This window comes from Chrysoperla carnea, chromosome 5 (assembly GCF_905475395.1).
Source record: "Chrysoperla carnea chromosome 5, inChrCarn1.1, whole genome shotgun sequence".
In the NCBI taxonomy this organism is placed as follows: Eukaryota; Metazoa; Arthropoda; class Insecta; order Neuroptera; family Chrysopidae; genus Chrysoperla; species Chrysoperla carnea.
The window spans coordinates 24,245,351-24,389,529 of record NC_058341.1 but is presented as its reverse complement, the minus strand read 5'-3'; the positions used below and the strand labels follow the sequence as shown (position 1 = coordinate 24,389,529).

The 144,179-nt window shown below is 28.9% G+C and overlaps 6 protein-coding genes and 2 non-coding genes across 8 annotated transcripts; 4 read left to right on the top strand and 4 right to left on the bottom strand.

Moving 5' to 3' along the window:
• The first annotated feature begins 59,834 nt into the window (after window positions 1-59,834).
• LOC123301068 (cytochrome P450 4c21-like) lies at window positions 59,835-64,208 on the top strand. Its single transcript, XM_044883796.1, has 10 exons — window positions 59,835-60,027; window positions 60,378-60,578; window positions 60,634-60,704; window positions 60,783-60,822; window positions 61,469-61,535; window positions 62,155-62,281; window positions 62,821-63,006; window positions 63,457-63,691; window positions 63,759-63,938; window positions 64,001-64,208. The coding sequence occupies exons 1-10, from the start codon at window positions 59,835-59,837 to the stop codon at window positions 64,159-64,161; spliced, it is 1,461 nt and encodes a 486-aa protein (XP_044739731.1). The 3' UTR covers window positions 64,162-64,208.
• Window positions 64,209-79,252: 15,044 nt separating this feature from the next.
• Window positions 79,253-83,827, bottom strand: LOC123300194 (SET domain-containing protein SmydA-8-like). Its single transcript, XM_044882715.1, has 7 exons — window positions 83,524-83,827; window positions 81,477-81,746; window positions 81,166-81,417; window positions 80,774-81,084; window positions 79,954-80,324; window positions 79,777-79,895; window positions 79,253-79,470 (listed from the first exon to the last, which is right to left on the bottom strand). Exons 1-7 carry the CDS (start codon window positions 83,665-83,667, stop codon window positions 79,315-79,317), a joined length of 1,623 nt encoding a protein of 540 aa, XP_044738650.1. The 5' UTR covers window positions 83,668-83,827; the 3' UTR covers window positions 79,253-79,314.
• Window positions 83,828-85,871: 2,044 nt separating this feature from the next.
• Trnae-uuc lies at window positions 85,872-85,943 on the bottom strand. The gene has a single exon. It is a non-coding gene; the product is annotated as a tRNA-Glu (tRNA).
• Window positions 85,944-87,586: 1,643 nt separating this feature from the next.
• LOC123301067 (SET domain-containing protein SmydA-8-like) lies at window positions 87,587-112,019 on the top strand. The gene is made up of 10 exons (XM_044883795.1): window positions 87,587-87,713; window positions 99,790-99,935; window positions 100,148-100,294; window positions 105,302-105,491; window positions 105,559-105,738; window positions 108,210-108,404; window positions 108,632-108,942; window positions 109,554-109,813; window positions 110,576-110,804; window positions 111,968-112,019. Exons 1-10 carry the CDS (start codon window positions 87,690-87,692, stop codon window positions 112,017-112,019), a joined length of 1,734 nt encoding a protein of 577 aa, XP_044739730.1. The 5' UTR covers window positions 87,587-87,689.
• Window positions 98,309-98,380, bottom strand: Trnae-uuc. Its single transcript has one exon. It is a non-coding gene; the product is annotated as a tRNA-Glu (tRNA).
• A 1,305-nt stretch (window positions 112,020-113,324) lies between the features above and the next one.
• Window positions 113,325-118,185, top strand: LOC123300428. The gene is made up of 3 exons (XM_044883001.1): window positions 113,325-113,829; window positions 116,119-116,492; window positions 117,457-118,185. Exons 1-3 carry the CDS (start codon window positions 113,348-113,350, stop codon window positions 118,134-118,136), a joined length of 1,536 nt encoding a protein of 511 aa, XP_044738936.1. The 5' UTR covers window positions 113,325-113,347; the 3' UTR covers window positions 118,137-118,185.
• Window positions 118,186-119,005: 820 nt separating this feature from the next.
• Window positions 119,006-120,685, bottom strand: LOC123300214 (protein aveugle). Its single transcript, XM_044882741.1, has 4 exons — window positions 120,618-120,685; window positions 120,255-120,378; window positions 120,073-120,186; window positions 119,006-119,214 (listed from the first exon to the last, which is right to left on the bottom strand). Exons 2-4 carry the CDS (start codon window positions 120,291-120,293, stop codon window positions 119,038-119,040), a joined length of 330 nt encoding a protein of 109 aa, XP_044738676.1. The 5' UTR covers window positions 120,294-120,378; window positions 120,618-120,685; the 3' UTR covers window positions 119,006-119,037.
• On the top strand, window positions 120,350-122,373 carry LOC123300213 (regulator of microtubule dynamics protein 1-like). The gene is made up of 5 exons (XM_044882740.1): window positions 120,350-120,568; window positions 120,648-120,860; window positions 121,519-121,773; window positions 121,911-121,993; window positions 122,054-122,373. Exons 1-5 carry the CDS (start codon window positions 120,500-120,502, stop codon window positions 122,364-122,366), a joined length of 933 nt encoding a protein of 310 aa, XP_044738675.1. The 5' UTR covers window positions 120,350-120,499; the 3' UTR covers window positions 122,367-122,373.
• Window positions 122,374-144,179: the final 21,806 nt, after the last annotated feature.

Below are 144,179 nucleotides of genomic sequence, written 5' to 3'. Positions count from 1 at the left end.
TCCTTGTTTTCCCGTGGAAACCTAAATTAGGGTAAAACTTTCAGTATCCATTTTCTCAAAAACTATAAAAGATAGAGAGTTGGAGAATTGTAGGTAGCTTCGGACACTGATTCTATATAGATTTTCATTTCATACAAAAACCATCTCATAATATTGAGGAAGACAAAGGGCTTTTTTCGAGGGAAAATTTTTTTTTTTTTAATATTTGTAGGCATGTAGATTCCAAATAACATTTTCACTTGTTTTTCTATAAAATTGGATGTGCCTAAAATACAATCTTTAAGTTTGATTCATGAAACGTTTTTTTTCCAACAAATAATTTTTATTACTTAAATTTTAACAACCTATCAAATATATTTTTTAGTATCACGTGCCTTCGTATTAATGAGATTTAAAATTCAGAAGTAGGTAACAAACATTTACGTACTACAAATTTGAATACCACATTATATAATTTACCATAGTTTTATGTTCTTAATTAAGGAAATGTCCTTGATATGTTTGTGTATGCACATATATTTTAATTTACTAATTTTTCAAAAAGTTTTATTTAAAAGAAAAGTTTTGATGTTCTAAAATGTTTAATTTAAAACTTTAAAAGCGTTTATCAAACACTCAACACGCCCTTGAGTGTTTTCAAAAAAATTTGCTCAAATTTGAAAACCAAAGAGATTGATTTTTTTACGAAAAGATTGATTTGCTTTAAGAAACAGTAGAATATCAGTCATTCATTATCTCCAATACTTGAAGTCTCTCCTATCTGGCGAAAACTACGTCTTCACATTCATGAATCCATTTTTCATTCTGTTCATTTTCATAAGTGTTACAACAGGGTCAATTGGTCCTCTTAACAACGTCAATCGCAAACTCAATCGTGCCTTGTGTCCATCTCTGTGGTTTATTCAATAATTTCAAAATGAGAATTTCATCTTTGGTTCAGCTTCAAGCCCTGTTTGAATATAGAGTAGGAAATGAAATGAATGTTCCACTTCATTTATCTTTTTGTCTTCCTACACAACTTATCGGAAGCTAGACAGAGACTGAATGCACAAAATTATAAGAACGCTTCTATATCGAATTTTTGTCTTTATTTCAAAAAAAATGCTGTTAATATTCTGCTCTTCGCATATTGATTTCTTTATGTAGAAATGTTAAATCAATACAATCAGGCAAATTATTTTTTTTATAACGGAGATTTAAAGTAGATATTACCACAACAAAGTAAGGCATTTTAGTTGTTAGACGATAAATTTATTATTCTCTACGTTATTTAATCCATTTAATATCACACCGTATGCATTAGAAAATCTAATAATTCTGAGTGTGAAATGGCGTTCTCTTTCTAGAAATACCATATTTTTTCCTAAACATATTTTTATCTACTTAATAACATAGGTATTGTAACATGGGTAGTGTTGTTATACTTGTAAGCTTGTTATATTTACCTTGTTATACTTCGTCTAACGTGTATTAGCGCATAAATTTCGAAAAATCATTGGTCAAAATTTCTTTACTTTATAAAAATGTGGATCATGGGAGAATGGATTCATAAAAAACAAAATAGTGTTATATTTCCAATTCCAAATTCTGTTCATTTGAATTTTTAAATACGATATTTTTCTTTGCAAAAATAACAAAAATCATGTGCAAAAATATTATTTATTATAACTCTAGTCAGTTTTTCTTTTGGTACGCTCGGTCTTCCTCATTAATTTATCCAATTCCATGATTTACTCTATATTTTTAAGGCTAATCGTACAATGAAGAAAAATATACCCACGGCCTTAAAATTGACAGCACTGATTTAGATATTAAGACATAGTTTTGTTCAGTATGTAATTTGTATATCATTTCTGAAAGAAAATTGCATATACACAATAAAAAGAAAATTAATATAGAATTCCGCACAGTTTGATTAGTCTTTTATAACAGATGTCGTACCTATCACTTCATTATTCCGAAAATTGAAAAGGAAAACTGCAGGAAATGTTTTATCCGCATTTATCGGCACTTATTCGCTAATTCAAACTAGATTAATATTATTGTATACCTTTTTCGCAATACTTCATATGAAAATATTTTATGTGAATGAATTTTATTCCTTTTTTCTTTCATGTTGCATAACTTTAATATTTAGAGGATGGTAAATATTTTTAATATATTAAAAATATTTTAATATTCAAAAATTATACTTCAGACGCCGATCTACTTTCAAATATTGAAATAATTTTCTTTACCAGTTAGTCGTTTTGAGGTAGATATAAATTATTTTAGTTGAATATCAGACAGTTTTATTTAATAATATAATTGGAATTCCCGAATCATACTCCGTTTACGTTAAATTTTTATTCATATAATTTTTCCCAGAAGTGTCAAGCGTAGTACTGGATATGCAAAAAAAAAATGATTCCATCTCCAAACGCCACTATTTTCCTAGCAAAAATAAGGTGTGAATAAAATTTTTGGCTCCAAAAATTTGTGTTCATCCCCCAAACTAAAAGAAGAAGTGTTATAAGTTTGACCGCAATGTGTGTGTGAGTGTCTGCTGTATGTCTATGTCTAAACGGATGAACCAATTTTGATTTCGTTTGAAAGAAAATTTAAAAGAGAGTGTTCTTAGCTATGTTTCCAGTGCGAGTTTAGGGTTCCGTACCTGAAAAATTTGCCAGGAATTTTTTTAATTTTGTAAATTTCACTTGTTAAATTTTGTCAATTTCACTTGTTTATAATGAAAACACATGATTTTAGGTCATGGAAACCAAACAGAAGATTGGTTGAAACTGTGACATCATGATTAGCTAATATCACTCAACTCCACCGTTTTACGCCACTTAACCGTTCCATGAATCTGATCCAATACTATGGAAAAAATATTTATTTTCTTGAAAGAAGGGATGTAAACGATTTAAGTGTCCAAAACGAAATTGTATATAATCACCATTTATATGCCAACAGTTATTCAGGTACACATATAAAGAGTACAATAATTTAGTATGAAAACTACCTACTAGAAATATTTAAAATGATGAAAATGGTTTGGGGGTTCTTGTCACCTATATATAGTAATACATGTAAGGGTCGTTTCATTTATTGTTGTGTTCATATGAGATGTAGAGTGTTGTAGGTGATAAAAACGTCACAAGATCGTTGTTGGCTGAACGTACCTAACGCCATGTCGTATATGTCGTGTCGTGTCGTATTCAGTCATATAATAAATTTTATGTGTACCGTTGTTGTAAGAAAATAGCAAAACATACAACAAACAAACAACCACAAAGGTATTTTACAATATTCTTCATTCTTGTTGTGTTAGAATGTTGGTTGTACATAAAACTACGCGCCAGCATAGATTTAGGTACTTGTGTGAGTCCGATATCGAATATTTGTATGATTTTTGATAAGCCAGCTTTAAGATTTTTTAATAAGTTCTTTATGCCGTTTAATTCTATAAATATATAGGAGACTTTCTATAGATATAGATAGATAGATAGATAGTCACTCATCACGATATCTCTGGAACTATAAGACCTAGAGACTTGAAATTTGGGAGGAATATTCCTTTTGCCAAGTAGAGGTCAGCTAAGAATGGATTTTACGAAATTCCACCCACAAGGGGGGTTGCGGGGGTGTTCATGAATAAAAAATTCACATTTTTCAATTATGGCTTTTAATAGTTCAAAACTTGGTCAGAATGTTTTAAATTACATTTAGAAATTTTTTTAACCTTCGGAGGGTAGAAAGGTGTAGCGAGAAAGTGGGAAGAAAATATCGAATATTTACAAATATACCTAAGTGGGGTATCAAATAAAAGAGCATGACGTGTACATTACAAAACTGTTATCCAACGCAAGGAAATGTGGAGGGAGGGGTCCAAGTGGGGATGTTGCCCAGCAAAGCGGGCGGGTAACAGCTAGTATATTATATAGTGTTAATGAAATTTATACCCCGTGAAAAATAAAAATAAGTATACAGCTTAACCAACTGCGCTATCTACACTTGTTACATGTATACCAAAAAATATAGTAAATCTTATAAAAATGATCAATATGTTTATTTCAAACTCTCTGTCAACTGGTAAAAACAATTTTCATGAAGTTTGCTCAATCACATATGCGCTAGACATTATAGATATGCAATCACAATATCCAAATACTCTATTTAAAGCAAACGCAAACTATAAGTACAATATTATTTTCCATCAATAAGATGTATGACTTAAAACTAAAATCAATCTCTTTCATAGAAGTAATGATTTTGTATATTTAACTTCAGTGTTTTTGTATCAATGAATTCATATTTTAAATTCAATTCCATTCTATTGTAAATACAAAAATTTAGCTGTACTTGTTCCAATCCTTAGGCAATTTTTTGAAAGTTTTTTTACATTATTTCCATATGAAGCGGCCAACTTCGGGATGAGGTTATCATTATTTTAATTTTTTTCAGTGTACACGTTCACTATACAAACACTAATACTACTCTATTGTACATATTTTGCCCTCCAACAGAAAATTTAAGGTCAGGAGAGCCTGGAATCTTTACAAAAAACCATAGAACATACAATCTATATTCTATCATTCTCCACTCTAGTTCCTAAGTCATTTAGTAGACATTTCATTTTTTTGCCATTCAATTAAATGTTCTAAGATTAGTAAGTATTTTGGAATAGAAATCCCTTTTAAACAATTTTCTTATGAAATTACACATCTTATTAAAAGTAGGTATCTTAGATCTTGGATAAGGTAAATAATAATTAGAACAGGTAGTATATTCTGATACTGTTTGCTGAAAGAGAGTAATTACTTTATTGTTATCAAATAGATATTATTTATCGAGGCTATAATTTTGAAAGCATTTAAAACATAAGTTTGCAATAAACTCTGGAAGATACAGTTCAAGAAACTTTAAACTTATATGGATGTATTTTGTTGCATGTTATAAACATTCTACATGTTTCTAAGGTAGATAGATATGTGCTATGTACCTACTTTGGTACGAGAACTGGCAACATTTTCGATAGTTTATGTTAAGACGCCTAAATGTCGGATATATCTTTCCTAATCAAACTTATGTAGGGAAGGATTATTACTCGAACCTGAAAGCAGTTGCGCTAACTAAAACTGAATGTATGTAAGTAAAGCAAACAAATTAAAATTACATTCTTTAATCATCACTATATATTATAAATTTGAAAGTAAAATGTTTGTTTGTTTGTTTGTAGCGCTTTCACGCAAAAACTAATGAATTGATTTGAGTGAAACTTAACAATAATATAGCTCATACATCAGAATAACACATGGGCTATGAGATATATTTTAAAAAAAATTAATTAAATTTAACATTACCATAAATTACAGATTTCAGTAAAAAAAAGTCAATATAAAATATTTCATGGCCATCTTTTCATGGCCGTCTTGATATATATTTTTTAATGACGATGTTAGCTCTTATACCAACATACCTAGGTGGGTAATACTGTGAGGCAAATAACATACAAGCAGTTAGTTTTGCAGACATAATATACGAAAATAAAACGATATAAATGTTTACCCACCTTGTTTACAAACATTTGTGGTATAATATTGTTGCTACAAACATGATACAAAATTTATAGTGTAAAATTATTGTTCTATTAAGTATTTTAACACGTAATAAAATGTTACAAAATTACATTTTACATATAGTAATAGTGTGAATTATTTACTCATTTGTTTGTTCAAATATTAAAATTCAAATAATATTTTACCAGAATAATTTTCTACCAATATAATCAAAATTTTAATATTTCATCTTAATCACATACATACATATAGAGGATGCCTTCCTCAGTTTATGAATCTAATCATTTTGAGGCTTCGAAAAGCATAAGTACGTAATAGTTATTTATGATACCAGTGGATAAGAGAATTATAAACGGATGCATGGGAAAAGTGCACAACGAGTGCATAGTACGAGTTGGAGAATCGTAGAAGTACGTTATTAAAATGTGCTATGAGTTAACGCGAAAATTAGAACATTAAAAAAGTTTCTATAGCAACTTGCTATTAGTTTAAATTTTGACAGTAATTTGGCTAATTTAATTGGTTCATAAACTTTGTATCCACTGTAGTAACACTGAATTATAAATTATTCACTCCATAAAACTTAATTATTTTCAAAAAGACAATCAAGACTTTTAACTATTATTTTAGTCGAATGTAGCGATAAAATGGGGGGATTTTTCAAGGATGGAAAACAAAAATAATTTATTACTAATTAAAATTTATTAATAATTTATATGGAAAAAATTATATGTTCAAACAATACTAAACTAAGCAAAATCAATTCAATAATTAATCTGTTTAAGTTCCTATTTTAGTCAATTCCACTTTGTTCAAAAGTATCAATTTCTACATATTGTGTCCATCATTTGCCCGTTGTTTACTAAGCCATTACTCACATTGTTAAATTTTGCGCCCATTTCATTTTCAATCGTTGTATTTTGATGTTTTTGGTTTTGTATCTGTTCATGATTGTTTTCGTTACTAACATGTCTGTCAGTTGGTTCTTCAAGATTTGTTGTGATCATACGATTTTGTTCAACATTTGTTTGATTTTGAATAATTTGTTTAGAATTACTCATGGTTTCCATTGAATGAAATGTGTTTGGTTCTCTATTACGTAATGCTACTGTTTCGCTATGGACTAAATCGATTAGATCTGTTATCCTAATTAGACTCTTATCCATATCTGCATACAATTTACCATAATCCATTGCTACCCGTTGTTGTTGAACTTGTTTCGGTAAATGTTCCATTTTTGGTGCAGTTGTCATAAATCTAGGTCCATGCTCATTATCATAATAATTTGATTGAATACCATATCGAGGTAGTTCTTCTAAAATAGTTTTTATCAAATGTTTTTTAGAATTTTCTTGTATTACAGCTTGTTCATCGAAACTTTGTTGGCCACTCAAAAAGTTCAAAAGAATTTTCTGAATATCATGTTTCAATCTAGTATCCTCGCGAATCATGGGTGCTACAAAGTCTTCATCAATATTACGATTTTCATGTCTGTAATATTCCATACTTTTTGAATCGTTCAATGAGGATAAAATACGTGAAGTTTGTTGTTGTTTGCGTTCATTATTTGAATCACTCGAAGGAATCATCAGAAGTCTTTGGTTTATGTAATCAGTTACTGCTGGTTCTAGATGTTGTCCGCTGAATTCCATGTCTGTTTGACGAGTGTCTGGTGGCAAAGGCTCTTTATTTTTAATCAAATCTTCCCAAGTATATTGTGGTACACCATTGATAACAGCAATAATTGCTACGAATCCAACAATTATATTATTCATGATGGAAAATTATTTAATTAATTAACTATAATAATTAAAGTATAAATAATTAATCACCGATATAATTGAAACTTTTGCACTTTTATAATTAAAACATTGTTTTCTAAAACATTTGAATCATTAGATTTTTTGCTTAACTCTGATTAAATTTATTTTTGTTCGCATATTAAATTAATTTAAATATGCATTTAAATCATTTTATATTATTTAATAAGATTTCCGTCAAATATATAAAATATTTATAATAAAACAAAAATAAACTTTGAATTATGTGAGCATAACTTTATAAGTTATAATAATTTATATGAAATGTTTACAGTTTAAATATATACAAACGTACGATGTATATACGTAGAATGTTGAACGTACGCCCGCCTCCAACAAGAGTTAGACGAGGTATATCTAATTTATCGATATTTTATAATATTATTTCATAAACATCCCGATATGTAGGTATGTACCTACTCCTTCAGTTGTGTACATTTTGTATTACCTTTTTGAAAGGGGACTTTATCTAATATTGAAGTCAAAAAATCTAGTAGACTTTACTTTTGGCTTTACTATATTTTCAATAATAATTATGCAGTGTCAATAACGCAGGCAAGAATTCTTATATCCCACTCTTTCATGCAGACTGGAAAGAAAATTAAAGATCTTACAGCTTTTGAAATGTTTGTTCATTTATCTTACCAAACTAAACAGTATAAACTAAAATTGTATGCTTATCTTCTTCCTGAAAGCAAAGTGAGCACGAACTGAGAGCTTATTAGCGAACTCAGAAACAAAATTGATTGAGAAGATCATATGGTAAGAAAGGCGAAAGTAGTACTGACACGGATTTTAAAACTACACATAAAAAGAAAGTTAACGTTGGACGTTGAAAATTATTTTCATAATTGAAATGGCCTTTTAAGTCTACCTCCAATTCTCCAAATCTCTAATCCTTTATTCTCAACTGCCTTATAGCAGATAATGTTATCTTATGGATGAAATTTGATTCCAAAAAATCAATCTACCCACAGACTGTTCAAAATAATCTATTTAATAAATAAAAAACTTTTCTCAAAAAAAAACGTCTTTAAAAGAAAAACTATTCCAAAACCAATTAATATGCACTAAAACAAAAAAAATGTAACGATAATATAATAAAGTTACAATAAATCTTATTTTTGAAGTCGGTGTCAGCCAAGGAAACAACTGTGACAGAACAGTTTGCTACATTAACTTCTAACAAATTGAAATGGAACCATACAAGAAGCACCAGCTTTCAAATAGAAATAGAATCATCAAAATCAATTCTCCCAGTCGAAAGTTCTGAGGTAACAAATATAAAAAAAAAAACAGTCGAATTGAGAACTTCTTCCTTTTTTGTTTGAAGTCGGTTAAAAAGGTGTAACTATGCGTGGTTTGCAGTTGAGAGCATTTCTTATCTCGTATTAAAGAAGTGGAATTATCACATTTTATTATATAAGATCTTGAATAGAGTAAACACTATAAAAATATCAACTTTAAATGAATCTAAAGATTTACCTTTCTGTCATCCATCTCTGTGAAGGCACGTATTTATCAAACTAACAATATTTTGCGTAGAAGTTTATTATCAATCAGAATAAAGTACTTTGATCAAATTTATTCGAAATTATCGGAAATTTTTGGCTTGCCTTAGTCTCGGAAGCATCTTTCAACAATTCCTTATACATCAATAGTTTCTAGCTTCCAGTATTAAATATAATATAGGATATTTTAATAAACACCTCTATACCTAGTACGAAATTTGAATATCAAGTTTATATATGGGTAGCATAACGTATTGTATGTATATAAATTGATAACGAATGAATTGCATTATATAAGACGAAATTATATTTCATCTGTAAGGAATGAATTGTATTATATCAGACGGAATAATATTTTATGTGTTAGGAATATTTTTACTTCAGGCTATCATTTTTTTTTTAAGATATAATCAAATTTGTATATTCTACTGAAAAATATTAAATCTACCAACATAAGGCGCGCAAATATTATTGGAAAATAAATACGGGTGGTTATTACTAGAAAGTGTGGCATGAATTGCAAACACCTGAGTCTGTATTATACATTATTTAATCAGATATACATGAAGAGGCATAGTTTGGTACAATTTTGAATTGGTGTTCATACTGTCAATCGGAGCTACTAGTTCTTCTTTCTAGTGATACGAATAAAGACTATACTCTACCACGGTTCATTTTGAAGTAAAAGAAGTAAAGGTAACATCAAAGCAACTGGACGATTGAAAATAAATTTTTTTTCCCCGTTAGTTTTGACAGCCCGGTTATCTCAATGAAACTTGGGGCGACAAAATAAATTAACGGCAAATTCAATCTCGTTTCTTTACCTTTACAACAAACTTCAATAGAAATATTATATTTTTAACGACAAAAAAATTCAATATTAAATACAAACTTCGAAATATTGAAAGACTCTCTTAGTTTATAATTTACAGAAAGGAGTCGTTTCTGAGATTTTAAACAAATTGGAAAATACTTTTATAAAAAAGGAAAAATGTGACCCCGAAATGGCAATCAGTGAACAAAACATAATTATATCTAGTCTGTTTAATAGAATGCATTTATCTAAACAATTTTCCTTCATTTGTCGGTAACAAAGATCAAACTACACCAACAAGAAATGTCTTCAGTTGATTCGTTTACATTTTTATCACTTTATTGGAAAATTCACAAATAAGTACACTGATTTAAACAAGTTCGTCGTTTTTAATGTAAAAGTGAAATAACTTGAACAGTTAAGTTTTAAATGTCTACATTGAATTAATTTTAAAACTTTTCCTTTTAAAGTTTGATAATTTTACTTATTTTTCACTAAGTTACAGTCGAAATGAATTTAAGGCCAATGGTACCATACTTCAATGCACAAAAGTTATATGAAATATAAATAAGTCGAAAATTTAGATGTAGGTTAAAAGTAGAATTAACATCGGTCAAATAGAATGAATATTATAATGAAAATGGAAAAAAATACTTGATTTTAATTCAGTCAAAAACACACACTTGTTCATTCAAATTCCAAGCTTTATTTATTTTTATATGGTTTTTTTAAAAATACAATATAAATTCTTTCTTATTTTTTTCTTATAAATTCTGACGTTTTGAATATCTAAATTTCGAGTTTATTGTTATTGTTTGTACATATATCAATAATAGCAATTGATAACGAAAAAACGAAAAAAAATTTTCTTTTTTTTTTGTAATAACAAAAAACAATTGATATAAATTTTTATTGTTTATCTTTCTTTTTTTTTCTCTCGAGAAAATATTTTCCTATACATATTTTCGCTTACAATCTTTTATTTCGATGGTTATTTATTATACAAATCTTTTGTTTTTTGTTTCTTAGAGGAAAAAATTATGTAGTGCATACCGAAGAGCATAAAGTACCTGGATAGATTTACAGCCAAGTTTCTGAGATCCTCTTATATGATTTTCATTCATATCAGAAAATTTGCAATTACTTTCGCATTTCTGGAACTCACGAAAACCTTTTTTCAGTTAATCTTAATGTGATTGTTTCCCTCAGTATTGTAAAAAAGTTTTGGTTTATTGCACGGTTCATACATATAAACCAAATATATGCTTTGTAGTCAAATAATGTATTATTTAGCTTTACAATACCACGAAACTACAAAAATATACTTTATATTGTTTGCAAGTGCTGCTTATGAATTTGATAATATAGATATCCCTATTCAATCATCAATAGTTTAACTATAGTCGCCTCTGTTCATCAAATCATGGATCTTCGATGAAGTCAAAATGAAATTAAAATTTTGTTTTTATGTGATCGGCAACCTAATATTTTTATGGTATTATGATAAACTACAAGATTGTCTAAATATTTTAGATAGTTTTTTATCACACTCTCTAGATTTTTTATATAGAAATATCCAATTGAAAAAGATAACCTATATGATTCATCATTTTTTCAGCAAACTTTGAACGATAAAATAATAATAAAAAGCCCGGTGACCTAGGAATTTTTTTTGATTTTTGGAAACTATGTTAATCAAAAAGTGTTTTTATAAAGATTTATTGAAATCCCTAATATTATCCAATCCTTGCATATCTCCTTAAATGTTCTACATTCGTTTTATAACATTTATGGTTTTGGATATTTTCTTTTATGATTGGATATTCCTCTTTTTCACTATTATTTATGCACAATATAGTTTTCCTATTTTTGGATATTATTTATTGTTACAAGTTAAATGTAGCTAATATAACCGTTCTTGTTTTTTTGTTTTGAAGTGTGTATAAAAGATATTTTTGTAAATGTTTCATTGTATGTATATGTATTATCCATTGCTATGAAAATAAGTCCTGGTTCATTCCTTTATGTAAAGATAATAATCTGTAATTTTGTGTAATTTTTGGTCACCACCTCCACTGTAAGAGTTAAAATAAAAAAATTGCGAATCCATCAAATGATAAGATGTAAGCATCAAAAAGTTTTTGGTTCAAAACGTGGTGCTTATTATTATTTTCTGATATTGTTACCACATCGAAATCTAAAGAAACAAAAAAAAAAAAAATAGAAATTGATAAACAAGTGAAAACAAACAATTGACTGAGTTAATTGTTGAAATGCCCCGAGTGTTGAATTTCAGTGCTTGCATCACTTTTATTTTTATAAATTGGAAGAGTTTAAAATCCAGCACTCTTATGGCGTTTTCATTAATATTTTAAGTATTACAAACTTGGGACTGAATTTAGTATACCTTTGATATATATTACATATATACAGAGTACAAGTACGTATTACATGTATACAGGGTGTAAACAATTTATAGATAATGTCTTAACAGGGAACAATGAATTTATTAGTTTCAGTTGCCGGGAATTCCCCGAATTAAACATCAGTATATTAGAAAAAAAAATTACTTCTCGGTAAACTCATTTATTTAAAAAAAAAATGGAGAGTGTTTTTAGGTGTATTGGGAATATTTAGGAGTTTTATGGGTCCGTACCCGAAAAATTTATGGGGGGTTCTGAAATTTTGTAAATTTGCCTTGTAATAGGACGTGAACTAAAACTAGTGCCATGTAAATTTAAAACACTCTGTATATATTTATGCCAGAAAAAAGCAAAGCCAAAAAAATATTATGTGACATTTCTTCAAACACACATAATATATAAATTGTTTGTTGTCTTTTATCATTTGAATAATTTTCATAATTTAATAATATTTGTATAATATTTATTCACTTTGTAAAAATATTCATACCATTTAAATAAGTTTGTGAAAATGAATTGTAATATTCAAACACATTTTGTATGAAGAATGAATATGAAAGAAATATCCTTTGTACTTTTTGTTGATTTTCAAAAACGTTATTTGTTTGAAGTCAGTCAAATGAAAAATTGGATTTATGTGTATGAACATTGTTTTCTTCTGTTCTTTTTAACAGTCAAAAGTAATATTCACACCATATGTAGACATATTTTAAAAAAAAATTATTTCTGCATATATTTCTTCACTGATAATTTTCCTTATTTTACTCTATAAAATTCTGGTAAATGAGACATGCTCTTTCACGATCACTGTTTATTTTTGTACTGTGCGAGCAAGAAGACTTTCAGGGAGATTACAGTCTTCACCGACAGCCAAGCAGCTCTTAAACCCTTCAGCTCAGTCTATCTAACGTCAAAGATAGCACAGGACTGCCGTACGTCCTTAAATGAGCTGACGGAATAAATGAATGTAAATCTGGTATGGGTACCGGGAAATTTCAGGAAAATACGAAGCAGACGAGCTTGCGACACAAGCATCAATAAATATCCGGGAGCTCCATTTGCGAACTGCAAGTTGCTCCTCAAAGAGTATATCCTAAAAAGGGTCAATCTTAGATGGAGGGTGGAACGTACTTGTGGTACTACAAGACAGATATGGTCTGAGTACAATTGCAGGCGTTTCGAAGATCTTATATCACATTCAAGGGCAAAGTTGTTGCGGCTATTACAGGACACTGGTTGGACGCCAGGCATGCTGAACACATGGGCCTGGCAGTGTATCACGACTACTGCAGGGGCTGTCACAGTGATGAGGAGGAGGAGACAATGTCTCATCTTCTCTGTCACTGCTCAGCTCTTGTCATGAGGAGATGGTCTTGCTTGAGCCAGCCTCTCTTTGAAGACCTCTCCGACCTGGAGTCCGTCGACGTCAAAGCTTTCCTGCTGTTCTCTAACAGCTCCATATGGTTCATGGAGTAGTGGCCGGGTATAGGTCAACTCACTTTCGTTATCACAACAGACCCTATGGTCTAAGTGTGCCCCTTTACAACCACTCTTACCTAACCTAACCTATGGTCAGATCAAGGCATTAACCCCAATTTGAATAAGAAGTATATGTGTGTTTGCGTAAGTACGTACGTTCGTGGTCATTTTTTAGTAATTGATATTGGTCGAACAAAAAATGAAATCGACTGCGTCGAGTTGTCGATCGAAGCGTATTAAAGGCATCATGATGCGAAAAGTTGAGCCAAATAAGCAACTAGATGATGACTGCATAGTAATCGCAATACGTACTTAGAGAATGCAAAATTTATCTAGGAAATTGGAGAAAAATCGATATTTAATTCCTTTTCTATTGCAAAAGCTTTAATTTTTGAGGTTACATCATGTCTACTTTTTTTGTTAAATATAAATATTTTGATCAGAGTACTTTGACGCAAAATAAAATTCGTCGCAATATTATAATGAAAATTTTTTTCATAAATTTGAGAAAAAGTCGTTTGTCCACTATTTAACCACTTTTTTTTTAAATAAATGATGCAAAACCAATATTTTTCAAAAGTTAATTAAAATTTGCATTATGAACGGAAAATGTTTTTTGTTTTTAAATATAATGAAAGTCGAGACGGTTTTTTATGTTAATCAATAAATATTACTATGTTGCACAACAATATTGATAAAAATGTGAAACAAAATATTTGTTTTTATTCCCCAAACATGTAAAAATTGTTCATAAATATTTTAAAAACATTATGTTTTTGTAATATTCTGTGTATTTATATTCCCATTAATCCGTTGGCAGACTGGACATTCTAGCCATAATGAATAAAAGCCATAAACGTTATGAATTCACATAAAAATTGGTTGAAAAACAATAAATGGTGGCCGTCGGATTATAGGAAAATTCATAGCGCAGGAGCTGCGTTAGCTAAACAAATTCTCTCAGAGATTGAAAAAATAGCACGTTTAAAAAAAATCGAATATTGCTAAATTTTCACAGCTCAGGTTTTAATAAGAATGTATAATCAAAACATTAACGTATTTGATTTAAAGACAAAAAATGTTTAAAAAAAATATTTTTATTAAGTTTACTTTAAAACATGTTTTTAAAATAACGGTAATATGATAATCATATTTGCAGTTTAGTTCAATGCCCTTCGTAATTCATTTGCGTATTAAAATGGTTATTGATCTTCAAACACAGTTTAGTATTTTTAATTCAATGAAAATTTTCTAAATTAAACTGAAAATGTATTGAATTTTCATCCTTTAGATAATTATTGTTTTTTCTAATTTATACCTTTTATTTATCTACGAATTCTACAGTTAATCTTGATGAAAATTTCACGGGCAACCCAACAAGTTTCAACGATGGTGGAGAGTTCAATTTGCGCGACCTAACATCTCATATATAATGACTAATTCATATTCAAGGTGTACTAAAACTCTAAAGAAAGCATTCATTTTAATTGTAAAAACTGTAACATCAAAAGAAAAGTTCCCAAAATAATGCTCATAAAATTCAAAATTGGAAAATTAGATTTCAGTGCCTCTTTATGTTGATAGTCCCTCTCGGAAGTAACTTTTCTCAATGACAGTTTTTATTAATGTTTAGATATCATTAATGTTTATACCCGATTGTTTTGTTCCTTGTTTAAGTTTAAAAAAAGAAACTAATAATTTATTGTTTAAATATTTATAATATTTTTAAATAGTATATTAATAATTATGTCACTTTCAATGTCTATAATTGATTATAAAATATCATTAATTATTGAAATATACTTATTTATAACAATATACTGGCTAATTAATATTTTGAATAATAATACGCAATTAATTAATTTATATAAAATTTAACAGTGTTACTAATTGCCAAGGTCAAGGAATTTATAGACCATATAATACGAATGATAAATTTTCCAAGGCAGCTGAAAATTAGTTCAATTTTTACTTGTGACAACGGTCCTCGCTGCTTATAAAAATTGGAACAACATTTTTTTAATTGAAAATATATAATGAATAGCGAAAAAAAACAGAGTAATTCTCGTTTTGATTTATTTCTATCGGAACTCGAACCTAAAACTAAATAAAACCATATTCAATTGATCCCTCTCAAATTAATTCGTCGTCAGGCAAGTTTCAAGACTGGAAGATTTTTATTTAAAATTGAAACACATTTTCTCGGACATTTGGATTGAAGGATATATCAAAATTGAATTCACTTCAAACATTTTCTTTTTGAAAAATTAGCAACAATGGTAACGCTTGAAATCGTTTCCGTGTCAGAGATAATTTACTTACTTTATTATCTGATTAATGTGTTTTGATGTTCTATATAATTGTTTTAAATATTGCAAATAGTCCTTGGGCAGGCTGATCCACCAGGTTACTAAAAACAAATAATAATCTGTTAAGAGATTCTAAGAACATCACAAAGTTCATTAAAAATTTGATTATAACAATAATGTACTGACAAAATTGGATTTGACAAGTAATAAGAGATAACTTGAAAATACATTTAGTGAAAATGTTATAACATTTATATGAAATGTTCATTTTACTACAAGATCTACCTATTCAGTGGATATAGTGAAATTTGTTAAAATAGAAAACTCAATATACTGACCGCACAGGTTACATTTGAATCGAATTTCCATACGCCCTCTATAATGTCTTTTTGTCCCCCGAACTAAAAAAGGGGTGTTATAAGTTTGACCAATATGTGTGTGTGTCTGTCTGTGTGAGTGTCTGTCTGTCTGTGCCGATTTTACTTTTTTTGGTCTTGTTTGAAAAGTAATTTAACGGAGAGTGTTCTTAATTATGTTTCAAGTGCGAGTTTAGTTTTGCTTTAAGGAAAAAGGTAATTTAATGAAGAGTGCCCTTTAGGGTTCCATACCCGAAAAGTTGGTCGGAGGTTTTTTAAATTTTGTAATTTTCACTGGCAATGTATTTATAAAATATTTTTTTATAGTAACATACACTATGTTTGTTAAACCCTGTTCAAATATTATAATTAATAAACTAGAAATTTGATTTTTAATGATGTTTTCAACCTCGAAAACATGTATTTCTTTGTTTTTCCAAACAATAACTGTGTCTAACTATAAATAACTAAAATGGAAGTGATTTTTTGCACAAAAGGAGCAAAAATCTTATACAGGCTGGTAATACTCTCTTCTCAATACTCTTATAGCTTTGAAAAACGATAATTTTGGAATTATTACTAAATCTGGTACCTCCTGATATCCGTTGGTTTTCGTATTTTATGATTATAACTTCATATCATGAAGGATCATAGATCATATTTCATACTATGTGCCAAATTTTCAATTTTTCAATACTCACATAAATCCAAAAATTTTCCAACTTTCCAAAACTTCATCACTGTGGTATCTAGAATTTTCTGAATCTACCATTTGCTGAAATCCTGCTGCTATAACTTGGCAAAATTTATAATTTTGAGCATGGTCAGATTAAAAATTAGGTTTTAATAAGGTTATAGACAAAATATACAATAATACATAGATTCTCTATTCTCTGGTACGTTTGTCGTTGCTAGTTAATATCTTATTAAAACTATTTGACTGTAGTTGAAACCAAATGAAATAATATTTAAAAGCATAGCTATATACACATTTGTACTTGAAATTACCAAGCATGGAATTTAAAGGTACGCTATGCTATGCACTAACTCATAGAACATAGAGCTAGCTAGCTCTAGATATGGTATATTCCTACCAAATATTATATTATCCACAGTACCTAGGTAGTAATATGAATGAATAAAGCAACGAGCATATTTTAATTAACAAATGTTAATTAAATTTACTTAAGACATTCATAATCTAACAAACATTTGTACGTTTTCTTAATTACATATCCCTCGATATGTATATGTGAATGCATGTATATACTTTATATGTCGTTTATATCTAACTTTGATATGCTCACATGTTGGTTGATAAGGCAATACTAAAAGATCTTATATACGGTAACTATCATACTAGTACAAGAAAATTATAAAAATATCATGGTAAAAAATGAAAAATTATTGCATCTTTGAAATTTTACTTAGTTGTTGTTTATTAGGTTGTAAAAACGTAAAAAAAAAGTCGACCTCTAAGTAGAGGGTAGGTATATGGGGGTTTTAGTCAGTTTTTTTTACAAATTTAAAAAAAACTATGCACTAAATAATTAAAAAAGTTCAAATAAAAGTTTCAGCTCAAGTATTTGTGCATATTTTCGACGTTCTAGCTTCAAAATTGATTGTGATAAGAAAATTTAAAAATAGAATTTTTTTGCTCATTCAATCAAATAAAATAGTATCCATCTTGTAAACCGTTAGAGATAGAACAAAAGTTTAAATGTAAATTTTTTTTCTTAAAAAAAGATAAACAGTTTTTGTATCAGAAAAAAATATTTTTTTACTCGTGAGGGTATGTTCAAATTACTTTCAAAAGTTTTGCAATTTTCGAAATTATTTTCTGGAATTTTTTTTTGTTTTTCTAGAATGATTAACATAACTACTAGTTGAAGTTAAACTGAAAATTTTCAACACACTTTTTTTATCGTTTTGGAGAAAATGGACACCAAAGTTTTGCGCCCTCACGGGTAAACAGTAAGATTTACGAAAAAATGATTAAAATAAAAGTTGTTATTTTTTTCTTTGGAAGAACTTTTACATTTAAACTTTAGTTTTATCTCTAGTGGTTTACAAGATGGGTACTTTTTTATTTGATTGAGTGATCATAAAAACTAAATTTTTCATATCTCGGTCAATTTTGAATGTAGAAAATCGACAAAAAACGAAAATGTGCTCAAATACTTCATACTTTTTCTTAGAACTTTTTTTATCTAATGCATAGTTTTTTCCAAATTTGTAAAAAAAACCCAAACTACCCCCCAAAAAGGGAGGTGTAAAAAATTTCAAAGATGCATTAATTTTTTCCTTTTAGATATTTAGTTTAATTGTACTATACATACTATAAATATAATAATATATTTAATATATTAAAATATTATAATTTAAATTAATATAAATAAAATTGCTGTTATAGGTAAGTTGTTTAAACTAGAGTTAAGTGTACCTTAAATCATTTTATAGTTTTTTTGCAGATATTGATATTTACTTGGTAGCAATTGAATTGAGTTGATGGTATGCAGGTAAGCTGATTCTTAATGTGTAACGACTTGTAAGGGTGATTTAAGATAGATGAGAGTATGCTCTATTGTACATTATGATGTTGTACCATGGTTCACACGTTGTTATGGATAATTGTTGGTAATTTCAAAGAAACAATTTGTCCAAATCAAATTATACGGTATGATCCAAGTGCAATTCTTTTTTCGCACGTCTTGATACTAGAAATTATTTGCCTACAGTTTTCTTGCTGTAACTCAGAAGTCTACTTATCCCATCCCATACCAAATTCCGCATATTATATCCGCATTTTCCTACGGCAAGTAATATAAGAAATATATACCAAATATTAGTAAAAAACGATTCACCACAGGTGAAACTACTTTTCATGCAAACGAAAAAATAAAAATGAAAAACTGTACAAATTTTTTAAATCAATATTTTCAGCACAAATGAACGACCTCCAAATAAATTTGCGTAATTTATTTCAAAATTTCTCATTAAGTACAAATTATGCAGTTGGTTTCCTCTCCCCAGAATATTTAAACACACAAGATACCTTCCAAAAGAACTCCCCGATTTTAACAAATAAAAAATTTTAAATAATTCAAATAAATTTAAAATCATTAACAAAAATCGTGAAATTTCAAATGATTGATCATTATAATTTTATGCAGATATATCCAATAATGAATAAGGAAGTACCATGTGATTCAATATAAAAAAAAAAAAGCATAATGAGTACTTAAATATATATCATTAGATTTTAAAATCAAAATCAAGGTTACAAAAATATGAATTAATTATAATTATAATAATATTCAATAACCATATAACTATATGAGGTCTGTGTATTATTATAATTGATATGCGTTCGATGATAAAATATAAATAAACTTTATAACATTTCCTTACAATTTAATGCGTAATAAAACCAAAATATTATTACAATCTATAAATATATAAAATTATTTTAATGCAAAACGTTTATAATGATGTTTATATCTTCCTTGTTAGGTTTAAAGTACTTCCTCAAGAAAACTATTAGAATAAATTGAGGTTACTTTATGCACTTCAATGCTAGAATTACAAAAATAATTAGAAATTTCTAAAAAATTATGTTTATTTCTTTAATTTCATAATCATTATTCAACAAGAGGCGCAAAAGATCATAAATAGTGTTCTTTTACTTCAGTAGGGAAATGCCAACCTTGACTATGGAATTGAGGATTACAAAAGCAGACGATTCTGGTAAAAATTAAACAAGACATTATAAAAGACGCAAAGCCTTTGGCCAATATCTAACACTCAAGCTTGAAACCATGATATTATTCGATACAAGACTGGGCCAATCTTCATTTCCAGTCTTTCTACATTCTACTTTCTACTTTAGACAGAAATGTTCTGTCTACATTATAATCTGTGGAGTTTATAATATTACGTTCAAGCAAAAACTTTCGAAAAGAAGCTTTTTGAAAGGAAGTGAAAAATTCATAACCTTTTCTATAAGATTAAGTCATTTACAATTATCACCATATATGTATTATTTCTCATTTTGAAATTATATTTAACTTAAATTTTCATCAACTGCCTGAAGTTTTGAATTGAAACGAACAGTTTTCATATTTCAATTACAATATACCGATATATTTATTACTTTGCATACAAAGTGTTTCGAAAGACAAACACAATTATACGAATAACAATTTGAAAAGGTTTATGTCAAAACATACAAGAAATTATAAGTAGTAAATAATGGCATTGCAAATTATCGTACAATCTCATCAAGAACTTATTTCTCAACCCTTATTTGCTCGAAAGCTTCCGGCCATTTGTTAGTATAGATTTAGTGTCAATGGCTTTCTTTTAACTTAAACTAACTAAAAAGCACCTCTAAATACGATTTACACAAAAATCGAAAACTTCGATTTCCATACATTACACATTTGAATCACGGCGCTAAAATTAATTTTTTTTTACTAAAAAACTTATTTTTATCTAATCTAATCTTCTCAATAAAAGATATAAAGAACTATATAACTTTCAGTTCGTTATGAGCTGCCGGTCTGTGATACCGAAGGTGTAAAAACGTTATATAATAAAAACCACACTCAATAAATTCATTCGAAAATAAATAAAACTGCATAGAGTTGATTAAAAATTTGAAAAAGATGGAATCATCTTAGTATGGGTTGCTTACTTTTACGTTACCTTGTTATTGTTAATGAGATGCATTTAATGTGTGGGTTATGAATAATGCACTTCTATTATAATTTATATTCAATATTTATAAGCGATTACAGTAAAACCTAAATAAGTAAAATTTGAAGAGAAATGTAAAAAGTTTAAAAAAATTGTAGTCGAGTAATTTTACAGGCTCATATTTTTAAGTGATGTTTCATAACAGAACGAACTGCTTTTTCCACTATCCCTGCTTTGGAAACTGCGTATTGTGCGGCAATAATCAATTCGCTTCTCATTAGTGGATTAAGTACTTTCAGAATTATTAAGGAAAGAAACCGTATTAAATTATAGTAGTTTTTAACGTAGTAAATTATAGAAGTTTTGAAATTTTAGAAACTTTTTGCTTTTTTTGACTTGAAAATTTTACGATATTATATTTATAAATATATTTGTAACTATCCGTTACCCGTGGGAAATTTCAACCTTAAAATCAAATACTACCACGCTATGGTCTTCACCAGTTTAACGTCTATCCATTGGACAATAAGATGACTTCGCTCTCTTTGTAGTTTATACATTAGCTTAGAACGTATAAGTATAATGGCTTTATAATATCGACTTATTGTAAAAAAATGTGGTTTTATTGTTTTCGTAGCAAGATAACCATAATGTATAAAATTATTCAATTTCCACGAATTTGGTGCATTAGATGATTACTGCGTAACATACAAACATACAAACTTTCACGTTAATAAAATTAATAAAATGCATATTTAATTTAATCTATTCAAAATAACAATATAACGATTAATATAACGTATAAAATAATTTTAATCTTATTATTTTTCAGATGAATGACAAATAAAATTAAGTGAGAGGCTGACCTTAACTTACTGTACTGTTGTCGTACGTAAGTTTCTTTTATTGAAAAATATAAAAATGACATTTTCAAATGCAGGTCATTGTATATTTAATGCATATATTATTTATTATTATTATAATTAATAATTTGTACGACTTAAATAAATTGTCTTGTATATGTAAGCCCCAGCTGCGACAAAGTAGAAGATTTTTTAATGAAACTATAGACATAATAGTGACATGATAAAGCACAAAAAGTTTGTAGAACACCATGACTGCTGTGCTTTTTTATGTAGGTAATTGCAATACACTAAAAAATAATCAAAATAAAGCAGGCATCTTGAATTTTCAGTGGTTGACGATTTCTTTCCTCGTACAGTATAATGATACAGTACCCGATCTTTTTCCGAACCTTTTTTCGTGAACAAAAATTTAATTTATCATTCATTGCAGTAATTGCAGTAATTTATTGCACAGTGGACAATAAACACAAAAAAGTAATCCCCATTTGTAAAAATTATAGTGTATGTAACGGTAGGAATTTTCAGCTTCACTCTAGGACGCACACTTGTTTCACAATATATTATCATTCTTTTGTTTAAGCCATTTTCATTGAGGGCTGCAAAAACAAGCTGTTACAAGTGAAATTTACAAAATTTAAAAACCTCCATTATATTATTTTTCTCCTTAAAGCCTTTTCCAATCTGAGCCGATTTTGAAGATAATCGCCAATTTTTTAGTTTTCTCGATTACGGAACATTCCATTCGCACTTGAAACGTAGCTTAGAACACTCTTGATTTAATTACCTTTCAAACAAAAACAAAAAATTCAAAATCGGTTCATCCGTTTAGGCGATAAGATGCCACAGACAGACAGACAGGCAAATACACATAGCGTTCAAACTTATAACACCCCCTTTTTTTTTGTTCGGGGGTTAAAAATGAAGGAAAGTTATTCTTTTCAGGTTAACTTTCTATCACATTTTTAAACTTTTTTATCGCCTTCGAAAAAGTTTTTTGTGTAGATAACTAATAATTTTCTGCCTATAAGTTACAGCTATTTGCAAACTAAATATATCAGAATTAATTTATGATTCTTCAATAGAAAATTTTTCGAACAATAGTTTCTTAGGCATCATTCGAAATTGAAAGAAATATATTTTAGCTAGTACACATTATTTGGTTTATCCATGTAATGAATATTTTAATAATAACTCTTCACATAAATACGATAATTACTTTATTTGTTTTTGAAAAATCGTTTTCAATTTATTGAAGATTATTCGTCGTAAATATTAACTAACATTTACCTATATTTATTAATGTACATTACATATTTATACATGTGTAATATGTATACACGATATGTTGGAATGAAAACCTTGACCAAAATCATTCACGAAGACGACTCATCATTATCACATAGTGTATTTTTGTTGAATGGGAACAGAAAATAAATATTATTGATGCTATATTAAAATTTTATGTTCATGTTTCATAGTTTTCACCACAAAATCCAGACCAATGTTTAGGAAAATAGAAAACATCCAAGCAAAAAGTTAAGGTAATTTACATCATGATACATAATAAAAATTGCCGGAGGGGGTTCATAGTGGAACGTATGTCCAGGAAATGTTCAAAATTAAAGTTTTGGATTCTGATGACGTCATAAAGTTGAAAAATTCGATTTTTTTGATAACACAGACAAATTTGATCCGATCTTATTCGAATTTTTTTTGAAACCCACTAATTTTGGGTCATTCTTTTTAGTTGTGATGTCAGTTTTTCTCTAGCTATAACTTATGTGCTTAATTCCGGGACCAGGCCTCCACATTCTTAAACCTACTACAGCTAGGTTAATTTTGATCAAAAATTTGAAAAGTATGACCTAAATTTAGTAGAATTACATATTTTGTTTATGAAAATTGGATAAAATTTGGATGTGATAGTGCAAAATTAAATTTTTGTGATTTTGATGACGTCATAAAGTTGAAAAATTTGGTTTTTTTGATAACACAGACAAATTTGATCCGATCTTATTGGAATTTTTTTTGAAACCCACTAATTTTGGGTCATTCTTTTCAGCTGTTATGTCAGTTTTTCCCTAGCTATAACTTATGTGCTTAATTCCGGGACCTAACCTCCAAATTCTTGAAACCTACTACAGCTAGGTTAATTTTGATCACAAATTTGAAAAGTATGACCTAAATTTAGTAGAATTACATATTTGGTTTATGAAAATTGGATAAAATTTGGATGTGATAGTGCAAAATTAAATTTTTTGGATTCTGATGACGTCATAAAGTTGAAAAATTTGATAACACAGGCAAATTTGGGTCATTCTTCTCAACTAGGATGTCAGTTTCTCGCTAGCTATGACTTATGTGCTTAATTGGGGGACCGAGCCTCACTACCGATGTTGATGACCTCCCAATCTTAAAATTTTGCCTATTTTTAAAACCCAGGATAACATATCCCAAACAATATTACAGTTCGTATTGCAAATAATGTTGTTTATTATTAGGAATAGATACCTAAGTATATCACTATTATTAAATAATAAAACCCATTGTGTTGTAATTCATATTATATAGAGAATTAATTCAATGTCGATAATACCTTTAGGGCATACATATATCATTTATATACAGAGAAGATAGATAATACTTACAAACACCTTATAGCCTCAAAGTACTTACCTACACTACACTACTTCTCAAAAGTTTTAGATGATTACAAATAAAATATATTTAGTTGTGTCACAAAAGTAATCAACTCCCTTACTTACACCCGTTTTATTATTACAAAACTAAAAGCTTCCTCCGCCAAAGAAAAACAGAAAGTTGAAGTGTTACTAATCTTAAAATATTGATAGTTGAAGTAAGTAAAATACAAATAAAGGTACTCCAGTGCTTCCGTTTACTTCCCTTCTTACTATGCGTTCGTAAGTTCATATACAACACGTCCAAACAGGAACATATCAATTTGTCTTAACACATATTAAAACATATCAATTGTATTTTTATACCATGCATATATGTAATAAGCAAGGTATACTAAGTTTAGTCCCAAGTTTGTAACGCTTTTGGTATAGGTGTTCATAAAATCACCTAACTAGTTAATTTCCGGTTGTCTGTCTGTCGTCTTTCGTCTGCCTCGTCTGAGCAACATAGGTCAATTGGGTCTTGGATCCGTAGGACCCATCTTCTAAACCGTTAGAGATAGAACAAAAGTTTAAATATAAAAAATATTCCTTATAAAAAAATAACTTTTTTTTGAATCATTTTTTCGTAAATATCACTGTTTACCCGTGAGGGCGCAAATTACTCGTAAATTGTATGGTATGTAATTATGGGAATATCAGTTATGTATGTATGTGTAATGTGAATCATCAACACTGCCTATGCATGGTATTTCAACAATTAACTCAGTCAATTGTTTGGTTTCGCTTGTTTACAATACCTTTGATTGAATTTACTATACCTCGAAAAAACTAGTTTCATGGAGAAAATACTTCAAACAAATAGATTGAGTGCATACAGTTTTTTCAAGATTCAATTAATTTTAACTCTGTTTCAGAAGTGTCGTTTCAAGATTGTCTTTAAAATTTTGTTAATTTCACTAATTCGTGAATGACTTCAATTTGCAAGTGGTTTCAAACTTTCTACTGGTATTGTACTTATCGTATATTTACTTGAGTGAGATTAAGTGAAGAATAAGAATAGGTTTAGGTATCGTATTATACAAGATTAATATTAATTTATTAGTATTAATAAATCAAGTATTAAGTATTTTAATCATGAATATGGGTTATAAAAAGAATTATTATTATTAATATATGGAAACAAAATTGCATACGCTCGCACAAGTTAGCTTATAAGTGAAATTTACAAAATTTAAAAGACCCCCGATAAGTTTTTAGGATACATAACCCTAAAGTCGTACTTGAAACATATCTGAGAACACTCTGCATAAATTACCGCTTTCATTAGAGTCTTCTCTAAACAGAACTGATTTTGAAAGTCATCACCTATTTTTTAGTTGTTCCGAGTACGGAACCATATACTCGTACTTGGAACATAGCTAAAAACACTCTCGATCAAATTACCTTTCAAACAATCAAAGTCGGTTCATCCGTTTAGGAGCTACCATGCCACAGACAGACATATAGATAGATACACCCTCACGTTAAACTTATACAAACCCTCTTTTTAGTTGGGGATTAATGAGAAACATTGTATGATAATTGCAACACAAAATTATGGTAGGTATCCAAAAACTTAAATTTTTGGAGTATAATAATTACAATAAGTTAACTTAGAACAATAAAAGAGCATATTTTTCCGTACATCAGTTTTCGAATATCCTTCTTTGTAATAATTACGATAATTTCCCACCTTTGAATAATTTATAAATGATACATATTTTTCTCGACGGAATAGGCATATATTTTCATTTAATTTCAAGAATATTATTAACATTTGTATACTAAATTACATGATATCCATTTCATGATATCCATATTATTTTTATTTCATACTTTGAAACGGAAGGAAATCATTAAATAATGCATAAAGATAATTAGTATTTTTGTATAGATATTTTTAATATTATAGTAGCAAAAATTGATTGCGAACAAATAATTATTTTACAAGGTGTATCATAATTTCGATTTAATTATTTTAAAAATCATAGAAATATCTTGGAAAATTCTACTAATTTATTATTCGAAAAATTTCAACAATTATTGAATATTATTTTTATAAATTTAGAAATATTTTAACTATTCATATAATCTTTTTTTTTAAATTTTTGAGTATTGTTGTCAAAAATGTGAAAACACTAAATATTTTGTAACAAGTCAAGCGAAAGAAATATTGTGTAATCGCAAAAACAATTTACGTGAATTTGATAACGAGCGTTTTGAAAAGACTTTAGTTTTTAGCAAATTTTATACTTATTATTTTCATTTAATTAGTCTAAGTATCATTTACAATAAAGGTTGTTACCATTTTTGATCTAAAGTGTACGGTTATGGAGATATAGCCTAAAACGGTTTTCCTTAAAATGGAGGTATTTCCCCCGCCTATTTTTGTAAGAATTTTGTGCATTTACATTCAGTACGTGATACTCAGCCTATGACCTAACAAACTGCATAATAAATATATTTTGTCACTCTGTACTAAAATTGATTAAAACAGCAAATGACGTCATGATAATTTATAGCCAATAAGCTGGTTTTCAAGGTCAATTGAAAACAGTATATATATTTCTTGTATGCAGTTTTATTTCTTAAGGGATTTTAAAACATAATATGAATAATTATATTTTTAATATGCATATTACATAACTTATGTATATAAACAATAAATTATAATTATTATTATGCAAATATTAAAAATGATTATTATTACTAACCTTAGTATGGATGTCAGTAGTTTACTTTTTTAAGAACACAATCCTCTATCCGCCTGCTTCGCAATTCTAATATATTATGCATCTCCTTTTTCCTCGTTTATCCTCCTCTAAAGAGCTTTAAAAACAAAAACATGGTATCCTTCACATCGTTTGTTCTCAATTGGCCAGTACCCTCATAACATTTCAATTTCACTTCCAAACCCCGGATAATAAACAATTTTCTTTAGCACGGTTTCGAAGTTTGAGAAAATGTTGTTATAATTATATCTCCGGCTATCGTTATCATAGCAACATAAAATAGATCAGTAGTTTTTGTGTGATGAGCGAACAAACACACAAACAGACAGACAGGCAATAGTATTATAAAAGTAAAGAAATATTCAAATTAGTTTCGGTTATATTTTTATTTCACCTTCATTATTTATTTACTAAAAAAAGGCCTGTTAATGCATTTTCTTGGCTACAAACCACCCTAAAAGTTTGTGCAGTATTACACGTGTGTTTTAAAATTAAGTACTGCATATTAGTAAATTCCAAGCCTTGAAATTTTGTCAAGTCTAAACTATTTTTTAAATTTAATTTTTTTTCTAAAAGTACGGGATATTTGTTAATGAATTTTTCATCTTGCCCATCACAAATGGTACAAGATATTCCATTTTTAATGGTTAACAAAATATTAATTCCATGTTTTAGGTTCATAACTCATAGGCTCATTTTTAATTGTGATTATAAGTTCTTGAATTTCTGGGTGGAGAGTAGAATATGCTCGACAAATTGCCGTCAAACTGGGTTCTTGATGCGAGTCTTATTTGTATTCAGCTCCGTCCTCCTGCCTCCTTTCTCTTTTATTCGACTCTTCGTCAGCAGACCTTCTATAATCATGTGTTGATCACAAATTCCTGCGAAATTCGATGCAAATCTTAACGAGCTTTGTTGTTTTCGATTCACCTCTGGCTGTGTTGCCTTTGGAAACAATACACATCTCAAGAAAAAACAGCTTTGACATTTGGTCAAAAAATTGACAGTTTATACCTCTAAGAAAAATGTTAAAAAGGATAAATTACTACTTTAATAGTCAATTGTATAGTAACTTCGGTCAGAGATTGATCAGTAGGAAATGAAAGTTTCGTAGAACATGAACATTTCAAAAACTCCTCGTAATTGTTTTCGAAAAATACGTTAAATCCTCGAAAAACGACTACAAAAACTAATCAGCCGATAAAATTTAGAAAAAAAGATTCAAATAAAGAAATATTCAAGTCTCTTGCTGATAAAGATTCAAGTCTCTTGCTGATTTGATGAGATTTTATAGACTTGATTGATCGCTTTTCTAATCGTTCTTTTCTAATATTTTAGGAAATTTTCTAACTATTTTTAAAAAAATCAGTCCATTTTTGCATAAATTATGTAAATTTTTTTTCATCTTTACGAAATTCATTCGACAATGCTGTGAAGTAAGGACAGGACAGGAAATGAAAAATCTTACTAGTTATTACTTAAGCGGTACAATTCCATAAAAATATTTCTCCATAAGGAGGTATTGAATAATTTTGTACAGTTAAAAATTGACCAACCATTTCTTTGAAGTCTCATTCTCACCGTAAAATTATTCCATAAAATATGCGTTTGTGTTTTTTATAATCTTAAATTAATTAACATATTTAATTAAAATCATTTTATATAACAATGAAAAATTCAAATTAATTATCTAAACACCTGAGAGTTATGTTACTAAAATATATTTGGTTTTATCAAGGTAAAAAAGAAACAAGGACAACCGTATATGAGCTGTTGGGAATTATCTATTTACTTATTATGTTCAATACGGAAAGGATAACATATACACAATGATTTTTTAAAAAGTTTCCACTATTTCGAAAAACAGATTGGAATATCCAAAAGCGGTAAAGTACGGATGTTCTTATTTTTGGAGAATATGTTCTAATCGTAATGTTTTTAACCTGAAACAACCATAAAATAAGGTATCGCTGATTTTTTTAAACAAAAAATGAAAATATAATACAACAAATAGGTTTTACCATATAAAATTGACCATCGTTTGTCCAGGTAGATGTCACATTGTTTTATTCCTTCTGAAAAAAACTTTTCCAATCCGTTATTGAAAAAATTAGTTAAACTTTTTAAAAAATCATCCTGTAGAGATAGGAAGGTACACTTGTTGTTAGATAATCCACATACAATAAAGTTTGTAAATAAATATTAATTTTTTATAGATGAAGAGTTTGTAAAAAATTGGTTAGTCAAGGTCCACAAAAGATTTAAATATATTAAGATAAGCAAAGAAATCTTGTTACCATGATTTAAACATACCATGTTTTGACATTGATTTTGCACATTTGTGGTAACGACACTTGTTCAGACTTAAGGACTTAGACTCTTCTTATGGTTACTTTTATGACTCTTCTTATGTTTACTTTTTGGAAAACATTACTTTTTAGAAAAATACAGCTACATCAATTTCCCAGTCCTCAGATTCAATCTGAGGGCTAAAATTTAAACCAAAGATTCTTAAAACCAATATAAGATTTTATCGTTCAAATTGCACCCCAAACATAGCAAGTGTCTATCAGAGTCATAATGCTCATTAAGCTGGCACCTCCATTAATGGAACACTTGTTTTTTTTTTTAAATATGAAAATGAAGTGCAAATGAGGTATTAATTGAGTGCTGTAGTTAGAAATTTAGTGTTTAAATTATTTGGCAAGAAATAAAATTTTGGGTGGGATGCTGGCCTAATGTTTAGCTAGCACCGCCCATACAAAGGACAAAATTTGCAAAATTCAACTGAAAAAACTGAATGAACCGAAAATTAGCCATTAAGGTATATGAGCATGACAACAATGACTCAAAGGCTCAAAATTTTAGTAAAGGCAGGCATTAGCATTCCTTCAGCTCTTGTGAAGGAATCTCAAAAACCAACATATTTTGAAAAATTATGATAATTTTCTCTTGGAATGAAAACAAATTTAACGAAAAAAATTTTTAATAGAAAGTAAACTCATAAAAAATGGCATAGAAAAGAAAAAAACCAAGTGTTTCAGTCCATATAAGGAATTTACGAGCAGGGTAGATTTAGGGTTGAAATTATTTTTATCTTATTTTCAACTTTGATGATGAATTTGGTTATAACTTCATAAATGTAGACGAAAAATAAGAATAAAATTTTTCGATATGTGCTTTGGTTTTCGAAATATCGAAAGCTGAATAATTAAAACAAAATTTTCGATATCTTGAAAATTTCGCCTGGTATCGAAAAATTTTACTCTTACTGTTCGCCTTATATCGTCAAGTTATAATATAATTTATCATCAAATTGAAAATATATATCTTTTAAATTTGTTCCCCAACTACCGTGCTTTTACATCTTTAAGTAAGTGCTTCTAATAATTATTCTTCCATTAAAATTAGCCAACAGCTTCATGAAAAATTAGTAAGCAATTGTATTTATTCATCTTATGTTTAAGCTCAAAATTTTTTGCTTATTTCTGTTGAGTGACACTGACGTTAAGCACTTTCCTTTAAAGTTTTATTTTTTTAAGGAAAATTACAGAAACATTTATTGGCTAAAGTTTAAGATTGAAAATTTCCTTTCAATACATTTTCAAGCCCCATTCCATTATTATATCATACATACATCTACTAATATAATAATAATACGACCTTCAATATTTCATACACGCCTTTATATTTAAATTAATTATTGTATAATATGTAATATTCATGAAATTATTATTTTGTTATAATTCAAACTTGACTTTCGTTCATATGTTTCTGTTTTTCTTGTTTAGTTTACTTTACATAGATAGGTGTAACATTTATACATATTTATTTTTACAAAAAAATGTTGTAAATCGAGTTTTATTTGAACTGATTTAATTTTTGTTGAACTAATTAATATATATATTATATTATGTTTTATTAAACAATACATACATTAATTTTAAATATTTTTATAATTGTTCTAATTGCTTGAATTTATTGGATAAAGGTAACAAACGCGTATAATACGACTATGACGATTTACTTATTGACCATTTGACCGATATGTCTTATAATATTTGTTTTAACAAGAAAGTGATAATAACTTAACTTTAAAATCCATAAATTTTATAAAACATTTTTTTTTATGAAGTAACAACGTGTTTATCTACAATTCACGAAGTAAGAATTACCTACAATAAAAGTTTTTACCATTTTTGGTCTAAAGTGCACGGTTATGGAGATTTAGCTTAAAACGGTTTTCCTTAAAATGAAGGTACTTCCCCCGATTATTTTCGTAAGGATTTTGTGCATTTACATTCATTACGTGGTACTGAACCTATTTAAATAGAATATATCTTCCGTAATTTAATGCAGAAAAAAAATTCTCTGTAGTCTGAAGTAGTATAGACAAGAAAGTCCCGTAATAAATGAATCTTAAAAATTAAATACAACTACCTACTATGGTTTAAAAAGTTCCTAGATTAGATAAATAGCATGCAACAAATGCATTTTATATCTGCAATAATAAAAAAGATAAACGTACGGATTATTCAAATAAATTAAATCAAGTTTACTGTTTGTTTTATTTTAATAAAAAAAATCACTGGCCCCATTACTAAGGTTATATTTTCCCCTTTTCGTATTTTTGAAAACATGAAATAGGTATCAATATATTTCCATTCTTTTTCATAGGGGCTGTGCTAGCTCACAAAATCTTCAAACCCTCAAAAAGCATCATATTACGACATACAAATGGAAGTATGGGGTGTAATGGGATAGGCTAAATTTTCTTAAGGATCAAGTACTCTTAAAAATCACTTTTCCGATTGAATTTTAAAACCGTTAAGCCTTCAGAAAAATATGATATTTCGGCATAAAAAGAGAAAAAGGGCCGAGATTTGTAATCTTCAAAAATCGCTTCCATGACCTCATTTCCATCTACACACAAATTCAACTCAAGAATTCGACAATTCAACAATTTGGAAAGTCTGTGTAGGTGGACTAAACCTTGAAAACTTCGAAAAAAGTTTCTGGCAGTCCTATTTAATTTGTTTGATTTAAACGTCGCTTTTAGAATACCTTTCAGCCTAGTAAACAGCCCAAATGTAATGAAAAGTAAATCCTGAAAGAAGTTATACTCTTGGGGTTATAAAACACAATGCTTAAGTCTATATTTTTCCTGGAATATATGACTAAAAAATTTAAATAAAATAGTTTTACACGTAAATTGCACTCACTAACTTGTGAGTTTGTTGCATTCTTTCATCATTTTTGTTTTATGAATGCTAATTTCTCCTTGGTAAACAATTAGAACAACATGTTCATTTTTAATTGTATTTAAAACAAGCTATGGTGTATATAGCCTATGGAGGACAAACCGATAACTTTCTGATTTAGAACATTATTACAGGTATTAATCAATGAATTATAGAAAAAATTTCTACATTTACTTATCTAGCCAAGTTGAAACTCTATCATATTAATCGAGAAGGTCTTAATTATAATAATAATGGGGGTTTAACCTCCGTTTTTGTGACGCATGCCTATTCACAGAGGCCACCCACATCATTATTTGTTAATCTTTATTTATTCCATTACAATACATTTTTACAATTACATTTTTGATGTGGGTGGAGTCGGTTACTTCGTTCTTATCCAAGCGACGACAATGTGATCAATTCTGCACTCCCATTAATTATAAATTGCTCACACTGCCGCTGCCTGGATTCGAACCCGCAACCTAAGTCTAAATGGTCTAACGTTCTATAACTAGCGCCTAAGACCGCTCGGCCATTTAGGCTCTAAGGTCTTAATTATGTAATAAAAATATGATCAGACTAATAGCATTGTACCTACACACTTCGAAAAAGGCAGTTCAAAAACTGGTGTTGATTTTTGGGGTGAAGAAAATAACTTTCTATCAAAAATTGTTTAATTTTATTCAGTTACTTCCATATAAATTACCATTACCGTCTACCATTTAAAATTTTTTACTTGGGTCTTTGTTTTAATGTAAATGTGAGTTTTATTTGAGTAAGCCGCTAGCATTTTGAAAATAATCATTTTCTTTTGATTCAGAATTTAGATTGCAGGAATAAGTTGTTCAAGTACAAAGACTAATTTATGCAATTTATATTTTATGACTAAATTTTATATTAAGTTTGTTCATTCATGAATTTTCCACAGAAATATGCGACAAAAGCAAAATAAACTCTCTCTTTTAAAATAATTTATAAAAATCAAGTTTCGTTTTCTATGAAATACTATATGATACCCGCCCAATGAATTGGAAAATTAGACTGGAAACTCTATTAGCTCAGTTGGTTAAGGCATAACCAATTCCGTCCGCGGTATGCTTAGGGTAGCGGGTTCGCCGCCGTCGCAACAATATTAATTTAATTAATAGTTGCGATGGGCTGGTGTAGTGCATGGTATATGCATGAAGGAGGTGCACTCAGCCTCTGAAAATGAGGAGCTGATAAATGGAATTATCAGCGGAAAGGTGGTAAACCACATATATGATATCACAATGGGCTCTATAGCCTAAGTGTATCCTTCGTGGACAGCCAGTATAACCTAACCTAACCTAAGCATAATAGTTAATTTGTGTCAATCGAACTGTACCCGTCAAAATTTTTATTACTATTAATTAATGACTTGGGGTATATTAATTAATTAATTAATTCCAGGTAATCCAATCAAGCATGAAATGTACAAAAAAAATTTCCAATTATCTTGTTTGTTTTTTCGAGTTTAAGAGATTTTTCATAGTATACGTGAATCGAAAATCACTATCAACACAGCCAATCTAAAAAAGAGTAAATTATTATTCGACTTGTTGATGTTTTCATAAATAAAATTAGCTATTAGACAGAAACCAACTAAAAGATAAGAATTACTAAATTTATTAGTTGTTAAAATGCGAAAAATAAAAGTGAATATTAACTCTCAATTTTTTTTTTTGTACAGCTAAACATGTATATATTTAAAGCTAATAAATTTTTGTTGATTTCCGCCCAAATAAGCACAATAAATAATCCGGTTTTTTTTTAATGATTATTATAATTATATTTTTAATTCTGTAACATCATCACATGTGTTATAGGGGCAATGTCCTCCTCATCGATTCTGGTGTAAAATTACAAAAAATTATTTTAAATATTTTTATATATATAGTATATATAATATAGTTTGGAAATCATAAAACTAAATTTACTTTAGCGTTTATAATATCTTTGGTATTTTATTATTTTTCTAAGTTTAATGTGAATTGTTTCAATACTCTTTATAAATAGTCTGTAGACGTTTTACGAAAAAGTAAGTGTAAAGTACCACCGGAAACGTTTACTTTTGATTTTTGAAGAGAGAGGAATTTTGGATAACTGGTAATGAGTTAAAGTTTTCAACAATATTTGACAAAATCGGTTCCGATTTTCGTCCAAATTTGACTTCAAATTCGAATGTCTGCTCCCAATTTTCAATCTTCATTAGTATCCTGGTCATTCTAATTTTTCGTATCGCACTGCAACTCCTGGCAACCCATGGCGAAGATTCTCCTATAAGTTGCAGATACGTCTGTACACTACATTTCTACTGACGTTAAACGGCATGACGTTAAGTGACTATTTTCATTCATGATTTTTTTTACAAAATATCGATGAAATGTTATTTGAAACATTTTCTTGATTATGCAGTCATGTTTTATCAATATTGAAACCATAAAATAGTGTACCATCCATCGTCTTCGATAAAACGACTGACTTTTATTTACCAAATATTTTGCATCTACCCAAGTGAACGATCGATACAAACAAATTCCATTGAAGTGTTAATTAGTAAACAAAAGTGAATATATTAAAAGACCAATTAACAATAAAATTATTTTGAAAAAAAAATTAATTAATGTAAAATATAAATAATATTTATATCTATAATTTATTTTTAATGTTATTGAACTCCAATACAGATTCAAATAACTATACCTATTATATTCTTGAAAATAATGCCAAATACTAAGAAAAAAAAATTATTGATTTATTAATGATTATTATTGTAAATTACCTTAAGTTATGTTAATTATATTCATTATTGGAATTTTTGGAATAAACAAAAAAAATAAGGTGAATAAACCAATATTGCTAATGTAGATTTAATGACCTTGAAAAGAAAATTATCAGAAGCTTTTATTTTCAACCGTGTTCGTTTATCTAACCTAACCTAACCTACAATGAGTTTATTGAGCATACGTTGGTTAATTGCTCGCATATATACCCAAAATCTCTATAATCCAAATTTTTTTCGTGAAAATGTTTAATGCAAGCCTTACCGTGCCATAATGTTCATGATTTAATTTCTTAATTTTATCTAAAACTATTTAATTACTTCCGTTTGTTTGTTTTATTTGGGTTAATGAACAGACCGTTATATTACAAGAAAAATCAATTATTATTTTCCTTGGCATAATTTCTTTTTATTTTCTTTGTTTTTTATTTAACCTATTAGCGTCCACCGTCAAATTTTATAGGGTAAGCAAAATACGTGGGTTACAAATATCCAATGCCATAAATATTTCTTGCTTAGCTTTTCTTAAACAATTTTTTCTTTAATAACAATAATGTCAATACTCCTATATTTTCATTATAAAAGTAAAAAAGAGTTTAAAGAGTTTTTAAATAAAACATTCATGGAATAAATTCCCAAAAAATTTTAATTCAGATAAATTCAAGCGTTAATGAGTTAATCATGATTGCCCATTAAAAGAATTCAAGTTCTTACTTTCCACTTTTTATCTCGTAATTTATTTTGTAAGCTTTGGATGTTTTCAGCAAACCTAACTGTAAGAAATAACTTCAATCCCTAAGAGTATAAAATGTTATGTAAATAATACTTTAAACAGTTATTAAAAAGCGTATTTTAGGAATTTGAAGGGTGTATACGCATTACATCAATAAAAAAAAGTAAATATGAATAATAAAGTTTTCTATAAAAATAAGAAATACGTTTATCAATACACAATCAATGTCAAATAGATTGATCAAAGTAGTAAACGTATTATGGAACAATGAAAGTGAAATTTGTTATTCAAATAAAACGCATTAAAACAAATATTTAACTAAATATGATTTGTTTATTATATTACTTGACTGATATCTATTTTATACAGTAGTCTTTAAATTTTAAATTTTCAGTTTCCCTTTAGGAGGAATGAAAATTTAGTTTAGTTTCTTTAACGATGACGTCTTTATGGTCGGAGTTTGTTTTTTAAATGGATCTTTATATTTTTTCTTAAAGTCTAGTTCATTTTCCCTACACCACAATTTGTTTGAGGGTAAAAACTGTAAGAAAAGTGTAAGATAAACATTGAATAAAAAATAAAAAACTGAGTTTGGCGTGCTTTGTGGTATGGTGGTAGCTTGTAATTTTATATTTGAAAATGAGTAGTTCATTGCAATTGAAGAGTGGTTATCTACATCAAGTCATTTATAATAAAAAGTCATGAACTAATATCTAAGATTTAAAAAAAAGCATATTGATATCTTACACTGTTTTTGACACCAAGTTATTTTGACACAAGGAAGGTCTATAGAAAGATTAGAATAAACGTAGCGTAATTACACAAAACTAAATACAAAATATACTTTAATCATTTAAAAAGTAAAAAACCGCCTTTTGTCTTTATCTATTCAATTCAAAAGACGCTATACACTCACTCTCTTTGTATACTAACTTACAAAACGCTTACTTCAGAGTAGGTACTTACATTTTTAGTAATATTTTCTCCGAAAATATAAACTTACTAGCGGCCCCGACGGACGTTGTCCCGTAAAAACGTAACTCCAATTCATGAATACCTATACTACGTTTAGCCTGTCCGCTAAACCCCAATTTAACTCCTATTTATTGGAGTGGCCTGACCTTCGACCTTTGGCCTGACCTTTGATAGTAGAGCTCGCTGCGCTCGCATATGGCTCTAATAAATGCCTATTGACAATACCTGAATACTATTAAAAATACATAGTACACATAGTATACATAATGTGATATGATTTATATGCGCTCCCACCATTTAATGAAATTTCATTTTTTTGGTACGGAGCCCTCAAAAACAGTTGTACTGGACCAAATTGTAAATCTAAACCATTCTCGAATCTCCACGAACACACACAAAAAATTTCATCAAAATCGGTCCAGCCGTCTAGGAGGAGTTCAATTACATACACACGCACACAAGAAATATATATATTAAGATTCACTAGGCAACGGGGAGAGGTGAACGTGTGTTATAAACCCGTGTTTCATGACCTCATTTATAAAAAAATAGCTTAATAGTTGTGAAATATCTGTTGTTCCTGCTTACTGATGTATTCTGTATTAGGTGAACATTTATAAAAATTAACATGTTTGCCTAATAAACTTTAAATTTATGATATTTTATCGTTCAAATTATTTGTCTAGCGTTTTTTCTAAGTGGTACATTTTTAGACCGTGAGTATATTTTTCGTCAAACCTAGTCATAATAAGCTTGCAAATGAGAGGTGAATCATGGAATTTGATAAAGGGATAGGGAACATAAGAGTAGGGCAGAAAGAAATTTGCTATAGAGTAATAATATACAAGATAGAATGAGGGGAAAATACGACTTTAGTAATGGAGCTCTGTGGCTCACGAGGTTTTTTATTAAGTTTTATTACAAATATTATTAGTATGTAAGTCTACATTATTTACACTTGTTAAGTAATTTGTGTTTCTAGTACTTCAATATGAATACTAGTACTATTTAATAGTAATAGTTAATACCAAATGTATTTCAAGGTACATTGAGCATTATATTTTATTCAGTGTTTCAGTTGATTTTTTTGTTAGCTAATGAAATTATACCTCCCAATTTTATCGATTACCATAGGAGGATATTATTTCTTATAAATTTTATAGAATCATCCACGGGAATTTCAGTAAAAAAGTATATAAACTTACGAAGTACTATTTTGCTTAACAATTTTAGGATTCCGATTTATTAGAACAATTCCTGAGCGTCCTGAAAGGTCTTAGCAATGAGTAATTGTGCAGGTTTTATAGAGAGGAAAGTGGTTTAACAGCACCTGGGTAACTCCACTTTTCATAGACACAACAATTTTAAGTTTCTGGTGTATTAAAAAACTTCCTGGGCCAATTAAAAGAGAGCACCATCTATAAGGTAGTACGTCCTCTCAAGCTAAGTAGTCAAATCTAAAGAAAAATGTTCATATACAGAGTATTCTATAATTGACTGCAGAACTTTCGAACCTAGGCTAGAAAGTAGGCCAGACTACGAACCTATAGGCCGGAAAGTGGGATTCCTGGCGTGTGTGATAAAACGGTCGAGGAGAAGCTGAGGCTTTTCTATTTGTTAAATTACCCGAGTGTCTATCTGACATTACCCACATATATAGTTCTATTACATCCTACTCAAAAAAGTTCCAACTTAAATAGCAAATTGTTTTTTACCAGGCGGGAAAAGAAAATTTTTAAATAAGCAATTCTCAAGCTATCAGTTATTTTAATTACTATTGTCATTTGAAACATTCCGCAACACCTTGTATTGTCTGATGACGTTTTATGATTATTTCTACTACTTTATTACCACATTGAATACAAATAAATATCCAAAATTTTAGTAATCGACTATCAGTTACCCACTCACTTCGCTGAGAAATTTCAACATTTAAAAAAATTTATTGCGTTTGAGCCTTCACTCTCTTTAGCCTTCCCTTAACACTTTTTTTGCCAACAATATCATGAGTTTTAATTTTTTTGCATGAAACTGTATTTATTCATACATCAAGTAGCTGCCCGTGAAACTTCCGTCAAAATCGGAACCAACAGACATACAAAAATCTTAAAAATTATATTAAAATTCATTTGCATTAATTAAACAGCTATTATTTTGACATTACAAACAGACTGCACTTCAATTTTATTTATTTGTAAAGATTTATTTTTTGAATTAAATTTTCTAATCATTGAATTTTTTTTATTTATTTATATAAAGCCAATGTGTGATATTACTTTTAATTATTTAAAATTTTACATTTACAATAATGAAGTAAAACTATTTTTTTGCAATAATCATTAAGCAAATATTATTATTTTATATTAGAACATCATCTATTTGTTTTATAAATTACCAAATTTAAAATATTAGATTTTACTTTTATTTTTAATATATTATTTATAACATGATTTAAAATATGTTTAGAATATTAATTTATTTTATTTAATTGTTTTGATTTCACTTTTTACAGTTTATTTTTTTATATTTGTTATTTAGTTAACAGTTAACAAAGCGGTGTTCTATTCGCACCGTGCACGAGTTTTTAACTCAACAATAGTAAATTACAGAATAAACTCATAATTTTTAACCCCCGAACTAAAAAAAGGGGTTTTATAAGTTTGACCGCTATGTGTGTTTGCCTGTCTGTGGCATCGTAGCGCCTAAACGGGTGAACGGGTAGTTTAATGATGGAGTGTTCTAAGCTATATTACAAGTGCAAGTTTAGGGATCCGTATCTGAAAAAACTAAAAATTGTCAGTGATCTTCCATATCGGTTCAGATAGGAAAAGTCTTTAAAGTCAAAAGCAATTTAATGGAGAGTGTTCTTAGATATGTTTCAAATGCGAGTTTAGAACTCCGTAGTCGAAATTTTGTCGGGGTTTTCACTTGTAGAATAAAGCACTGAATTCATCCTTGATAAAAAAACAAATATAGGTATGTATATAGAAAGAAATAAGGATAGGCAAAAGGTTTTTAAGATTCGGAAACCGCATGCAGCAGTACTGCACTAGTTTCCGAATATAACACTTCTTAATAGAGGGAATAGGTTTTGGCGTGGACAAAAATCTAATTATTATAATTATTATAATATCTAATTACTGTACAATATTCTTTTTTTGATCGGGTTTGTGAAAATGCGTGAAATTGGCTTCGATAAACACTTACCTTGTTTATCAGGTTGACCTTTATACGTGTTGTATTACCTATAAAGTATTTATTTCGAAATAATCAGAATAAAACCACATTTATATAAGTTGATATTTTTATGATGTTATTAAAGTCAAAAAGTCAAATCCTTGAGAAAGATGTTGATTCCAAATAACAATATAAAAATATATGGCTTATTTGTAGATACAGGATGATTACAAAATAATTTCTTTTTTGAATCACTACGAAAATGCAACTGAGGGTCACGTAACCCAAGATTTGAGTGTTTATACAAAGTAATGTTTCCATTAAAAACTCTTTTAACTAACTATCAAATAAAGTTTAGGGGAAATTACATAATTATATTTCAAGTATGTAAGAATTAAATCAAATTCGGAAAAGATATTTAAATAGCCCTAAATTTTTAGTGAAACAATTACTTTCGTAAAATTGTCGTACACACAACACATAATCTGCTAGGGTTTAACAGATAGCCTAGAAGTAAATGATCCATAGAAACTGAAACTAAAACTAAGCTCACAGTCCATTGATCCATCTGTGTGTCTCCCTAGTGTGTAAAATTATAATTTGTTAACATGTTTCGTGATATGTGATATATAATACTCACACGTCTGTACACGATTTGAGGCCTTCAATAATGGGTAACCTCAAATATACTAATTATTTCAATTTTTTTTTTTTAGATTTTAAAATATAATTGTAAATATAATAAAAACATCATTAAAACAATTAAGTAATACCTGGTAAAAAAAATTACTAACCTTGATATGTGAGTATATTTTGTTGTATATTATGTTTCATGTTATTTAACAGAAATCTTCACAAAAAAACGTTAAGCATGCAGAAGATAACGCTGTAGGAGAGGTTGTACGAGATTAATTAATCGCCGCAAAAGGTATATAACAATTGAAATTTACAAAATTGCAAAAACCGCCAACAAATTTTTCTGGTACGGAACCCTTAACTCGCACTTCATTAAATTACCCTTTTCCTTAAAGCTTTTTCTAAACTGAACCAATTTTGAAGATCATCGCCAATTTTTTAGTTTTTTCGGGTACAGAACCCTAAACTCACATGTGAAAGCTAAGAACACTTTCCAAAATAGGTTTATCCGCTTGGATGCTAGGATGCCACAGACAGGCAGACACACACAAACATATTGGGAAAACTTATAACACCCCCTTTTTTTAAGTTCGGGGGTTAAAAATAAATTTCCATTGGACAAAAATATTTAGCATTCAAAAGAGAAAATTTGAAAGAGTCGATAATTAGCATTTTAAAAATTTCTATATTTGTTAGTTTTTTCACATGCAATAATTCTAAAATTGGAACCTTGGAAAAAATGATTCTTTTAACAAGAGATCGTTTATAATATACCTTCACATACTAGGGAAGAATATAGTTTGCTTAGGGTGGCAGAATCCTACAAAGTGACGTTTTCAGTTCATCAAACATTCTATTTTAACTTGTTTCTTGATATTTTTAATTTTCTATCTCGATAGCAAGTCATTCGTATTAACACATACATTGTCGTTATATAATATGAACTTTATTGGGAGAGGTCTAGTTTCCGAGATCAAATATTTATAAATAAAAATGATGAAATTTGGTCCTCAAGTAAACGAATCTGCTAAAAAAATATGGGTTATCATTCAAAGAAATGAAGTTTCATCAGAAACTTCATTCAGAATATACCTTACTCCAAATTATGAAATTTTTGTACGAAACCCTTTTATCCAAAATATTTTAAAACACAGAAAAATCTTAAATAATTGCCAGGGAATAATAGGTTTATGGTTTTTACAGATGATTTTTTATCTACGGAATTATAAAAAAAAAAATATCTGATACTTTTTTTCTACACGAGTTGATTTATTTGATTTAATGGCTTTATTATAAAATAATTTATCATAAGTTGTGTTTTTTTTTCATAAATTATAAAAAATTTAAATTATTTTTTGAAAATCATGTCATGAATGTTTATAATAATTCATTTTTATAAAATATCTATGACAAATAGTATACAAAATTTAACTGTAATTATGGAATACTTTCTATACACAATAGCATATTTTTTCTATAATTTTATTCGATAAATAATTGTGAAAAATTACCTCTTATACTTTGACCTGATTACTCAACTTTAAGGCAGTTTTTTTGGAATAATGGCTAGTTAATTTGGGAAATGCATATTTATTTCCAACTTTTAATTATTTTTACTTTAATAAAACAGCTTTCAAATGGTTCTACTTTTAAATATTCCTAAATAAATCATTATAGATTATTATACTCCTAAAAAAAGTAATTCCGCTTTCGATTCCGATTTCAAAAGGATTGATACTCGTGGAACTCAATTCAATGATGTATCACAAAAAAATGTGTTAAAACATGTTTGGCAAAAACAGATAGAGTTGAAATTTTAATATGATACATAGAAAGTCCGTTTTTATGTCTTCGGAATTCGAAATTCTTAGATTAGTATATTTTTGAAGAAATTATTTAAAAGGGCACAATTATTTTTATGTCTTTAGGCCTACGTTAGCCGTATATTATTAAAGTCCTCAATCTATTACTTATTAAACTCGTAAACTACACATTGAAATGAACTTGATTTTCGTTATGTGAGTGAAAATTGAAAATTTCTTTTTTAGTTTTTATCGTATTTTGTTGATAGAATTCTTTTCAAAATCGAAAAAACTCGAAAAATAATATTTTCCTTAAAGTTCATGACATTTTTCATAATATATTTTACATATTTCGTAATACGTTCTTAGTATAAACCACGCCACCTATAAGAGGCGTGTGCACATAGGGGGTGTGCACCTAAGATCTGCAACCAAAAATTTATCACTCATTTAATTGAATCTGATTTTCGTGATTCTTTTTTCAAAATATGTCATTTTTCATAGGACAAAAAAATCCCATTTTCCATTGGGCTACTGACTGTTGCAATTCATGGATCTCAAGAATTCAGCATCCCCGGAGTCAAAAATTCAGCAAATTCTGTATTCCATCTTCTTTAGAAAAAAACCATTCGATTTCAATTAACGAAATTGTAATGTAAATATAGCTAGATAGATTAATGGCTACTCTTGATGGTAACAATCTGTACATTTCATATAAATTTATATTTAATATACATTTAATTAAATAAATTTTACAAAAGTTTTTCTTCTATAATATAATAAATGATTTACCAAATGGACATTTTAGTTTTGTAAAATGAATTAAAGTTTGACCAATCAAAAGACGACTTCTTCGATCCCACATACTTAGGTACTATCGTCTGTGTCTAGTAATATTTTAACATTCAAAATTTACATACATACATACATTGGATGTCCCAAAACTACGGCATTAGAAGAACAAAGCGATATAAAGGATAAAATTCTAAGAAATAAACGATTTTGGACTTCGCAGGAACATTTTTTACATTTAAACTTTTGGTCTATCTCTAACGGTTTACACGATGGGTCGTACGGATCCAAGATCCAATTGATCTATGTTGCTCATTTCGAACTAATCCTCGATTTTTACGTCCTGAGTTCACTATAAAATTTCAACTTGATATCTCATTTCGTTTTTGAGTTATCGTCCACAGGCAGACGGACAGGCGGATGGACGAACGCGCACTAATTTGGTGATTTTATGAACATCATTACCAAAAATTTGTCCACAGAATCAATATTTCGAAGCGTTACAAACTGGGGACTAAACTTAGTATACCTTTTATATATATTACATATATACATGGTATAAAAAAATGATTTTCCACATTGTCTGCACGAGATATTTCAACAATTAACCCAGTTAATTGTTTATTCTCCCTTGTCTTTGTCTATATATAAGATCATTTTTATCTGAAAGGTTAAAATTTATACGCTATATTGTTCTTGTTGAATTAGTGCTTTTATTTTTGTTAATTTTGCTTTCAAATAAAAAATTGTGACTGCGTAAACATTCAAAGATTTAATTTGACAAACGTTAATCTCTAACTTCTTCCTCAACATTGCATCCATTTTATGGCTACACATTTCTAAAGCGATAGTTTTGGACGTCCTGTACATGTCTAATGCATACCTGCTTATATTACACATATGTTCCCATTTTACTAGTCAAAGCTAACTCTGATACACAACCTACTAAAACTTTTAATCAAGTCAAATGATAAATCACTATACAGACCACTTACAATTATACGACATTGACATATAGTGTTGGAATATAACCTATACAGAATACATATACCTACAGGGTCTGTTCCCTAATGTTAACCTATGGTCTTTAATGTACGAATGACATAGAATATGTTGTCTATGGAGTTTTGGAATTATATGGAGAGTCATGAGAAAGGAATGTATGGATATCACGACTGTTCTAGTATTTAGTGTTGCATATACAATGAAACAATCAATGGCAGTAAACAAGCATTTATCCCATTAATATTATTATATTTTCAAAAATCAATTTGTAGATTGTAATTAAATTTGATTAACAACCAGCTGGACCCGTCAAGGATTCCGCTCCCGTGGCTAAAAACAATAAATATCGTAGAAAAGTAGTGAAAAAACTTAATATTAGGGGAACATGTATTAAAAATAGAAATTATATGTCTAGAGAATTAGGAGAGCATCTATAAAAACTAACATGTTCGCCAAATAAACATATTATTTAAATTTATGATATTCTTTCGTTCAAATTTGTTGCCTTTCATTTTTTTTCCTAAGCGGTACATTTTTAAGTATTTTTTTGGTCAAACCTAGACATAAGGAGCTTGAAAATGATTGGTGAATCATGAAGTTTGATAAAGGAATAAGGAAGATAAGGATAGGACAGAAAAATACATGCTAGAGTAATAATGTATAAGAGTTTTCGTTGGGCGGCACCAAATTCTTATATTTTATAGGCAAGAGTATATCATCCATTATACGTTTGACTTCACTAAAGACATATCGGTTAGAAAGCACGGAGACCTTGGAGCATCTATTATATTTAAGGAACGGTTATAGTGTTCAGACTATTTTCAACGTCAGTTTTTAATTTTTTTTCAACTAAATTTGAATTTGTGTTCCAATTTGAACTCTTTGCGCTAAACATAAAGAATATGAATGACTTTTATGCTAATAAAAAATATTTATTTAGATCTGCCAAAAATATCACTATCTAGCACTCAGGTATCTAATTATTTTGGGTGCTGACGTATTGCGATTGGCCATAAAGTACTTCAGAATTTCTACCTACAGACCCTTTTCTTGTTTTTTTCTTGAACGGAGTAGGATGTGTGATTGATTTGGTTTTATCAACTCCAGTAAACCAGTGTCTATTTTTCTACGCAAACGTATATTTAAGTTGATATAATGCTCATTCTTTTTATCCTTGTATTCTTGTAAATTATTTAACTTTTTAAGGCTTTTAGTATCATGAAGTACAATAAAATTTCTTAGAACACTTTTAATCTTACGTTTATTTTGCTTGTAAGTAGAAATCTTAACAATAATGTCGCATTGTTGTAATATTATTACTTACTGTTGTCTATTCGTATATGTTTATATCATTTATTATTGTGTCACTTCACTTTATTATAATATAAACAACAAACGCTTTAATGTTATATACATTCTACCTATACAAACAGGTATATTTAAATGGTCCCACATGAATTTAACTTTGACGAGTACAGTACTTGTAGCAATCAATATTATATATCATTTATATACCACTAATTCGATTTCCATCTAGGCATATAAATATCACGAGTATGACAGAATACGTGCGTTAAGCAATGTATCTAAGTGAGAAGTATTATATACATGTGTTGGTCCCCACTCTCTGCAGGTACACCACAGAAGAACTGTCATATAGCTCAAAAGGCATCGAAGCCACGATACAAGTCACTTATGCAATTTCATATCACACCTATAATAGCTCTTACTTAGATGCTTTGCTTAACGCATGTACTCTGCCAAACTCGTGAGATTTATATGCCTAGATTTACGAACATTCTGTATATAATGGTGCGCCCAGACATGAACGCGAACACCAAATACATGCTTTGTAGTCACATATAATCCAAATACATGCTTTGAAGTCAAGTAATGAGTTATTTTTAGCTTCACAATACCACGCAACTACAAAAATATGTAATATATTGTGTGCAAGTGCTGCTTATAAACTTGATAATATAGATATCGCTCTTTAATCATCAATACTCTAACTATAATCGTCTCTGTTCGTCAAGTGATGGATCTTCGATGAACTCATAATTAAATTAAAATTTTGTTTTTATATCATCGGCAACCTTATATTTTTATGGTATTATCATAAACTACAAGATTGTCTAAATATTTTAGATAGTTTTTTTTATCACACTCTCTAGATTTTTTGATATAGAAATATCCAATTGAAAATGATAAACCTATATGATTCATCATTTTTTCAACCAACTTTGAACGATAAAATAATAATAAAAAGCCAGATAACCTAGGAACTTTTATGATTTTTGAATTCTTTGTTAATCAAAAAATGTATTTATAAAGTTTTATTGAAATCCCTGGTGTTATTCAATCTTTGGATACCTCCATAAATGATTGTTATCGAGCGGTCTAGTCACCGTAAAAATTACAAAATACTTTTTTTTGATTCTTGATGACCTTCTCATTTAATTTTTTTAATAGCCTCTAGCTCTACATGTAATTTTTAATTCGAACTAGTAGAAAATCAGAAAATCAAATGGTTTTGTTTAATATTAATTATAAAAAAAAAATTGTGTGATGTTATGATGAAAAAATTTAATTAATTCCATAAGTAAACTGGTAATAAACAGTTTTTTTTTTGTTTGCTTTGTGTTTAATAAACTAACCCGTTTCCATTTTGCACAGTTTTTTCTTCTTATATACATCATACATTATTATTCATACTAATTAACATAATAAAATTCGTTATATTATATTGGATCATTTACCTAAAAGAAATAATATTGTTTTAAATGATACAAAATACAAGATTCAAAAATATTTTGGGTGTTGCAGAGGTATTATCAAACGTTGATCTCCTAACTTTTTCTTATTTGTTTAAAATTAAAAATCTAACCGTTTAGAAGGATAAATTACATTACAAGAAAATAATAAGAAAATTGATTTTTCAAACGTGAACTGCTGAAAGTGATAAAAATAAATTTTGATTTTTTCGATGAGACAGTGATTTATAAATAGCAAGTAATTTATTGTAAAAGTGTCGTAAAACTTGAAAACAGGTTTTTGGTCTTGTAATCTTTACTTAATCCATCAAAAATACATCTTTATTATGGACTCACAGTCTATTTGCAGATTCGACCAAGCAAATACAGCCAGAAAATAATTTTTCAAACAATTGTTAAGCTACTGCTGTGGATGTGAAAAGTTGAAAACAACTGGAAAACTTAAAACCGAAGTTTCAGATGTTTATTAACATATTTCCGAGGAAAAAATTTTCAGAGAAGTTGACCACCGGTTGTTCCTATATACTAAGAACTTTTGGAGGCAAAGCATTAAGAAAGATGAAAAGCAAAGACAGAAAGAGCTGGACTCAGTTTCGAAACCTAATCAAGGTTCAGCTTCGACTCGTCAAGGTATAATATCCGTTATAGTTAAGTTCATAAAAACATACCGCTGTATACGTACATTATTTGTGACAACAGAAGTGTAAGTGTACATAATACTTATACATCGCATGTATACATATACAAATTATACACAAACAGCTGCATATTTATACATTTTTACTTGCTTTAACAAGACAGGCAAGAACCGTTTTCTTGATACAAGAAAATGCACCATAAAAATAAAAGTATTTTTCAGTTGTTTCTGAACAAAGTCTTTAAAAAACTTCGTAAGATATAATTTAAAATGGGTCAGTTTTAGTCAACTGGTATATACATTCAACCCATGCAAAAAAGTTCCAACTTTATTGGTTGACGAAAAATTTTTTATTATTAGGTTATTCTCAACATCTACTCAAAATCTGAAATAATGGTAAATTCTCAACATCGACTCAAAATCTGAAATATTGGCTTGTAATAAATGGTACAAATCGTAGTGAACCGATAATGTGAACCACTAGAATATACAAATTGTCTGTTACAATATCGTTTATTTCTTGATGGTGACTTGGTGTTTCATTATTATGAAGTGATATGTTTTACTAATAATTTATAAATTTCAACGTCTCCTGCTCATAATGAATATATATTTTGATAGTTAATAATGGTCTACTTTATATTTATGTATATACTATATCTATGAACTTAGGAGTAAGGACACATCCCTTGGAAATATATAAATTCTTCAGAGTTTGTTATATAAGAGAATTAGAAAATGTATCGTTCAATTTATATACATCATTTGTAACATGATTCATAGACATAATGTTTTTTACCCTTCGAATCTGTAATTTTTGAATATTAGCTTAGAATGAACATCTAAAGAGCTATGTGGCGTCTTCCCAGAAGTATATTTATGCGTTGCGTTACATATACGCAATGTTTTTTAATTGAAGCCTTTTTTTCAAACTTATTTTTGAGCTGCAAGCAAAATTTAAAAAGTTCATGGGAGATAAATTACTTATGACTATGTAAGACCTTGTTCAATTTTGGGATTACTTTCCTGTTTTTCAAAAAAATTTCCTTCAAATCATCTTGCTATGATTCACAATAATAACTATTAACCACTTTACTGTGAAATAAACATCATATTGAAAGCAGATAAATACAGAGAAACGCAAAAGTAACTTTTCTAATAAAATCGCACATTTGCAGGAAGGAGGTCATTTTCTGGTGTCCTCTTAGAAAAAAGCAAGATTACATCAAGTGAAGCACGCAATTCCGAGACGTTTATAACTCGACCGCGAAGAAGACGAACAAATAGACATTTTAGCTTTTATAAATGAATGAAATTTTAACCATCAAAAAGGCGACTTCGTCTTCACTCTTATTTAGCTTGTACTTATGTAGTAATATTTTAGAATTCCATTCTAAAAAGTGAAGAACGTCAGACTCGCCTATACTTTGGACCATTAAGGTACTTAAGGTACGTAAGGAATATTCGTTTAATGTTGTTGCAGGGATTTTTGTTTTTCAGGGATGATCTTTGAAAAAATAAATTAAGCTATAGAAAATATCAAAAATTTAGTTAAGAAAGAATAATTTAATTGATGCTTGCATGGGTTTTCAAAATTGAAAGTACTGTGAAAATGAGTAAATAAACAGTTGCATTTTTTATCAATTTTGTCTTATTATAATCAAATTTCAAATCATCGACGATTTGTACCTGGTCATCAAACAACGTTATGGACATAAACACAACATATTATGATGTGTATTCAATTACTCGCTTGGCAAACTTTCAAACATGAGTTGCGTTACACGTTATAGTAATGATTTCATGTATCTGTTTTAGGTACATGGGTGAATAAAAAAAGATCGATAGGTGTCGTGGGATAAACGGTAGGAACTACATTCCTTTCGTAACTTGGTATATTGGTATATGTAGCCCTTACTTTTTTTAATTACAAGATATGTTTCTGAGTACCTATTAGCTTAAAAAAGACATACTTCTGAATTAGAAATGTCGTTCGCTTGACAACGATTTTTACACGTTTTTCCACTCTGAATTATCCATCTTTTAATTTAAGCTTTTGAGGAAATAATTCGACACACTCCAAAATAAGGTGATTACTTTTGTACTACCTTGTAGAACATATTTATCGACTATATGCCCAGAAGTTATTTAAAAAAATTTAAGAATTATAATAATATACTAATTCAAGGTTATGTTTACATAATATGTATCTAGTAACAAGGTTCGTTGATCTTTGTGTTATTAAAAATTAATCAGTCATTAATTATTTTTCTACTTTAAAATACTTAATTGTTTTTGTTATCATTAATCGTTTATTATTCCTTTTGGGTTGTTTTAATGTAATTTAGCAAGTTTTTGATACCGTACAAAACAAATAATTGACCATAGCATAAGTTTCATCTGCTCCAGTCTAACTTTTACCGCAATTTTAAGGATCATATGTAAAAAAACATGAGGAATTCTTATTCCGGCAGAGCCACACAACCGATTTTAATTAGCCTGCGTTGAGAACGTATTATTCCACTAATTGTCGGAAATCAGATACTAACAGTTACATAGAATTTGCATAGAAATGATAAATATCCACTTATCATAGAAATCAATCGCTCTGGCATGTGGATTTAAAAATAATAATTTACATATACAAAAAGTCTTAAAAGTCTACTCTAATTTCAACTCATAAAAATTCACCCTTTATAAAAACTAATATGTTATAATCTTCAAGCTAATTGACCCAACATCGATAAAACCTTGACATTTTATAAGTAAAAATGTATCTGAACTAAAAAAAATTCAATTTTCAAGTTTTATTTTTTTGCGTCATACAATTTTTGAAGATAATTGGCAGCTATACGTTTACATTCAAATTACTAATAATTTTAGAATTGTATAAAAGCGTTTGTAGTCAGAATCTTTCAGTGGATCAAAATTTTCCGAAAGTATATGTATGTCCACATATAGTTATCCATTTCTGTAAATGATATTGGACCAAAAAAGCCAAGGAATTAATCAGTAATCTGTTAAAAATTTTGCTATTGGTAGCAGTATCTGAAAGTGGCCTGCGTGTTTGCTAAAAAAGTACCTACAAAAAAGACAAAATTCTTGACCTAATTTTTTATGAATGCACAAGCGCTTCATTTTCAAGCTACAGGGTGGACATATTTTCGCTAACGAAAAGTTATACGGAAATAATATCATGGGAAGTTCTTTTTTTAAAATTTGCTCATGAATATCCAATTAAATTTTATTTGCTTACTTAAGAAGCACTCTATACACTGAAAGTAATCTGACAGGAAAAAATTTGTATTTCTAGAACAGAACAAAATTTATTTTTAAATTTCCTCAGATAATTTGCTAATCGTGTCGAAAGATGAAGTTTGTTTTTTGTTGTATGTTCTATTTTATAGTAAAACTAAAATTAAATTTCAACTAAAACTATGATGATAGTTTTATCACATATGGTTGCAAAGCTTAATTATTTTTCTCTCTACTGTTTCGGTAGAATGTTTGTTACAACTAAATAAAGTTATTCATCAAAGTCAGTACAAAATCAAAACATTTTCAACAATTTACTTTCATAAACAGATTATTTGTTAGTTTTGAAATGTTCAATTTGTATTATTATTACTGGCTTTGTTCTAATTTCTTCCGTTTTTTAAGAGTAAAAATAATTTTTAAGGATGTACGAACATTGAACACGAAACACATTGGCCATAATACAATTTTTGGGTGAACACAACTTCGTAATTAAAGGATAAATATTAATAAATAATACAAATAATGCAGTTTTAATTTATATATCGAAATAAGAGTGAAGTATTTCGCAAAATAAATTTAGTGTCCGATTTACTGATCTCTTACTTTTCGTCTATAGGTATTCGTCGATTATGAATAGAACTCATATATCTTACCATGATTACATAAAAACTACCTTAACAGAATAAAACAACTATAAAGAGTTATGTATTATAACATAAAACAGGAAGCAAAAAGGAATCTTTACATAATAGTTTTGGTAATTTTGTTAATTAAAATATTATCTATCTAAGTAGTTAAATACATTATAATAGAATAGAGTGCTGTAATAATAATTACTGCAATTTTATTCAAGGTACTATCAATTACGTGTACTTAATTTTAATAGCAAATCAATAAAGTAAAATTCAATAATATAAAACTAATAAAGTAACAAGTGAAAACAAACAATTGACTGAGTTAATTGTTGAAATACCATGTATAGGCAGTGTTGATAACTCTGTCACATTTCACATACATACATATCTGACATATTTAACTGATATTCTCATATAATGCGCAAGTGTTGATGCGCAGTCGTTTGTTTTTTTTGACGTCATGTAAATAACAAAAGATATTCACTTTGATATTCCTATATTAATTACATACTATAAAATTTGTACCTAATTAACGCCCTCGTGGGTAAACAGTGATGTTTACAAAAAAATGTTTCAAACAAAAGTTATTTATTTTTTTGTAAGGAACATTTTTTACATTTAAACTTTTATTCTATCTCTAACGGTTTACAAGATGGGTACTACGGACCCATGACCCAATTGACCCATGTTGCTCATTTACGAACTTGACCTCACTTTTTACGTCCTAAGCACGCTGTAAAAATTTCAGCTTGATATCTCTTTTCGTTTTTGAGTAATCGTGACCACAGACGGACGGACGGACGGACGGACGGACGGCCGGACAGCCGGACGGGCGGACAACCGGAAATGGATTAATTAGGTGATTTTATGAACACCTATACCAATTTTTTTTTTGTAGCATCAATATTTTTAGGCGTTACAAACTTGGGACTAAACTTATAATACTATGTATATTTCATATATACATGGTATAAAAATGCCATTGACTTCAATTCAATCTATTGTTTATCATTAAAGTAGGTACTACTTAAAAGTAGCTGTTAATATATACCACGTTAGAATACAGTGTATGGTAGACTGTTGTACCTAGATGTAGTTAGTAGGTTAGATCATTCTTTAGGTTTCCGATGAATGTCCGTATTTCAGAATTGCTAAATTCAAAATTTTTTGCCAATCAATTAAAAAAAATATTGGCTATCAAAATTAGAACTTTTTGCTGGCTTTCTATGTACCAGTTGACTAAGACTGACACAATTTAAACAATATTTTAAAACACTTTTCTACAGATTTTCTTCAAAAACAAGTTTTATATATGCAGCTGTGTATGTATAATTTGTATATGTATGTATACATATGATGTCTAAGTATTAAGTACAATAACACGTTTATTGTCTCAAATAGTATTCATATCGGATGTTTTTTTTAACTTGACATTTGCAAAACAATGTATGAAAGAAATTTGAAAGAATTCTCAACGATTTCGTGCTTAAATACAACAAATTTCTTATATTCTGCGAATTTTCTTGAAAATAACAGTTCTCGAGTAAGAGATCAAAGTAAATATCTGTTATTTTTTACTTAGATCACAAAAAAATTGTGTATATATATTTTTTTTTCAGAAAAATGTTTTATTTTTCTACTTATAAATTGCGAATCACCTACAAAAATATAGGGTATAACCATTTGAAAAAATGAAGTTGATCACCAATTAACCCAGAACCTATCTACTTAAAACTAAGTATGCATTGGCAAATGATCGAGGATTTCAAATCAGGATTCTCTTTATTGATAGCTTTTCTGGTAAAATTTAAATTCTCAGAACAACATGATATGTACGAATTCCAGTTTATAGAACAATGATGCTATTAACAGAAGAAAGCACTTTTTGATGAATGTGAGTTATAATACAAGGTACAACAGTTTCCCATCCCTATTGCGTGTTATAATTCTTCTTCGTATGTTAATTAATTAAACATATTAGTAATTTTTTTTCCTATTAAATAATTTTATTGTTGTTATAATGCAATATTCGTACGAACATCTATTTATTTCGAAAGTGATAATTAGTAGAGATAATTTTTAAGCAAATGTTGCATTAAATGTGTGCCACCGGTAAAGTTAACAAGAGGGCCAAAATGGTTTTTACAAATATACAAAAAATTTATTTATTGTCTACAGTTTATTTCCGGTAATTTTGAACCGAAAAACAAAAAATCGACCCACTTGACTATTAAACGAGTATTTTCCGAGATATCTCCCGGACCACTTCGAAATTTAAACTATTCATTTATGGTTTTAAGTGTAATCTCAAAATATTCGTCCCCAATGGTTAAATGACTCTGATTACTATTTTTTCGAGTAAAAATTATCGTAAGGACCAAATTTCACCAAATTCCGCTGCAATTTTTTTAGATTATTTTAAAAAGGGATACCTACCATTAGAAAATTCCAAAATGCAAGACAAATACTTTTCGCCGAATTAAAGTAAATCATTTTCTATACCTATTTTATCCTAAAAAATTCAAAAACTAGGTCTATTTGGCTATTGGGTAGTTTCCGAAATATTAACTTAAATCGAGGGGTGATGTTCTAGAGCCCTTTCTTCAGTCAAAAATGTTATTTGTACAAATATTTGATAATAATTTGGCTGGCTTTCCTCTTGTTACATTAATGTATAAAAACAATATTATTTGATGATTTGTAGAAGAATAGCTTTGTCTAATTGTATAATCAATTAAATATTAAAAAACTTTATTCCAAAATTAAAACAAAAAGTTTTAATTATAAACCATCATCAGTCGTCCGTCCACCAATCGTTTTATTTGATCTTCATCAATAATTAATGTAATGTGTAATTTGAATACTGCTCGTAGACTTGATTTCCTTTATAAATTATAAATTAAATCGAAAATTAATGAACCAAACAGGTAATGTGATCGGATTGTTGGTTTATAAACGGTTTAGTTCATCTATTATTACTGAATTCAATGTATGTGTACATAGGCAATGTTCAATGCATTTACGTAGTTTTATTTGTCTATACTATACAGTTTTTACAAATATTAGATTTTTATTTCCATGAGTTATTCAATTCAATCAGATTTTTATCTTGAATCTTGAAAATTAAGGCGTAAGAAAAAACTTCCATTCATTTCAAACTATTTTTAGATTACTATGAAACTAAGTACTGTAACTTCATTCTCTTAAAAATGAGCCTATAAATGCTTCTCCGTTTTAATTTTCCATTCTATTATATCGAAAAATAAGGGTGGAAATTTTTTAAGAAAATCACCCAAGTACAAATATCCACCAATGAAAATCAAGAAAACCATTAATAACGAAGCATTTTTTACGATTTTCAGATTTAAATGGGCTTCAGATTTCAGGTTCATATTGACGAAGACGATATATAGAACATCATATTATATTTCTAGAAAATTTTAACGAATTTTTTTTCATTGCTTCGTGCGGGGTTTTTTGATATTATTTTTACTTCTGATACCTATTTAATGTTTACGCTTTATAAAAAAACCATAATTGTTTACTATTTTGAATATTAATTTTTTTGTATAATTTTAAAAAGTTTATATATGTTTTAATTAAAAATAATTTATTATATAATTGAAAATTTTCGATGAAATATTTTTCATTGAATACTCTACATGAACAAAAAAGCCTTTTTGAAAATACGTTTATATTTGTATTTATAGCGTTCACCTACATATTTTATAAAAATTCAATAAAAACATGTATTCCCATATTCGATAACATTTTGAAGGTGGTGATTGGCTTCCAACGAAAATGATAATTCCAATAACAAAGTTCAAAGAACAATAATCGAAGAATTGAATTAGCGATTTTTTATATTTAGAAGTTTGAAATTAACAAAAAATTAAAATTAATTTTATGAAAAAACTGATTGTCATACTTGTTAATTTTAAAGATAAAACAAACATAAGCATAGCTACAATATTTGGAAAAAAATCATAAATAGTAGACAGTTTTCGCAGACAAAACATGTCGGCCAACTTATATATGATGTTGATATTGAAAGTATTTTTAGGAATCTTTGAAACGACAACGTTGATTGCTTACTTGCTCTAAGCAAATTGGAATACGTAATATATACCACATCGTAGACAAAGCAGAATTATTACAGTGAAATTCGCTTTTAATAATACCTCCTGCAAGAACCATCTATTTTATATGTCAAAATAATAAGCACAACAAAGACTAAAATTATAAAAATTCATCAAATCCCGTTCTTAACAACGGTCCCAATATGAAACGACTATTCTTGAGCAGTATCTTTCTCACTTCGTTAATGCTTCTCTTTTTGCTCCTGGTATACTTTTTCCTTTCATGATCATCGTTGCACTGTAAATTATTATCATATTTTGATTTGCAATCAATATATTATTTGATATGCAACCTTTAAGAACGTTTTCTTGAGAAAATTTAATTAGCTTTAAATTAATTAGCTCCGAAAAATGTTAAACACAATTGCAACAGGAGTATTACGACCGATGTAAAGGCTAAGGGAATTCGCTTAGCAAGCGCAGTTCCTTCGCTACGAATCGTTTTTTTTTTTTTTTTTTGTCAAAAATCTGTTTTTCGTATCTTTCCGATTTTTTTGAAACACTTTCCTGCAGTTCTTTTTTTTCCAAAGTATATTTTCGTAGAATCTACTATTTTTGGATCCCCATACTAAAAAAAAGGGGTGTTATAAATTTGACAGGCTACGTCTGATTGCCTGTCTGTCTGTCTGCGGCACCGTATCGCCTTAAAGGATAAACCGATTTTGATTTTTTTAATTTCGTTTGAAAGGTAATTTAATGGAGAGTGTTCTTTGAGAGTTTTATGTTTAAAGTTCAAATTTGGAGTCCGTACTAGAAAAATTTTTCGGGGTTTTTTTAAATTTTGTAAGTTTTACTTGTTATCCAAATTATCCCGTTGAAAAACCGGACGGGAGAAGTTTTAACTCATTTGCTTGCACTATTACTGTAAATGAACTTCACTATATTCATAATAATATTTATCTCGTAGACGACAGACATATTTACGATATCATAGTATTATGGATATGACTCAATATTTATTCTATTTTACTTTAAGTATAACATTTACGTAACGATATACCTACGATATATCGTTCTATGCAAGTTAAAGTAACTTGGGGTATGTTATAAATAGGTTATATGCAAGTTTATAATATGCACCCTTGTTGTTTTCTTTATAGCTCTAGCTCTTGATTTTATTCCCATAAAGTCACATAATTCATTTATCAAAATATTTGATGAATATTCTAAACTTAACTTAACTAATTTCATTATTTACTGGATACCAAAATGCTTATTTTGGTCATTTGGTTTGGTATTATGAAATGATGTTGAGGTGGCAGCGATGCACACTCACCATTAATAGCAATAGACTGATCTCATATTTAAGATTATGATTAGACTGAATCATATTTAAAAAAACACCTGTAAATCGAAAACTCAAAATGGTTACAAACAATTCCAATAAATAACTAACTTATAAACATAAAAAATTCACTATATAGTAAATGGTAAACATCTTCTAAATTAATAAAAATTAATATAAATAAAGAAAAATCGTTATATATTTCAAATTTTGTTTGATTTTTTCTGTCCCATTTTTCCGTTCAGAACTAAATTAATTATTCATAAAGGTAAGTATTAAGTTAATTATGTGATTAAACATAAGCCGGGTAGCTGTGTGGGTATAGCACTTGTCTATGACACCCAGGTACGCTGGTTCGCACCATGCATGGTGGTGTACTTTTATAATAAATTAATTTTTCCTGATGTGAAAAATTTTCCACTCTTTTTGTAGTTTTAATTATCTACATGCCACGCCCTCTTGTTATAAATAATGTCAGTTATTCATTAGTCATAAATTACTATTCTGTCAGGAGGTGGGAATTTAAATATATCTATCTCACTCTTTAAAATCATATTCTCCTGCTACAAAATACTAAAAATTTGTACAAATGGCTGCATATGCTAAAATTTTTAATAGGAGAACATGTCATATAGTTTATTTCACTCATATTCTCCTATTACAAAATATTAAATTTTGTAATTTTAAAATAGGAATAGGCTTGTTGCTACTTAAATTTGTAATTTTGTGATAGGAGAACATGGTTTATATTATATCCCGCTTTTTTATAACATATTCGCCTATTACAAAATATTAAAAAAATACTTCAAAGTTGGTATTTTGTTGTTCATGTTAAAAATTATTCTTGTTAAATGAAATTTTATAAGATTTTGTAATAGGAGAACATGTTGTTTCACAAAAAAAATTAATTATGTTAGCCCCACTTTCCTACTTATGTCATAAATGCCTCTTTTGTCAGGCGGTCAAAATTAAAATAATATACCTCCTCGCTCTCTTACTTATTTGTCGCTTTTGGTTCTCATAACAATTATCTAAAAAACTGACATTATCTCGACATAATAATTTATTTAATAAAAAATTAATCGAGACAATACTAGATACGAACCGAGACTCTCCGTCACCGGAGGCGACTGCGCTAGCCACTATTCCACTTTTGACATAATATATTCATCAATAATATAATATAAATAACTTTTACTCACCTTTTCAATAAACTAGTATTTATTTTTCTTTAACTGACCTCTTTTCATTAAACTATTTTGTATTTCTTTTTACTTACTTTTTTTCAATAAACTTACCTATAAATGAATAACTGAAATCGATGTAAAGGATAAATATTAGGGTAGGTATAATATTGAAAAATAATAATTAAACCATAGAAATTGATAAAACATTAATAAACAAAAAAATTGATATTTTATTACATATATTTGTACATATTTTACCTGAAATAAATATGAATCAATAATGGTTATTATTTTATACAGTATAAAATCATTTTTCGGGAAAACGTTTTCATTTTTTCTAAATTTTCACAATTTTATCATTAAATTTGTCAAAAGACGTAGCTGCCATGTGAAGATTTATGTCTCTCAAGGAGATGGGTGGCTTTGGGGTATAAACACTGTATCCTCTCCTCCCCTTTGCAGGCATGAATTCATTTAAATTAAAACTTTAATAATAATAATAGATAATAATAATAATAATAACAGGTTACATGATAAAACGCATATGACCTTAGCAATTAAACACGCAGTATTATTCAGAAATTAAAAAAAAATCATGTTTATTTAGTTTTTTTAATTTTTTCTTAATACCTATGCTAAATTCTTAAAAAATATTTAATTAGATTAAAACCGGATACAGTAAATAACAAATTTTTGATATCAGAGTACATTTTTAAGGATTTTGTACATTCTTATATAATCATCTTATTAAGGACGTACATTCATGAGACTTATAAATATTATCAAAGATAATAAATGAGATCCCTAGGATTTTTTTGAGGATTATTTCATTGGCCAAGCACTAGTAACTTGCTGGAATCTGATTGGCTGACATCACAACTTGAAAGATCCTTATTCACAACAGTATAAACTGTAGGCACATGAAACGAAGATTATGCAGTCCGTCACCAAATAAGCACATACATAATGAGAGTAATTACGATTAGCTAATTCATAGTGATGATGAATACTTTTTATATATTTAAATACAACGAAATACACATTTATATATTTTAAAAAATTGATCTAGGAAATTGGGGGAAAATCGAAATTTATTCATGAGACTTGTTAATAGGCAAATAACAAAAATTATGATAATATAAAAGTATAAATGATTTTGAATGATTTAAGAAAGAAAAAATATACAGTTATCGAATTAATTTCGTTGAATTTTAAGTAATCGATATTTCTCAAAAATAATATTGATATCTAGGCTTGAATCTTTTGCCAACTAATAATTATTAAAACTTTCAACAGAATTTCAAAAATTTTCTATCAATTTAAAATTATTAAAAATTTACACACTGTTTTCCTATGAACGAACATAGCAAAACAGGTTGGTGAATGAACATCCTTAAAATAATAATTACTTTAATTATTACTCTATTTTTATGCAAATTATTAATTTTAATAATATAAAATTTTCGTGTTTCAAATAATATTTCTATTTGTGCACAGTTAACAATGATGTCTATTTCATTGATTTTAAGTTTTATTACAAATAGTGTTTTAGTGAGGCTAATCATTTCGATTATTATTCTACTATGTGTGTATTTCTCAAATTATTTCCGAATGTGTTATTATGTGCTAAAAATACCTGGACCACCTGCCTATCCAGTTATTGGGAATGGTTTATTACTTAGAGGTTCTCATGAAGGTAAAAAAATGAATCTATGTAATTTGTATATTTATAAAAAAATAATTGTAACAGATTCTTAATGCGATGATTAATCTTAATTAATCATAAATGCGACAGAAGTTGTCTTCATCTTGAAGTTGTCTTCATCTTGAGTGTCTTAGATTGGTCGGTCAATTTTAAGCAGGGATATCAGTTAAATTTTTTTTTTATCCGAGTTTATAAAAAATAAAATTTTTTTAAATTATAAAATCCTTCTATTATTTATATCTTAGATTTTTAACCATTCCTTACTTTGAGAATTCAAGCATGGTGCTTAAATTAACGAATGTTTTCGTAAGTCTTAACTATAATAATACATTTAATTTCAGAAATATCTAATGTAATGGTCAAAATTTTTACAAAATATAATCAACTATGTCGATTATGGCTTGGTCCTGTCCCAATAGTAATAGTATCCGAGCCAAAAATTATACAAGAAGTGTTAAATAATCAAAATGCATTAGAAAAGGGTTGGATAATGAAATTAATAACAAAAATTATTGCTAGAAATTCACTAATAATAGCAAGAGGTAAAAAAATAAAAGTAGCAATTTAAGTTTTTAATTAATCATGAACTCATTTTAGTCCCACAATGGAAACGAAGTCGAAATATTATCGTCAAAGGTTTTACTGTACCAATATTAAAATCATATTTCAAAATATTTGAAGAAAAAATCAATATATTAACAGAAGTATTAGATAAAGAATTAAATAAAGAAAACACTTTTGATATTAATGCAATTTTATCAAAAACAACATTGGATTCTGTTTGTGGTAAGTATAGTAGACCAAAACGAGTAGACGAGTAGACCAAAAGTCCAAAAAAAAATCCAAAATATTTAATCTTGGCATTTTCACTAAAAGTAGTTCAAAATCCATTACAGTAATATTTGTGAGTATTTCATAAAAAATTACTTTCATTCGGAAAACAGACTGGTGGAGGTTGACCCTAATTTGGCTCTTAGACTAAGTAATGAATTTATTTGGAATAATCTAGTAAGAGGGATAGGGAATCAATCATCAATTCTTCATTGGAGGTTCTGGATCCGACGTACGATAATAGAATTTCTCGATTTGTTAACTTAAAAGAAAATAAATTTTACTGCCGTTTATCATATAGTAATATTTTGAAAATTATTCGTAATTCTAGAATCAGTAACATTTTTTTTGCACCTCTACCCAGATGTGTCTTTCACAAACATAAAAAACATGACATGAGAAATTACTGGTCAATAAGGGCAAATAGACTCGTTTGTCCTGGTAAGCTAACTCTGTCATGATCCAAGACATTCACTATATTCAATTTACAATATTCTTCCCTATCCTAATAAACAAAGACTTATGATCTTGTTAATGACAGAGATCGAAATACTTCGAAGTCTTTTTATCTATTGTCTGACTGTATTACACAATATTTCAGCATCAAGTATGGGTGTAGATATAAATTCACATGAAGGAGATTCAAGTTATTTTGAAGCTTTGCACAGGTAAACTTATAAAAAAATATTAAATTATATATTTATTACAATGATCTTAACCAAAATGCAATGTCGTAAATGGAATTTTTGGGAGGAAACCCGACTTTTTGGTTACGGTTAGGATGATCATAAGTTTTAATATGAAAAGGCGGGATGCTATCCCCATTAGTATTATCGAACGTAATTAATATCTGTGAGATAGATACAAATTTGGTACCGTTTGTGAAATGGGTGTGTTCGCTAAGTTCGTTTTAACCGATGAGAATTATTTTATAATAAAACCAACCCATCAAAATAATTTCTTGTGAAAAGTTTGGTGCCTTTGAGAAAATTTATTTTTTCAATTTTGTGATAATTTTTGTATTTTATTTTATTTTAAGTGTTACGGTAATTTGTTGGTAATGTTTTACATATTTCGTTTTAACTTTGTTTGTAATGTGTTATATGAATAAATTTAGCTACTGGCAATGACTGCATTGCCATCAAAATATCGATATTTAGCGAAATCTAAGTCTGTTGTATGTTTTTTAATTATATTTTTTAAATAAAATTTCTCAATATACAATTTTCGAGTATCGTGGTATTTATTTCAATAACTACGATTTTGACTCTATTTATTTTATATAAGATCGTTTGATATAATGATACGAAGATTATTCAATCCGTTAATATATCCTGATATGATTTACAAATTAACACAAGATTACAAACAGGCGATGGAATATAAAGATATTGTATGGTCAGTAGCGAGGAAGGTATGTTGTTAAAAGACTTAGATAAAGAACCACGCAATCTTATAAAGGAAAATGGCTTACTGTGAAACTTTTTCCAATCCAATCTAAAATATTCTTTGGATCAATGCGATCAAAAGCTCTCACGGCCACAAAATTTTTTAACGCGTAATTTTCGAGCTACGAGCTATATAACTATAATGTACGTGTAGCTTTAATTGCACGTAGTTCCAAAACTACCCGTTAAAAAGTTTTATGGCCGTGAGAGATTTAGATAAGATCGACCTGAAGAACATTTTGGGAGTAGTTTGAAAAAGTTGCAAAGAAACCTATTTACTGGTCATATACTAAAACTATTATATATTCGAAGCTTTGATCGTCCGTAGATCGAATACTTCTGGTTAAAAATTTTTATGGCCGTGATAGCTTTTGATCAGATTCATCCAAAGAACATTTTAAGGTTGGCTAGAAAAAATTTTACAGAAGGCCATTTTCCTATTAAATATTGCGGGGCCTTTTGTAAAAATAAGCGTGTTATTATGAAATAGGAACTTACTTTTTAGGTCATTTCCGAGAAACGAAATAAATACAACAATGAAAACATAAACAACAATTTAATGGATTTTAAAGCAGCTATTAAAAATACGTATAAAAAACCTTTGTTAGATTATATGATGGATTTTACCAGAAACAATCCAGATTTTACTGATGCTCAATTTGAGGCTGATATTAATTTCATAATTATGGCAGTAAGTTTAGAGTTTTCGTGTTTTTCCAAGTAAGCTCATTTCCAAAGTCAGTTTGATTTAAAATTGAACTATGATATAAGGCTTGGCTTCTTGATTCCCTCAGGGAGCTCTTATGCTTTTTCACGTATACCTCAAAAAGTTTTTCAATATAGGTTCGGAACTAATAACAATATCAAGGAAACTAAGCGAATACACAGAAAAAATCCGATTTTTTACACGCCTTGGTTTCTTTTATATTGGTTACGAAAAATTATTATTGCGGTAAAAATAGGCAGACTATTAAGAGATTGCAAAGGGGATGTGGAAATGAGGGGAAGGATTCCAGTTGCAGCGTCAGAGCTTACTACGCTCGCAATATAGTGATTACACCCTTAAATATATACAGTGTATTCCCGACGTCCTCAGCCATTCTTTAATGAGAACTTTTTTCGAGAACACTTATTGTTTCAGGGTTTTGAAACCGTTTCTAAATCAATTAGCATGGTTTTACTTCTTTTGGCTTTGCATAAGGACGAACAGAAAAAAGTATGTGATGAACTGTTTGAAGTACTAAATAATCGAAACAAAATCGATTTCATCGATTTGCCAAACTTTAAATATATGGAAATGGTAATCAAAGAAACAATGAGATTATTTCCCCCAGTACCAATAATCGCAAGGCAATTAGCAGATGATATTGATATTGGTAATTAAAGAATACATTGATTTTTTAAAATATTTCATCAGCATGTTAATAGATTTATTCATTTTAGAGTCTTATAGAATTCCAAAAGGAATAAATATTGGATTCCCAATATTTTGTGTGCATCGAAATGAGAAATATTGGAAAAATCCTCTCAAATTTAATCCGAATCGTTTTTCACCTGAAAATATAAAAAATCATCATCCTTATGCGTTCATACCATTTGGCGGGGGTCCAAGAAATTGCATTGGTACGAATTTTAATTAATCAGAAACTTTAAAAACTAATTTAATTACTTTTAAATGTTATTAGGAGACAGATATACATGGATATTTATGAAACTAACATTAGCGTCACTATTAAGTCGATATGAGTTTCATACAGACATAAAAGATCTTAGTGAAATAAGATACGAGCTTGAAATAACTATAAAAATAATAGGTGGATATCAAGTGCGAGTAACACCACGATAAAGGTAAAACCAATGAATTGTTATTTAATATAATCAAGAACATTTATTTTAACGGAATAATGTCTATTGATCTGTTTTTGTGAAATAATAATTTCTTTAATTTATAAATTTGTATATGTTTTTATTTCATTTTTACACTCATTCCTATAGGATTGCCAACAAAATTTGGGAAAATTGGAAGATTATTTCAACAAATCTGGAAATATTTGTTCAATTATATATATACTAAATAAAATTTAAAATAACTTACTTCGGTTTATTATACCTTGTATATATGTAATGTATATCTAGGTTCAATCAATCAATCAATCAATTAGATCCTGGGTTCATAGGGCCCGTCTTGTAAACCGTTAGAGACAGAACAAAAGTTTAAGTCCAAAAATTTTTTTTCTTTATAAAAAATTTAACAAATTTTGTTTGAAAATTTTTTTCGTAAACGTCAATGTTTACGAAAATGACGAAATGGAAAAAATTGTTTTCACAAATTAGGACAAACTGTTGGTGTCCATTTTCTCCAAAACTATAAATGATAGAGAGTTGAAAATTTGCAGGTTTTCGATACTTTCGAAAATATTCGAAAAAAAATTAATGGTGAAGTATAGTATACGAAAAATACATGTTGATCATGATTACAAGGTATCTGGTATATATTTATTGAATTGTACTAAATCGAACGAGAACAATCGGTAACGTATCACTGATAATTTTTAACATATACATTTTACCTGCTTCGTTTATGAAGTACATACTTTCATATAAATCTAGCTAATACCTGTTGAAAAAACAACTCAAATCAAAAATTAAAGTCACACCTATAGATTTCATTGCGTGCAGAACTGTTTTTGGCAAATTAATAATATTGTGTTTAAACTCAAAATGATAATACAATCAAAAGATATAGGTATACATACAAATAATTTCGCTTAAAATTAAAACTACCCCTTGAAAGACGATACTTATTCGCCGGTCTTTTTATTGATATTATTTGCCTAGCTGTTCGATTAATTGATCAAAAAATCCTGGTTAATGCTTTGAAACCAATCGCGGTCGTGGTACTTACCACAATATTTTATGTATTTCACTGTTTCCCTCTAAAAAAACACTCTATGTAAAAACATATCTCTATATGCGTGCAAAATTTTTGCATAGATCAATTTAGTATGCAAATCATATACATGTATACTTCATTAGATCAGGGGATGATTTGATGCTTATTCGACTGTTACCTCTTGGGAGGAAGTTGAATCGAGTTTCTTTTTTACTTGTTTAATGTATCGCATTCAATACCAACTATATAAAAGATTAAAAGCAACACACGTAAAGTTCATAAAGCGATATAAGCGAAACTTGAAGATGTTTTTGATGCCATTTAACGGTAAAATTTAATAACTCTTGTAACTTTAGTGTTGAAAAGCTAACCAGAAATTCCGGTTTATATGTTTTGACATCAAATTTATTTGGTCTAAGAAATGTTTTTTTAAATTATTGAAAACATTATTAAAACATAGCTTTGAACTCTTAGATAAAAGCTAACCATTTATGCCAGATCTATCTTAATACAAATGCTAGCCGCTCCAACAACCCCGAAATTCTAGAAAGTTTTCATTTTTACGATCTTTTTACTATAAAATTGGCCTTTTTGATATTTTCACGAAATATATCATCCATATTTCTTGGTCGATTTTATTCACTGGGTCCTGTAATCAAATCAAAGCTTGGTGCAGTACTCAAATTTTCACGAACATCAAGGAAAAATTTGTATAAGGAATAACATTCCACAGTATCGAAAATTTAATAAAACTCCTTTCTCTTTTGTTGACTGTAAATACGGTTCTCAAAAATACATCCTGTAGATACACTTTTATTTAAGAGAAATACTTGAGAAATGAAAGGAGAGATGTAATGCGTGGTTTATGTAATAACATGATATACTTGAACAGCTTTCAATTTCCTTTTCTTAAATAAAATTTTCTTATCCCGATTTTGGCAATATAAACAATAAAATTTATTAAAATATTATCTTAAAAGGATGAACCGTTTAAAAAAATTTTCAAATTCTTCAATTTATATTCTAAAACAAATTGAAACATTTTTTTTTTTCAATTGAACAACTTGAAAATTGAATCAAGTTACGTGGAAATGCATACATACACGATTTTATAAAATTAAAATTATAGAACGAATAACGAAAAATATTAGCATCGAAAAAAATATACACTAGATAAACGATATTCTGAAACTTGCATATTAAATTTTTTATTGCACACTCCTTCCTCGCAGATGCTACGTTTTTATTTCCTAATGTGCTTGCCTCAAATTCTAGTAATAAAATTGTTAATAGTGGAGCTTGCAAAGCACCCTTTCTGATTTTCCAGTTTATAAAATATTTTTCTTTATTCAAATGTTGCTTCGCAAAAGCTCAAATGCTCATCCGTCCTTTGGTCATTGTCTTTGGTCTTCTAATTTTAACATACCTGGTTCCTATCATACTTTAACTATCTTATCCTGTATTTGTATATTTATGGGTATATTATCTGTATTTTGCTTTCTTAGTTAATATATCAGTATATATCAACTCAGTATATACAATATATTTAACTCATAAGCTGTTTTATTTCTGTGTTAAAATTTTTATTGATACCTTAGATTCCTTTTAGTCAGAAATTAAGTATCATTGTCACAGAACCTAATCTGTCATAATACTATTTAAATAAATAAAAAGTGTCTAAAATACAATTTAATAATCTTACAATTTAATATAATAAAAAATTATATTAACTTTTGAAAAGTATAATTAAAATGAGAAACAAAAAAAAAATGAAAATAACAAACTTGAGTGTAACTTTTTTTTATAAAAAGAAAAAAGTCGGAATTAATTCTTTTCATCACCGTCTTCATTCTAAATGAAAAAAAAATCTGGTGTAAGCTCCACAAAACTTCTATATATAAGTGTATCGTATACTCTATGACTTAAAATGGTCTCACTACCGATAAAATATAATTTAAATAAAGAACAAAAATAACCAAAAGTTTAAAATTAAAAAATCTTTTTTTGTTTGATATCCTTAAAGAAACAAAACTAAAGTTTTATTATGTACATATATCGAATCGTACCTAGATCTTAAAATAACATTTCGAAGGAAATATTACACAAACAATAGAGAATTTATTAACTTACTCTTTAAAAAGTTTGACACCACGGTGAAAATTTAATAATAAGTATTTGAAAGCAACAACTTGAAAGCTATACATAATTCAATAAAAAATTCAAATATTAATGTGCACATTTTTCGTCTTCATTCGAGCAATAAATTTGTTTCATTTTTCATTCCTCAATTTTCCAAAAACTCCACGTGACATCAACTTTGACGTTTTTTTTTTACATGCTTTTAAATATATTTAACCAAAAGCCAATTAATTGAAATTTAGCTTGAGCTAAGTCCAAAACTAGACATTTAGCAATTAATAATCATACGAGCCAACCGCCTAATATTTACATAGAATTTTACCAAATAATGCATGCAATTCCTCATACACTAAAGCATAAAATCATATTATCGAAATCAGAGGACAAAAATGTTAAAATTCGTCGAAAATTCAAGATGGAAAATTTATATAATTTCAAATATAGAGGTAAAAAAATGGTAAATTTATTACCATGTTGTCATTATAAAATAAAATATAGGTGCACACGCAAAAGAGAATACAAACTCATTTTTAAAACGATACGGTGTTTACACTTAAAACAAATAAATCATTTTACAACAAATTAGTACTTACTTCGTTTTTTTTTTTTTATTTTATTTTTATCATATTCTTTTCAACTAACTAAAACGAAGAAACCAAGCAAATAATATAAAATTTATTCATCAAACGTCTGAAGTACCACGACATTTTGAGTCCGTAAGCAAAGTTGTGTTCATTTGTATATTCTGAGACGTTCTTCATCGTGTGCAGAAACAAAATTATCCCATATCTAAGTTCGACTAAATAATACTGACTAAAGAACAGAGACTAAGAATAGAGCTTACTAAGATTAAATTTTGACCATTTAAACCACGAGATAATCAATACCTCATTCTCAGTTTTTTTAATTAACGTCAAAATTAATATCTCGAAAACAAAACGACGTGGTGTTATTTTTTTGTTCTAAAAACATTCCTTCTGAATTTTATAATATCGTAAAAAATAGCTGGGAGGATAGTGAGTTTTACATACCCTCGAAAGTACGATCTTTGCAGCTGTTTGTCTCGCAATCTAAACGACCAAAAATTCTGCAAATCTGTCTCCAAGTGCTTTCATGCGGAATATACCTTTAATCAATTTTTTTTAAATTTCTTTTAATTATTTTGTCGCTAAATCTTATCATATCGCGATTTTACTACCTATTTTTCGATACAAAAATTCTGTTGAAAATTTTGGTTTTTCCGATGAGATAGGAAGCTGACATGTGAAAATAGGCATTATATAATTAGGATATTTTGGTATAAATAAATACAATAACTTCATAAAAAGTTGTTCAACTCAATTATTTCTTATTCTCCCTATCGCATTGCTTCCGCCATGTTTTAATAGGCAAAACGGATAAAACATATAAAAGGAATAAATATTTTAAATTATAATGTTAAATTTAAAAATGCGTGGGGTTCTACCCCATGCTTTTTGACATTAAATCACGATTAAAATTACTTAATCTTATTCTCATTAGTCCGTTTTAGAACGTAGTTCTTATAAATAATATATTCAAGAAATGCAAACTTATTGACTGGTCCTCGATTTTTATATACATGTTGTCAAAAAGACATTATTTTTATTTTTTTTAATTTCTTCTTTTTGCTGTCTTTTGTTTGCAATCGTAGTGTCGTCATTTCAATTTCAAAGACAAAAGATACAATTCTATATTACTATACACAATGGAAAAATGGAAGAAAAGCAAGCAGAAAAGTCAACCATATATACTTCCTAACTACTACCATTAACCTATTTGTACCACATGCTCCCCACCATGATTTTTTTTATTTCTTCTTCTTTGACAGACAAGTGAATAACTCTTACGTTTATTTCATTCTTTAACTACCACTAGAAGTCGTATGTCTTTTAATACACGTGGTGTAAATACAGTGAGTTTCTTAAAGAAGGCATACAAATAACTGTTAAGTTTACCTTGTTTGAAACAAGCAATAAGAGGGCGTTATTGGTATGGCCATTTTCCAAGTCACCAACGTTATTTACCGATTAACCAATGTGATAGACGCTACAACCAAAGCAACTTTCTGGTGAGATGCTAAATTTGGCAACCATTGAAGTGTTCTCAGAGTCAAAAAGATTAATGCGTGAGCCACAGTCCTTACGTCCGCAGAATCGAGCAACCCAATTCTACTAATCCTCGGCGTTTATTTTATAGATTAGTCTAGAGAGTATAAAAATATTAACCAACTATTAGTTATCCACTAAGACATTATAGAATTTACTACCCTTGCCCTCACTTATCGCCCCTTTTTCCCCATTTCATAGACACTAATTTTTTGGTGTGAACGCCTAATTACACTATACACTATATTCCTTATTCTTCTTAAGACACTTCAATTGCCTCCCTGAACTATAAAGACGGTATTCGGAATTCAGCTACGGAATTATTTATCCCGGGATATTTTCATCCTATTGGATAGACGAATATAATCAAGGATCGTTTTGAATTGTAAAACAACATCATCGCCATATGCCAGTACGGATACATTGTAGTTAAAAAGTTTCTTGCTGTGCTCATTTGCCAATCCAGACCTCACTTTTATAATCGGTTACATCGCCAAATTAGATATAGGTACCCAACCTTACTTTACAACCACGGGATTGAAAACCAGATCAAATTTTGTCGTTTTTGGTGTGAACTGCATTTAGTACTGGATCCATTGGGTAGGTTAATCATCAGCAAAGCAAGCTGTATGCCATCGCTTTAATATATCCAGTTATCCTCATGGCTTAATCCTCGAACAACAAAAATATCTTCTACAATGACGAGCTTTTGTAAGCATATTTTTCATAAAGAAGAATATAGAACTCGTATAAAAATATTCGAAAGGGCATGAATTCAGTTATGAACGCTATGTGCGTACAAAAAAACAATTTATTTAATAAACAAAATAATTATTTATTAATCAGATAAAAATGCAAAAAATGTACGAAAAAGAAAAACTTCAGAAAACAATATCGTTGTTTTTCAACGTTATGAAATTCACGGTACATTTAATAGTTGACTATGGCTACGTATATACGTACTACCCCGTAGATACAGAAAAACACTGCTCTCTGAAGTTGGTGCTAGCTGCGTTAACAACATAAAATTAATGGGTAACAATGTTATACAAAATTAAATACCGGAACAATAATCTTTTCATCTTCATTCCTACAATATTTTAATAATAATGAAAATAATAAAAAATCATGAATAGAAGAAGAAAAACCTTTGAAAAATTTAATTTTGATTAAAGACACAAATCTTATGTATAGTTATGTTCAAGTGTAGTTATAAATGTAAGAAAAAAGGACATAGTTTTTGTTCTTTTTTTTTGTTTTTTGTATCATTAGGCTATGTTCACACTAGTCTTGTGTCATTCGCGAACGAATTAGTTCAAAAGAATGTTTGAGGAAAATATACGAACTATTTCCTCTATCGGCCCTCTCTTAATTTGATTGTCTCATAGCGTTTTTTATAAAATTTATAGTTTTCTCCATTACCAAGAGTGATGAACGCCAACACCGAAACAAGACTAATTTGACAACCCTTACCTCTTAATATTGTACTTTAATCTTGCTCATACACAATAATTTCGGTCCTTCAATAATTAACTAAAATATATCCTGCACAACTTGACCAACATTGATTGACTGATCCTTGAAAACCTAGAGTGGTGCTCAAACATTTATTTATATGAATGGCCAAATTATATGGTAAGTTTGTTCCAATTAAGTGCGTTGGCCCCCGGTAGGAACTATGTTCCCATCGTATTTTCGTATGTTATAAATGTAGCGCTTACTTTTTTACTTAGATTTGCTTTGATTTGTTTGCTGGTTTCAATGATTAATAATGCACATGTTCAATTTTGCAAGATCATTTTGTGCTTTTTTCATCTTTATTTTTTTTAAGTAGAAACATAGCTTTAGATTTTATATTACAACTAGTTTTACAGAACTTTTTAATATGTCATGTTTCAATTCCCCTGAATGAATTCAAGATCGACAAATTAGAATTATATTATTATAGATATTTAGTTACACGTTTATAATGTTAATCAATCTATTTACCCAACATCCGGTTGTAAAATTTTGGTCGCTAAGTACAACAAATATACTTATGTGAAATATCGAGAGCTTTATGATTAATTATATTAGGTGTCTAAAGATACGGGCTCATTTTTAAATAAGCCAAAAAATTCTTCAGTTCCCGGACATATTTGATGAGGTCATACATATTTCGGACATATTTGATGAGCTCATTTAGTAGTTTGTGCAGGGCTTTTATCATTGTCATAAATCAAATTAAACGATATTGATTTGAGATAAAAATTTGGTCACATGGACATTATTTTCTAAATGCATTGATATCTTTTTTCATATCTTTTATCATGTGGAGTGTATTATATTTACAGTCATAACTAGGAAATTCTCTGTCAAAATATTTAGGATTAATTGCACTACAAAATACGATCAAATCAGACATCATGATAGTTTTTAAGGTGAAAGAAATCTTGTTTATTAGAGTGGTGAACAAAAAATATTTTGCATTTGTTACTTAGTTATGTCTTTATTTGAATATAGTCGTCATTAAATATTCATCAATTAATTAATAAGTATCTAAGTCATCTGAAAGTTAATTTACTAGCTCGAGGCATAAGTTATGGACACGACATTGGCAATCGCCTCCCCATTTTTCCAAGACATATTGAAATGACTGTCAAATACTACGTCTGGTCTATAATTAATAAATAATATAAGTTTTCCTGATCGGTACCAACTTGTAAATTACAAAATTTGTAACAGATAAAACTTCCGTAATATAATCATTCTTATGCTGGTATCTATATGTTGAATAATCTTAATATATATATTTCTTGTGTGTGTGTGTATGTGACTGAACTCCTCCTAGACGGCTGGACCGATTTCGATGAAATTTTTTGTGTGAGTTCAAGGGGATTGGAGAATGGTTTAGATTTACCATTCGGTCCACTACAACTGTTTTTGAGGGCTCCGTACCAAAAAAATGAAATTTCATTAAATGGTGGGAGCGCATATAAATCATATCACATTATGTATACTATGTGTACTATGTATTTTTAATAGTATTCAGGTATTGTCAATAGGCATTTATTAGAGCCATATGCGAGCGCAGCGAGCTCTAATATCAAAGGTCAGGCCAAAGGTCGAAGGTCAGGCCACTCCAATAAATAGGAGTTAAATTGGGGTTTAGCCGGATGGGTTTAGCGGACAAGCTAAACGTAGTATAGGTATTCATGAATTGGAGCTACGTTTTTACGGGACAACGTCCGTCGGGGCCGCTAGTATTATATATATCACGGTATACAATAAAGTAATTACAAAGATAGAAGATTTATTCAGTAAAATTAGTAGATTATATAGCAGCAGAGTTTTTATATTAATACAAGTCAGCAGATATGTAAAATAATAAAAAAAAGAATCATTTTTAAAATTACATTCGACGTATACCGTGTGAATATTTCGACGTATATTGTTAGATTCGACGATATATAATATACGGGAACGTAAAGTATTTTTTTAAGCGTCAGAGAACTCTAAATTGGCATTATCTAGAGATCCAATTTTCACACTCATCGAAAGCCGTCTAAATTTCGGCAATAACCCAGATAAAATAATTCAATGCGTCCGATCGCACTATCTGGGTGGCTATAGTGAAATTAATCGTTCTCCGCATGTTTCATTCATTAAATTAATTGTATTTAATGAAATGTATTTAACGCGCCAGAAACAATTTCAAAACGAAAGTAACGTTGATCTGCCAAAGTGTCTATGCTCTCTAATATTATTGTTGATTTCAATATTTACCTAAACTTAAGTGGATTAAATCCATTCCGTAAACTTATAGCGGATAAATAAGACATTCAAATGAGCAGTTACGTTTCATGCAGTAAAATTCTAAAAATTCAGAAAGGCAAAACCAAAAGTTCATACATTGTTGTTAACCTTTTATAAGCATAGCATTGATTTTGGTGGAAACTTTCGCCACTTGCAAACATTATTGTGGAGTAATTCGTTCCATTGAACCTTTTCAAATGTTAATAGAAAAGAAAACCATAAGAAAAGATGCATAATTAATGTTTTATAATAGCTGTTTCTATCTATAAAGTTCTATCATCCTAGCAAAACATTCATCATTTTTTTATTACAGAATTGTACGTGCTTTAATTTTATTTACACCCTGTATAAAAACGAATACTAAAGATTTAATATAATAGCAGTTATTATACAGCCATTGTTTATTGTAGAGCAATATAGTAATTCTAAAATTGTCTAATTTACATTTTTGTAACTGTAGACAGCAGTTGAAGATGTATATATATATACAGCATTTTATCATTTATGTAAATATTTCAAACTCATTGATTTTTTTTTTTGTGTTATTAAATTAAACAATTTTATAACTATAAATTAATTTTTAATATATCACATTTTTAAAACGAACTAAAAAGTCTAAAATAACTGTTAAAATAATTTTTATTTTGATACCTTTTTAATATAAAATTCATAATGATTAAAATCCAATAGATTTGCCGACATCTGCGAAAAAAATTTCAGTCTAAAACTATTGGTTTATAAAAGTTTTAATTTTTTAAATCACGAATCTATTGATTAAAATTCAAGAAACAAATACTTAAGCTTTTATTGTTGCTCTACAAATTCTTCAGATGTATACTGGGTGAACCATTTTAATGTATTATGGCTAATAGCTCGTTTTGCAACTAACTTATTACAAAATAATTTGAAAAAAGTTGTACAGTTTGATGGATAACATTATGTTCAGACATCAGATTACACCTAAGCTTTCGGAGAAAATGCGACTAAAAATTATGTCATTATTGCATTTAATCAAAAGAAAATACTGGGTCAAAATGACACTAGCTGAAGAAAAAGCATTTTAACAAAAGTTACCAAGGTTAATCAAGATCATTCTGCTGTGTTAATAACTTTAAGTACAGGTAAATTTTCTAGATCATTCGAAGTTCAAAGTTAAATGACTTTGAAACTAGACTTTATGATCAAAGTGTCGACAATTGCCCTAGACAACTTTTGGCTAAAGTATTTTTCTGAAGCTAGCGTGTTATCTTTCCGCATTTCCTCAGACAACTAACGATTTCCGAAAAAATGTTATAAACAAAAAAAAAAGTTTTTTTATGAGGTTCGACTTTCTAATTTAAAGTGTTACTCATGGAGTGAGTTTTGGTGGTTCAATAAATCAAATCAAATGTGCTCGCAATATGTACGATCACGATGAATAATGCTTAGTTCCGTTGACATACTTAGAATAGCTTACACCGTAAACATGCCATAACTTTTTCATCGTAACTATAATCAAACAAATTTTTCATTTACTTCCTCTTTAATACTTATTTTGTTATGACAAAAAAACAGGAGCAATGCTAATTAGTTAAATATCATATTTCAATATCATCAAGCTCTTGAGAAAAGTGAGTTAATATAGAAGAACAATTTTAATTGCAAAACAGTTTTCTTTTAGGCACAAACAACAATCATATGTTAGTCTAAACTTAAGAAAACATAACTATTCATCCAAGTATCTCTTGTTAGTATAATAGTTGTTTTTCGTCATTTCATATAGACGAGAAATCCCTGAGGTTCACAGTTATCAGGCATATAAACAATGTGACACAAAACTTATCACCCTATCGAAAAACTTTTTTACAAATAGCTGATGATTATTTATTTGTTTCTTATCCAAAGTGAATAAACTCCTCGGAAAATACGGAGTAAGCATATCAGTATTTTAAAATAATAACCGAATGATTAAGAAATTCGCTATCGATTTCCAGGCTGGATAGTTGCTTGATCGAATAGTTACTGACCTTCACACGTCGATAATTATTAGATTCTTCATTTTTTGATTGGTAAATTAAATTTGAATCTAAAATTAGGTGGTTTTATGTCAGATAATTTATAAATTTTCTAAATTTACTTTCGAAATATCTTTTTTGGTAAGAGAAACCTCTACAATCAACTAAGTCTGAGTAAAGTAAAAACTATAAAAGCTAAAAGAATGAACACGCTTTTGTGTACCGTATTTCTAGGTTGCATACAAGCGGGTGCACATTAAAACACCTATTATTGCTAAACAAGCCGAATGTCTGCCTAATCCACCTTAATGTGCGCCAAACACAAACTGCTACTCCTGGTATATAAAAAAGACGTTCTTGTATTACATGCAAATGTAACAGTTGAAGTGGAACAAGACAAATAGAACAGTTGAATAAACATGCTAAACGTTTGTCCCATTCCGGCACGATTGCATGACCCACTGTAACTGATTTTCAATAGGTTCCAATGGTTCACCATAAAGTACTGGTTTAGGAAAAGTCTGTACTCTTTAAGTATCAGGTACTTAACTCCCATAATATTGTCCCATTCCGGCACGATTACATGACCCACTGTAACTGTTCTTTAAAAAGTCCCAATGGTTCTTCGCTGGTGCTACTGCTATATAAAGTAGTGGTGTAGGAAAAGTCTGTACTCTTTAAGTATCAGGTACCATCTTCGTCCTTGAACGTCTACTGCTATCTATTCCAATTTAAACTACCGCCTTTCAAAGTAGAATAATGGTTTTTTATACTACTTGGTACTATTAATATCTCAACAAAAAGCTCATCTTGCTCTAGGAAGTCGGACGTGTTTTTAGTTAAATGTATACCATACAAAGTATGAATGAAAATATACCTTGTAGGTAGTTTGTAAAAGTAGTTACTCATTGTGGAATTTCATTTAAAAGCATCGTTAATTTCTTCCTTATTATAATAAAAACAGAAGTAGAATATCATTTTTATAACAAAATTTATTTTCACACTTATTTTTTAATTAAATTTTTCTCGTTCGTTTATTAAAATATTATTATTATTATTTTATTATTGATTCAGTACAACCAACCATCTTCTTCAACACCATGGAGCTATGACGATGGCGGTTGTATTGTAATGTAATTTTTTTCTGTCAGTCGCTGATGTTCGTTTTAATTGTTAAACAAGGGAATAGAGAATTGGAAAAAATTTCCACCATTTTACCCAGTGCAAATTGAATAATAATATGATGAATTATAAGAGAAAAAAGCACATTAGACATTTTTGTTGCTCGACCCAAAAAAGGGGTATCGCCTAAACGGATGAATCGATTTGAATTTTTTTGTTTCGATTGAAAGGTAATTTAATGGGGAGTGTTCTTAGCTATGTTTCAAGTGCGAGCTTAGAGTTCTGTACCCGGAACAACTACAGAATAGGCAATCATCCTCAAAATCGATTCAGTTTCGAGAAGCCTCTAAGGAAAAAGGTAACTTAATGTAGAGTGTTGTTAGATACGTTTTAAAGTGGAGTTTAGGATTCCGTATCCGAAAACTTTCTCGGAGGTTTTTTAGATTTTGTAAATTTCACTTGAAACAATTCATCTACAAAATAAATATCATTTGGTTATTTTTACAATTCATGAAAAATCATTTTTCGTTTCAAATCTTTTCTTGAGATTGTTCCTTGATATTCCTAATTATTTAAAAGATTTATTATTCCTGGTTAATACTGTATTCCCTGGCCTATTTAGGAACAAAAAATATTATTAATTAAATTCTTTTTATTTTAACATCAAGGTATCATCTACGTCTCTTTACTAGGTATGGGTGAATATTAATTTTTTTTATATTAGGTATTTTACACTTCAGACGTGAAATAATAAAAATGTTCTGTTTTAATTTGTTCTGAAACACTTTGTTGAAAAAATACAGAATAAATGTCCTCTAAATAACCTTGAAAAAAGAAAATAATTTCCCTTTTTTATTCAAATTAAACTGATGGTACAAATTTTCACAGTACTATAATTTAGAAAATGGTTGATAGTAATCAATTTAACCTTGAGATAAGTAATTTAACTATGTTTATCATGTCTAGTCAGGACACATACAAATATTTTGTATCATAGAAATATTTCGAAATGTATTACACACAAAATCGAAATAAAATAGGAACGTGCGAGCTTAATAAACACAGGACAGTGTTCAAAATCAGACCAACTTTTAGTCAGCTAAGTTGTTCTCAGATTTTCGTGATACAAAATTTTCGTAATAATTAAACACAATATTTGATAACTTAATTTTTTATCTATAAAATTCAAGCAGATTTATCAAAAGGTACAATTAAAGTATTTCAAGGTATAACGCCGAAATTTTTCAAACTTCGAATTTCTATGAATTTTATAAAAATGATATTCCGAAAACCATTTATCTGCATAAAAGCGAAATGTAAACACTCTGTTTAAGGAGGATGCAGAATCATTATGGGAAATGGTTTTTCGATAATTTGGATAAAAATTTGGTAGATTGTTCTCAAAAATTATCAAAAGTGTCAAGTGTACCCAAAGTGGTGTAGTGAACCGTTTTAGGGATAATTGGGATGAAAACATCCTACCTTAGTATGTACTAAAATCGAGCTTTTTCAAGTTTAACGAATAAAATCATGCATTTAAAGTTGAAATACAGAGATAAAAAACTAGTATATTTACTTTTACGTTAAATTCGATGTCTATTTAATCACTGAAATCAAAACTGATTTTGTTGATTTAAGGAATTAATTGATAAAAGTAATATATTTGTTTGGGCTATATATAAATGATGCATTTGAACAGAGAAACGGATTTTAATTGGATGACAAGTATTGGCGTGTAGCTACAATAAACAGGTATGTACAAGATATCGTATTTAAAATTAAATTGTTTCTGTGGAATATACCTAATATTTTCTCATTTTAGATTATTTCAATTTTTTTTTTTTTTAAATTAAGATATCCGTTTTGATTCCAGGGATTCAAAGTAACTCCTTATTAATATTTTTACTATATATGCAGGAATCACGCGTAAAAATATTCGAGTATAGTTCACACTATACACAGAAATAGACCTTTAGCTCCTAATATCTCAAAAACTGTTCATTAAAAAACATTGGGGTATATTAACACTTGTGATCAACAAGTTAAGAACTACCTTCTACTAAATTTTCAGCTAATTTAAGCAAAAGCCTTTTCGCGTAACAATTCTGTATCTTCGCCAGTGTCGGAGCAAGTCAGACACAATTTTTTTTAGATTTATCACTTAGTGAAAAATGCGCGATTCCCCCAAAAGACCAGGGCCTGTAACATTTTAACACATGTGATAGGAACTCAAAAACAGTTGCAAACTGTGGTGTATTTGAAGTAAAATGACTTAAGCAACATTTTGCTTTCGATTTAAACTTAATATGTTTTGATAAAAGTAGTTCTCCACTCAAGTTTTCTTTATATTTAAAACTTAATGTTGAAGCCAAAATTATCTAAGGAACCGAGGGGAGGTCAAAGGCCATTTATAACTTATCATTTAATATCCCAAAACTAGTCAATTGTTTTGAAGATGAAACTACCCTGTCCAGTTATATACGATAGCGGATTATATTTTTCTGTCACCTGTGTAAGTATCTCGATTACTGTCAGCGAGATCGTACACAGAACCAAGATGGAAAAATCACCATGTATATTTCAAGTTCTGATAATAAATTTGTAATCCAATTGAAAAATCTCTTTAAAACAATTCAATACCTTTCCTGCTATCTGGTGTCAAAAAATGAAAGTTGGAAAATCATATACTCTATCGTGTTTAGTGTCGCCACCTGTGTGTTCATAAAATTAAATACTTAGTTCATTAAGTTGCATATATTTTATAAATACAAAATCCATTCTTATAAAACTTATTACAGAATTTATTTAGAACTACAGTTTAAAAATATTGCGAATAAAATATATATAACATAAAATACAATGGTCTTTTAATTTTAATCTCGAAAATTGGCAGCACAACATACAATAATATTATTAAACAAACAAAAAAATTACGGCATATCGCCAACATTTTGATGTAATGTTCGAATTAATTTCTCCAAATCAGCTAAATTCTTTCTTGCTTGTAACTTAATTTTACCTTCTGGCATTATATCTGGCTCATGTTTTAATAATTCAATAGCTTCTGCTAATATGTTCTTTGATTCCTTAAAAAATATAGACAAATTTAGTGTTTAAAAAATTAATAGTAGACCGTGAGTCCATTATGAAGCGAATTTTCTATGATAATTTCTTTCTGCCATTTTGAGAAGTGATAAAGGTAAATTTGATAGTAAAAGGTATGAAGTTTTAACCTTGGCTATAATGTCGAGTTTTTGAAGATCGTGTATTTTCAACCTTTTCGACAATTAGAGTTCAGTTTGTTTATCTTCAGGTTTTCTCCAAACGGCAGACAAGAAGAATCATAGATATCTCGATCTATTGTGGGCTTAGACCTCGGAAATATTTTTTACCAATAACATTGCTTCTAGTGTTTCTGGCCCAACTTGTCCTTTTGTTGCACGCCTTCGTCCAATTTCAGCAACAGCAGCATGTAATTCGAAAAGAAGCATACCTTGAATTCGAAACTCCGCTGCAAATTAATAAAAATCTTACTAATCGAACATTTAATCATTAACAAACTCTTCTACCTGGTGCTAAAATTTTAATCAATTTATTAACTTTCTGACAAAGTTTAGCTTTGTCATCTAATAGTTCATCAGGTACTTCAGTAAGTCCATTTTTTGTTTTTTGGCCGATCAATTGAGCCAACGCCAACCGTACATCGGTCATGTAATAATGATTACTGTGCAAATATTTTCCATAATGCTCTAAAAATTTCTGACACGATTCCACATCACCTTTTTCCATAGCTTCCAAATCTTTCCCAATATGATCCATTAATTTGTGAATCGAAGCTCCATCCTGAGATCTGAAACATTTACTACAATACCATTTCGGTTCGTCTTCCGTATCCTTTTGCTCAATAAAGGTTTTTGGTAGAAGGTAACCTTCACAATCTCTACAAAAAAAAAAAAAATTTTAACAAATTCTTGGTACAATTCTTGCAAAACTGAAACAATGCTTGGTGGGGTACGAATAAGTACTGCAATTTTGACTCCAAATCACAAATATTTAGAATTAAATTAATCTTATAAGCTGGTCCGAACAAAAAATTAAAATTGCTATATAAGCTAAGAAAAAACGAGTTATATGCTTACAAAGATATAACTTTAAAACAGAAAAAGATAATATTTTATCAATTCAAAATAATATCAAAATGAATGGTAATTTTCAATCGATCTAAATATATTAGTCTGCGTATAAGAGATATCAAATTAAGACCCCTGAATTTTACAATATTCCCGATGTAAGAAATTTAAAGTTACACCATTTTTAAATCACCTGGAATTTGTGAGATCCCACCAAGCACATAAATATGATTTTTTTTTAAATGTAGTAATAGATTACTTTTCTTTGCATTTAATCGCGTTAAACATTGTTCCGAATTCTGTTGGATCATTGCAGCGTGCACAATTACATTTAAAATATTTCGTTTCCAATAAAAAGTGCCGCCGATTTGCTGTACCCCATAACGGATCGACATAACAAATACTTATATGCTCGTCCGCTTTTATATCCTGCCCAGCAATTACTAAAACATCGCCTGTTGATGAAAAACTTTTACAACAATTTGCTCGACAATCATGTTCAAGCATGGAACACGCTTCATAAATAGCAATATGCGCAGGTTCGGTTAAGGGTACTTCATGTCCGTTAACCTAGAATAAAGAAATATTATAAACTTTTTCAGAATTAATAACTTTTCCAGAATTTCGATTGATTGTTTGCCGAAAACTTACTTGAACAATACCAGCTACTTTTAATATTTCATCTTCCGTAAATTCTTTTTCCAGTTTAAAAAACTTCTGAATAAATTTTGCTGAAACACAGTCTCGTTCATATTGCTCAGTATTCACTCTAATTTTGTTATGAGATTCTAACTTTATCAATTTTTCCCACTTCTCTGGTTCGTGATCTCGTAAATATAAACAACGTAATATAGTCAAACACTGGTAGCTCGGGTGTGGGCTTGCAAAATTTTGTATGGAAACCTAGAAAGAACAAAAAAGGTTAAATACAAAAATTGTTTACGAAAATATATTCAACTTACTTTGAAACCTCTTTTTTGAGTGAAAGTACATTCAGCTTTATGTGTTTCGGAATTCTCACAATTATCGCCATCTTTACACATTGGCCATCCACATTTTGAACATGGAACACTATCATCGGGACCAGTAATCTCTTTACCACATCCCAAACAAATTGGTCCAGTTATTTGAGCAGGTCCTTTTACGAGGGGACTTTCTTTGAAAACCACATCACCAGCTTTTATGGGACGAGTTGCAGCTAAATATCGTCCTAGCACCGCATCTTCGCAAATCTAAAATTTTGGAAATCAATAAATTCAAAAAAAGTAGAAGTTTGTTAGTTGCAATAAAAAACTTGTAGTTTGATTTCGATTTTTTCCTTAGTCTTCAAGCAGTTTCTCGTCGAGTGCCGAAGACCGCACCTTTCTATCATGTCTAGAAGTTCTTTAGAATTTGTAAAGATCAGTGAGTGAGTCGATCAGTCAGTCAGCTTCAAATGAGGCTTATATTGTATTTCAGATAACAAAAGGTAATTACATATTTATCAGATAAAAAACTGAATTTTATTTGAAATGGAAATAAACTCGACTTCAATTATAAATTCTTTAATATTTATTATATTTAAATAAACAAACACACCAAAATTGCAATAATAGACCAAATATTTAAATTAAAATGTTTTTGATCATTTTATGTTAAATATATTAAGTGTAGGATAACATTAAAAAATATTTAAAAAATCATACACTCCAACGCAAAATTTAAGTACCTACATGTGCTTAAATATTAAAAATATTGCAAAATACAAAAACATGAGTTTAAGTGAACTTAGTTTTTTTTTTAATCAATGATCTTGAATGTGTTAAAAGAAAAATTTATTGGCACTGCGTCAAAAATTACTAATAAATAATAAATTATTGATTTTCAATACTTTGTTATTGATTAAAAATATTTATAAAATCTATTCATATTTTTGTATATAACTAAAATTATTATTATTTAGGAGAAACAAGTTCAGGACGCATTGTTCCAATTTAGTTCATTTATTTCATTAATGAGTAACGTTAAATCTAAGAAGTTTATTTCCGCCCGCGTGATAAAATATTATAATAACACAATAATTTGCCTAGTCGCAAATATTAAGAATATCGCAAATATTAAAATACTCGGCAGTTTTGCAGGTTGGTTTTGCTACCGGTGGTTTAGCAACAGTGCACTGAGTTAGAATCAAATTTACAGAGGCCATGAGTTCGATTAATGCCCAAGTATTTTTTTTTCGTATCAAAATATTCATAGAATATAGAATATGCCTGACTTATGGTTTGTAAAATATTCGACTAGTAATTTCTCTGAATTCGAGCTGTATAGGGTTGATATCTTAAGAGCCTTAAATCTGATCACATTTTAGTCCACGGCATCGTTTTATATAAATTAACTTAAACCCACGTTTTTATCAATGTAGAAATAATTATCTGATTTCCATGAAAATTGTATTCGATTTAGACCCATATATTACAAAAATTGCGTCCATTTGAATGTCCGTCATATGGTTAGCAAATATTCGACTTGCAATTTTTTTGGATTCGAGTTTCAGTTCTATAAGGTTGATATCTTGAATACCATAATTCTGATCGCATTTTTTATCAATGTACGAGACAAAAAATATTTTCGAATTTTCTCAATTTTTTTGTAACACTTTTTCACGTTTACCCTGGTAAAATACACGGAGGGAGGGGTAATTTTCATGAAAATTTCCATGGCAATCATATTCAAAGGTAAGCTTGACCCAAAAACTATGAATATAAGGTTTATTTTGTTGTTTGCTCGACAGGTTTTAAAACATTAGAAAATTCCTTGCATTTTGCGCATGTCCTGCGATTTTGTGCTCTCTTCGAATAAGAACCTTACTTTTGAAATAGAATATTTGTATCTAACAGAAAGCTAGCCAGACAGACAAGAAATCAACACCGCGTAAATGAAAAAAAATGTGATTTTAAAACTAAAATAATAATCACTTTTTGCATTAAGTTTACTTAATTTAATAAAAAGAATAAAAAATAAAATAAAAACCTTAATTGGTCTACATAAGCTTTTATGTATTTTCCAATGTTGTTTTTGATGATCACGTGAACAATAAAATACATTAAAACAACCGGCACATCGTTGTTTCGCTGTAATTGAACACACTGCACAAATATTACTTGTAACCGGCATTGATTTTTATATATTTATTTCTTTTTTTGTTTTTTAATTGTAAAAATTATATTGAAATAATTAAAAAATAATAAAAAATACTATTTTATTGGTAATTTATGAAAATAAAAACCTCCTCTATGTATTTTATGATGTGTCGTCTGAGTTCTCGCCACGCTGATAGATAAATTTAAGTATATTATAATTTGTGTGTATTCGATTTTAAATTTAGAATTTTAAAAGAATATATTTTATTTTTATCGTTTATTCTAAACAAAGCACGCATTAACTGTAAATCCTATACATTTAGTACACATCTCTTTGTTTAAGAACAATCGTTTCGAATGAATACAAACAGGTATATTTACTATGAAAACGTAAAATACATTTGCTAAATTTATATTCAATTGTTTTTCTTTTTGTAATTTTAAATAGAAATGCGACCAATTCTTTTTTCTATAAAAGTTTTAGACCGGGAGCTCGTTACATCAAAGGAACACGCAAGCGATTTATTTTTTGTCCCTTTAAAGGGCGTAAAATCTATTGGTGATTTATTTGTAAAGAAAATTTAAAGACAAAAGTTAATTTTATTTTGCTCGGCTGACTCTACAAATGAGCATTATTTTTCAAGTGAATCAGTGCATAAAAAGAGAACTAATACCGAATTCGTGTTAATACAAATAATGCATATTAGTAGTAGGAATTAAAAAATGCTACAAATAGGCAATTGCAAATAAAAAAGGTCCAAAAGTTTTTCGATCTCTTGTATCATTTACGAAATGAATCTTAGTTATTTATGTATGAGGTTTTCTGGATTGATATGAATAAAGTTTGAGATTTTTCCTCCGTTCCTCCTAGAAAGTCCGACTCCTATTATTATTTCAAAATAATTTACCGCAAAAAAGTGCCGGTAGTTTTTTTGGTCTAACACTCCCTACTATTTATAAGGAAGATTAAAAGAATCTAGTTATATTTATACTAGCTTGATACGCAAAAGTAAAGACCAGCCCGTTTTATTCTCCACCTCTCTTGCTCTCACTTATCTCCCTTCCAGAACATTCGAAATAGGGGTAGGGATTGTTTTACACAAGTAAAATATATGTACATATTTCAATTCTTTTTTTAAATGTTATATAATTTTGGGGATAAAGATTTTCGAGTGCATGTGCGTAAACTAAATATTTGCCGAATCTATATTCGCAATTTCTGCCGTACTTAAAAACAATTTTATTTAATTTTCCAAATATAAAATTTCCAAGACTTCATAATTAACGGCATAGCTAAACAACATTTTAAACATTTTATAAAGCATGTAAAAAAGAAGCCACGTACTAGATGCTGCAACAGCGAGAAAAATCATAAAATAATATTGTGTGTCGACGCGCTGTCAACAGAGTAACTTGCTTTAAATAAGTCTAGTTCTAAGTTATTTTTAAAATAGCTTTTGAATTGTTGTTTGAGTATTCTATTTCAGTATTATTTCGTGTGATTTTTCGTTTATCTACTGACTTCATATTCTATGTATTGTTACAATCCTACACAATCGCTTACGTTCGAATGTTCCCTACCACAATAAAATATTTTTTAGAAACGTTATGACAAAATAGCTGACCATCTAACTGAAAATATGTATACTCTGTTATCAACTAAAGAGTTTAACAAACTTTATCATATCGTATGTACGATTAGCGTCGCTAATTACGTTTCTCATTTGTAAAGCAGTAGTACCTGCATATCACGCCAAAGGCATTACCAATCTAAACGGAAATCGTAACAATTTTAATAAATTTAAATGTCCAATGGATCAGTTGGTAAAAGCGTAACTCCGCATGCTGTTTGCAAAGGATAGTAGATTGAGTTTTTAACAATTCAGTATTGACATATATCCGATATGGTCTAGTGGCTAGGATACCGGGCTTTCACCCAGGAGGCGCGGGTCCGATTCCCGGTATCGGAAATTTTTTTTGTAATTAATACCTGTTGATAATTTTTTGTATCTGTAGGTACTTTTGGAGAAAACCACATGAAGTACTCATGAGTGTTTTTACTCACTGTTCAAGTTCCCGATAAATTTCCATCACAGTTATTCAATGTAATAGATGAAAGTAATTTTTTCAATTTAAAATTATGTATTTATTACTTAAAAACACTCATAATTACATCATGTTGGTCCTCCAAAAGTTCCTATAGATCTAAAAAATTATCAATAGGTATAAAAATTAAATTTCCGATACCGGGAATCGAACCCGAGCCTCCTGGGTGAAAGCCAGGTATCCTAGCCACTAGACCATATCGGATATGTGTTGTAGACTGAATTATTAAAAACTGATTTCTTGTCGCACAAATGTATCGCACTGACAAATACTTTTGTTTATTTTTATACAGAAATGTTTCACCGGTATACAATGATCTGACTGCCGCTAAACCAAAGTTTTGACTGTATTCGGGTACCAAATAAATATTCGTTGAAATGAACTATGTCTGGGCTTTATTTGGAAAATTTTACTCTCCAATTTTTTGGCAGGACTTTTTAAACGGATAGGCCACACTAAATCCGCCCCAAATTTATTGTACTAACTTATGTTTCAAAATAGTCCATTCAAAATTGATATACTGTTGCGGTTTGTATGTATTTACGATCTAAGTTCATAACAATTATGTGATGAAAACTATTTTATTATAAATTTTAATCATAGTTGGCAAACATTAAAACACTTTGGCAAATTAAATTTATTAATTGGAAGATGTAATTTTATGAATATTTTAAATGTATATTTAATAGTCAATTAAAAATTTTAATAATATTATGAAAATTGAATATAATTATCTAAATATCGATTTAGTCTGTCGCATGCCATTAAAAAACTTTATCCACTTGTTAGACTTCTCCCCCCCATGCTAAAACGATGAAGAAAATGGGATGTGCACAACTTGCTCATACAACCCTTGGTCGTAATCAAGACCTTTTTCTCGCTTTTGATAATTGTTACGCAAGTCTAAAATTACTTTTTCTGCAAAAGCTAAAAAATTAAGAATATCATTTATCAAGATCCAAATATGTGCCAGCAAAACAACAATGTCCAAAATTTTATCAGCAGTGTCTTCATTCACGGTATTTCAAAAAAGTGCATAATAAATTTGCAGCTTTCTTAATACTACAAATCAAATAGCCTACCGTCAAATTTTCAGTGTTATTTCAATTCAATTTTTATCAGCAGTGTCTTCACTAATAATTTTGGTCAATACAAAGCAAAAAAAAGAAACAATAAATCCAGTTTATTTCATTAATATCTTCTCCTATGGTTCTGTAACTTAACAAATCGAGATCTGTTTAACGAAACGTTTTCGAACAAATTTCAATAGGAAAATTTTAGCGTCTCTAATTTAAAGTTTTTATATATTTTAAGTTCAGTTATTTAACCTGTGCACAGCCTTTATATTTATTAAGGAAAGTCAATAATCACTCAGGGCGAATTTAGGACCGGGTCAGCGGAGTCATGGCCCCAAGGCCCCAAACAATTCGGATAAAATACAAAAATTATTGTTGTGTTTTAAATTGATTCAAAATTCGATAGAAAAAAGGATTTCTAATGTCGTATTAGCAAAGGTTGTCTAATGTAGGATTTTGGCTCCAGGGCCTTCGAATTCTAAATACGGCCTTGTAAACCCCCATCGTGTGAAGTTTTCGGAACACCCGGTATAGTGCATTTGAGTGTACAGTATTGCATACAAACAATTTGTTATTATTCAATATCATTACATGAAAACAAAGTATGAAGCGGACATATTACTTGGTAGATAATTTAAACTATTAGTTAAGTATGCGGGTGGTTGGTTATTTTCTTTTTGGTGGGGCGCATCATATGTACTTATAATAAACATTATTAATAGTTGGCGCGCACCAAAATTTATTTTATAATTTTCTTTCAAACGATTTTGTTTAGTTAAAATCTTTCAGTTGAAATTATCATTTTAAATAAATGATAATTATTGTGTTTTCAAAGTTAACTGGTAGTGAAGTTGAATAAGTTTTTATTTACAACATGCATAAATCTCACAAAAAGAAGGTAATTTAAATCAGGAATCTTCATTCTCAATCGAAAATTCATAATTAAATCTAATATTTATCAACTTTTCACAACTTTTTACCATTTAACGACGCGATGCTTCTAAATATACTTTTTTTTAAGTTCTATGTCGAAAACTCGAGTCTTTGAAGCTGAACTACTGAGGGTAGTGAATTTTATGTATGGCTTCTTTTGTATTAAAAAAACTGAAAGGGGATGGGGTTTATACATCTTATATGCAGAATATGGAGAAGATATACATTTACGCATACCTGCAAGGTATCCAGAATGTAGCTAGAAAATCTAATCAGAAAGTCTCAGCAAAAAAAAATTTAACAGAAGGCCATTTTAGACTTTCTGGCTATCTGCAGGCTACCGGGAAGCCTGGTATCAATGAGTGCACGTATCTTTCCTATATCCTGCAGATAATTTGGCTAGACCCCTGGCCACTAAAGTCAGTTTTTTATTTTGTATTCTAAGAGTACAAGAGAAATCTTTCATAAATCAGGCTTGAACCCTAAGACTTTTAATGCACAGATAATATTGCTTTCTTATTTTATTTCTAAATTTTATTGCAATTTAAATTGCACTTTATTACACAAATTTTCTGTGTGTCCAAAACTTAAAGATATCTGTTCTTAAATTTTTAACAACTCTGCAACAGTTATATATAGGTAAAAGTTTTAAAGCCCTTTATATGTAATGAAATTTCTCGATTTCTCCCTTTAAATTTTGTATTTTGATCATTGTACTGAATTTATTTAAATATGTGTGTATTAAAAGTAATTTTGTTGGGATTAATTGGAAAATTTATAATTAAATAATTTTTAATAGAAGGTATTTTCCTATAAACCTATCTTTTTTGTTAAAACTGTCAACACAGTTCAGTTTTTCGATTTAGCTTTCTTTGATGTTTGATTAGAACAATATTGAGAAAAGAAAACCGTTTGTGACACCTCCAAATTGATAAATAATGTTTCTTTTCACTTTCAGAATTCGATATTTCGAAAAAAACATAATATCATAAAATTTTACTCCGAATTTCCTACAGTTTTATCAAAATTTATCAGTAAAATTGGAACTTGGAAAATGTAATTCCAAAATATTCTTATAAATTTTGCTTGGGGGACTGTCTTAATAAAGTGTTCAAAAGAAATATTTTTAAAACAATAAACTTTTTGTCAACATTTCAATGTTAAACTATACTTAAAAAATTTATTTTTATTATTAAAAATTTCGAGTTTTTTACAAAAATAAAAAATATTTAATAATATTTTTCTTCTTTGAAAATTTTTGTGGTATCAATTTGCATTTGGCAATGGCACAATAGTTTACATGATATTACACTATCGATATGAATGAAAAATAAAAATTATAAAGTTTTTTTTTTTCATTTACGACTAGCTGCTGATTATCAATGAATGTATTCTATATTTTTATATTATAGACTGTATATATGAAATAAATCAGACTATATTTAATTTGGTACCAAAAGTTTGTAACGTTTAGAAATATTGATGCAACAAATCAAATTTTGATAAAGGTGTCAACCCCCTCTCTTCATAGCACAAGATTTATCACGTTGGAAACTAAGGCGACTTTCGACTTAGCTTCAACCCTAGACCTTGAATGCTCTTTGCTCGTAGTATAGCCAAAATCATCGTGAAAAAATACCACCACATCAAATCCTTAACACCGCTTGCCTTAACGTTTTTCTATCTTGTAATATAATTTTTGAGTAAATTTTAATTAAATCGAATCCTTTACACCGCATGCCTTCACGTTTTTCTGTCTTGCAATATTATTTTTGAGTATATTTTAATTAAAGGGCCCTTTTAAAAAAATGTATATTGGAATAGAAACATTTTATTTAAGTAGAACTATTTAAAAGTAGTCTTATTTAAGTAGGAAAATTGTGGAGTGAAAAAATAAAGGGTAGAATTATTTTTATATCATTATGAAATGTTTTTGACCCCATATGTGAAAGGCACTTTTCCCATAAACCTATATCTATTGTTAAACCATAGAGTCAAATTATAAAAAAAAATTGTAGGATATTTCCAAATAATGGATATGACAAATTGCAGTTCAAAACTGTCTCACAATATTTCATTTTTTATAATTTTGGAAAGCACTCAAAAATTAGTTCAATTTATTAAAATTTAAAAAGAATATATCATTGAATCTTGGCATAAAAAACCGCCTACAATAAATGAAACCGGAACATTTTTGAAAAACAATACATTCAGTATTTTATTTAAAAAATAAATAATAAAATTTGAAGGGTAATTAAGTATTTCAAACTTTTTTCGTTTTGAACATAAACTTATATTAATCAAAAACATGTTGAGCATACAATAAGCCATATGCTATAAAGTGTTCCGATTGAATTTTGTTTTCAATTTTACCTAATCCATTTACAGTCAAGAGATAATAAATTAATGATGGGTGCAAAAACATTTTATGTCGGTTGAAAGAGCTGGTGGTTGCGGGTGCAAGATGGTGTATTCGAAAATCTGCTATGATTTCGTGATTTGTAGGTAACTTCTTTAAATCCAGCCAAAAATGTTAGGAAAAATTGGCGATGATAGTAGATCGAAAATTTTATATGATTCTTTTTATTGGGTTTTCCAGTTAATTAGGGGGATTGATGAAGATTAATTCGCAGGTAACGAGAAAACAAGCATTTTTTTTATGTGCATAAAGCATTTTTTTACGTATTGTTTTCTTAATGAGGTTCTCCTTCTCCAGCCACGGTTACATTCTCAAGTTTCCTTATTACCAAACTTATCTTTACCAATCCTCAAAGGAATATAAAAAGAATAATCAAGTTATTAGAGTGTTTTTTTCTCCAAAGAATTAGTGAACTATACAATTTTTACTTTCATTTATTTTAACAACGGATCCCCGAAAAAATCATAAATATACTTTTTAAAATGACAGAGTAAGATAATTTTTTCCGTGATTGAAATAGACATTAATTTTGGCAATAAACATATACATTATAAATAAATGTATTATTGTTATTATTTTTTGTTAATGTATGTTGAAATTAAAGAAATTATTTTTTTAAGTCTAGCAAAATTGATTTGGCTTCCGTGTTATTAACTATTAAATCATCGAGGCATTTTATTAATTATTATCAACGAATATATAATGTGTTAAACAATCCGTCACCAAATCCATTTACACTTTTATAATCATTGATGCAAGGCATTAAATAAGTATAATATATTGAAAGTTTGTTATAACATTTACATGTAAAGAATCGAAAATTAGTCATAACAGCCTCTTTTAACGCCAAAATATTTCCCTAGAAGCGCTGGCGTCGATTTTAGTGTCCCTACCATGATTAAGCACACAACGAATACATACAAAATACTTTGTCCTGAATGACTCATGGATTGACTGACGGATCAACGCACAGCCAAAGCCGCCGATCATAGGGACCTGAAACTTGGAGTGTATGTTCTTTGTATGACATAGGCACCCGATAAGAAAGAAAATCCGTCATTTTTGAAACCGCTATTAAACCGATTTTAAAAATTATTTCACCTTTAGAATGCTGCAGTGTCAGCAAGAAACAGACATAGGCTGTATTATATTTTTATGTTGCTAAGGCTCCGCACCAAAAACTTTAAATTCATAAAATTGTGAACAAAAGAGACGCTAAGGTAAGATAAAGCGAGGACTTTAACGCGGTAGTCTTTGTTTTTAAAGTTGAAATTTACCAGCGAAGCGGGTGGGTATCTGCTAGTCTATTTAAAAATCTTTGGAAGGTAGCTGATCAATTTTTGAATTTTTTTTTATTAAATTGATAGTCAATATTGGCAGGGCCGGATTAACAAGTAGGCAGAATAGGCAGTTGCCTGGGGCCCCCGATTTTAGGGGGCCCCCGAAAAATGAAAAAGACTTCTAAAATTTTCTTACAAACATAAAATTCTAGAGAGTGAAAGAAAAATATAATCAGAACTTGTAATATTTGGGGTTGCGCAGGGACAAATAGGACACAACTAAACAACGTACAGGATAATTTAGAAATTTAATAGAATAGAAGAGAGTTTAGTTTCATTCCGTGAAAAGTTCAATGATTTCGAGGAAAAAACAAAACAATTATTACCTGGTGTAGGTTATACAGAAATCGTAAAACGTACTCGTCGTAGAAAAAAACAACCTAATGACGGAAATGCTCCAGAAGTAGAATTTTCGCCTCGCGATGATTTTAGGACAAAAGGTTTCCTCGAAATCATCGACAATCTTCACAGTGAAATCAAACGACGTGCAAAAGTGTATATGGAAGTTTCAGAGAGATTTGCATTTCTCATCAACTTTTCTCTAAGTGATGGAGACCTCCACGAAGCTATAAATAACTTAGTTCGTTTTTATTCTAGAGATTTGGAAGAATTTTTTATTGAAATGAAACAATTCCAAAGTTACGTGAACTCCAGATACACTGACGCACAAAAAACTCATAGTCATTTGTATAAGATTCTAATGGAAGATCAATTAGCCGATGTATTTCCTAACACAGAAATAGCTCTTCGGATTTTTTTAACATTAATGATCACAAATTGTTCTGCCGAACGATCCTTCTCGCAATTAAAAAGAATCAAAGCTGCTGAAAGAGCTACAACGCGACAAGAGCGACTCGAGATGTTAGGTATACTTTGCATTGAGTCAGATTTATTGAACAAAATCGATACTGATGATATAATTGATGAATTTGCCGAAAACAAATGTAGAAAACGACATGTTTAAAATGTAGATAGTAATTTTATTGATATTATTACATTGGGACAATAAAATTTTTATGAAAGATAAAAGTTTGTATTTTTTAATCGAAAAAAGAAGGGAACGGACGTGAAAAAAAGGGCCCCCAAATTGATGGTTGCCTAGGGCCCCGTTGAGGGTTAATCCGGCCCTGAATATTGGATTTTATTTTACAAACACAAATACAACTAAAAAATAGCTTTTAGGTCAAAACATATTTTGCCACATACTATCCAATACCCTTTTATCTTCACATTACCCCCCTCAGATATTGCTCCCTCAAGGAGACCTACCACCTTGACAAAATCCGACTTTAGGAGCGTTTGTAACCTATCCTGGTTTTCTCATGCATCTGTAAGCGAATTAAAATAATTTTTATCATAGTTACGCCTGGATTTTCGATATATGTAGGCATTTTACAGGTGGATCTCTTACTATAATGCGCCCACCTCAACAAATAAAAATAATATTAAAATATTTGATTGTTTATAAAATATGAATAAAATTATCATTTTAATTGTTACTTTAATATTTTTAAGTATGTTTGCATTTTAAAATAATATTATATTTAAAAGATTTCATAATAAAAATATTTTAATTATATTGTTCAGATACTTAATTCAATATTTTATTTTATTATCTACAAATAATATCTTTGCCAAATATTTATAATCTTTTTATTCTCTTAATGTGTTCATTTTTAATGCTTTTAATGACTTACGAATTTCCAAGAAGAAATTTAATTAATCACGAGAAAACTACATACTAAGCGTAGTTGTGCGTGTACAATAATTTAAAATTGACGAAATTAAATTTTTGCAGTCGCTTTTTTTTTATTTGGCTTCTGTCTTTGGACTTGTAGCATAGACTTTTTTGACATCAAAAGGACTGAGTGATTTATTCTAATGCATGCATATCTTTCATATTTATAATTAAATTTTTGATAATGACCTAAATTTCATTATGCATTCTGAACTATTTTTATATTTTCGAATTAATTTAAAATATGAATGCAATATGTGTTTACACATCGAGTCAAAATGAATATAATTTGATTGATATTTTAAAATAATTATGAGTGTATCAATTTTTGTATGGTAAATCTTCAAATTTAGGATAACGGCGCGCCAAACGCTAAAAAGCTAAAATAATATTCTTAGAAATTTTCAATTAGCCTACCTATATACCCACAATATTTTTATTTCACGTTTATGAAAAAAATAATGAACACGTCCTTTGGTGCAAATTTATTGTCTAAAATCTTTTAAGAAAAAATAATATTGGTTAATCTTTTTAAAAAAATTAAAATATAACAAACTTCATGATGTAATACATCCAGCAACTTTTGGCAAAATATTTCTTCGCTCGGTTTGATTTGCAAGATAAATGTGCAAGAAAAACATAAATATACACTTGTTCGTACAGTGTTATGAAAATAACTTAATAATTCTTAGATTTTGCAGACCAAAAATGTTTTAAATTTGGGGAGACATACACTTCGAATTATTTTGGATAGAAAATAAAAAATTTTCATTTTGAATACACCTATCAAGTACGCTATACCCAAAAGTACAAAATAGAAGAATAGTTAAAGGCGTCAAAGAATCAAAATTAATAGTTCATTCAATTTTTAACAAATTTTTCGTATCAAAATATTATTTTTCGATAGATAAAATAATTCTTTCTGTTTATAACCAAGATAAAATAAGGAAAAACTTTAATTATTTTGAAAATTATTCGATTTTTAATGATTTACATGTATAGGCTCATTTTTAAATGGTTACCGTACCACTTTTTTCCCAAGGTTTTCTTTTTGTATTCAAAGGGTTCAATTTTTAATTGAACAAATAAACAGTTGGAAAAGAGTAGAATAAAATAATATATATATTTTGAAATATTATTAAGATAATTATTATTGACAAGGTGTGTTTTAATTAATATTTAAAATAACAAATAATTTCATCTGAATTAAATTTCAATTGAGTTTATCAATCATTACTTATTTCACATTTGGATTTTATCATATAAATCCCAATTTTATCATATAAATGTTTATATATGATAAAATCCGGAAATTATAATCAATGACTGTGTTTTTGATTGGTGGTTTTTTCTGTTTAAATTGTGATGTACCTTTTATTCCTAGTACGTTACAAGGTATTCAAACAACTAGCTTTGTTGGTTGTTAAATTTATTGCATCAAACTTTCGTATATTTTAGGAATTTATTTCAATAATATACTTTGAAACATTTATTTGTTTAAAAAAAATTTTTTCAACTTATTCAGTGTAGGAGTTTGTAAATGACTCTTAGAAAACAGAGATATAAATTGAAGTGCAATCCACTTAACATAACAGAATTATGATTTTTTTTTTGTTATTTACATTGGTAAAACTGGTGAATAATATTCTAAGTAGTTCACTCGTGCTAAAAATGTCCAGACCACATTAACAAGATCTAATGAAATGTGGTCATGTTTTTTTATTACATGTTTACTGGAAAATATATGCAAAACAAATTTAATTTAAATTAAATATACACTTGACTTACAAAAGAAGCTACACCATACAGATTGTAATTTTTAGAACGATACATAGATGTGATACGATACATAGGGGTGTTATAAGTTTAATTTGTCTCTGTATCCGTGTCTATCTGTAGCATTGTTGCCCCTAAACGGATGAACCGATTTTGATTTTTTGTTTGTTTGAAAGGTAATGTTATCGAAACAGTTCTTATTTCCTTATCGGATAACAACTAGAAGAGGTGATGATCTTCAAACGGCTGAGTAGATTTTCTCGAAACATAGCTAGGAACACTCCCAATCAAATTACTTTTCAAAGAAAAAAAGATCGAAATCACTTCATCCGTTCAGGAGCTATGATGCCACAAACTGTTGGTGGCATCATAGCACCAACAAATTTGACAAACTGATTTAGATTTTAAACTTTTGTTCTATCTTTGACGGTTTCAAACTTTGACGGTTTGACGGTCAAAATGGGTCCTACGAACCCAATACTCAATTGCCCTGTGTTGCTCATTTACCAACTCAACCCCACTTTTTACGTCTTGGGCACGCTATAAAAATTTCAGCTTCAAAACTCTTTTTGTTTTTAAGTTAACGTGTTAACGGACGGACAGACAGACAACCGGAATGGGACTATTTAGGTGATTTAATGAACACCTATACCAAAAAATTGTTTTTTGCATCAATATTTTTAAGCGTTACAAACTCGGGATTAAACTTAGTATATCTTGATATATTTCATATATACATGGTATAAAAAGTTACTATATTAACACTATTCTTAAAGTGTATATACAATTTTAAAACATACATTCTGTATTGCATTTGCGTATAAGTACTTACCACTAGTAAATCTTATTTTATATAAATTTTTTTGAAATAGAATTATTCATAATTTTCTGCATTTTAGAGTTGTGCCAAAAAGTTTTAAATAAATTTAAATTAATTTTTTATTATATCCTTACTCGCATCTCTAAAATTATATTTGTGTATTATATGATGCATCACATCTAAAATTTGATAATGAATTTCAACGAATTGTATTCTTTATACATTTTGATTTATTTAAAAAAAAATTATAAATACGAGTAGGCAGCTTATAATAACGTGTGTTTCAAAAAATAACTTTTTTGGAAAACTTAATCTGTATAAGATTTTTGTACAGGGCAGGTCCATGCGAAGGGAGGGAGGATGTCATATGATAGAATTATGCAATATATATTATTTCCAATTATAAATTAGGTATAAATCAATGATACTTGGATCCAATTTTTTGTTCGTGCGAAAATATATAGGTATTCTCCTCTAAATACGAATAAAATTGTCAACCAAAAATAATTTAAATATAAATTCATTTATTTTATAACAAAATTCACTTGATAAAATAATATCGATTTTTATCTTAAAGCTTTAGCCTAGTCATTTAAGTAAAAGCGCCGGAAAAAAATATATTCTTTGGAGCTTTTCCATCAATTGTTTTTATTATTTTGGAATACACCAAGTCTATTTAATATAGAAAAAAAATTTAGGCCGTGATTGATTGTCTAAATATGCGGAGATAAAGTTTCGAACGAAACTAAATACAGTGCAACCTTAATATAACGAACCTCAATATAACGAATTCCTCGATTTAACAAATTTTTCGCAATCCCCTTGAATTGTCCATAAGAGTCAATATAAAATATACCTCTACATTTCGAATATTTTTTGCGAACAGTCTCTTTATAACGAATTTTCAACTATAATAAAAAATTTAAATACCTCTAAATAACGAAATTCGTCAATTCAAAACCTTTATATAACGTATAAAGTCCCACCAATATATGACAGTTAGTATGCTCCATAGTATGTAATTCATGTCGCGAGAGGTTCCGACACTTTTTTCCTCTTTATAACGAATTTTAGACCAACTTAACCTCAATATTACAAACCTCAGTTTAATGAATTACTTGATATAACGAATATTTACTGGTTCCCTTCAGATTTGTTATATCGAGGTTGCACTGTAATAGTAAATAGTAAATTATATTTTTTATTGCATATGGGATTATTTTCGAATATTATATATGTATATTCTCGAAATTTTAACCGCAAAATAGTTTAAAGTGTAAGTATTTTGTCTGTTCCTACCTAGCTTCTTATCTACTAATCAAAATTTGGCAAATGAGGTATCGTTAGCAGCGTCTTGATCGCCCGCTGGTTATAGGCTATGTTCCGTCACATTAAATTGAATACGACGCTCTCTAGAGGACATAAAGCTATGATAGAGTTCGAAACTAAAACCCCGACAATTACAGAATCGAAATTGTTATGATAAGTCAAATCGTCATTACCGTCGGGGAACCTCTAAGACTGAACAGTTTTCTACAAGACCGAAAAGAGGACCCCCGACTGTAATGGCTATTTGACTTTTCATAACAATTTCTGATGAAAATATTTTCTTGTTTTCATACTTTTAAGAGCGCGATTCTGTAATTGTCGGAGTTTTAGTTTCCGAACTTTATTAACTTTATTAACAATTAAAAACTCGTCCCAAATGGCTAGTTTATAAACTATAAAACTAATTATCAAACGCCTACCGTATGTCACATAATATAATACTCATAACAATATAAAAGAGAAGGAAATACAAATTTTATGTTATTTAAAATGACAATAATTTGTATTTAGAAGAATCACGATCATTATATTGGCATCAATCCAATATTAGACTCATCTCTATATCATTGTCATACAGATACTAATTCTATTATCATTTATTTCACTTTATTATTATATTTACTTAAAATATTCAATAAGTCAATTATGTATTGCTAAAATGTTTGTTTTTATTTTTTATTTTTTTGTACTATGAATTATTTAAACTATTTACACTTTGTGTTTTAGAGTAATTACACCATCCACATTACATGTATGTCAAATGGTTGTACTGATTTATAAACTTTGACATACGAGTGAAAATATAGAAAGTATGATTTAATTACAGAAAATTGAGACGAAAAATTCAATTTTGTTCCTTTTTTACTTCTTTTAAAAATTTTACAGTATAATAAGCTGTCCAAAGAGCCTGTCAACTTTTACAGTGTCGGAAAGTCAATTATCTACCTAGTTAGCTCAAAGCGAATCAATTTTTTTGCTGGCGAGGCAACTAAAAATTTTCCGGGCCCATAACTTCAGTAGTGCAGTTCTTTTAATATCGCCCCTACTCAGTTGTTAAATTATAGATTATCTGATAGGTCAACCTAATGGACAACGTGCGACAATAATGTTTGAAAACATTTTAGAAATTAAAAAAAAATTCCGATACCGGGAATCGAACCCGAGCCTCCTGGGTGAAAGCCAGGTATCCTAGCCACTAGACCATATCGGATATATACAATTGTTACAGAGTTAAAGAACAGTACTATGAATCAAAGTATTTCAACCTTGACTTGTTCTTATTTAATGAATAAAATAATTTTTTCTTTTATTTTGAAATAGTTATGATACATTCTTTTCTTCATTCAAATATTCTATTATTACTATAGCGCATACACCCTATATTTCCATTTTATTATTGGCATTTGAACACACAAATTAAACAATAAAAATTCAATACACACATCATTTGTCAATCATAGAATTTGCTCTCAATATTTAAAATAAAATTTGGCAATGTTAATATAAATTTTTGAATAATATACACATATAGATAATAATGTATTTACATAATTTTAATTATAGACAAGTTTTAATGAAATTTAAAAATTTTTTTAAACTATTTACGATAATGTTCTTAAAAATATCATAGAAAAACAAGTTTTTATTCTCTTGATGCATCACTTTAAATAATTGTAAACATCAAAGTTTTGCCTATATTTATTTGAAAATAATGTATTGTTCTTCAAAATTTTATGGCTATTTTCACCAGTTTAGGCCTAGTAAATGTTATAAGGTCCAGAAATTTTACTATCCATAACTTTTTTAAATTGGCTAAGTAGGTATAAATATTTTTGGAAGTGACCTTTTTACATTAATTAGCAATAAAATGAGTTTTCGATGGACTTGAAAGCTTGAATAATCTCTTGCAGTAATTGTAGATTTTTGTTGTCACGAATATGTATTTTATTGATATTTTTGAAGCATTATTAATTTAGAAAACTTTTGTATTCAAATATATGAGAATCTTTTTTAATTCTTTCCTGCAAAGAAAAATGCAGTAAGCGGTATTCGTTTTTCCATGAAATATATTGATTAATGACCTGCTTTTCATTACAATATTAACTCTATATAACTTTTCAAAAATTATCGATAAATTCAGTTTGATTTTATTTATGTTTTTTATTAGAATTTGCGTTTCTTGTTTCTTGATTAAGATGACATTTTTATCATTTCTTCTAATAAACATTTTTTCTGCCTTGCGTTTTCAGGCTTCGATGTCATGAAGACTACGCAAAAATTTTCTTTTCTTTTAAGTATCGCGTTCTTATACTGAACTATGATACTGAATTACCTAATTAATTACCTAGAAAATGGCAGTGAGAATGATATCTCAAACTGGTAATAAAATCTCGGCACTGTCATCATTCTGCCACGATATTTTCTCGTAAATTTCCCGGACCGTTTTGCAGTTTAACAGATTTTAAAATCACAATCACCACCTTAATCATTTTATTACGAGTTCCAAAGAATGGAGGAAATGTCACATTGATCTTCTAAATTTCATTCATTCAAAATGTTTTATAACTTTTTTTGGGTTTCCACATGGTAAACTTAATTCAATTTTTCTTTTAATTCCAGAAACATCATCGTCGAAGTAAATGTCATTCGGATATTACAAATTCTGATATATCATCATCTTTTCAAGACTTACAACTGAACGATTTTGACGAAAATCTTTCTACAAATATCACATATGAAATTGCTAATTCAAACATTATGGGACGGTAAAATATTTTACAATTTTATGATGAATGAATCTATTTTCTGCTAAATTTATTATGTCATTTTTTGCATGTTTTTAAGTTGTCGTCTTAGATACGAAATCAAAAGTTATATAATTTTTGATACAAATTTTGCCTAACACTTCGTGGATAAAAAGTAATTTACAATAATTTTATATGATAGCAAAGTTTTAATTTTGAATTTTTTTTTAAAGGTATATTTTAGCAGCCAAACGTTTGGAGCCTGGTGAAATTATATTAGATGAATTACCTATAGTTGTGGGACCGCTCAGTAATTCTGGTGTAAATTGTCTGGAATGTCATTCCCCAATTAACGAGGAACAACTTAAGTATTCTAAAAGGTATTTAAACATATATTTTCTTATCAAAAGACATTCATGATTTTTGCATGACTTTTTTTGCTCGTAAAAAACCTTTTTTATTTAATTTTTATGGATTTAATTTAAAAATTTTTTTGACGCATTTAAGAGCTATTGCAAGTCAATACTGATTGATTACAAATCATTGCTTACTATGTATTTTAATAATTTTCAAAAAATTATATACGCCTTCCCCCCACCTTGTGCTTTATAACTTTTGTTTGTCTTCCCTACAATTATGAACATTCAACTCGAACCAACCTTGTGAATCCTCGTATTCTGGCGGTTTTCTCAACTCTAAGTGATTTAATTAAAGACGATGTTCTATCAAATTAGTATAACTTTCAACTTTCTTATTCCAATCGAAAAGGTTTTTGAAATATTCGATCGAAGATGGTAGTTAACACTTTTTTTATATTCAATTATCAGTTTGTAAGTTATTTTTTACTTTATCTTTTAAATATTAAAATTTTTCTTATTCTGGAAATTCCTCTTCTCATAAAACTTGTTTTTCCAATTTTTTTAACCGAAACGCCGCGCAGCATTCTGAATATTCAAAATCAAAAACCAAATGTTTTCTTATTCTCCAAAGATTTTCAAATTTAAAGAAGCGAAATTTTATTGCCATCAATCAAAACTTACTTTTAGAAACTTTTAAAGAAAATTTACTCACATTTCCATGTCATGAATAATTCTATTGAGTACCTATCAAAACCATATCTTCAGTAACACCCAGTAGTATTTGGCACTGTTGAAATTTCATAGAACTCCAAACAAGAATTCTTCCAGTTATTTTTATATTTCAAAACATTCTTTCAGTTGAATTTCTTACCAGACTTCTTTTAACATCTTTGAATTATTTCAACATACTAGATATTTTTTAGTGTGTTATTTATTGAAATGGTTTAATGCCTTCCACGTCAACTTCTTGTCTTTTATAAACCAAAATATAAAATTATCGCTTTAAAATAAAGGTTTTCATAACTATTTCTTTTCAAATATCTGGAAAGTAATCCTAAAAACGAAAACAATTTTTTGCATGAGTATACGAGTATATTGATTAATTCCAAAGTGGAGATGTCGTTACTTTAAGTACTTAGTGGTAAAAAACTTGGAAGGTTTTTTTATTTTATTTGAACGCAGACGAAAATTTCTGTTTTATGCGATTCTGTATTTAACTTCGGTATGTACCACAAAGTTTATACTCTATACTATTTCTTAAATTCTTAATAATCCTTACAAGAAACTTTCGTGATCTCAAGATTTGGGTATGGATGCTTTTATGCAAATTTTTACGTGAGTTACTGTGAATTTGGACCTAATTCGTAATGAGAGAAATCCTAACAGAAATGTTGAAATGCTAAAGACTCTTAATCACCTCGATCCACCGACGACTTTCTTGTGAAGGCATCTTCTTTATGTTTTATACTTTTATTTCGAAACATCTATTTGGTATTTCCAAACGACGTTAAACCTCTACTATTTTACCTAAAGATTCTTTCATTCTTGTATATATTTGGAACTATTTCACTGAATTTGGTAATTTGTATGTCTTCAAACTAAAAGAGAAGCTTACCAAACTTGATACTTACTGTCTTCAGTTCTGCTACTTCGTCCGAAAAGCAGTCTTCCTTCCCAATCAAGAGACTTCAATGCAGCGACATTAGTTACAATACCATCATATGTACATTCCAAACTGTTGGTTTGAGATTTTTGCATCTCCTCCCAAATAAAAGTTCTGAAATTTAACAAGCCTACTGGATATCTTTTTCATCAAACTTTTAGAAGTAACGCTAGATCATTTTAATGTTTTGTACTGCGAGATTCTTATTGATCGTTATCACCCACTAACCGCAATTTAAAATAAACACTGGACTGGTTTCAATAGCAACAAATTTCGAACTTCTTCCAAGTTTTCTGGCGTCTAGAGAAATAAATATTTTTATTAATTAAACACAAACTTAAATTAAATAGTTTAAATATTTCAATATGTCAAAAGTTCGCAAATAGAAGAGATCAATCTATAATATCCTGGTTTCAATAGTAACAATGAAATTTCTTTAAAGCTTTTTTGTGGGCTAGAAAGATGAATTTTTTGTTTTTATTCGTCAAATTTACCAATTAAGGGAAGTGAAGTGCTACGCTATTTTTAAAATTTCGATCTGTCTTTTTCGATTGACATAACTGCAAGTTCTTTCTAATTTTAATTATGATACTTACGTATTGCTATCCAAAAATTTTATAGTTTTGATTTTTTTTCAATTCATCATATTCACATCTAATATTACATACAAATTTTTTCAATTTTGTTTTTTGCAACCCTGTGTTACTGTAAATATAATGTGATATCAAACTGTTAATTTTAAATTTTGTAATGAGTAGTAGTTAACTCTCCTAGTCCAAAATTTAATAACGTTTTAGTAAATTCGATTTCGCGAGGCTTGCGTTGGTGCATTTTTACTAAGTAATTGCGAAGTAAAAAACCTGATTCGCGTGATTAATAGATGTAACAAATAATTTAAGTAGCTTCCGGCGATTGAAGGCAAAAAAGTGAGTAAGTGAAATGTTTCCTTTCAAATCGAGGTATGTATACTATTCTCAAACTACTGCTTACGGTTCTGTATCGTAAAATTCTAACCCTCCAAAATTATATACAATAGGGAAACAATATGTCGAAGTATTCTAACTATAATAATAACTTTCACGATTGCGATAGCAGTCAATGAAAACAAATTCGATTTAAATTTCGGTATCCTGTAATAAATCTATGCTTAATTTCAATTCTAATCCACAGAAATTGTTAATTTCGATACAATGAAACATGTTGAATTGGATATATCATTATCAAAATTCTTGCTATGATTGTCACTGTCCTGTTTGTTCAGAATCTTTGCTTTAATAGTTTTCTCATTTTTTTCTTAAAAAACGCGATTAACAATCTGGGATTCGAACCCTGGACCCCCAGCTGATTTTCCAAAGTCGTTCAGTCTCCAATATCATATATTATATTAAAACTTTTTTAATAGTAATTTCGCTACCGATACTTTCATAAATCTTTTAGAACTCAGAACTGTAAACAAAATTTAATGCTTTTTAAATTATTATTAAGCTTATATATTATATAAAACTAAAAGCTTTTTATATTAACTATTAAACTGACAAAAGCCTTAATACGGATAAAAAAATCTTGAATGCGAATGAATTGATCATAATTTGGTTTGTGATACCGTTACCGATACGAATTTCTCGATATAAATACGGCTTTTTCAATTAAAAGTTTATAATATCAAATTCTATATTTTTAATTTAATAACTTCTAATTCTGTATGTAATATTAAGAAGGTAAAAATTTTTGATTTTTGGATTCTTGAATACAAACAGGTAAAGATTTGTACTAGTGCCTTATTTACTTTTCAGTAGGTACCCTACGTTAAATTACAATTATCCAATGTTAATAATTTAGTTTTCGATACCAAGCAGATATTATTTTGAATTCGAATTTTAAACTAGAATTAATTGTTTAATTATAAATTAGAATTAAAGCTTTTTTAGATGATTTAGTTGTCAGTACCTTGCTTCAACTGAAATTTTCAGTGAAGGATTCTTTTGGCTTTTAATATCTGTCTAATTTGTAGAGGGTGTTTTTGCGTAATTCTTTGGGCATTTAAATTAAAGCTTAAAATTTATACATTTAATTTTTTTATCATAAACATTTTAAATATCTCAATGATTTAGACATCGGGGGTTTAAAACTTTCAAAGACAATTAGTCACTAATATATTTGTTTAATTCGAAGCACTCCGCCGTTAAGTGTGTTTGTACAGCGTTCTCCTTCGTTATTTAACGATAAATTTTTGCCGATTTTTAACGTTAAGAAATAGAACATGAACATATCTTACAACATACCTGAAGATCAAATTAAATTTGTTTAATCAAATAAAACTTTGAACAAGCAAACCGACTTAGCTAATTTTGACTCTCGATTAAATGATATGGCTAGAAAAATTATACCAAACTATTTCGTTTCCAATGAAAACTTAAACATTTGAATACTACAGCTTCCCCTTTCTATACATAAATTCATCACTGTGACTACCATGAAAGATTTATCTTAATGAGATACTACTTATATCAATGAGATGGTATTCGTTGTGTGCGTAGTCATGGTGGGGATAATAAAATCGATGCCAGCGCTTTAAGTGAAAAATTTTGGAGATAAAGTGGGCTGTTATGACTAATTTGCAATTATTTACATGTTAATGATATAGAAACTGTCAAATTAAAATGATTGAAAAACACTAATTAATTAAACTTAATGCATTAAAAATTGTGAAAATAAGAAATCAAATTGTACAAATATTATTTTTCAAATGTTAATTATCGTAATTATTTATTTAAATTTGTGAAACAAGAATATTAAATTTTAAATGTAAGTTTTCAATGCAATCCACACAATTATATATGCATCCATTAATTCTATAATTAAAGTAGTGTATCGTTGTCATGGAAACGAAATTCACGCTCGGAGCGAATACCTTGATATACAGTGATTATAAAAAGCCTTCAATGAAATTTCTCTTAAAAGCTCCCAAATATTTCGCTCTCTCCCCTTCAAAGACTTTACTAATCTAAAGATAGTACTACTTCTAAAATACTTTTATCGAGTATTCTTTCGATTATGATATAGTTATGGTGGGAAACGGGCGTAAACACGTAAACTAACTACCATAAAATGTTTGAAATTGTGAACCCATGATCATTCCGCTGCGAAAAGAAAAACCACGTACATACATACGTTTAATAAAATTGGGTGCCATGTAATATTCAATCACAAAACGGTTCATTTTCGATTTCAAAACCGCAAGTTATTCCCCACACAGAATGCGTTATTATGCGTTATCGAAATAAAATAAAATGAAAAAAAAATTATTTAAAAACGGTATCGTTTGATATATAAGTTTTACTTAAATTCTAATATTTATTCTTTAGGTGTAACAATTGCGAATGGCCGTTATGTGAAACAAAATGTGTAAATCGTCATAAACCATTCGGCCACAGTGAAGAAGAATGTAAAGCATTTAAAAGTATAGAAATTCATAAAAAAATTAACTTTAAAGATTATAATTCTTTTTCTTCTGAGTTTTGTGCTATAGTCCCGTTTAGATGTTTACTTCTAAAGGTAATAACTAAAAACCAAAAGCTTAATTTTACTAGAAATTTTTTTCATTTTTCTAATTATGTTAAAGAAATCAAATCCAACAGCATGGAATACAATATTAAACATGGAATCACATAATTTACTTCGTAAACAATTACCAGAATTGTGGAATACAAATCAAACGTATGTTGTGGATCGAATTCGTAAGAAATGGGGATTTTTAGAATATTCAGAAGATGAAATACATACAATGTGTGGAATTTTAGAAGTATGTATAATGAAATGTGTTAACATATCCCAACATTCGTTTTTTTTTTTGATAACACAGGCAAATTTGATCCGATATTACCGGAATTTTTTCTGAAACCCACTAATTTTGGGTCATTCTTTCCATCTGTGATGTCAATTTTTCGCTAGCTATCACTAATATGCTTAACTCCAGGATCAGGACTCCACATTCTTCTAACCTATTAGAGCTAGGACAATTTTGATCTCAAATTTGAAAAGTATGATCCAAATTTAGTAGGATTAAATACTTGGTTTATCAAAATTGGATAAAATTTGGATGTGATAGAGCAAAATTAAATTTTTTGGATTCTAATGACGTCATAAAGTTCAAAAATTCGATTTTTTGATAACACAGGCAAATTTGATCCGATCTTATTGGTATTTTTTCTGAAACCCACTAATTTTGGGTCATTCTTTTCAGCTGTGATGTCAATTTTTCCCTAGCTATCACTAATTTGCTTAATTCCGGGATCAGGACTCCACATTCTTGTAACCTATTAGAGCTAGGACAATTTTGATCTCAAATTTGAAAAGTATGACACAAATTTAGAAGGATTACATACTTGGTTTATCAAAATTGGATAAAATTTGGATGTGATAGAGCAAAATTAAATTTTTTGGATTCTAATGACGTCATAAAGTTCAAAAATTCGATTTTTTGATAACACAGGCAAATTTGATCCGATCTTATTGGTATTTTTTCTGAAACCCACTAATTTTGGGTCATTCTTTTCAGCTGTGATGTCAATTTTTCCCTAGCTATCACTAATTTGCTTAATTCCGGGATCAGGACTCCACATTCTTGTAACCTATTAGAGCTAGGACAATTTTGATCTCAAATTTGAAAAGTATGACACAAATTTAGTAGGATTACATACTTGGTTTATCAAAATTGGATAAAATTTAGATGTGATAGAGCAAAATTAAATTTTTTGGATTCTAATGACGTCATAAAGTTCAAAAATTCGATTTTTTGATAACACAGGCAAATTTGATCCGATCTTATTGGTATTTTTTCTGAAACCTACTAATTTTGGGTCATTCTTTTCAGCTGTGATGTCAATTTTTCCCTAGCTATCACTAATTTGCTTAATTCCGGGATCAGGACTCCACATTCTTGTAACCTATTAGAGCTAGGACAATTTTGATCTGAAATTTGTAAAGTATGACACAAATTGAGTAGGATTACATACTTGGTTTATCAAAATTGGATAAAATTTGGATGTGATAGAGCAAAATTAAATTTTTTGGATTCTAATAACGTCATAAAGTTCAAAAATTCGATTTTTTGATAACACAGGCAAATTTGATCCGATCTCATTGGAATTTTTTCTGAAACCCACTAATTTTGGGTCATTCTTTTCAGCTGTGATGTCAATTTTTCCCTAGCTATCACTAATATGCTTAATTCCAGGATCAGGACTCCACATTCTTGTAACCTATTAGAGCTAGGACTATTTTGATCTCAAATTTGAAAAGTATGACACAAATTTAGTAGAATTACATTCTTGGTTTATCAAATATGTTATCCTCTGAGACCTTGAATTCGCTCTTAAACTAGATATTATATAATGCCTTTTATTGTTTTTAGTAGCTTAGGGGGCGTCCATAAATTACGTGAGATGATTAAGGGGGGAGGGGGTCGAGTCAAATATCATCTAATCTTACGTTGGGGAGAGGGGGGTCTCGACAAATATCACGCAATTTTTTTTTCTGATTGAAACAAAAAAATATTATACTATTTTGTTGAATTTAATCCAAATTGTATGTACATGTTTAAAATTTAATCTTAAGCGTTAACGTAATATGATTACGATTATTCGCTAATTCGTTCGGAAAAAAATTATTTCATTCATACTTCGACGTTATATATCTACTGAATGTCTAACCACCATATTTATTTTATACTAAATAGCTCAATTTAGTCTGAATTCACGGTACAGTGTATTTAGTCTTTTTTTTTTTATCACAGTAGACATAATTTAAGTATTCTATTCTTAACTTTTTATTACATTTATAACTCTCAGCAATATTGATTGGTAGTCTTAACTAGTCGTAAATAAAAGCACAAACCAAATTGTTTTTTTCTTTTTACAATAAACAATCTAACGCGTTTACGTAATAAACCCACATTCTGAAAAATCTCACGTGAGATTGGGGGACGGGGGAGGGGGTTGACTAAAACCTCACGACATCTCACCAAGGGGAGAGGGAGGGACAGAAAATTTAAAAAAACACCTCACGTAATTTATGGACGCCCCCTTAGTAATTATTTACATTATATACGCCTGATTTTAGTATTTTCTGTCTTATACCCGCGTCTACGACCCTTTAACCCGAAATTCAGGCGCTTTAGTCGAATTTTCTTTTGGGGATGAATGGTCTCCCTGTTCCTATATTCATCGAATCAAATTCCTAATTTCTGTTATATTCCAATTAATAATTTTGCAGGTGAATGCATTTGAAATTGGACATCATGATATTCATTTGCGAGCTTTATACCCATCAGCATTCTTATTAGCTCACGATTGTGTACCAAATACAACACATATTGATGATGAAGCCACACTACAAATGACAATTCGTGCAGCAATTACAATAGATAAAGGACAACCAATCACATTAAGTTATGCTCACACGCTGCAAGTAAGTTTCAGCGTGTCAAACTTTTATTTAAAACTTTTTACTGTCTTATTGAAATGATGAAACAAAATGTTCAAATTCTTATTTTGTAATTTTTACCGAGAAAGTTTGATATACTAATTCCCGTACTATACAGGGTGCCCCAGATAACTACAGACAGGAGAGTTTCAGCAATTCTACATAAAATAAGTTGAAACAGTATTGAAAAATTTTTTTGATCATTTTTGCAGAGTACATTAAAAAGACGTCAAAGTTTATTAGAAAATAAATTTTTCCTATGCCAATGTAATCGATGTAGTGATCCAACTGAATTGGGAACATATTTAAGTGCTTTGAAATGCCCAAAATGTCATACCGGTTTCGTATTAAGTACAAATCCGTTAGACCATAATGCAATATGGCGATGTAACAATGAAAAACGTAGAAAAAGTAAAAAAGAAAATATTTTACAAAATACAAATAACAATAACATAACAGCAACAGAAAAAACATGTTCTGGCTATGTGGTTACAGCAAAATCAATGAATATGCTTATGGATAGGTAAGAACTCTTATGAATTTTTCTACTGCTGTGGTGAGCATACTATTTCCTTCTGCATCCAATTTTTTCTGTATAAAATTGTTTTACGACCCACATCGATTCTCTACACAGTTCATGCGAAATTCACTATCAATTCAAACTTTTTTTGGCATAATATGTCTCTTTGTCTTTATAAAAACAATGACATTGATAGTATTTCGTATAGAGAATCGCGCGATATGAATTTTTTACAAAAGATGTATTGATAACTTGGAGTTGTAATTCGCCAACTGGCGATAATAATTCGTACTAATTAAAATCAGAAGAAGACCCGAATTCAGTAGCTACAATTTCGACGACCAGATGGCAATACTTGTTATTACCATTTTTAAGGTCAATAAAAATATTCAAATTAGATAAATCCCGCCAAGAAGTGTACCGCTTTTTCAGTAGTTACAATTTAGACCACCTTATTACTTACCATTTATCAATAAACGGGTGATTAATTGATAAATAAAATTTAAATTTTCGATATTAATTTCAATTTTACCATTATTTTGCTTCCACAATATATCTATTACTTTATGTTTTCTTTGTAGCTTTATCAAAATAAATGAATAATCTCTTTGTAGAATTGGTGATGAATTAGAGAAAATTGATACAAATGATGTAATTGGTTATGAGGCATTTTTAACACGTTATTGTAACGTGTTACATCCAATGCACTATCATTGTTTAGCTGTAAAACACACGTTAAGTCAACTTTATGGTAAAATTTCTGGATATATGATACATGAATTAACAAAAGAACTATTAAATCGTAAAATTGAAATATGTCGTGATGTTTTAAGAATATTTAATATATTAGAGCCGGGATATTCAAGATTAAGAGGTAAATATGCAGGTTTTCAGATGCCAAGAAGGAATATCATCTCTTGGAAGGTTGATGTGCCACCTAATGATTGATTATAATATCAAACTAGAAATCAATTAATCTAGTTAGTTTTTCAAATATATAAAAAAAAATTGATAATTGAACGAGTCTTCTATCTCGTTTGATCGATATTGCTTGTTTTCATGCTTGGAGATAAATTTTTAGCTCTATAACGTGTTTATAACTTCCTACTTACACAAAAAACAAACAGGCGGAATTATGGAAATGAACTAAAAATTAGTACATTTTATATTTCGGTAAAATGAGCTAATTTATTTATCTTCCCGGTAAGTAGCTCAACAGATTTGGGTGGCATTGGGGAGAGAAAATAAGGTCCAAAAGCTACGGGGAATTGGCATAAGCGGGCCTTGCCCACCTCCATTTTTATTATTCACAATTGATACCTTACATAAAATTTAATATTTTTTCCAAAAAGAAATCTTTTGTCTAGATCCTTTATAAATCTATCACCGACTTCCTTAATCAGACCTGGTTATCGATGTGTTCATGAACGAATTTGCGTATCCTAACAGATAAAAATGGGCATTACAAAATAATGCCAACAATAACTTGAAAACAGACAATTTTACTTTGGTAATATTTCGATATTCTGGTCTATCAAATGCTGGCCTATCAACATTCCAACCAGTTGAATTTCAGGCATCTAATATAGGGTTAATCTTAGATATTGGTAGTACATATTAGGATGATTTTTCGTAGGGATTACGCTTTACGAATTACACGCACCATTAATGGTGTTGGCTGCACGAGATTTTGATAATAAAGTCATATCAAAAACAGAGTTACGATATCGTTTAAGGGAAATTGTTAAATGTTTAGAAGAATCGTACAAAATTTTAAGTTTTGAACCAAGTACTTCATCAGAAGGACTAATGGCTGAAGCTGCGCATGATGCATTAAATAAAATACGTAATTGGCAAAAATTTGTTGGAAGAATATAAGTTTATAAAAATTATTTATTTCGTTTAATTTCTTGAATCCTAAACAATCCTTCATTTTCCTTTCTTTTGTTTAAAATATACCGCATGTATCACAGAAAATATCGGATTTAATGAATTTTAACTTAAAATTTATACAAATTTTATTATATAATTCGATCAAAATTAACATAAAATGTTCTTAAACATTTTTGTCTAAGCCCTCCAGGTTTCGAGTAAAAAATTCATCAAATTTGTGAAAACAGTATTTTTTTATTTTTATCCCTCAAAAACTCAATGAAAAAATCAGATATTTTGTAAAATTTTTGCCTAATTGCATTTTAAGTGCTTGATTGTTGTGCTTTAAGTGCTTGATGACCCAACAATAAAGACTTTCTGTTCTATACATGCTAAAAAGATGGAATTTTCACCAATCGACTCGAAATAACGAAATAAAACATTCATTTACCTCAACGCCACCCCCCGGAAAATCACTTAAACCGTTTTTACAATTTTCCGGGAATTGCGTTATGGAAAAAGAAGTGGAAAAGTCGTATTCGTTATTTCCGACGCGATTCGGTCAATATCACTTATTTATTTAAAAAAAAATTAGTTAAAACAAAATTCTCCCGGTTACTCACCGACAACCTGCACTTTTACGTTCAAGAGCAAATTTTAAACGGGATCCTGCAAAAATTTCCCATGCGGCCATAAAGCATGCTCAATGAAGAATTATGCCGGGGCTATACTACCTAAAATTTTTATTTAAAGAATAAATAATCAAACAAACAACAAACAAACGGTATATTGATAAAAGAAGATTCATGCTGAATAGATATATACAAAAAAAAAACAATGACGTCGTTATTAAAAAAAGATAAAGAACAAATTTAGTGTGAAATGCTTGAACATGTATTGAAGAAATATACATATATAAAAATATTATACATTAGTATGAAAATACATAACATAGCTCTTAGCTGTATAGTAGTTATGTAGCTCAGTAAACATGCGCGTATATTATCGATCAGTTCTCAGTGAGCTTCTCATCGTGTCCGTATAGTATGTTTATACTCGCGCAGTAACCCAACATGACTTAGACAAATACGGGACGCGCGGGTAGCAGGTTAAAGAATGTTTCAGCAACCCTATATGCTCAGCGTTCCATGTTTAGTACGTTTGATAAAGCTATTACACAATTATCATCGCAAAGTTCGATTGCTTAAAAAAACTGCATTATTTAGAAAAAAAGAAAATAAATGCATTATTGAGATAATAATACAAACAAATTTTATATTATTAGAAACAAAAACTAAAAATATTTTATATTAAACAAGTAACAACTATTATTGAAAGTGACTTTACATGCAAAATTTAGGGTAAGTTCTAAAAAGCACATTTCTTCATTTGTTTATTTCATTAAATATATTTAAAGCTTATTTTAGTTTAAAAATAATATATTTCAAGTTTAATTTTTTTAGAATTGTTGTAAATTTCGAAAAATTGTTTGTAATTGTATAAAAACAACAATAAGGGATGTTTGGTTGTATAAGTTGACTATTGATTCATATATATTAACCCCAACCCCCAATGTTATATTATTTATAATAAAAAAAAGTGAGATAGTTAGATATATTTTTATTCTATTTATGTATGGCGAGCCATTTTCAAATAAGAGAGGGTGAAATTAAAATTAAAAATGATTTGCATTTCATTTTTAAAACAGAGGGCAAACAAATATTATTTTTTAAACTTTTAAAACTTTATATTTTATTATTATGTGATGACGTCATTTAAACAAAACAATAACGAAAATTTTAAAAATAGTTTAAAAAGTTTGCAACAATTGAAAAATAAATCCGTTAGATACTTATATAATAGTTTTAAATATTTCTTATTAATTCTTATTAATTTAATTTATGGTTTTTTTTTTAGATTGCGTTTTATGAAAGAATTGCCTTAAGAAAAGTACGAGAAATTTATCTGGATAATTATCCATGTTGATAAACAACAAAAACAAGCCATGACAACAAAACAAGTGTGGCATTTCTAAAAACGTGTGATATTTTACTTAAATTGAGTGATTTGGTGTCCTACGGAACAGCAGGTAGCAATAAAAAACTTTTAATTAAAAAAATCACAAAAAAAATAATTTAAAAAAATTCACCAAACAAAAATTTATCTTCAATACTTGAAAATTTATGAAGCAAACATCTAGATGAGTTCCATGGTGGTATAATACAAATGGATCATTTTGTTTCACTTAATTAATAATATATCACGTCAATCCAAAATATAATTATTAATCTAAGTTTCAATATATTTTGAAATGATTGAAAATTAATTAATTCATGGAACGATTTTTGAATATCTAATTAATTTGTTTAAAAAAATTCATTTATTTTAAAATAATTCGCAAAAGGTAAAAATAAAAATGCCATCTTGCTTAGTAATAAAAAAATTTTAACAATTTTAAGTTTTTATCAATCATATTAAAAATTTAATGGAAAATATAAAATGTGATTTGGACTTGAATGTGTTTATTTGATTTATTATGAACAACGCTCAATTGATAAAAACATTGGCGAAAAAACGTACAGCTAATTTCCGCGAAGACGAAACAAGATTATTAATTTCATTATGGGGAAGTCCACAAATACAAAACAAATTAAATTTAACACACCGGAAAGCACCGGTGATGCGTTTAATTGCAGCTAATATGCAACAACGTGGATTTTATCGTAGCCCTGACGAAATTAAAACACGTATACGAAATTTAAAATGCTTATATCATCGAATTAAACGTACAATTACATCCGGTTCTGGTATTGGTACTGTTGATCCTGATTGGCCACATTTTAAAGCAATGGATGCTATATTGGGTGATTCTAGTAGCCAAAGCAGTAAAACAACGAATGGACCGAGTAATGGAATTAAACCAGATTTGGATGGAAATGTTGATACACATTTTGAAATTAAGCAAGAAATTGATATAAACGATGACTTAGAATCATGGAATGGTAACGATAGTCAAGGGTAAGTTGAATTTTATATTAATCTAGAGTTTGAGATTTTGGGAACATTTAAGATATCCGAGTGAAAAAATTGCCTCAACTATTATATACTCCTAAGAAAATATGCAACTTGAAAGCCCGAGAGTAGATTAAAAATACGCAGAAAAAAGTACGGAACGTTCAAGTTTTCACGCAGATACACACTCCGATTTTATAAATATAGGCCATCATGTAACAATCAAAAGTTTTTTAAAGAAACTAAAATTTCTTCAGGATTTAGTTATTATCTTTTCAATAAAACTAACTTTGTATGACGTTGATGAAAATTAGAATTTCGTCAAAATTAATTTTAATGTACTTAGAACTAGATTTTCTTAGGCGCAAATATTTTCACGACCATCGCTACCTCACAATGATGTCAAGCAATATTTGAATAATACCATTTTTTCACCCAAGAGTCGAGATCACACGAAAATGTATCTCGACACTTGCTGGTAATTTTCTACGCTCGAGTGGTCTTATTCGACACAACTGAGTGTAATTTCATTGGTACAACAAATCAAATTTTATCCAATATAAGTGTTAAATAAATAGATGAGAAGCCTAAAAACTGAAATATACCATCCAGCCGAAAATTAAATTTATCGTCTTTTAATTTCGGATTGCAATTAAAATCTGTTTTAAAAACTTGTCGGTGGCGGGTATCATATTCTAGTGTTTTATAATTGTAAGTGCTCAAACTTGCTAAAATATTGAAAACCAATACCAAATATGTTTACAAGCGAATATTTTAGTTTTTCTACAAGTTTTACGTTACTGAGAAGTGAACGAGATTTTACAAATGGAGTATTTGGATTTATAAACTTATATAAAAAAGACACTTGGACAGTTATCCTTCGGAATATCGTAATCTTACCTTGAACTACTCTTGGATAGTAAACTTATTATGCCAGAAGTTTAGAGTTTTGAAGAGGAAATATTCAAAAAAGTTTTATTATCGATTGTACGAAATTTATAAGATATGTCGATTTCATTCATCAAAATCTTAATAGCATTTACTAAAACTTTGAGAAACAGCATTAAACACTACTCTTGTAAATCAAAAACTGGCAAAATAGTAGGAAATTGCCAAAAACTTCCAATAATTATGTAAAACCTACGTGAAAATAAAATTCTAAGATTCTTGGATTGGGAAGTAATTTAGAAATCCATCTCAAATAGTGCGTTGAAATGAAACTCAACTCTTGAAACCCCAAAATAAGGATGAAATCTCAAAGCCTTCAATTTGTTTCGGAAATGATTAAAAGTTCCTTGGTACGCCAGATGTAAATTAGTTTTCTAAAACTTTATTTTAAAAATCTAGAAGTATTGTGAGATTTGCATTGCATCGAAGGCCACCTTTATCAAAATCGTACAAAAGTTACACAGGCAGTAAATAAACAAAAGCTTTGATTTCCATTTTTTTGCTTCATAAGTTTCATAAAACCTATAAGAACACAGAATTCCATATTTCCATTACTTGTTTTGTAATTTTGATTTATTTTGTCTCACTTTGTAAACCAGATTGGCTCGTTACAAAAACAACATAAGCATCAGAAATTATAATTTCCTGGCAGCAGCTTTCCCGGACAGCTGATAATGACCTAAATTTTAAATTTGATGCCTTGAAATGTAGATAACTTCTCTAGTTTCATTATACGTTTTGTAAAACCTGCATGAGTAGAATAGTCAGTCCAAAAGAAGTAAATTGTCAAGAATTTTTGTTTGTACGTTACAACGAGCGTTGTATCACACTTTATCTGTCTATAAGTTAAGCGAGTTTATATATTTAAGTAATTAAAACATATTAAAAAAATTTTTAAATTTACAAATTACTCAAATATTATATTCTTAAAAAATAATCGGTCCTAAATTATTATTTTCAAATTCGAAAAAATTTATAATTATTTGGTGCAATTAACAGCACTTTTAATTAACTGATTAAAATAAATTATTATTTTTTATTTTAGCGAAATTACATAAAATTTGTATAATATTCGAAAATTAAATCCAAATTGTTTTTCCACAAATTTAAATTATATTAATTTAAGCGGTAAATTTATCTCATAGGCAACAGCTTAAGGCAAAATAAAAAAACAATTCAGTATTAATGGATACATCAATTGTGATAGTACTGCAAATTCATATTTTTTTAATTTCTAATTTAAGGCCGTAATTAAGTTACATACATGCGAAATAAATAGTGAAAATACCCGCGAATTTGAAAATCTAAGGTTGTTTTCATAAAAAAATGTATTTGATATTATTTTAGTTCGGAATACGACGATGACTTAGGACCTGCTTCGTTACCAGAACCAGCAATAACCATCACTACTACACCTGCTCCGGTAAAAACATCTACAGCAAATAATAACACTCCTAATATAATTCAACAGAAAATCGTTATGAGACAAGCTAGTAATCAAATTACAGCTTCTCAAACCACAAGAACAATCACTTGTGCACCTCAAACTATTCGACCAACTGGACAACCACAAAATTTAACTTTGCCATCATCCATACCATTACCATTTCTGATTCTGAATAATCTAAAACCGGCTCAAACTGGTCTAGGCAATCAAAATATTTCGAATTCAGACGGCCCACCTCCGAATAAACGGAAGAAAGATTCAATGGATGACAATGGTAATGTATTCATATTTATTGCATATTCTATCTTTTTGAAGAAACAGCCAGAATCTAGTTAAAAATTACAACTGTCATCTCTTGGATTCATCATTATTCATTATGAATTTTTCAACATTGTTGAAATTTTAAACATCAAATTTTGGAATATTAAACATTAATTTTGAATGATTCGGCTTTAGTCAATACTTATCAAGATAAATTTCATGCAAACTACATATTCTTTGTTTAAAAGAACTTTTATTTTTTGGATTATGAACTGTCCAAAATGTTGATACAAAATTCGCTATATCAAATCATGTCAAAATCATTTTCAAATGGCTGCATTCATATTACCACCGCGATAAGTAATTTTTTTCTGCCCGAGTCGTCAAACTTTTAAATGCATAAAAGTGATTTTATGGCTAAGCGCAGCAAATTTTTGGTGATCATATTGCGATAAACAATACAGGATATTCTTATTTAATAATACACAATAATGTTAGAGGATGCTACTATTATTTTTGCTCTTGGTTATAAAACCAGAGTAAGCATTTAAATAAAATTTAGTAAAATTAAACCATTATATTGCTAAACAAGAAGGCTTGTTTTCGTATGAGATTGTAGAGGAAAAGATCGTCGAGGCCAATGTCAATAGATCAAAGGAAAATATCTTGGTCTGTGGGTAAGATTTTTGTTAATAGTAACGCCTAAAAATAAATTTAAAACTTTTAACGGTCAAAAACGATAATTGATAATTAAAATAAGCTCGTGGGGTGGGGTGGGGGAAATAATGCGTTTCAAAATCTGAGTTTGAATGTGATATGTCAATAAACGCCAAATTAAAATTTCATAAGGTATCTTCGGACATGGTAGATTGTTATCCAAAATTTATCAATTGAAAATACTTTTGTTAGAGGTGACATAAATGATGACGATTAATTTATCGAAAGGTTGTAATAACTTTTAATATTCATTTTTCTAGGGTATGGCAACGCTCTACATCAACTCATAGATATCCAAAAGCAACTTTTAGATGTTGATAAGCAGCGCTTAGAAGTAGAAAAACAACGTTTAGAATTTGATCGAGTAGTTGGTTCTCAGCTGATGACCTTAGTTCCAATGATGGGGAGTTTAATTCAAAGATTGGTCTTTCCACAAACAGATGCCATGAACAAAAACTTTGATATAGATCAGCAATCGGAAGAAAATCTTGATAATAATGGTGAAATGCAAGAATTGAATGATTCACCAGATGAGGCCACAGTTCAACGTACTCAACAACATGCTGATGATGAATTAGAGAAGAATAGAAATATTTTACGTAATTTATTAAATCAAGGATTAAAGGCACGTATGATGGAGGATCAAAGAAAAGAAGCTGAACAACAGCAAGCAGAAATTGAAGCAGCTGAAAATGACCGGATTGCAGGTGAAAATGATGTAGATAATGAAATTGAAGACAATAATGTAGAACAAACTATAGAGAAAGATAAATCAAGCGAAGAAGAACTGAATAATAGTGTAACTGAGGAAAATGAAAATGTTGAACATACGGTAGCAGATGAAGATATTAATGAAAATGATGATAATGAAAGTGTTTGTAGTGTTTTGTTAATTAATGAAAATTCAGCGGGTACAAATGATGAACATAATGACGAATAGATTATAAGTATTTATTTAATTTAATTAAATCAATAATTTTCACGCAAGTTTTTTCATGCATTTAATAAACATCGCCAAAACTGCGATGAATTTTTACGATTAACATAGATTCAAAATTTCGGTTTGATACAATTTTTCTACAATACAATTCTAGAATTACGAGATTATTTAAAAAAAAAAATCATCGCATTTTTTATTAAAAAAATAAATTTTTATAATTGATAATTTAGAAATAAATCTAAATTAATTTCCTGATATAATAAAAAACCGTGAAATTTTGTAACGCCCTCGTAGTTCTTGGTTTTATCACATTTTTCTCAACTAAAAAGTGCGATAAAACTGAAAGTAGCTAAATCGAATTAAGTATGTTTTCAAAGTTTATAAAAATTGATGATTTCCAGTAGGTACATGTGTACAGTTATGATTTTCAAAATGTATGAAAAAATGATTTATGTTTAAATTTAAGCAAAAAAATACGCTAAACACATAAGATACATAATTTATTTAGTGATTTGAAATCTAGTCAAAGAAAAAAAAAACATTTTTTAGTTCCTATTTAATTTATTCATTCCATTGGCAATTTTTTTTTATTGTGATGTATTTATTAAAAACAAAATTTTTCTAAAAACTCCCAAAACAAAAAGCAGGGTATACACAGAGTTAAAAATGTCTCTGAAGAATACGTGTAAAGAATAATAATAAGTATATTGATTTGATAAGCTCTAATAAATGATAAATAATAACCATTTTTGTAAAATAAAACCACGAATATTTATTATTAATTAAAAGCAATACATTACAAAATTTGTTTTTCAATTTACAAAGAAAATTAAAAAAACTTAAAAGTACAAGACAAAGTGAAAAAAAAATCAGTATTATAAATAAAAATTAAAATAAATTTTTAATCGTAGTTGTAACTATTTTGTCTTTCCAAATCCCTGATTTCCATTATGTCGGTTTTTAAACGTTGTTTCATTATTTCTCTCCAAATTGCTTCACGATGTTCACTATTTACAATACCTAGACGAAGTAAAGTATTTTCATTGATACGTACTAATGCACGGCCAGTTATATCATGCTAAAACACAATAGATTGTAATTAATTGAAAGTATATTAGAGATAATTTATGTCTGCATTCAGACATTAATTTCTTTTCAGATATATTCTTTTAAAAATCTGTGTAAATATTATTATAATCCTATAATTAGCATGTAAAATGGGTCGATACTCTGATACAGACGCAACTATTTAATTGTTGGGACTCTTTCAAATAACAAATCTATCCTACTCCGATTAGCCCATAATCCTTCCGGATTATTATATATATTTTAGTTCGTCGATGAGATTCCAAACCTTTTTCATTAGTTTATATCGAGTTCATAATGGAGCTCTTGATTCAACAGGGAACTGTAGCTTTACAATCAAACAACCTTAGGACGAATTAATCAGTAAGCATACGCAAAAAAGTGAAATAAATTGAATCCAACCACCGGTTTGCGTTTAGAAAGAGGAAACGCGTGCATTTTATATTGGAAATTTCTTTTTCTCCCTTATGGTCATAATGTCATTAAATCGTATACAGAGTTACGACTTTATTTAGATTCAGGCATAAAGTTTACATGTATGTATCTCATATTGCCTATACGGTTTGAGAAATGCCAAACTGACGCATTTCCGATTTTTGTGTATTTGACTGACTTAAAATTATATTTTCATTAACTACAGTTTAAAATTATCACTGACTTATTCAAGAGATATTTTAAAAAAATATATCCTCTAATCTTAAATAGTTTTTTCATAAAGCGAGGAAAAGCTCAAAACATGCTATGGTATTATTTAAATCTGTATAATATTTGTACTTCAAAAAATTAAGAATGGTTCCCTTTGTTGTATCTAGTGACTTAACTTCTCTTGAGATATCAGAAAGGATAATACCTGCTGAAATTTATCCCAGTACAACGGATAATAATCGCTACAATGTCTTCGAAGCCACTTTTGAACATCGGAAACTGTCCAATAATAAACAGCCTTAGGTCTAGCAGCTTTTATCTATATGAATAAAATATACAAAAAATAAATGATTTAGATAATTTTTACAATAAAAAAACAATATTTACTTTTGGTTTGTTCACGGAGCTTATAACTTCCTCGACCATTTGTACAAATTTTTACCTACAGATAAATTTAAATGTCAAACTTTGGCTGTCAACTAGACATTTGAACATAACCACAAATAATTTGCTGTAAAATGAAAGGTTGACATAACAGCTGAGAGTAAACAAATATAATAATTATAAAACTAATATGGACTACAAAATTGAGTAAAGTTTTAAAAATTCTTTTAAGAAAATCATCAACAATCATGATCAGAGTACCATGTAGAGCTCAATTTCGTACATTTTCTTTAATTGTAAACATCGCCTTAAGAAGGGTAAACATAATATAATTTTCAGTAATATCATTTTTAATTTTAAACTTACGCATTTTCCAATTGTTTAAATCTATTTTAGATTCATCGACAAGCAACACAACCGAATCCAATTAACAATCTGTTAATGCTATCATTGCCGTTAACAATTCCAGAATGGCCATTTTTAAAAAAACAAAATTCTGTATACTATAAATATTGGAATAATAACACAGACGAAATAATTGATTATGCCGATGATTTATATAAAAATCAAAAGTACATAGAAGTATATGAAAATTTAAATCGTCTCAAAGTAATTTTTACTTACCCATCTATTTTATTTTCTTTTAAACATATCTGTAGAGTATTATCGTAGACTAAGGACTCATAACGATTCATTTTTCGAATGGGCAGGAATATTATATCCAAATCGGATTATTAAAACGTACGCAAACCGATTCATGAAAAGGGATAAACGGTTAATAATCATTCTTTGATAATTCTTGTTATCGTGCTGTAATCCTCATTTCCTAAATCAAAATCATGCATTTCGAAAATATTTTGAATCTGTACAGGATATGAAAGTCATTTATTTCAGCGGTTTAGATACGCTTCACTTGGTAGATACTCACCACATGCAGATATTTTTTACTTTCTTATTTGAGTCTAAAAGGTCGGAGTCACAACAGCGCCAGAAATCACGTACATTGACTTCCATGAGCTGAGATTATTTTCTTTTATAAAAAATGAAGGGTATCTCTTGAGATGTTTTCTCAACTTAACTTAAAAACGGAAAGAGATAATGACAAGAGTTTTTCAAACTAACTGACCGAATTGTGTATAAAATTGATCTTTTGAACCGTAAGAAATTTTTTGTATATAATAATATACAGGATCCCCAAATAATTAATTTTTTTATTTTTACATAGATGGGAGTTTTATATAAGATTTCATAAAATAAAATGTTTTAGTATATGAATAATCCAGAGATACTTTGGCGAATTGCTCGAGCACTTTATAAATTATCATGTACTCCTGATTTACCGTCGTCCATATCGAATTTAATGATATTAGAAGCCGTCGATGTTGTAAATCACGCATTAAGTGTTGGAAATGATAATGCAAATGTACATAAATGGACCGCAATAATACTTGATTGTAAATACAATATGGAAGGTATTAAAGCGAAAATAAATGGATTGGAGACCATACGCTATCACATAACTGTATGTTTAATTTGTGACTAAACTGCTTCATCATTCATAACGTAGTTCTTGCATTTTTAATATTTATTTAATTCTTTGCATTAAGAATTAAGTCCTCGCATATTTAGTACAATAATGATTTTTTTTTTCACTTTCAGAAAGCAGTTGAACTTGATGAAACCCAAACAGCTTTATATCATATGCTAGGAAAATTAGCATACGATTTAGCGAGCTTAAATTGGTAAAATTAATTTAAAAATAATATAATAATACGGATTTATACAAATTTGTTTGATTGTAGGTTTCAAAGAAAATTGGCGAATGTATTATTCGAAGAACCACCAAGTGGCTCCTATGAAGTTGCGTACGATTGTTTTTTAAAAGCTGAACAATCAACACCAGGCTTTTATGTCGGAAATTTAGTAATGTTAGGCAAATCCGCAATTAAATTAGGTCGATTACAACAAGCGAAATATTTTTTGCAATTAGCTTCACATTATATACCGATGACTGAAGAAGATAAAAAATTGAAATTAGAAGCCAAAACTTTATCTCATACTTTGGATGAATTGAATAAGGACATTTTACCAAAGGCAGAAGATGAGCTTCAATAATTTTTGTACACGAAATTTAAAAAATAATACATATTTTTAATGAATAAATATAATGTAAGTTGAGTAAGATAATAAAGACTGTTTTCTCGTTAAAATTTGGTATTATTTATTAAAATTATTGCATGTTAGTATAATCAGTAAGACTTTAATTTTACTTTGTTTGTTTATTAATTTTTGGTTTGCTTCAAGTATTAGATTGACAAGTTAATAAAAGCATATTAAGTATTCGGATGTTATAACGTAGAAGTTTTTTTTAGTTAGGAAGAGAAGATTCCCTTATATATAACTGGGACTCGGTTATTCGGGATTTTCAGGAAATGGTGTAATCTTGGCATATGACGACGCACTTGGATCTCTTTGAATTTCATCCCAAATACCATTACCATATGTTTGTAGCACCAACAGCGATCTATCAATATTATGATATTCTTTTCCAGATCGGGGCCGTAATTTTGTTGTTGGTCTAATAAATCTAAAACCGAAGAAAATTTTTGTATTAAAAATGTTAAACATGATAATTTTAGACTACATTACCTAAGATCTGCAGCGTCAGAAGAGCTATGAGAGGACAAAGATAGAGATTCTATGTAATCTGACATATCAGAAGTACCACTACTGGTACTGCGAGAATCTGTGCATGTTGAACCCAAATTTGAAGTATCTGCAGAACTACTGAAACCTGTAACATTTTAATATAATATGAACATTTGTAAAACCGGACAAGTAGAGCTTTTTTACCTTTTCGGCTTTTGGTTTGGCAAATTGGTATTTCTGCTTCAGCTGAAGAAGATTTGGTTGGAATTTTAATGTTTTGGAACTGAAAAGTTAATTCTCTAAGAGGATCGAAAGATTTGGATCTTCTTGGTAGTGAGAAATGCATGCAGTTTATTAAAGCAGGCGCAAGTCGTTTTGCATAATAATAATGCCGTCGACTTGTCATTTCTACAGTTAATGGAAATTCAAACTCGGCAAAATCAGCTCCTTGATGTTTCAATGAACCTACCCCTGAATCATTTGAACTACTTGATTCTCGATTTTTCCCAAATTTACATGGTACGCTAGCCGATCTTCTAATATTAATGGCTTTTCGTTGTGTTGTTGCAATTTGTGTCCGCAAGGAGTCACTTGTTAAACTACTATTATCATCTCCCTCAGTTTCATTTGAATTAACGTCTATACTTAATTTTCGATAACATTTTGTACGAAAACAATGCTCGATTTCTTGAGGTAAACAAGGGGGAGATAGTCTATGTCCTATTTGTGATGAGTCATTATTTAACGAAGACAATGATATCTTTCTTAAAGTCTCCGTTGATAGAGAAGTCGTTTGACTAGGAGTTAAACTGTTGTCTAAATCATCTGCATCTTCTTCAATATACCGACTGGCATCTGCAGATCGGGAACGTTTACGGGGCAATAAAGATAATTTTTGACAATTTGGTGAATTATTTTCAACTTCAGGTATTTGCGTATACAAATCAGAGCGTTTTCTACTTCGCTCCACTGCTGAACCAAATAAGCTAGGATTACTTGCTGATTTTTCACCCATAAATCGCTTTATTCGAAGTCTAATCAAATCATTTTCTCCTGTATCCGTTGGATTTGTATTTGTAATAGGGGACATCGGAATATATCCAAGGAAAGGGTGTTGATCTAATTGAGGTTTCTGGACACATTCAGATTGCGGCGGGTTAGTTGTATCAGGTTCCATCATTAAATAATCATCTTGATTATCCACACTTGCATCTTTAGATATCTTTAATTCAGCTTTTGGTGATTCATTATGTTCAACCCTTGTGCTAGCATGGCCACATTTATGACAATATTTTGGGCCATAAAAATTAGAAGCATACTGTTGATTTTCAGATTTCATTTCTACTTTTAAGTGATTTAATTCTTCTTGCGTGATACCCGCTTTTTTAAGTAATTGTTTAGCATTTTCATAATGTTCTAAAGATTGAACAAAACAAGTATTTTCGTAATTTTCAGAAGATATAGCTGGTTTTGTGCAAACAGTTGCTTTATTATCTTTCGGTGGTAATGATGGCTCTATAATAGTATAGTTTTCATCATTTTCATTGAGTACACATGAATCTGATTCTTCTGTGATACATGATTTTTTACAATTGCGATTAGCCTTCTTTGATTTATCTACTGTAGCGTAAATTGGCTCTGTTTCCGATTTATTGTCAGGCACTGATTGTGTGATTGGCATATTGGTATTCTGCTTTTCATTAGAATGTTGACAGTAGATTCCAGACCAACAATTTGATGTTCCTTGATGGCAAGGACAGTCATTATAACCTAACTTTAAAATGCAGCCGCAAGGTTTTCGAATATTCATGGTTTTGATCGAAGAATTATAATCTAAATTAGGTGATTGTGGTGATTTTGTTGGCCATGAAGGTGAACATTGGCATAACTGTGATATAAATCCACTTTGAATGCTTTTGGAGCTTTTAGGTGGGACGGAATCTGGTATTAGTGACGAAATATTCCTTGTTATTTCACTTTGTTTTATAACAGAATACTCAAAATTGCCATTACTATTTCTATGTGACAAACATTCACAATTTGTGTTATCTACGCTGCCATCCTGTTCTACACATTGGGTACATGTTGTCGCCAGTGAATTTTTCATAATCCAATGTGCATTAAATTGTGAATCATTTGCGCAAGGAGTGCCATGTATGGTAGCAGTTGATGAACGAGACATTGACGGTGCGCCTAATTTTGAAAAACAAGTCATACTTTTTGGTATAGTATATTGTCTAAGTCTACTATGGTTGTGATTATCAAACGATATCCATTGTTCATTTTGAAAAATATCCAATTCACTAACGGATACCGTGTCACCACAGCCATAATCAGAGTCTAAATCAGCATTTGAATTTGGTTGCATTATTGTACTGTGTGATTCATCACTGTGTTCTCTGCACACGTGTAACGAGGTGTGTGATTGATATGAGTCATGGTATTGTTCTAGACTTCGGTAGACATCAACATTAGAGTTACTCATAAAATTCTGCTGATTAGTATTGGATACGTCCAAACAACTAATATGGCTAATTCTTGATTTTGGTGGACCATGAATGGCTATAAAAATAACAAAAAATTCGTTAATGTTTGTAATATTCATTAAGCAAATATAATCCTCATTATACTTGATATTTTCCGGGAAACTGGGCGCTTTCTGGTGGTTAATTTTCCTTGAGCGGCTGATTGCAATGTTTTTGTAATTTCACATCCTTGATCGGTTACCAAAATATAGAGACCTTCTCCTTTACCACAGCTAGAACCTCCTTCGAAACAAAATCTTCCTTCCACAACACCATAACGTCTGGAAATTATTAATAAATATTCATTAAACAACTATTTTTGAAAACATAAAAAGGAAAACTTAAAATCTAGATCGGAGACAAATACTAATCGGAGTAAATATTTCTCTCCAGACAGGAATTCAAGTTACTTTGCTCTGATCGTAGGCGTTTTCCTTTTTTATTATTGACGTGGTAAGGAATTTGACTACCTGGTTTACTGACTTACATACAAAAATTTTATTTAACTCCCCCGGAATTTTATTTTGTAATAACTACCTTAGATGCCCAATCTCCCAAACACCAGACAATCGTGGAGGTACACCAGTGGTTACACAAAATCTATAGTCTTGTATATGCATTTTTGCCGGACCGCTTGGTAATTTTGCCTTTGATGGTGCAGTTGAAATTAATATTAAATACTGTAAATCTTCACCCAAATTTGTTGATATCTTCACCTGCCATTGTATTAATCGTTCTCTAGTATCAAATGCTAATACAACAACCACATCTTGACAAATAATTGCTATTGTATTACTTTCTTTGTCTAATGTAAAACCAGATTCAATTCCCAAAAAATGCTGTAGGGATAATGATGCTTTTGTTTGCCCTTGTTTGTAGCGATCTTTTGAATCACGATATAATTGTAAATGAAGGCAATCTGTAAAAGAAAAATGCAATTATTATTTTAAAATAATTGAATTTATTAGATTTATAAATTTATAATAATGGAAAAATATTATGACTCACAATTGTGGTTTTAAGATTCAAACCACAATAGTGGCAGATGATTTCGTTTTAAAATAAGGGATACATATAAATTCAATTGGGGAAAACTTATGAGAGTATTGTATTACCGGCGGTATAAAAAGGATTTAGATTGTATGAATAAATAACAATATTAATTTTTTTCTAAGAATAGTTCATAATTTATTTTCCCCTAATTTTTATGTATTATTAATTTAATTTTCTTTCAAAGTTTAAAAAAGCAAATTGCATAAAGACAAATTTAAAAAATCCAACTAAGGTGCGGTAAAATTTCCAAATTTCCTGGTCAAAATTAGGTCCGTGAATTTAAGCCCAAAACTGCTTGAACTTAATATCGAATTGAAACTAATAATGTCATTCCACATAATTGTAGATATTACAAAATGTCCTTATTTATGCTTTGTAAACTGCTACGCCTGAATGTCATTAAAAAAAGACCAATATTAAATGAAGAGATAGACTTATTTGAGGTACTGCAAGGGAAATGTATTTAAAACTTCGTTGACTTCTTTTTGACGAGTCTACCAAGCTATCCTCTACGATTTTTTTTTTTCGAAAAGACTGCGTTTTAAATGAGCACGATGACGTCATACTTGAGTTATCGTAAAAACGTATTTAAGTACGACAAAATATGTCGGACAAAATATTTTATTGTTTAATAGTTATTAACATTAATCAAGTGGTCATAGTGTCCGACAAATTCCTTGCTGCGTTTTTCCAGAACGATGACTCAAATATGTAACTTTTTGGAAAAAAATCGTAGAAGAAAAATATGTTAGAATCGTCTAAAGCAAATTTACAACAATTTTGATTATACACAGTTTTTAATAGCTTGCAGTACAAAAACTATTATGTTTTGGGAAAAAGACGGATAAACACCAAAATGAAAGCAACTTTTATAGCTGGTCACTGTGTTGCTTTACAGAAACAAAAAAAAAAACTCAAACAGTGTATAGATATGAAAAAAAAATTTATCTATTGATTAAAATTACATACGAAAACCATCATATTTACAAGGGGATTTGCATAAAATTAATCGTAAAACTAATTTAAGTTTTATGAAGCATAGAATGGGAAACATGCATGGAGATAGAGGATGGAATAAAAGAGAATCGAGTAGAGAGTAAAATTGAATGATTCTTTCTAAATGAACCATATTGGAACAATTATTAAACATTTATCGCGAACAATACAAAAATTATATGTAGCATAGTGTACTACATACTACCTGGAGGAATATTCATTCTACCATTTATGTGGGTAGTTAATTGTACTGGGTGTTTCAACAAAACGTTTCCATGTTCTGGAGACAGTACCTATCTACTTATTAATTGATTAAAAAAGTTTTTATATTTGTAATGGATTTATTAGTAAGATAGAGAAGATATTAGGTACTGTAAACGCCCTTTTGTATGCTTTAGGAACTACGAGCTATGCTAAAGGCCAATATAAAATCGACAGAGGAACGCCTTTGAGTTACTGCACGGTAAATATGGTAAGAGTATAGTCACTTCCTGGAGGCACTATGCTCTCCAGTGCTGGAGGCACTCACAAAGACAGACTCTACAAGAAATATAGCAGCAGCTAATTATAAACTACTAGCAGACACCCGTTCGCTTCCCTGGGCAATTTATACTTTAAAAAAAAAACTCCCGCGTTATAGCCCTGATTTTCTTTTTTATACGGATTTTCATACAAACGTTCATCACGTATTTCACCTCCTTAGGGTTAGAGAATTTCGAAAAATCCTTTCTTATAGAATGCCTATGTCATACAAAGAATACACCCTCCAAGTTTCAGGTCTCTACGATCAGCGGTTTAGGCAGTCAATCAATCAATTCAGGGCAAAGCATTTTATGTGCATAGATTAGTATTAGTGCTCACGGCTATTGTAGTATAACTGTTACAATGCGAAGGAAGAGGAAACGACGATTCCCCTTCTTTGTAACCACACATACCTTCTCTATGAGAAAATTAACTATCTTGGGTTATCTATTTTTAATGATTTATGCAATTTGAAGTTTACGAAGCACTCTTTTTGAATCTAAACAGTTCCAATTGTTTTATGGAGTGATCCACTCGAAGACAGCCACGACGTGACTAATCTAAACTTAATCCTGAGTTATAATGATAATTTTTTATAGCAAAGTGGTAGTAAAATTTTTTTGCAACACTTGGTATCCAAACGCGATCATACATATATTATACCCTGAAGGTTTTTTAGGGTTCGTTATTCTCTCCGTATCAATTGTGTATATATAGACCAATACATACACATAAAACTATTCTATACAACAATACATTATCCACAATTTCCTCTTTTCCACAATTTTTTTTGCACACCATATTTTTCTTCTTTCTCTCTTTGCACACGCATAAATTTACCCACAGGCGTTAACTTTATATAAACAAAAAAATATTAATATTTGTTTATATGTTTTATTATTATTACTGTAGTTAATGTTGTTGTATCTTTATTCAACAAATTTGTTTAACAATATTGTTGTTATTGTTTTTGTTAATTGTTAATTACATTATAATTATTTGTATGAAAAATATTGTTTATTTTTTAATTGAAAAATAATTAAATGTTTTTTTTTTTTTTTTTTTTTTTCAAATAAATTTTAGTGAAGATTGAAGTATGGGATTTCTATGAATGTTTTAAACATTTTTTATAGAAATGTCATTAATTGGTCTCTCTTTAAATTTTTTTCCGTAATTTTCTTTATTTCGGCCAATCCAAAGTTTTTTAATAATAGACTGATAATTTACAATGAAGCTAAATTTCCATGTTTCTTTTCAATGATATACAGGGATTTTCAAAAAAATTTTACCATGTTAATGGGAAATATTTTGTATAAAGTTATCATTTAAATGGGTGGGACGTGGCAGAGAAAAAAAAATTTATCTTGTACCCCTTAAAAAAAATCGAAAAATTAGGAAAAAAAATTTTATTTCGGAATTTGTTAAAACTCGGTTTATAAGGTAATTTTGATCCAAAAAATTCAAAAATCGAGTTCATTGGGCGATTAAGGTACTAGTTTTGGAGAAAAATGATATTTTGGATGGGTTTTTGACGTTATTTCGAAAATTACTCGTCCAAATGTTAAATAAATCTGATTTTTGAATTTTTTAGGTCAAAATTACCTTATATCATGAGTTTCATTCAAATTGGAAACGAAAAATTTATCTCGATTTTTTAGAAATTTTTTAAGGGGTACCCCTTAGAAAAAATCGAAAAATTAGTAAAAAAAAATTTTATTTCGGAATTTGTTAAAACTCGGTTTATAAGGTAATTTTGATCCAAAAAATTCAAAAATCGAGTTCATTGGGCGAAAAAGGTACTAGTTTCGGAGAAAAACAATATTTTGGTTGGGTTTTGACGTTATTTCGAAAATTACTCATCCAAATGTTAAATAAACCTGATTTTTGAATTTTTTGGGTTAAAATTACTTTGTAACATTAGTTTCATCCAAATTGGAAACGAAAAAATTATCTCGATTTTTAACAATTTTTTCTCAAATATTTTCGCACTCTTATCCACGTAGAAATACTGCTAGTTTGCTACCAAACTTTCTTCTTGTCAATGAGAGATCAAGGGTTAAAATCAATTAAAATCGAGAATCGATGATTACGTATAAATTGATAACTGTAGATACATTTGACTTGGATGGTAAAATTTCTTGTAACCCCTCTATTGATTTCGTGTACATGTGTATAACATACACATTTAAATACAAACAGCTTTTAGTATTTAATAGAAAATAACAAAGCTCATTTTAATGTTTATGTTGGACATTACAATACATCTTTACTATTCTAAAATTGTTGCCTGGTGTGTTTGTATGTTTGCATAACGCAAAAATTGAGGGCACAAATTTAAAAAATTGACATTTCAATTTTGATTGTGAATTATGTTATAACTTGCCGATATAAGACGAAAAGTAAGAATACAATTTTTTGGTAGTATTTGTTTTTGAAATTGATATTGTCCAGTGAAGCAGACGGGTAGAGGCTAGTTTAATATATAAATGAAAGAGCGTAGTAAAATAGTTTAGTTTATACTACGAAGTAGATTCAATCCGATTCACTACGATAGATAGAAATGTATGGTTAATAATACATAATGGAATGAGAACGTAACACTCTTACCAAAGGGTTTCAAAATGAAAGGTTCTTTTAAAGTAAATTCATTCTCTATGTATAGGTATATAGTCCGAGAAGTGATCTTAGTAAACTCATCCTGGTGAAACACCATCATTCGAAGAGGTTGATGGTTTCTAGAAGTCTAAAAACATCTTTCATGTAACCAATTTCAAAAACAGTTGGAATTTTAAAAAACTGTACTTTTTTAAATTTTTATTTTTGAACAAACTCAAGTGATTCTAAATCGGATTTGAGATGAATGGAAACCTGAATTGAGTTTTGTGTCGAAGTTGAACTAAAAAAAGTATTTCGATTTTGGTTGATAATGATAATTGTCAGAAACTATGTGTATCTTGACCTCTGTTTAGAATAAATAATGCGGCGAATGATATACTTAGGTTTTAAAGTTAAAAAACAAAAATTCGTAACGCAGAAGTTGCGTTAGCTAAGCGAATTCCCTTAGAGATTGAAAAAAAAAACACATTTTTCTTAATCCTCAAAATAGACAATATAACATGCCTATTAATAAAACAAAATAAAAGGCAATATTAAGTCTTTGAAAGTTTCCATCAATCAAAATATTTGCTTACGGACAAAATTTGACACAGAAACACTAAATCACCATCTTATAGATACTGTTGATTTATCGGGATTTCGGGATAAGTGATTGATTATTCAGGAAGATTAATCGGGATCTACAGAACTGGTTTTCCATGAGATTTGTGAATGATTTTTTGTTACATTCTGTACAAATTTGAATATTTGGCATATCATACGCATTTGATCGAAAGAGAAACGTTTACTAACATCTATACGTAGTAACTAGTGATGTTCCAGATTTTCGTATCTGTATCTACAACGGATTATTTACGGGATTTAGTTTTGGAATCAGTATCAAATTTTTTTCATTTATTGTACGAGTCTTTTGTCTAATAAATCTAAAACGCAAAGATATGTTGAAAATTTCAGTTTGAATTTTGGAATCGATTAAAATAACTTTTCTTTTCTGGGAACTTCATGTTTGAAACCAATCAATGCATCATGTTTTGCATCATGTGCAGTTGAAACAAATGTATTTATGCTAGTTTCGATGTGACGTCAGCACGTAGAGATATATGTATCTCGCATAACAAGAAAACTGTTTACGATGTAATGTTGGATTCAGAAGATCGCGCTGATCCATTATCGTAGCCGTATCTGCAAATCTAAATTTTTGAAATTTGGCACCTCTCTAATTGTAGCTATATAGATTGAATGTGTATTTTAAAAGGGATGTTTAATAATACGACAAGACTAGCTATTACCGTCTACATCCAAGCTACGCTAACAACAATATGTAACTAAATAATGTTACTAAACGGTTGGTTAAACATTACTTTTGTGGTGGTCAAAGCGCCACAAATTCACTTATACTTTAGGTTTATTGTAACATTACATACAATAAAATACAATAACTATCAGACGGCCGGTGGATATAGCCTTTAGTCGCCAGATTAATTTTCTGATTATGGTGTTTGTTTCGCCCTACAGTATTGTTAAAAAGTTTTGATTTATTGCACGGTACATACATATAAACCAAATAAATGCTTTGTAGTCAAATAATGTGTCATTTTGCGTTTTCCCTCTTAAAATTTTCTTTAATATAGTGAAAATTATTTCTCAAAGAACTTTAACTTATACGATAAAATTTCGGAATGAGTGAATAATATGATACGGAATAATCGCACGACAAAATAGGTATACGTCTCATACAAACAAAAATATTTGTTTAAGAAGCTTTTTTCGCATTGTAAATATCGGTTTTGTTTTTCGTGGTGAAAATAATAACCTTCTGTCAGAAAGTTAGTAACTTTACTTTGTGAAAGTGGATAGCTGACTAACTTACAGACAAGGGCAGGGCCTGGATAGTAATAATACTGGGTGCATACAAATAATAACTTGAAACTTTCCAAGCCTATTAGTGGTTAACTGTAAATTCTAATAACCAATAATAAATTTTTAGTAGTATCTTATTTACATTGGAACGAGTATTCTCTATGCTTATATCCCTACAACTAATTTCAATTTAAGTCCGTATACAAGGTAGAATTCATTTTAGGGAATCCATGCTTTGATTATATTGTAGTTTACCTTCGTAGAACTAAACCGAATCATTAATTCGAATTGCATTAATATTCATTTTTATTGGAATTTGAAGAAAAAAAAATCATTTTAATTTCAGAGACTGGATGAGTGACGAATATTTAGGTAAAAATATATGTTAAATATATGCTTTGATCCTAAATAACTCAAAAACTGTTCACTACAATCAGTGAGCCATTTTAAAATGAAATTACTGGGTTTATTTTGGTAATAAAATCTTTTCGTTTTAAACTATGATCACATAATTATAAAAAACGTCTATGATCTAATACGTTATTGTGGGTCAAATTTCATGGAAACCGAACCATCAAAATTTAATTTATTTTCAATGGGTAGTGTGCTAGTACGCTTTCCTATTCCTTCGAAAGACTGAAAATAATGTCTTAATGTAATTGGAATCAAAAAGTTAAATTTTTTGTAGACTTTTGATTGCTTCCAATTTATCTACCGAAAATGCTTTAAAAAACATTCACCCTTAATCTGAAAAAATACTCAATTTACGTTGCATATATTTTAATAATTCTGATATTTTTCTTGTATCAGATTATCATTTTCATTCATGATAATAATCTGAGTCAAATTTCTTTTTCGAGGGTTAAGTAGATAGACATAGGTAGAAAGATACCTTATAAATTGTATAGATAAAATACAAGAGAACACAAAAGTTCTACATATTACAATGAAAAGTTTTTTTAACTATCGGCGCAAAAAGTATGGTTTTATGAGTTTACACTCTTTAGTTGTGTATCTGTGTACCTGGGATTTACTTTTTTTGAAAGGTAACTTTATCGAGGGATTCTTAGCTATGCTTCAAGAATATTTGTTCAGTTTCGGTAGTTTTCTAGGGAACATATAGTTTTCGGTAGTTTTTCGATGTTTTAAGGGTCTTGCTCAATTTGTTAATGATTTGTACACTTGCATGAAACAATATTAAATTGTTAAATTGAAATCGTGATTTGAACAAAAACAGCATCCGCTGAAGAAAAGATCAGAGTATAGCGAAACCTTGCGTTTGCCAAATGTATTGATGAATCTTGCATGAAAGTTAAGTCGTTTTAATATTTTTCTATATATTATTCAATATAAATATCTCGTTTTCTAGGTAACAAATAAAAAAAAAAACTTAAATAAAAGTTGCAAAGTTTGATTGTCTAACATCAGATTGGACTAGAGGATAGTTCTTCGGGTTTCTTTAATAGGCAATTTAGATCCTAAACAGTAAAAGATAAAAAAACACTTTAAATTAGAAAGTTGGTCCTCATACAAAAACTAACAAATTTCTTTAAAAAATTTTATCGAAAAATGTTAGGTTTCGGAGGATATACGGCTCATGGCCGTGTGAGGCTAGCTTTAGTAGACAAAAGATTCCAATATTACCACATAAAATTAGGTGTGTTTAGTCTTAATTTTTTTGAATTTTAATTATTTCTACACATATTTTCTGCCTTTTAAAATAGGATGATTACTTTTGTGTAATCTTGTATATTTATATACACGCACTTAAAATATAACGGAATAAAAAAATATCATCTAATACATAATGCATATATTTAAAATATCGTCGTTTCGGGTATACGTAGTAAAATAGTGAATGTATTCCTTGGTGGGTGCCTTAGTTTGCCAAACCATCATCCTTACTTGATATTTGACTGAAGATTGAACATATATAGATAATGGAACATTTTATTATTGATAAATCAGTTTTTATATTATACATTATAAATAACGTATATTGTGTACAAAATGTATCAAGTATTTATATATTACATAATAATTCACTTTCTCAATACCCAGCGTTGAAGGCTGGTTGATCGTTGATGATTCGTGAGTCTTTGGTTTATACGTAAAAGGACAATTCTGTAAAAAATAATGGAGTTGCAATAGTGTTTAGTTAGGAAAGTGGAATAAGTCTTGTGAGAATAATATCTACCCCGTGTGGGAAAGATATCTACAACGATATCATTCTACTCGGAATATCAGTTTGGAATATTTTGACAGGTTGGAAACTCCTCAAGAAACAGAATCAGAGCTAGAAAATCATTCAGCGTCATTTTTTTGCTAAAACCTACGGTACAGAAATCCAAAAAATTTTCTTCTTCATCCTTCATTTCATCCCAATAATTTATATAGAAGTAATAGAAAAAACTCAACTCCTATCACTTCTCGGATGGGGGAGGGAATAACTCTTTCTTGCCATTAAACTGAAGTTTTGAAATCAAATATGGGTTCAAATAATTAAGACGAAGAGACAGAGCCGAGTTTGTCTCGTGATCTGTAGTCTTTCCAATGAAGTTGTCACTACGTAAAGAAGGTGTGGAGGAACCTTCTTCGATAAGGTGCGCTGGTGTTCGAGGGTGCGATGTTGAAAAGTGAAAATCTGCTCGTGATATGTAATACTCTTAGACCAATCTCTTAGGCTCTACCTCTTAGACCAATATGGAAGCCAATATTTCTTGAATCATTTAGTATAAAAAATGTTTTTTATTTTATGTATTAAAACATTATAGATTTTCTTTTAAAATAATGGTAGCTTTTAAAAGAGTTAATGTAGAAGTTATACTAAAAAAGATTTATTGTTTTGTTTTGAAAATAAATTATAATCGGGAATTTTTAAGGGAAAATCCAATAATTGATATAGTTTCGATACTTTTTAAAAAAAATTTTTCAACAGAAATCACAATGGTGACAAACAATATTGATACAGAATAATCAAAAATTGAATTCATCTCAAATCACTGATATCGTTTTTAATCTCGATATAAATTCTCTAATCAAATTTCTCAAATAGAAAGAACTGAACAGAATTGAAGAATAAATATTAGTTTAAATAAATTTCGAATAATTAATTATGACCATAAAATATTAGTAATATTCGGATATTTTATGAAAATATATCCAATTAATTAGGATTAGTTAATTCGATTTAAATGTGTAATAAGTAGCCATATCGTACATACAAATATTGAATATCCTCTGTTCCATATCCGGAATCTACTCACGTTTCAAAAATAAAAATAACTTAAGAAGTTTGTTTTTATATAAGGGAAAAATGTTGTATGTTTACTTATCGTTTATAGATAATTCTATGTCTTCTGGCATTAAACACAACAGACTTAGATTTCAGAATAAACGAGTGCAATGTTACTATATGGTAGGTATATTCAGAAAAAAATAAATTCTTTTTTTTAAAAGGCGGAAAATCGAGTAAATTTGAATTTTTATAGCTGTTAAAATTTTTATAGCAGTTTTTTAAGTAAGTTCGAGTATTTGACCTAAAATGAGGAATAATAACAGGTTCATTTCAATTTCTAACTTTGCATAGGAAAGTTTTTGTAATGAGCCTGAAAATTGAAATTGTCAATATATTTTCTGATAGTCACGACAATGCATTGACACCAGTTTAGCGTATGTAGGGCGCAAAAAGTAATTTAAAGTTTTCCAAATGAGCAATGTAGGTCAGGCTCACAGGTAGGAATCTTTTTGTCATCAGCGATAGAACAATGGTTTAGGTGTAAAAGTTGTTCCTCATAAAAAATAAACAGCTTTTGCTTGGCAAGTTTTCTTTGTAAATCTCATTGTGTTCCCGTGTGGGCGCAAATTACGGCAAAGCTTTGGTGACCATTTTCTCCGACACTATAAGAGCGAGTCTTGCAATTCTAATTTCATATGAAACCCATCTAATAATATCAAGAGTTTCAAAGAAGGTCAAAAACAAAAACAAATGGCGACTGAAAGGCCGATATAAATTTCTTTTGCATTTAATATTTTCTAATTTGTTAAACTTAATGCAAGCACTAATATACAACTCTGCTTGTACAGAATATTTCAACAGTTCATTCAGTCAATTGTTATTTTCACTTGTTTAAGTGTTAAATTTGAAATATTAGTTTAAATTTCTAAAAAAAAAACGCGTTTTAATGGCATTTGGATCAAAATGAATGAGATATACGATATCTGTTATTAAAAGAGCATGTAAAGATTCTTTTTAACATTGAATTTTACATGAAATAAAGTCTATTTAGTACTTATTAGTCCAGAAGTTTTGGGTTTTCATATTAGTTAATAATAAACATTATGATATTTCAGTATCCATACTGCAGTATGAATAAATCAAAACGACCATTGAATATACAATAATAACAATTTTTTACACAAATTTAATTAATTACAATTTTCAATTATATGGGGAAAATGTTTTTTAATTTAAAATATCTTTTGATATATAAAATGTCCTTACAATGTGCAAGCACTACATATCTCATTTATAAAGCTTGTTGTTACTAGAAAGATAAAAGTTAAACACTGGAATCTTTCAACAATTTTTTAATTACGTACACGTTTTCACGAAAGAGAAAAAAAAAGAAAGTTTTTTTTGAAAATATTTTTGTGCCTTTTTAATTTTCTGGTAGAAATTTGAAATAGTCGCCTTGAAACTCGAAATAAACTATTTTATGAAATCTTTAGGTTTTTAGATGTCCGCAGCTCCTCTTATAAAATCCTTTGTGTATAAAAGTTTGTTTGAGATTTTGTTGGTTTAATAACTTAGCAAATGAAGCCGTAAATTTGAAATTCCGATACATGGTAGAGCTTTACGAGATTTTTTTCTACTTTTCTCCCTTTAGATTTTAAGCCTAGTTAGGATTTAGAAAGTAGGGATTGCGGGTGAGGACCAAAAAGAAAATTTAGGAAAATTTCGGTAAATTTTGCTAAAATGGAATTATCGTAAGTTGCACAAAAGTATAGTTTTACAGTTTTACTCAAACTTGTCTTCTGATCATGTTTTCTCGTTTTTAGAAAAATGCTATTTATCATAAGCAAACTAAAAATAAAAATTTACTATAACTAAGGCTAAAAATATCTACATTTGAAGTAAAAACTAGTCTCAATTAAAAAAAAAAAAATATAAGAGGGATGTTTTTTAAAGAAGTTTTTCTTTACTAAGAATTTAGCCACCATAGTTACATGTCAGGTTATAGATCCCAGATCTAGCTAATCACCCCTAGTTTGTTTTTAAGTTTTAGCTTTTAGTGTCTCAAAAAATAAATACAATAATTTACCTAATTTACCAACAAAAAAAATTGGTCTGACCCATAAGTGTCATATATTACACGACTTGTTAATTGTGATATGGTGGTGTTACCTATATATTTTAAATGTTTTTTAACTTGGTAAACTTAAAAATTTGTTCTTTTTTACGGTGTTAGTAATAAACAAAAAAAAAAAAAAAAAACAGAAAGAGAGAAATTCTGAAAAACATTTTTAATTAAATGTGTAAAGACTTAAAGACTTGGCCCACTTCTTCTTTTAATTTCACCTACAATATTAAAAAATATATACATATATACCCATAAAATATATTGCCTATGTACCAGATTTAATTACTTGAAGAAATTGTGACTAATTAGTAACGAAAAAAAAATTTTTTTATACTTGGGATGAAATTATTAAAAAGTCAAGTCGATATCGATCTAAGCCACGTTTTGATCTCAATAACAAAATTCATCTTAGGTATCTATATTGTTTTGTTTATCTGCTAGTTGCTATTATTTCTTATCCTCTATGCTCAAACTACACTGATCTGTTAGCCAATCGAAATTGATATTAGAAGAAAGATAATTAAATTTCCAAAATAATATGGTATATGCTTGCCTGAAAAAACCTTTTATGGAAAAAATTGATTAAAATTAATGTAATTAAAAATAGCCATGAATTCTTTTCGATAGAAAAAATATGATAGGAGTGTTTAAAAATCAATAGAATTTCATAAAAAGTCTCATTTGGTTATCTGGTGAGTGAAGATCGACCTTATACGGTCTCTTGTACTATAACTTTGACATGTATGCAAGTCAAAGGGAAATGAGGTACGAAGAAGTAGTTTCGAATGTTTTTTAAAGATGTGGGAACTCGCATTGTAGAGTGTCTGTGGCTATATGGGCGATCATCTCGACTAAGTGTATCTGCTATTATATTCAATGAAAAATACTTCTGCGATTATAAACTCTAAAATTTATATTTGACAAAAATAATACGAATTTTCATAAAGCAAATTGTTTATATAAAAACGGACATTTTAAGACGTGTAAAAATATTATTCTATGCGATTTTCAGTACGTGTATAATATGAAAATATAAAATCTGTCAAGGTACGAAAAAGAAAAAAACGAAAACATTCCTAATAATAATATTCCTGATCCTTTTGTTTTTCTATGTAAATCTTATTCTTCAATATTATTTATTATTCGATCCTTTTTCCGTCCCTCTCCATAAAACAACATCGTATATAGAGTGTATTTTTTAGAATTGTATATACACTGGCCAACATAAAAATCAGTCCTCTTAAAAATTTAAATTTTGCACAAAATTCAAACAACTATACTTACACAAAAAAACAAATTGGTATCAAACAAACCGTGGGATGGATCTAGTGCGACTCTTGAGGTCCACACGAATATCCTCCTAGTATAATAATCAACGAAGTTAATATCATTTTTTGTTAGCGGGATATCGATGAGGAATAAATGACCACGAAAACGTACACACACACACACACACACATGTCAACATCTGAATAAATAAATTTTATTCCCATATTCATGAAGGTTATTTTTTAATGGACTTTAAACAGATATTATCGGTGGTATATATTTTAGAATGACACTCGGTACATTTTATCACATGCTAGCCTATTATCATTGGTAACTATTTTCTATATGCAGTCCTAAAAAATACAACCCATGAAAAGTAATGTAATGAAATTTTTCCATCTAAGAGATCGAATGTATTCTATATTCAAATATCCTACAATTTACTATCACTTTTCTTCTCCAGGTAAGAGACGTTCAAAGCATCCAGAAAAAAAACATCACATCACACACATACATAGATAGTCATTTTGAAGGAATACTTTTCTTCTATTTTATTTTCAACAAAGGGAAAATCTTTTTTTTGAATTTTAAATATACTTTCGTCACCTTTTTTTGGTAACGGTTTGATTATATTTGAATTTTTTTCTGTAAAAATATCAATTCACTGATGGTTTGATTTAAAATAATTTAACCTTTTTAGAAAATGATTACGTGATTCACTTTTTTTTTAAAAAAAGGAAAGTTTTATGCTTTAAAGCAGTATGAATTTAGAAAATTCTATTTCATATACTTCCTTTTTAAATCAATTTAGCATGCGATATATTCTATATTTTAATGAAAACTTTGAATGGAGAAAAGGTGCAGTTTTCCTCAGTTATCCATGACGGTAGTTATCGATGGCTTAATGCTTAGCTACCCGATTAGCTCAGTTGGTTAAGACATAACCAATTCCGTCCGCGGTATGCTTAAAGGTAGCGCGTTTGATTCCCGCCGTCGCAACAAAATAAATTAAATTTATAGCTGTGATGGGCTGGTGTAGTGAATGGGTATATGCATGAAGGAGGTGCACTCAGCCTCTGAAATTGAGGAGCTGATAAATGAAATTATCAGCGGAAAGGTGGTAAAACACATATATGGTATCACAATGGGCCCTATAGCCTAAGTGTGTCCTTCGTGGACAGCCAATATAACTTAACATAGCCTAACCTACGTAGGAATTCATATAAATAAAAATTAAATAAGGTTTTTAACGTTTTGTTGAGTACAGTTCTAAATAGGGAAAAAGTGTTCGCGTAATAGAATTAATGTGGCAATTTTTTTGAAATCTTCATAATAGTCGAAATAAGAAGAATCTGAAACCAAGAAATTTGACATATAGTGACAAACAAATTCATTCAAGTTTCCTAAGAAGTATTCAAATTTTTGATTTTTTTCCCTTCTTTGAAAGGGTTTATGAGATTGAGTCTTGGTGAAAACGTCGGATAGGAAAATATCTTTGGCTGGCATTAAAACCTCGAAGCAACCTTCTCGTAAGGATTTTACCCGTAAATAGCTTGGACCATAATGATCTTTTAGATATTTCGAATAAAAATAAATATACGATAAACTGTCAATAAAAATTTTTTTCCATAAAATGATTTCTTGTTTATCATGTCAACTTTTTATAGAAAGAAAAAAAATTGAAAAGATAAAAATAAAAAATATCGAATAATACATTTTTTCCATGTATATGATGACTGATTATATTTTTCTATAATCCAAACGATACCATGTTTTTTTTTTCTGGTATATGTACTTATGCAGATAACATATACACATCCAGGATATAATACATAAAAGTAAAATAATGAATGATGCGACCGATATTCAAGAGCTCTCTTCTCTAGTCTACGTTTTTTTTTCATTCTATTTGTATTCTTGGGGTTTGTTTGGGAACACAAAGAATGAAATAATAAAATAACAAAAAAAATGACAGAATGTCGATTGTACAATTTATTGTATTAAAATTATAGTTCATGAATGTAAACGATGTCACTCCGTAAATATTTTTATGAGCTACATTCAGAATAGTGATTAGCTTAGTGTGGCTTTTCTATTTTCACCAATAAAGTTTGCTTAGAATGTAATAGTAAGAAGCTTGATCGACTGTCATATCAAAACTGCCAATCTAAAAATTCGATTGCGTTAACTATACACTGAATTCCGACAAAATATAAAATAAAACTTTGTACACTACCCTACCTCATCACCAACAGACGTAATTTCTGAAAAAGCTTCAAGAAAATTGTTTACAAATATTAAACTACATATCCAAATATTGTGAAAATCAATACAGCTTGTAATTTTTCTCATTAACACACGCATATAGACCAACGAAAGAGCAGCAGGAGGTTTTGTGTGTTTATTTGTTACGCTTTCGCGTAAAAACTACTAGGCGCATTTTAATGAAACAGTAACACCTGTAGCTTATACATCAGAATAGACCATGAGGTATAATTTATTTTACTATCTAATCAAATTATTAAAATTGTGGTATAAACAACCTAGCCAAAATTCTTTTCAACTAATAACTACTTGTATTATGTAAATAACTTTTTAATGAGCACTATTTTGAAACTTTAAAGCCTACAGTGCTAAAATTCATTGAACTGTCTCAAAAAAACGTAAACTTGTGTAAAGAACAATTGTATGAATTATATATCTTTCTTTTTTATTTTGAAGCAAAAAATTCACACCCAGGCCAAAGTCAGTCCAACTCTATATCCAACACTTCTTTTTTAATTCTTCAAACTATAATTTTTTTTATTGTACGAGTGACTTAAAATCATTAACTAAAAACTCAGGACAGAAAATTTGTTTGTTTAGCCGAGTGTATATATGAAAAAATACAAGAAAATTTAGCTGGAAACCTCTAGTTTCAAGATTTAATCGTTTTGAAATCGGCGAAAGCTCATTTCAGAGTCGATATTGGGCGACGATGGTGTTTGAAAGAAGTGTCTTGGTCACAATTATTTATTTCATAGACTATTTTGATGAAATTGAAGAACGTTAAGGTGACTATGTTTTAAAATGTAATATTTGTTACAATACTCACCCTCTTCATATTATACATTGTAGTTGGAGGATCAAGTTACCAATCACTTGTCATATAGACATTTGAATTGCATTAGGTTAATGTAGTATTACTATGGTTTACATATTACCTCTATCTAAAATGGTGTATTTATTATGGAGGTAATGAGGCCGTGAGAGCTTTTGATTAAAACGATCCGAAGAATATTTTGGGGGCGGTTTAAAAAAGTTTCACAGAAAGCCATTGTCCTAGTCATATAGGTACTATAAATATAATATATGTGTAGCTTTTGTGGCCCTAAGAGTTTTTGATCAGAATGATCTGGAGAACATTTTAGGTCCGGTTTGAAAAAGTTTCACAGAAATGCATTTTGCTAGACATATACTAAAACTTTAATTTATTCTTAGGTTTGGTCGCCCGTAGTTCGAAAACTACCCGTTAAAAATGATCGTGGCCGCGAAAGCTTTTAATCAGAATGATCCAAAGAACTTTTAAGGGTTGGAAAAAATTTCCAGAAAGTCATTTTCCTATCTAATCTTGCGGGGTCGTTTTAATCTCCAAACTCGGATAAGTGTCCAAAAGATAGACAAATAAAATTTTCGCTTGATGATGGACTTATTGTTGAACGAGTTCTGTATATAGAGGCCGTGTGTAGCTGTCTGTTTAAATCATAATTTTTTTTAATAGAATATTTTATTATTCTTTTATTCTATAATGGTTGTTTTAAATGATGACTGGTTGCCTACACAATTCTATATGCAAATATTATATGAATGTAATCAAAATCTATTTAAAATCCATTCTTCTAATATTTATTTAATTCTTTTAATATTTACATAAGATTATTTCCATTTTTTTATATAGATATTTAAAGTTATTCTTTCCTGATGCTTTTGTACTATTTTTTCTTCTTTTAAAATAATAAATTTAGCTTTATAAGTTAATAATAGGAATCTACAGAGTTGTTCAATGAGATGTTACCATGTAAATGGGATACATTTTGTACAAAAGGATTTTAACACTTAAATGGGACACACACTTTTGTATATAGACAAAATCATTTATAACGACATCGATAAGAAAGACGTAAAGTGACCAATATACATTAGGATTAATGGCCGATATATCAGCTATAACAGTCAACGCATGTACACTAACTTTTGTTTCATGAATATACTTTTTCAGTTAAAGAAAATATCATTGTAATACTGAACTTTATAAATTTGATTTTGAACCTTTGATTTACTCTATTTTGGACCTTATCAACTCATATATCGATTAAAGCAACCGATTTTCATTAGATTTACTTATAAATGACGAATAAAAAGTGTAAATATCGATTATAACGATTATCGGTTATAACGACCATAATAGGGGATAATCCCGATGTCTAATTTTCCGTATTACCCATAAAAATGTAAAACTAGACTTGATACCATGACAAAATTTGAAAGTGAAATTAAAATTGATTATAAAATGAAGAAGTTGTAAGCGATCAAAGATTGCATCCAAAAGTTGCCCATCTTCATTAAGCAAAAAAATATTTTTTATGTAATTTCTATGGCAATACTCTCGTATGACGTCACTAGTGGGTATCTTCCTCTTTGTTTAAAAGCATGTTTATAACCTTTTTCGAGTTTCAAGTGTGCGGCAATCAATGAAATTATCACTCATACATGCTCGTGGACTTTTAGTATTTCTCCAAATCGTTGTATGCATTTTACTTACAGGATTACGTTTACCCGATTTTGGTAATACAAGGTGGTGAAAAAGTATTAAATCATTTTTTCAAAGACAATTTGTGAAGTTAAAAATGTACCCATTGCATAAAGATGGCGTACCAAGAAACAGTAAAAAATTTCCATATAGTTCTTTAAAATTCAATATTGGGTGCGTTTAGCAGAAAAAAGCGCTATGAAGCGCTTGTAAGCAAAATGACGATTGTTAAGCGGTAAGCGCTGTCAAATAGTAAATAGCTATATTCCTCTAGGACGCTAAATGT

Coding starts and splice junctions, on each gene's coding strand:
- LOC123301068 (XM_044883796.1), top strand. CDS start 59,835: ATGATGTCTATTTCATTGATTTTAAGTTTTATTACAAATAGTGTTTTA. Junction 60,823..61,468: donor AACATTGGATTCTGTTTGTG/GTAAGTATAGTA, acceptor ACAATATTTCAG/CATCAAGTATGGGTGTAGAT. Junction 61,536..62,154: donor TATTTTGAAGCTTTGCACAG/GTAAACTTATAA, acceptor ATTTTATATAAG/ATCGTTTGATATAATGATAC.
- LOC123300194 (XM_044882715.1), bottom strand. CDS start 83,667: ATGCCGGTTACAAGTAATATTTGTGCAGTGTGTTCAATTACAGCGAAA. Junction 80,325..80,773: donor GCGATTAAATGCAAAGAAAA/GTAATCTATTAC, acceptor TTTTTTTTGTAG/AGATTGTGAAGGTTACCTTC. Junction 79,896..79,953: donor GATTAAAATTTTAGCACCAG/GTAGAAGAGTTT, acceptor ATTAATTTGCAG/CGGAGTTTCGAATTCAAGGT.
- LOC123301067 (XM_044883795.1), top strand. CDS start 87,690: ATGCATAAATCTCACAAAAAGAAG. Junction 105,739..108,209: donor CAATGTGTGGAATTTTAGAA/GTATGTATAATG, acceptor ATAATTTTGCAG/GTGAATGCATTTGAAATTGG. Junction 108,943..109,553: donor ATGAATATGCTTATGGATAG/GTAAGAACTCTT, acceptor ATCTCTTTGTAG/AATTGGTGATGAATTAGAGA.
- LOC123300428 (XM_044883001.1), top strand. CDS start 113,348: ATGAACAACGCTCAATTGATAAAAACATTGGCGAAAAAACGTACAGCT. Junction 113,830..116,118: donor AATGGTAACGATAGTCAAGG/GTAAGTTGAATT, acceptor ATATTATTTTAG/TTCGGAATACGACGATGACT. Junction 116,493..117,456: donor AGATTCAATGGATGACAATG/GTAATGTATTCA, acceptor TCATTTTTCTAG/GGTATGGCAACGCTCTACAT.
- LOC123300214 (XM_044882741.1), bottom strand. CDS start 120,293: ATGGTCGAGGAAGTTATAAGCTCCGTGAACAAACCAAAA. Junction 120,187..120,254: donor GCTCCGTGAACAAACCAAAA/GTAAATATTGTT, acceptor TTATTCATATAG/ATAAAAGCTGCTAGACCTAA. Junction 119,215..120,072: donor ACTGGGATAAATTTCAGCAG/GTATTATCCTTT, acceptor ATTGTGTTTTAG/CATGATATAACTGGCCGTGC.
- LOC123300213 (XM_044882740.1), top strand. CDS start 120,500: ATGATCAGAGTACCATGTAGAGCTCAATTTCGTACATTTTCTTTAATT. Junction 120,569..120,647: donor TAAACATCGCCTTAAGAAGG/GTAAACATAATA, acceptor AATCTATTTTAG/ATTCATCGACAAGCAACACA. Junction 121,774..121,910: donor CCATACGCTATCACATAACT/GTATGTTTAATT, acceptor TTTCACTTTCAG/AAAGCAGTTGAACTTGATGA.